The following is a 126,888-nucleotide window of genomic DNA, read 5'->3' as shown; positions in this document are numbered from 1 at the left end:
CTCTTGGGCCTCGCCAAGTCTCTATATTAGGATGCAGGCATTCATACAGTGGAATCATTGTACATGCCCCACTGTGCCGTGTTTAAAAGACATCTGTAACACATTTAAAGCGCATTACTTTCCCAAAAGAACCCTGGGAATGGTAGTTCTCCCCTCACAGAATCACAGTTCTCAGCTGCTTCGGCTGCACTGGACACCAGTGCCACAGGGGGCGCTGCAACAATGATGTAAAATGGAGTGCGAGAAGAGAGAGGCGTCAAATTTTAGTGTTGCATGGGGTGCTACTGAAATTGAGAGCCCAAAGTCCACTGGTTGGGATCAGTTTTTCCAAACTGTATTGTTGTGTTAATGCTTAACCTATCTCAGCAAGGTCATATGAGGCCTGGCCATGTTCTTTATACATCCTTGAGAATCCTTTATGTCAGGCGTGGTGGACCTGATGTCATCTAGGTACTGTTGGATTTCAACTCTCATCAGCCCTAGCCAGCATGGTCAGCTGGTGTGAACTGGAACCCACTAATGTCTGGCAGGTGACTTAAAGGAGAAAGAGGCTCCCTGATACTGTAGTGGGAAACCAGGGCCTAAGAGGCCTAATCATAAAGTATATTAAGGCAATCTCTGCTAGTTTGTGTCTGTTAGCTAGCTGAGTTAGTGAGAGCATGGTGCTACGAACACCATGACTATGAGTTCAAGGTCCACACTGAGCTGACAGAAGCCAGAGGGTCCCAGGTTTAACATCTGGCATCTCTAGTTAAAAGAGCCCATTCACAGACATTGGGAAAGATCTGCGCCAGTCTTTGATGACAATAAGTGGACAGTTACAGATAGGTAGCCGTGTTGGTCTGCCATAGTCAAAACAAAATAAAAAAATTCCTTCCAGTAGCACCTTAAAGACCAACTAAGTTAGTTCTAGGTATGAGCTTTCGTGTGCTCGAAAGCTCATACCTAGAACTAACTTAGTTGGTCTTTAAGGTGCTACTGGAAGGAATTTTTTTATTTTGTTTTGAATAAGTGGACAAATACCGTAGCCTGATTTAACATAAGGCAACTTCCTGTATTCCTTGTGCAATGTCTTTCTAAGATTATAATGGTATGTGCTGGGCTATTGTATTATAATTCAAGATGTCGCTCGGAGACAATCAGCTGTGGAGGCTGCATAACTGGAAAGAATGATGCAAAGGCACAGTTGCAGAATAACTGGAGAACTGGTGGAGTTAAGGATGAGATATGATCAAGTGCTTTCTGTGACCCACTTTAAGGTCAACCCTGAGGAACATGGAACATCCCTCTCTCTCTTTCAGTAGGCTCATCGTAAGTCACACAGCAGGAACAGGCACAATCCTAGTCCCCGGTCCCCTCTCAAGCCATGAATATAGGTTGTACGAAAATGCTCCATGCATTCAACCCAAGCCATTGAAGCAAAAGTAAGAATCATGTGTGCAGTACACCCAGTTCCCCTTTCAACTCATCAACTGACAAGACAACGGAGAGGAGTAAGAGGATCCCAGTGAGGGGTGTAGCTGGGACTGGGACACCCCCAGCAAGAAGGGGATGAGGAAGCAGAGGTTGGTGTAGGAAATACTCACAGGGTAACAGAGGATGGCGAGGGGGTCAGTGCACAGGAACCAAAGCAGCAGGACCCTTCACCAGAGCCAGAGGGGCCCCTGTCTCCACAAACATGGCAGGCTCTGAGGTGTAGGGAGCAGCAGGCAGGGCACTCCAGGAGGCTGAGACAGGCAAGGGCCCACAGCCCAGCTCCCTAGCTGACCAGGTGGGTTCACTAGCTCTGGGAGGTGGTGTGTACTTGCTCAGCAGGCGTAGGCTTGGAGCAATTGAGGGCTACCTGCCTCATCAAGCCCAGATGTTGCAATCAGCTTGCCAAGCACAAAAAGGAAGCAGAGCTGAGGGGCCGTGTCTGTTCAAATGCCCATGTTGATGGATCTCAGCTTGGATACTCCAGGATCTCTGTGGGACTGTGCTTCAGTCTGGACTTTGGACATGTGGATTGAACCTGGACTGGGGGCTTGACATACTGACTTGCTGCCAGGTAGTCCAGGGGTTCAGGAACACCTGGAAGCAGAAATTTTCCATGATTGTTCTTACTGCCTAGAACACCCTCTACTCTGAGGTTCACAATACATAATCAAGTTATCTGTTTTAGGTGCTTTGTTGCTGGTTTGGGTGTGTGTGAGTTCATCACAGAGAATTCTCTTGTGCACTCAATCTTGGAGAAAGTAGGGTTGAAACCTCCCACACTCACCCACCATCTGGGTGGGGGTTTTTGCCTCAGTCCTGTTTGGTGAGTATCCTCTCTCTGCAGGCTAACTTAGGCCTGGGGTGAGTGTCAAAGTTGCCCTGCAGGCTGGCGGGAAATAAAGATCTGGCCCACCAGGCCAGAAAAGTTTCCCACCCCATCTAAAGAAGAGTCCAAATGCATAGTGAACAGCTTTCCAAAATATATAATAGGTAAAGGAACTGTGATTAGCTGCCATTCTGTGTTGAATGCACACCTGGTGATTAATGCAGACCAGCCTGTGCCTTCATTTGTGAAATGCCCTTTCAACAGAAAGGCTCTGATAGATTCAGCTTCTTGTAGAGAGCAAATGTCTATGCTTGATACATTGAAATGAGAATGCTTTGCAGACTCATAACACAGCCACCCTCAAATGAGTCAGCACCAACAACAGATGGCTTACGACATACACATGAGGTGTTCATACAGTAGAAAATTAAACAAATAAAATGAAGATTGGAGAGGAGTGGCACTAGGCTCATCTTGTCAGATGTTTAATTAGGCAGAAGAAACATCCTAAAATTTAATTGCTTCCCTTTTGGATGTGCAGTGCAATCCAATTTAAATTGTTTCAGTAAGGGCCTTTGAGGTTTCATTTGGATAGAGCAGGGGCGGGGGAAGGTTAGGGACGCAAGGCGCCCTGTGGCTTCCTTCTAAGGGGCTCTTAGAAAGGATTGGCACATACAGCACCATCATTTACAGGAAAGGTCATAGGAGTTAAATGAGAAGACTGTATGTGTATTTGTTCACATAACTACCCACTCGCTCAGGTTGTTTCCATCTGTTCTGATATTCACAGGTTATTTAATACATTGTGGCAGAGAGGGCAGCATTTGTGACACTCTCCCTTCTGCAAATATCACAATTCATGTTCGCATATGATTGCCCTTTAACTAACGTAGTTATGGAAATCGCAACATCTCTTTTTCTTTGTCTTCTCAGTCCTCTAAAACTAGCAATGGACTAAAAAGTTCCAAAATGGAGCCCACTGTTGGCACGATATTAGGTGTATGTGCTTTGAAGATGCTAAACTGGCAGTTTCAGATGTCTTAAAGACTGGCACTCTAATAACACTCACAAACTCTAAATTCATGACAAGGTTAACTGTGTCAACTTAAGGCAGGGCTTGATTTTATTCTCATTTATTAGTTGTTTTATCAGTTCCTTTCTGCTTTTGATTGCATTGTTCTTTTAATCACACTGCAACATGTTTGTAAGTTTTCCCCACTTATACCTTGATGGGTTTTCATCTTGCATATAATCATCTGAGCTCGCACTATTATTTCTCTACTGCCCCTGTATTTAGAAGTGTGTTTCACTAAACCTTTGGCACAGTGACATGACAGTTTTGCCTAGTCTTAGTAAGCTTAGCCGAAGTCCAGTTTCCTCATATCATCTTAGGGTGGTGGCCAACTGGGTGAAACAGGATTAGTGTTATAAAAGGAACAATGATAATTAAGTGAATACAATTGTCAATTGTAAAGGTTATCGTCCTCAAGCTGCACATCCTCAGCAACACACACAGATGCAGAGTAAACTGCAGTATCTAAACAGACTTTGGGGTACAGCTGGGAAAGGCACCTCTGCTTGCATTCTACCTACAAGGCTCCATTTCTGATTCTTTGTATAATTTTTGAAATCCAGCAAAACCTGAGAACTTCAGAATCCCATCAGCTTCAACTCAAATAATGTCTGCAATCCTATGGACATTTATTTGGGAACAAATCCCAAATAAATGTACACAACACAGAGATGCTTTGAATAAATCCCTCCTCACTTTGGAAATTAAGGAGAACTTAGAAGATAATGTAGCCAAATCTAAAGTTCTTAAAGTTAAAAGATGCTTACCTGTAGCAGTGTAGTGCTTTCCACTATTATTTTTTAACACCTTACTCTTCCGTTGAATTATTCCAGCATGGAGAAGTGTGTTTGCCAATATCGACAAAAATGAAAATAGTATTACTGGTATACAATAAACTTTTTCTGAAGATTTTAGATGAGAGAGAGAGAGAGAGAGAGAGAGAGAGAGAGAGAGAGAAGCAGTTTTGGTTGTTTATCAAAATGAGAATTTAGTAGGATGGCTCATGTGAGCCATCTAGTGCCAAACATAAAATAGTACAAGGGTGTTTTGTTTTGTTTTCTCATTCCAAAGGGTGCATGGGCTCACTGAAACACATCAGGCCAGAAAAGTAGGAAATCATTGTCATAGTCGTCACATTGTTCTGAACTAGTAATGACCTAGTTCTGCACCAATCTGTTATGCATGTGAACTGAAGTCATGCTTTATCTCTGGCCTGAAGAAATGCATAGCATTTCAAGTTCCAAATCTTTGATAGGAAAGTTGCACAATTAAGGAAGGAAATGCAATATTGGCATACACGCACGTAGGCAAGATGTGTTTTGCTTGTTCTTAAAATAAAGCAAGAGGCTAGTTTCTGTCTCCCTTCTTCATCTTCCTCCTCCCCATTAGAAATCCACACACACACGCCCGCAAAAAAATCCTGGGTTGTGAGGAGGTGTGTGCATCAGCTTTGGATGAATATGGAACCAAAGGGTAGGGTCGCTTTATTGGAGGTAGTCAGTCCTCAGTCCAAGGAAAAGCACACATTTCCCAAAAGAGCCTAGAGCAGATACACACACAACTCTTCAAAGCCTTTGTCTCTATAGAAGTCTGCTGATGTCAAAGTGCTGTCTCCTCTGACTTCCATGGAGGGGGGGGTGGGAATCTGCCCCTCCAAAAATGCCTGCTGGATAAGTTCACCCCTTGCCAAGGAGTGTGTTTTCCCCAATACTTCTCAATGGAGAAGCTGCTTCTCCCCACCGTTTTCAGGGATACCTTCTATATTCTGCCCCAAGGAACTTGATGGAGGCAGTGCTGTCTCCATTGACATTCATGGGGAAAGAAAGCTAAAGTGAGACTCTGCCTCTGTCTTAAGTCAAAGTGGTCCTTGACTAACGGGCACTCGCATGAAGCACCTTCCTGTCTGAAACAGTCAGAGTCATAACCAGCCTCTACTCCACTCACCCATGTTATAGCTCTGGGAGCAGTGTAGCTCCCCACTAATATAGACCTAGTTAGAGGAGCTGTTGCTACCCAAAGAAAGATACTCTAATATATATTTTTAAAGATAAGTAGCTCTCAGCGAAGTGATAAATGCCATTCTTGAAGGTTTGAGAGGAAGCTGGCAACCCCTGCCCTCCCCATCTTCCAACCCTTTCATAGTGAAAATCGTCCATATGGCAAAGATGCTTGACATGAATTACTACCAGCAAGCACTATTGAGTCTGTGGTATTTTCCTTTATTCAACAGCAGGAAGGGCTTGAAAAGCAAGTAAGAAGGGCACCTGCTTGGATTCAAGTGGATAGTTTAATCTCACTACAGTGGTACCTCGGGTTACATACACTTCAGGTTACAGACTCCGCTAACCCAGAAATAGTACCTCGGGTTAAGAACTTTGCTTTAGGATGAGAACAGAAATTGTGCTCCGGCAGCACGGCAGCAGCAGGAGGCCCCATTAGCTAAAGTGGTGCTTCAGGCTAAGAACAGTTTCAGGTTAAGAACGGACCTCCGAAACGAATTAAGTACTTAACCCAAGGTACCACTGTATTTAACAGGGTTTTTAAAAAAAGACAAATATATCCACATTCATTTTTTATTATTTTACATTAGGTCCAATTTTGAGCCCAGCCTATGTGTATATTATTTAAACATTCAAAAGGCAAACATGTATAGGAAAAGCATGATAAAGCATAATCAAAGAGAGAAATAAATAGTCCTATGACTGGTAAAGTCTCATCTGAAATTCACTTCTGGTTGAACATCCCAAAGCCCAAAGGATGTGCATATGTCTGCCACATTCAGTTATGGAGAAAGCTAAAAAATGTGCCTCATTAAAGCCCAGAGCTTTCCCTTCACACAGGCTATGATGGGAAACACATGCTCATGTGGCCATTTGGATCTAGTGCAGAGGTCCAATGATCTCCAAGAACAAAATGGCTTGCATCAGACTTTTCCACAAAATGGGGCTCAAGACGATGCAGGGAGCAGAAAGTCCATGCGCATTTCAGGCAAGAATCCAGGCTTCCAAACTGGCAAATTGCTTCTGGTATATGAAAATCCTATCTCTGATATTACTGTTCAAAAAACTTCATCTTGGAATGTTTAATCACAATGCTTAATATACACATACAGTCAATTGAAATGTGCAAATTACAGCTAATAGCACCTAAGCTGCCATCCAAGCAAGAGACACCTGTCATTCAGTAAAATCTGCATGCATTCTATGTGAACAAACTCTTAGGTCTCAATGTGACACATCACCATCTTAGATGAGGTATTCCGTGTGTGACTTCAAAACTGCAGGTTTTGCAACAAAAACAATGTTTGTAAATCTTATAGGGCAGGTGCTACCTTTTATCCCATCAAGTATTAATATAACTAATCCCATTGTATTAAAAGCTGTTCTCAGTTAGCTGAAAGTAAGCCTCAGTAGACATATGCAGGATTACATCAATTTAGGCAATTTTACTTAGCACCAGTGCCTAGACTATGCAGAAGTGACATAGATCCCATCACATTCAGGTTGGAGAGGCAGCACAGGACCCAATTTGTAAGGAAGCAGTTGGGTAGAAGTGGCGCACAGAAGGGCAGGCACAATAATACCAACAAGGCCTGGCGTAAAGGGCCTCTACAGCAATGGTGAAGCTATGTCCCAGTGTGCAGAGAAATTGTGAGGTATTTTAAATTTAAACTTTTACTGCTGTTTAATCCCAGAGGAAGGGACGCGGGTGACGCTGTGGGTAAAACCTCAGCGCCTAGGACTTGCTGATCGCATGGTCGGCGGTTCGAATCCCCACAGCGGGGTGCGCTCCCGTCGTTCGGTCCCAGCGCCTGCCAACCTAGCAGTTCGAAAGCACCCCCGGGTGCAAGTAGATAAATAGGGACCGCTTACTAGCGGGAAGGTAAACGGCGTTCCGTGTGCTGCGCTGGCTCGCCAGATGCAGCTTGTCACGCTGGCCACATGACCCGGAAGTGTCTGCGGACAGCGCTGGCTCCCGGCCTATAGAGTGAGATGAGCGCACAACCCTAGAGTCTGTCAAGACTGGCCCGTACGGGCAGGGGTACCTTTACCTTTACCTTTAATCCCAGAGGATGGGGTTCTGGTTTCAATTTGCTCTGAATTGCTGCTGTATTTTTATTGTCCTGTAGTTTTTTTTATTGCTGTTTTAATATATTAAGTTGTTGTTACTTTTCTGTCATACACTGGCTTGGAATGCTACATCAAAGGCTGTATAAAAATCCTTTAAATGAATGTGGCAGGGACCTGTTCAGTGGGAACCCCAAGGCTCAAGTTCTCTGAAGGAAGAGCAAGAAATAAAACATGTGGTTTTTTTAAAAGATAACGTTTTTTTCAGGGAACATTCACATTGTTTCCTCAAGTAGACCTTAAGAAGGGAAACAGGAGAGTAGGAGGTATCTTGATCAGTGGCGTGGGTGAGTGTGTCTGATCCAGACCTGGAAAAGCAGCATGATTTAAAGCACAAAGAGAAAGTAAAGGAAGAAACCGCAGGAGATTAGTCTATGCTGAATTTGGGGAGCCGGGGGAAAAGGAAAGACAAACAGGAATCCTTTATGTACTTTCAAGGGGAATCCTGTTCTTTATCAAAAGGTTGATTACCTGCACATGTTTATATCAAACCAGTAATAATACAGTTTAATATGAACAGAAATAGATTCTCTGATCATAGATGAACATTCATTTGCTTCAAGCCACATGAAGACTGGCTTCTTCAATATTTTCAAATAAATAATGTTTTAAAATTCACACTGGTGCACAAAAAGAGGACTTAACATTTCTCTGTCATGTGGATTAAAAAGTGCTAGCAGTTACAATTACAAGACCTGTCTGCAAACAAGCTTAGAGCATTTACCACGCAGCAATGCCGTACATAAGGTGACGAAAAGCGTCTTGAGTTTCATGGTGTCTGAAAGGTGGGATAGAGTCCTAATAAGTTTCACAAAACTTGTGTAAGGGTTGCAACTGTTGTCCTCACACTGAATTACTAATTTGAGACACATGGACTTCAATGGGGTTTTCAAAGGGGTTCTTGTTGGCTGATTGTGCCACAGCAGAACAAAAAAAAAGTGCAACTCAACAGAGAGGACTGGAAAAATTAATTCAGAAGGAGCTTGTAAGCAGTCTTGTCATCTTGGCTCTTCGTAATTCACTGTGTGTGTTTAATCCCGAAAGATGCCACAGCTACATCATTTCTAAGACCGCCTCTCCCCTATTTCTGGCTGGAAATTTAATCAAAGAAATAAGCTTGATCAAAGGAGGAAAATGGCCCTGTGAAAACGGGTTTAAAATTATAGATCAGTGCGTTGGTCTCCTCACTTTTGTTGGCAAAACGGTGGTTGCTCTTCCGGGCTGCGAAACATTGGAGAAATATGGATTACATCTATGTTATCAATTGTGAAAGAACAAATTTTGTAAAATGCACTTTAGCAATCCTAGACTAAATGTAAGACTTGGGTCACACAGGGAATTAATGGTCTCCTCAGAGGCACTTGCGGGAAGTGCCAGCCACACACAGGGCTCCCTCTCTATTAGAAGACAACAAAAAATCCCCCCTCCCACTTTTAGGCACTAATACTTTTTTTTTTTTTTTAAGAACATTCTGCTACACAAATGCACATAGGATGTATGTTCTGCTGAAATCAACCTTAAAAAATTAGTCTAGAGCAAGATGTTAGGAAGCCACAAGACAATAGTTGAATTTTGCAAAAAATAAATAAATCCCAATATCATTTGTGTCAAGAGGACATACTACTGCCATATGTCCAGGTTTTCCCAGACATTTTTACCAATTTTCAGAAATTCCGCCCTGACGCTCTTTTCAAAGGACGAATCTCGGATATGTCTGGAAATCCTGGATCTATGGCAACCCTATGCTAGTGTAGTCCTCTTGACACCAATGATATTGGGATGGAACAAGCAGTCTGAGTACTGCAGCTTCCAATAACCAGCCATCCAGACCAATTTTTTGGTATTTATTAACTTGAACGGTCACCCTATAACTTATGTTCTGTGGGTAGCTCTCAAAAGTTGGAAAAGTAAAACATAATTCAAAACAATGAAAGCGGCATTAATTTTTTGTTCTTTTTCTGGCCTATATATAGTAAAACACAAATCGTAAATATTAAGAGGCACTGTAAACACTCGTGTTGTATAAAAAGGCCTGGGTAATTAAAAGAAAGAGATGGTAAGGATGGCACCAAGCAAGCTTGACTGGGGATGTTGCAAAACCAGCATGTCAAGAACAAGACAACCCTAGAAGATGCCTGCCTTACTTTACTACTAATCTCAAAAATTCTACAGTTCCTTTGACTAGGTCTCTCTGCTCAATGGTTAAGATCAAAACATTAAGGACTGCATTCAGTGAAGTTCTGTTGGTGCAAGGACACCCATCTGTGCAACAGAACTTACCTGCTCACTCTCTCAACCCTCCCCACTCTGCCTAAGCTGATCTGGGGTTCCCCCGACCAGGTAGAGGGAGGAGAAAGTCCAGCAAGCAAGTGGAGAACAGGACTTCATGGGATACGACTCTAATATTGTCCTCCGCATTGCGTGGCTAAAAGCTGGTACTTTCGTCTAATTTTTCTTTAATCAGAATATGTGGTTGCACTGCCACTAACTATTCCAATTTATATTTTCACAGTTTAGCTGTAAGAAAAAGCTGCCTCTCAACATACAAGCGTTTCTCCTTTCAGGTGAAATTTCACAACTGCCATCTACAAACTTTTAATACCTTCACTGACTAAGAAGTCAGCAATGTAGTATGTGACTTTTACAGCTGCCTGGGAATGTGGAATGCCTGTTGAGTTCTTCCATTCATATGGGTTTTTTTCTGGATGCCACTGGACGCCATACACAGGGTATCTGTGAGCTAGAAAATAACCAATTGGTTTCCATCAACTCATGCACATAAGACAAGAAGTTTCTCTTAAAAGTTTGAATGCAGGATTTATAGTTCTAACCAAGATTATAAAGGAATTTCACACAAAATATTACCATTAACAACAAGCATTTAAATAGAGCTTGGGTTGCGTCCAAAACACTTCATGGACATTATACTTACATGCTTCCCAAGACAGATGGATGCCGACCAACAACCTTACAAACTCCAAGGTAGGTCAGGGCTATTACCTCCATTTTGCAGGTGGGGGCACTGAGACAGAATGGCCAGCCACTCAGTGAGTTTGGTGTGGCAGAGGCAATATTCAGGCCCAGAGGGAGAGAAGAGGGGTGGAAGGGTAGAACTGATGGAGCAATGAAAGGAGGAGTAGGAGGAAAGTCCTCTGTAAGCCGCCAGTTCAGATCTCTGGCAAGAGTAACGTGTCACACACATAGACACACCCCAGCAACCCACTGGGCTAAGAGGGAGGAGAGGCGTAGCCCCACTCACTACCAGCACCGGCCCTGCCCACCATCATGCAGCCCCCCGCCCCCAGGAATGCTGCCCTCAGCAGAAAAGGCTTCTGCACTTCTGATTTACATTACCTTCCATGGTAGATATGAAGTCCACGTTGTTATGAACATTCGTTGTTAAGATCTTATAGAAGTTGCGCAACTTCTCATTATTTGTAAAATTCTGTAAGAGAAAGGTTTTTTATTTATATTACAAAATATTCTTTTAGATGGGGCACTTTTATCCTTCTACTAATCCCTCTCCTATTAACATGTGCATCTGTCCTGCTGTTACTATTTACACCTTATCTCTCACACCTTAGCATGTTGCTTTGTGAGGTCATAGCTGTAGAAGGCAGTTTGGTATATTTTAAATTAATGTTTTACATGCAAACTTTAAAAGTACCTGCACAGAAAGGCTCCAGAAGTGGAAGTTTGATGTCAAGGGTTCAGAAGCCATCACTTGCAACAAATCAGCAGGAAAATCCTGGAATATTCCGCTGTTTTTGGCATCTTATATCAAAAAAAAAAAAAAGGCAAGAAGAGTTAATATTACTACCTGCAGTGTGCCCACTTGTTTAAAGCATGCCTGATCTGCAAGAGCTCAGGTAGCGCTTAGAAAAACTGAACTGATGTCAAATGACACACACACAGATACACACAACAGTCAACAGCAGGTACCACATTGGTATCCTTTGGGGGTACCTTCCAACTCTACAATTCTATGGTTCTATGATACTGGTGTTTATTTTGTCAGTCTGCATTTCTTAGTGCAGAAAGTATTGATGTGATTTGTAGAGATCTTTCCTATTTTCTTAATTCAAGAGGGTCCTGGAAGCTTCTGTGTGAAAGAAACAAGCAGAAGGTTCATGATGTTCCTTCAGAGACGCTGAGTACAGCTGGCTTAAAATGGTTCTGCGCTTCGGGCAGACATCCGCAGCCTAGGGAGCCCTGCGGGAGATAGCAGCCTGCTGCCCAGAGCGCGGGGCGCGCTGAAGCCGCAGCTGGGGGGGGGGGAATAATTTTTTTTCTTTATTCCCCCCCCCCAAAAAAAACTAGGTGCGTCCTATAGGGCGAAAAATATGGTAAGTCTGCTGCAACTGGATTTCTTATGGACAGTGCCAATCCTGAATGTATTGGATTTGTGACCATTATGCTCATTTGCCTTCAGTAGCAGTAAAGCTCTGCTGGATGAAATATTAATTGCCTCTGGTCTATAAATTGGAATCTACTCTGGATCAATAATGAGAAAAATTTCCACGACATTGGAGGCTTAGTTTGGTCAGTATCAAGTAAACGTGCAGAGTTAATGCAAAATTACATTGCTTTTGTTAAATGAGCCACCATAGCCGCTAGCTAGAGGGCGATGAAAATTTGTGTCCTGGACTTTTTATACTTGTCTACCCATCTACTGTCTGGAACCAAAGTGGTACATTGGTTGCCAGATGTGAAATATTTTGACATTATTTTCAACTCTCCCTCCCCACTACATAGAAGCCTTTATCAAAGTGTAAATCATAAAACAAACTTCATGAAAAAAACTCTGTAAGCATTGTGTTGAACCAAAGGTGAATTGTTCCAGAAACTTTGCTAACTCCATCTTGGTAGTCAAGATAACACCACAATTAATTGGCTGTTGTTGCAGCAACAAGTTCATACAGTCAAACCTCGGATCCCCAACACCTCTGTTTTGGAATGTTACAGCTCCCGAATGCCGAAAACCCAGAAGTAAATGCTCCAGTTTTCGAACAATTTCGGAAGCCGAACATCTGATGCAGCTTGAGTTCAGGAAGCTCCTGCAACCAAACGGACGCCGCACCTCGGTTGTCAAACATTTTGGAAGCCGAATGTTCTTACGGAACGGATTACGTTCGACAATGGAGGTTTGACTGTATATGTTTATATTCATTCGCTTTGATATAAGCTAGATGTTATCCTCATCTGTAGGCCTGGGTTGCTGGGCTCTGAGCACAGAAAGGGAGCTGTCTGTAAGGTTTGGGCATTTGCCACCTTTGCCCTCATCTGGGCAGGTGAAGCAGTGGAAGTCATAGGAAAAGGGACGTATGCTGCTTTGTTTATAAATTATGAATGTTTGCTTCGGCACGGACAAGTCATCTCCTTGCTGCAGAGTCCGTCCTGCATCTGCAAAGGTTAGGAGAACTGGCAGGCTGATTTGCTGTAAGTCTACACCTTCTTTAATAAAGAACTAGAACTGATCACTCCAGCATTTTTGGCATCGTCCTTTGGTACACCTGCACCCAACCACTCCCATGAGCCCTCCTTTGTGCCAGTGGTTCAGGGCAAGCATCCCTCGTTGTTTGTTTAATACAAAGCAAATGCTACCCAATCTGCTAAATACTGTATTCAGAGTCATATTCTGGGTCATATTCACTTTAGTGGAATGTATTATGACGCATAGATTCAGGATTAACTCAACAAGATGACAAGCCACCTATTAATTGCTGGAAGAAGAGCCACACCAGTATTTGGCTTAGGACCTTTCAATGACACAGACTCTTATCTAAGAACATCAGCCCAGCTTGTTTTCCTGCATTGGCCAATCAGATGCCTCTGGGAATCCCACAAGCAGGGCATTGAGGGCAACAGCTCTCCCGCTATTGTTCCCCAGGAACAGGAATTCAGAGGCACGCTACCTCCAAACCTGGAGGTGGCACAGCATATAGTCATCAGGGCCAGTAGCCATTTCCTTATTAACACATTAGTGCAATCCAGCATCAGCCACACTGTATCCCATTTGCAATTAATGGAGATGAGTTAACCATGGTGCAGTGCTGCAAGGAAAGAGCTGTGTTTATTTTAGTAGCAGGGGCAGGAAGGGGTATCCTACTTGGCTCCAGGACAGAGGAGAACCACCACTCAGGCTTCAAATAAACACAGGCTGAAAAATGGTGGGGAATGTTCAGCATCTAAATGTACTGTATTTTTCACCCTATAGGACGCACTTTTTCCCCTCCAAAAATGAAGGGGAAATGTGTGTGCGTCCTATGGGGCGAATGCAGGCTTTCGCTGAAGCCTGGAGAGCGAGAGGTGTCGGTGCGCACCGACCCCTCTCGCTCTCCAGGCTTCAGGAAGCTCTCCGCAAGCCGTGGGAGCCCGGCACGAAGTCGCGCAGCTCTCCCAAGGCTTGCGGAGAGCTGCCTGCATCCTGAAGCCTGGGGTGCGCTGAGCTCAGCGCGCCCCAGGCTTCGAGCTTCGCGCAGCTCTTGGCAAGCCGTGGGAGAGCTGCACGACTTCGGGCAGATATCCGCAAGCCTGGGGAGACCGGCACGACTTCCCGCCGGGCACCCTAGGCTTGCGGATAGCAGTCTGTTCTGCTCGGGCTTCCCCCACCCCAGCCCCGTGCCTGGGGGGTGAAATAATTTTTTCCCCTTTATTTCCCCCCAATAAAACTAGGTGCGCCCTATGGGCCGGTGCGCCCTATGGGGCGAAAAATACGGTAGTTGTTTAAGGCAATTAAAAACAGTAAGGCTTTTCAGAAATTCATAATCATTCCTCTAATCACTGACAGCATTACAGGCACTGTCCACAACACTTGCACCCTCATGTTCCCCTTGCACTTTGCAATGCTCAGAACTGTAATAGAAGCACCACTTTTCAGCGGGGGTGGGGGGTGGATTGCAATGTGAAGGTTAGAAAAAAGCAATATTCCTTCCTTAAAATGCAAGAGCTTAAGGGCATTCCTTTTGTGGTCAACATGTAGGAACCATAGGCTTAACCATACCAAAATTGTTCTGGAAAAACCCTCACTGACTGCTGATTTCCTGCTTTGCACAATGATTGCTGACTTCCTGGTTTGAAGGAAGACGATCCGCCCGCTATGTAACATCATAGGTCAGTGCTAACAAAAGTGGTGCTGCCATGTGAAAATTAAATATTTGGACATTTTGCTTATAACCAGATACAGGTCTGATCTGTAGCATTCCAGATAAAGAGTCCTCCCCTCCCAGTTCACTGTAATTTTCAAACAGAGGCTCAAGAAGTAACAGCATTATGAAGCTCTTAATTTCCAGTGCTGCTCTAAACAGCTAGCAAGCATCATCATTAGCTCTAAGGAGACAGAGCCATTACTCTGGCGTTGGGGCCATCAGTGGCTCCATCCCAGCAGTGCAGAACTTGTGGCCTTTCAAGTGTTGTCAAACTCCCATCAGCCCCAGACAGCATGTCTAAGAGCCACATATTATGGGAGCTGCAGTTCAGCAGCATCCAGAAGGCCACAAGTTCTCGACCCTTTTCCTATCCTTTTCTTACAGTCCCCTAAAACTCATTATACAGTACAGCTGAACCAACAGCAACAGTCTGTTCCAGCAGAGTTCATGGAGCCAGACTACAATACCAAAGAAGGGACTCTTTCACCAGACCCTGTATTCTACTATTGATCTCCAGCGCAGCACAGTATCAGGCCTCTCAAACTTATGAGATAGAAGACTAAACATCTCCAGGACCTCAGAGCTCAATGCATTCTCAAAGTCATTATTTCACTTTGACTCGCAGAATTTATTATCACCGCCCAGCCCCCCCCTCCGTCATAAGTCTTCTGTGATCTGAAACTCTTGAGTTTTTACCTGGAGTAAAGTTCAGCGGCAATGCAAAGCCATCCGTATTAGTCCAGGTGAGCAGGTCTTCCCCGCAAGTGAGGACACTAAGCAGCTGGTGTCCCAGGCATGTCCCCCATACAGGAAAATAGTCCCCTCTATCATTAGCCTGGAAACAACAATAAGGGGGAGAAATCAATAGCTACAGATCCTAGACATTTATATTCCTCATTATTTAACTACCTAGGAAGATAGCAGGATAGTTCCTTAGATTTCCTAATGTGCCCCCAGGTCTCAAAGAGGTTGGGGACTCCCCATACATCACCAGGAAAGAAACTGGGGCAGCTCAGTTGGTAGAGCATGAGGCTCTTAATCTCAAGATTGTGGGTTCAAGCCCACGTTGGGCAAAATATTCCTGCATTGCAGGGGGTTGGACTAGATGACCCTAGATGAGTCTATTTACATCTTACAGCCTAGTCCCAAAATCATGCACATAAAGATAAGGCAGAGTTGTATGACTGCCCACATGCCAGCTAGAAAGGTGAGAAAATAAGAGGCACCAACAACTGTCATTCCTCAACATTGCCAACGCCCCAATGCAGAAACACTGGCATTCTCCAATATTTACCTCTAGTGCTTTATTGTAGAATATCTTTGCAACTCTGGCAAATTCAGAAGTCTCAAGGCTAACACCACCTCCAGGATAGAGAATCCTAAGCAAACAAAATGACAACACATTCGTCAGCAGCAATGAACTGCCAATTGGTCACACAAAGGTAACATGGATAAACCTGATTGTAATCACGGAAGGATCTGCAATACAATCTTTAAAGAAAAAGTGACATACTCAAGTACTATAAGGAAGGGTTGTTCAGATAGTCATCATGGAACACGGTGGGAGGAGCAGGAAGATAGTAGTTAGAAATAAAAACCTCAGTTTCCAAGTGGTAAAGGTAAAGGACCCCTGACAGTTAAGTCCAGTCGCGAACGACTCTGGGGTTGCGGCGCTCATCTTGCTTTACTGGCAGAGGGAGTCAACGTTTGTCCACAGACAGTTTTTCCTGGCCAAGTGGCCAGCATGACTAAGCTGCTTCTGGTGAAACCAGAGCAGCACACGGAAACACCGTTTACCTTTCTGCCAGAGCAGTACCTATTTATCTACTTGCACTTTGATGTGCTTTCGAACTGCTAGGTTGGCAGGAGCTGGGACTGAGCAAGGGGAGCTCACCCCACTGTGGGGATTTGAACCGCCAACCTTCTGACCGGCAAGCCCTAGGCTCAGTGGTTTACATCACAGTGATGCGAACTCCATTATTGCATGAGCATTTTTCCATAACCACATTTGTTTTTCAGATGGTTGTTACCTGTCATGAGATCACCGATGATGAAAGGTGGGTTGGAAATTGTGTAAATAAAAAATAAAAATCAAGTGGCTAGCAGCTGTGAATGCCAAATCAGCTCAAATGAATTTGTGTGGAATATGTAGGCAAATATGCACTTTTCATTACAGGAAATATCACCCAGGATTCTGTTTAATACGCCTTTTGACAAGAAACCAATGTTAAATGTATATGCTATGCCTGCCACAATAAAGATTTGTTCTGTTTGTTTTCATTTCAGCTGGTCTCTTATTCTGGTACTGACAGTCCCACATTTCTGCTAGGAAATGCTAGGAACTGCATACTCAGGTTATAGAATACACAGAATTATCACCAAGCAGAGCACAAAAAAGCCGCCATTACAGACACTATTATCTGTACACTATTAGTGTGACATCTTTTTCATTATCTATTAACTTCTGTAACACTTTGCATATGGCAATGTACTTTACAAAGCTTATCATCTTCCCAACAGCCTTTCAAGGTAAACTGCTGAGCAACAGACACCCAATGAGATTCAAGGCCTGATAGAAATTGGAACCTGAGTCTCTGATGTTGTCTCAGTTGCCTTCCTTCCACTTCGCTGCTCTTCACTTTTACTACCAGTAGCAACAAAACAGATGTTCATTAGGACGCTTACCCATTGATAGAATTGAAAATCTTATCATATTCTTCATCTGAACGATTCAGTCTGGAGGAATTAAAAGGAAATGAAAAGTTGTATTAGAAATGTATAGCTTCCCTGCATCAGTTTAGAATAGTTTTTAGTACAGTAACTAAAAGGTTAACGCCAATTTCCTGTACTACAATTTAAATTCATGTTAAGTCAGTCCCTAGTGCAGACTTCCTGGAAAGTGTCATTAATGAGTCACATCTATGTCCTCTAAGCACCTCAAGACAGCTTACACATTTTCCCTAATCTTCACAACAACTTTGCAAAGTAGGTTAAGGTGACAGGTTGTGACTGGTCACCAGGTGAACGTCATGGCTAAGTAGAATTTTGAACCTGGATCTTTCCAGTCCTAGTCTAACTCTTGAACCGCTACAATGCAATTGCTTCACAAATACACCCATACTGAAGAGTGCTAATCTGCTTCTACCCTAAAGACTGGCAAATATTGTCCTGAGAAAATTTCTACTTTGCACTGCAGCATGTGAGCACATTATTCACACAAGCTTACCTGATTGGCACTACCCGGGCTCCAGCAGATTCAATAAACTTCACATATGAAGCCCCAATGTAAGAACTTCCATATTTTTGGAAGCTTTTAAAGTCAGTTTCCTGTGCTAATATTCCTAGAAAGATCCAGAGGAAAAAAGTTAGGCATCAGCGAGGTCACAGGAAAAACTGAGATGCCACTGATAAACTAGCAGTAGGTGGGGTATGATGATTAATTTAATATTATTTATATTTGAATGCAAGAAAGAACATGGTGTCCAATATTACATCACAATGACAATCCAGCAGCAGCAGCGGGGCAATCACTTGTTCAGATGGTGTTAAACACAACTATATTTAAGATTGGTTTGCATGTTACTCATTTTATACTCAGAAAGCATTTATGTGAAAGCAAAGTGAAAGCAGGAATAGATTCCTTTTGTAAACTCCTTTGGGGGGGTTGTTTTTGTTTTTTACAAGCAAACAGTATAGAAATGATATGATATAAATAAATTACATACATGAAAAATGCATGTATGTCTCACTACGTGTTTGAGGAAGTACACCCTGAAAATCTGTGATAATCAGACATGACTGTCTACAAATGGATTTCATGCTACACTTAAATACTTTCTATATGAAATATGGAATAGCCTGTAAGTCAAAGGTCTGCTATATTATCATGAAAGCAAATTGTTCACACCATATTTTAAAGTACCTGCATTATCCTTTTTAAACTGACTTGTTGAAATACAATAAACTTTTGACCCCTTGAGTGCTTCACAATTTGACGCACGCAGCTGAATGCTTAGATCCAGACAACAGACTAGTTCCAGCAAGCACCCTATCACACTCTCTATATCAGAAATATGTTTTTTTTAAAAGGAATTTAGAACCAGCTTTCCAAAAGTTCACAACCCAGGCACAGCAGAACATGATACCAGTAAGTTATGCAATGCTGTCAACAAGATCCATTGCACCACAATTGGGAGGGGGGGGGAGGTTGAGGCATTCCAGGTTGCCAGCTCATCAACTTGGTGTTGAACAAGCACTTCTTCCTTCTGGAATCGAACAACAAAATGAGGAGGAGGAGGAGGAGGAGGAGGTGGTGGTGGTGGTGTGTGTGTGTTTAACAGAAACCTTAGAACGAGGAACTTTATAAATTTATGGGTAGTCACACTCTCTCCAAAAATCACTGTTACTAACATAGTTTCCACCAGGGAGTATAGAAGAGGGATGGGCAGACTTTAAGTTTGTTAGATCTACTTTGCTTTTTGCTAGAATCCCTATATATACCACAGAGCAGATCTGTCAGGCACAGAAGACTCTGAATGAGTGTTCAGGGTGCCTCCAGTAACATTTTAAGCCCAGGAATTTGTTCTAAGTACCAGAACTGAACTGAGTTCACAGTCCTTTTGCGCAGTCCTTTTCCACCCGATTAGCTTCCTACTTTTCAGCAAAAGTCAATCTGTTGCTCTTGTAAAACAACTGAGGAGTCAGAATCCTTACCAATCTACTTACTGCAAATCTTCTGGATATCTGCTACATACCCTCTGCCAACAATCCATCACAAATCAAAATAAATAAAAGTCGCTAAAAGGTGGATTTTCAACACACAGACTTTGCTTAGTCCAAAACATATGGAGGACAGCCAATTGATAAAGGCCTCATTAAAGATAGTGAGCCTCTTTCATAAATGGCATTCTTAGTGTTGTTTCAAGATTTCTACAGAGGTACATTTCCCCCAGTAACAGGTGATGTCTGGGTGAATGTGTTGTCTTTCGCTACTTGCACAGATAGGCTAAAATCATTATTACATCAATCGAAATATTTTGAAGACTAGGACCATAACCCTGTGCAATTTCTCTAAGAGCTGCTGCTAATGAATTCACTGGGGTGGCTTACTTCCAAGTAAACATACCTATAGGAACAGGCTGTCAACCACGGGTACACATGAATTCTTGTACCCCCTGAAATGAAGACGCTGGAAATGGCAGGAAAAATCAAAAAAGTATTCTAGAAGCTACAGTTGCCCCAGACACCTGAAAGATGCCATGTTTGCTTGCTTGTTTTAATCTACCAGCAGCACCGTCTCGCCAGTGACAGGCGAATACTGATTGATCTCGAACCAACTGTGACAAGGCGGCACCTTGCGGATCTTCCTACTCAAACCTAGGTCATTTGCTTGGAAAGTAGCACTGCATTTAAGAGCCGGGATTCGTGGAAGACTTCATCCGAAACAACTGGGGTGATAAGAATCAAATGCGAAAGGTCCGCCTGGTCTCAAAAATAATCCCCTCGGGTGATCCCAGTGCAAGCATAACATTATTTTTTAAAAGCAGAAGTTGGATGCTCATCTGTCATTCATGCTTTAGTTGGTCCCTTCCAACTCTACAATTCTATGATTTAAAGGTGCCCGACCCACCGAGCTAAAGGAGGGAGGGGAGACTTTTTGCATTTCTTTTATTCCCCCCCCCCCTCTCTCTCCTCTTGCCCTCGTCCACGTTCCCTGGCAACAGGACTCTTTCTCTGGCTCTTTGGAAAATCCCGGGGATCCCCCCTTACAAGCGCAGAGCGCGGCGACTCACCGATGATGGGTCTCTCGTTGATGGTGGCTTTCTCGTTCGCGCCCTGCAGCGAGAAGGGCAGCGCGGCGCCGCAGAAGAGGCCCAGGAGGCAGCAGGCGCCCAGCGCGCGCCCGAGTCCCGCCCAGCTCGCCATGTCCGCCCGCAGCATTCGGCGACCCGAGCAGGCTCCGCGCGCGACGCCCGTCTTATGGTGCGCGCCTCTGCCGAACGCTCAGCCCCGGCGCCGAGCAGCTTAGCAACGCCGTCTAATCAGGGCGCATCTCGGCTGGGCGGCCGCGGCATTCTGGGAAATGTAGTCCTCGGGCAGCTGCGCTTCTTCGCCGCTGCGCCTTTTCTTCCTAGTTCCTTCTTTGCCGGCAACGCAAAAAGAGGCGGAGGAGGAAGAGCTGCTGGAAATGCCTGCGTGGGCATCGGTGCGCGCGGGAGATTTAGGCCGGGTGGGGTTGTTGGAGTCAAGATTTTATTTTGTTTATGTCCATCTTGCTGTTCGTGATATTAAACTACTCTCGTTATAACTTGTGTGGGGATTGCTAAATTTCGTTGTGGGCGCTTTGATACGGTTTCTTATGAGTGCATTTGGGTAATTATGTAAATATTGCCATGTCGTAAGCCGCCTCGAGCATGGTTTTTAACTATGGAAAGGCAGCATGCAAATGACGATGATATCTAGGGAGGTTTCTAGGCAGCCAGTAAGAAAATCAGGTAGGAATAAAGGGCAGTTCTGCCCAACAAACTTCCTTGACATTTATTTGGCCTAGTACTACAGCCTAGCAAACTGGCCATTGTGTCATAAATGGTGTAGCACACCTATAACGAATGATGAATTTTAATAATCACCATTTGGGTGTGTCAATGTTTATTCATATTTAGAAATAGTTCCTTGAGGACATAGTAGCGCTGCTGTTTGCGGTGGAAGCAGTGTGTTCGATTTGTGTTTGTACTGTATAATGTACAGAGAGAAGCAATAAATGGACTATTCCCCCAACAGAAGGACATAAGAAGTAATATCCACCTAGACCTGTATTGGAACTGATGCTTCTTCACTTGTTCATAAATGATATGGGATCAAGGGAAGTGGTGTGGGAACCAAGTTTGCTTTACTCAGCACTGTAAAAATGGGGACTGTAAAGAGCTCCAAAAGGGTAACTCCAAACTGAGTGAATGAGCAATAAAATGCCAAGTGAAGCTCAGTGTAAGTGTAAAATGACACAATGGGGCAAAAAGTCACATGTATGCTTATGGGGTCTGAGCTGATGGAGACTGAGCAGGAAAAAGACCTTGGGGTTGTGTTGCATAGCTGATCAAAACTTTTAAGTCACTTTATGGTCGGTGTGAAAAATGCACATTCCATGTTAGGCGTCATTAGGTAAGAAATTTAAAATAAGGCTGGCAATATTATATTACCTTTATACAAATCCATGGGGTGAACACACTTGGGAGTACTGTGCAGAATTCCAGTTGTTGCATCTCAAAAAAATACACTGTAGAGTCAGAAAGTTCAGAAAATGGCAACCAAAACTAGCAGGGGTTCATAATGCTAGAAACCAGGGTCATCCGGTGAAACCGAATCAGGAAGGAAGTCATCCTTCACACAGTGTATTCTTCATTACAAGGCATGTTGCCGCCTATGAACTTAAATGATTTTAAAGGGGAATTCGACAAATCCATGGAGGAAAAGGTTATTGCTGATTACAAGTCATAATGGATATATGTTGTTTGCAGTATCAGAGACAGTATATCTCTGAATACTAGTTGCTGGGGAATAGCAGCAGAAGAGGGCTATTGCCTTTGGGCACTGCTGATGGGCTGAAGGTGGGTGGGAATCGGACAATACCAGTAGGCCACATCCCTAATTCACCCAACCCCTGCAGGCCAACTTTGATAAATGGACTGGCTAACCATCTGTCAGTCACCAGCTGTGATAATAACATCAGATTATTGACACTCATAAAAGTTTTAGAGTGGCAGCTACAGCAACCTCCTCTGAAGATGCACATTCAGCAACCATCAGCTGACTGGCGCTGGGAGCTTGCCTTGTGATGGGCTTGCTGCCACTGCTGATCAGCTGATAGGCAGTTACAGAGAGTTCCTTTGAAATGTTTCTGGAGGAAGCATTTTGAGTGTAAATAGCTTCCTATGCATGGGATGCGGGTGGCACTGTGGGTTAAACCACAGAGCCTAGGGCTTGCTGATCAGAATCCCCGCGACGGGGTGAGCTCCTGTTGCTCGGTCCCTGCCCCTGCCAACCTAGCAGTTTGAAAGCACGAAGTGCAAGTAGATAAATAGGTACCGCTCCAGTGGGAAGGTAAACGGCATTTCTGTGCACTGCTCTGATTCACCAGAAGTGGCTTAGTCATGCTAGCCACATGACCACATGTACGCCAGCTCCCTCGGCCAGTAAAGTGAGATGAGAGCCGCAACCCCAGAGTCGTCCACGACTGGACCTAACGGTCAGGGGTCCCTTTACCTTTACCTTTAGCTTCCTATGCAGTAGAAAAACTGCTCCATTTAAATGGAGCATCCCCCATGCAGACAAAAACATGCTGCTTGGTGGAAGTACTTTGAATCCAAAGCACTTCCTCCAGCACTATTAACATAAATAGTTTGTCTTCAAATTTTGACTGTTTAATGAACTACTCTTAGTATAGAATGAACAGAAATAGACTGTCCTGAAATAATATTTAGTATTGCAATAAAAACAAGTGGTGCTGAGAAAAAGATACACTCACAAATGATGGGACAGCTTGGCTCATTTATAATGTTTAATTTTATATGTACAAAATTAGAAAAAAAAAATACAGCATATAACAAATTGTATCTACTAACATGTTGCTGGTTGGGTTGTTTTTTTAAGGCACACTTGGTACAATTAGAGTTCCTTTATCATTTCTAAATTACATGATTTCTTCCTTTCTGTTCTGCTGATGTCATGCTACCCTATAGGATTCTAAAACTACTGGATAAAATATAAATTAGACATCTGAAAATTAAATATCTTTCCCATTAATAAATAATTTGCTCAGTAACTGTTAATAGAACAATGTTGGCAAATGCTTAAGTATTTATCACATGTAACAGAGTATTGTGACACTTTAATTAAAGACTAATTTTTTAGACTGCAATCCAGTGCACTTAACTCGTTGGGGGGTGACTTTTAAGCGGAGATGCATATGATTGTCCTGTTATTGCAGAGCCCAAAGCCCATTTTGTCAGATGCATGACATGGTAAGAAGTTTAGGTAGACAGAGAAAGCTGTAGATCTGTCACAGTAGTTTGTGGGCAATTCACACAAAATCCAATAAAATAAGAAAAGTTTATACATCCTGAGGACCTAAAGCTATTCTAACTGCCACAGAACCATCAGAATAGGCTCATTGCCTTGTGCTGGGAAGTGACAAGGCACCGCAGCTTGATAGAGCTTTCCTTTTTGCTTTGCAGAAAATACTGTTGTAGCAAAACTGTTTCATATTAGCAGGTATTCACATCTTTTCAGGGTGCTGGTCCAAGAGGATAAGGAATCAGGGCTTACCCAACTAGGGAATTAATAAATACGTAACAGCTAAAATTTGACTTTTCCCATTAGTGCTCTATGCTACCAACCCCTCTCCAGCAGCGGTAGCTAAGTATTTCACAGATAATCCACCTCTCCCCATAAAATAATTTCAAGGAATGATAATCTTCTGAAAGCAAACAGTAAGGCTAAGAAAATAATTAGTGTGCCTAAGCACAATTACTATTCTAAGGACTATGCTGCAGTTGGTGCATATTATTTTATGTATTTACTTGTTAGCCCCTTGTCAGCTTGTACAATGAAAGAATAAGTAAAACCTGCAATCCTTTATTCACTTACTTGAGAGTAAATTCCACTAAACCCAGTTGCAATTACTTCGGAGTAGACAGAAGGCTCAGAAAAAACTTCACTGAATATAACAAAGATTTTATGTAAACATAAGCTTAGCCTGCAAATATATCTAAATTACTAGCTCTATTGTTGTATAAAAAGTTTGATCCCTCTCCAGTATCCCAAAGGCACCATAATTGAAAGTAGGTTCATGATTGATAATAAGACAACTTTGTGTATGATGGATTATTTTATGGCTATTAGTCATAACAGCTGAAGTCAGCTTCTGTATTTAGAGGCACCATATTTCTGAATACCAGATACTAAGGCAAGAAACTGAAAATGGCTACTTCCACTTTGCCACACATGCCAGCTTCTAAAGGGCATCTAGTTGGCCACTAGGAAGAACAGTGGGGTAGATGAGCCTTTGATCTGATCTTAGGCTGTTCGTATGTTTGTTTTAATCATACATCCAGCAGGCAATTCAATTAACATATAAGAAGCTGCAAAGTGCCTTCTAGTGGAAATATTTCCCTTCCTGTAAAATGGACGGGGAGCCTGTGCCCTTCAGACATTACTGGACTATAACTCCCATCATCCCTGGCCAGTGGCCGGGCTTGCTGGGGCAAACAGAAGCTAGAGTCCAGCAACATCTAGAGGACCCACACATTCACCACCCTTGTTGTAAAATTTCTATTTTACTTGTTCTCTTCCTTGCCTCAAGAAAGAATGCAGCAGATTATTCAGATATCAAAACATTTGACATTGGTCTAAAAGCAATTTCACATTTATCTAAGTCAAGTCTGCATATGTAGTTGTTTGTTTCACTAACTTCTGTAGTCTGAGCCAACCTCAACCCCCATTTAAATCTTCTGTAAATCACATTGAAGCTATCATTGTCGTCGTCACCATCATCTCTCTCTCATAGTTTGGTTAATAATCAAATAACTGTGCTTCTCCCAGAACATACTACTTAAACAGAGTAATACTCTGAAGATAACTTTCAGAATCCATCACGAAGTTAGTCCATTCTTGGGAAAGGGTTTCAATGGCGACAGCTTCACCGCCATATTCTTTTGGGAGAATGCTGGCTGGAAAGTGTTGTTGGAGAGTAGGAACATAGTTACTCCCATGCATGTGGATCTGCAATAAGAGGAATTGTTTCCACTTTTACATAATATTCAAGAAGACAAAATTCACTCTCAGAGTATTGTACAGTTTAAGTCCTGTTAAGGCAAGTGGCTTAGTTAATAGGGAAATTGATGTGTACAGTTGTTCATGATGAGACCACTGACTGCCTGTTTCCTACTAGGCCCAATTCAAGGTGTTGAAAGTGCTGCACTCTACCTATATGCAATGCTATTTTTCTAGAAAAAGAGGTGCCAGAGCTCACCATGAACTTCTCCCTTGTTCTCTTGGAATGGCAATGGCACCCACCTAACAGGTGCTGGAACTGAGCTCTGGCTGAAACAAAAGATCTGCCTATATGACTTATGATTGCATATTATTTTTATTTGATGTTTTCAAGTTTTATTATTTGCTTTGTGATACATATATTTTTATTGAATTATTTTGTAAACCATCCTAGGATCTGAACAGATGAAGTACAAGTCTGTGAGCACTTTGAAAATGATGCTGTGATTACAAAGACCCAGCATAAGTTTCTCAAAAACAAGTAATGCCAAATTAATCTCATTTCTTTTTTCAATAGAGTTACAAGCTTGGTGGATCATGGAAATGCTGTGGACATAGTGTATCTTGATTTCAGGAAGGGTTTTCACAAAGTCTCCCATTATATTATTGCAGAGAAGCTAGTAAAATGTGGCCTGGATGAGGTAACTGTTAGGTGGATTTGTAGCTGATTGCTGCTAAAAACTAAAGAATGGTCACTAACAGTTCCTTGTCATTCTGGGGGAAAGTGCTAAGTGGGGTGGTGCAGGGATCTGTCCTGGGCCGTTGTTGTTCAATGTCCTTATAAGTGAATTTGATGAAGGTAATGGGGTGATGCTCATCAAATTTGCAGATGACACCAAACAGGGAGGTGTAGCCAATGCTACTGAAGACAAAATTGAAATTCAAAATATCCTGACCAGATTGGAGAACTGTGCCCAAACTAACAAATGAATTTCAATAGGGACAAAGATAAAGATAAGAACCAGCTGCACAAATATAAGATGGGATTGTCAGTACTACATGTGAAAAGGATCTATGGGTCTTAGACCACCAGCTTAACATGAGTCAACAGTATGATGAAGCAGCAAAAAAAGTCAATGGTCTTCTAAGCTGCATCAACAGAAGTATACTGATCAAGGGAAATAATAGCCCCGCTCTATTCTGCCTTGGTCAGAGCACACCTAGAGTCCTGTGTCCAGTTCTGGGCACCACAATTTAAGAAGATTATTGACAAGCTGGAACATGTGCAGAGAAGGGCGACCAAGATGATCAAGGGTCTGGAAATCAAGCCTTATGCGGAACGATTGAGGAAATAGTCTATGTTTAGCCTGGTAAAGAGGACACTGAGAGGAGATATTATAACCATCTTCAAATATCTAAATGGGTGTCACATGGAGGATGGAGCAAGCTTGTTTTCTCCTGCTTCAGAAGCTAGGACCTGAACCAATGGATTCAAGTTACAAGAAAGGAGATTTTGACTGAACATCAGGAAGAATTTTGTGACAGTAGGAGCTGTTTGACTGTGGAACAGACTCCCTCGGGAGGTGTTGGACTCTCCTTGGAGGTTTTTAAGCAGAGGTTGGATGGCCATCTGCCACAGATACTTTAGTTAAGATTCATGCATTGCAGGGTGTTGGACTAGATGACCCTCAGGGTCCCTTCCAACTCTACAATTCTAGGGTTCAATGTGGAGCATCTCTACAAGGGCTGTTGTTCTTGTGTAGGCAACCCTTTGGAGACAGTGGGGAATACAGTGTGGCCTACATGGGAAACGTGCATGAAAATAGCTTGAATGGCACCATCTTGTGGCATTTTGAACTATTGTATGAACCCACATTAATGAAATATAAAACTTATAGAACCCTACTGGAATAAAAGAGGTGTAGTCTCTTTTTATTTAAAAAGAAAATGTGTTGGGATAATGTGTGAATTTCATAGGAAAAGAATTAGCATTTACTCACCCGTGCTTTAATCTTTTCTGAGAGGAATGTCTTAATTAGAGCAAAGACTGGGTGAAAGAGCAAAGGCTCATTAACCAAGTGGATTCCACGAACTTTTAGTGGAAAGGCATCCTGCGAAGAGAGCAGAGAGAAGCATGATAGAAGACTAGGATCTTCATATTCTAATGCCTACATTCACATGAGCAGACCTGCCAAAATGTCAGACTACATTTGATTTTAAGCAGAAATTTTCTGACCATAGCCACCCCTGGGTTTTCAAGTACTTAGGACTACACTTATAAAACAGTCACAATGTGCCTATCTCATAAGAAAGAAAATAAATGTGGGGTTGAGAAAATTCAGGATAAATTGGCCCAGTTCAGACGGATATATCTTGCCTTATTAAGCTGAGATATGCCTGTGCCTTGTGCTTAAGCACTCCATTCTCACGCTGCCCTTCCCTCCTCCCTTCTTAGCATTCCTGGGTTAATTAATAATAGTTTCCTCATTACACCTGAACCACCACCAACACTTTCCACCCTGAGCAGCAGGACTTAAGAGGCAGCAGTGGATCCACATCTCTGCTCAGCCCCACAGCTCCCAGTCAGGAGTTATATTGGTTCCCTAAGAAGGACGTGACACACTCTGCCCACTTGACCAAGTGCTAATAATACTAAATATCGGTAGTGGTGTTGTTAGAATACCTCAAGCCATCTAGAACAGCAGAATTAGACTGTATTAAAAACACAGGAGCTATCTAATGCTCTTGTTCTCCAAAAACATTGGTACGTGAAAGCCACTATCTGCTTACAGCATAACTAAAATTTAGAACCAAAGCTCACTGTGATTGCGGCAGCTATTATCTTGGCAACCGTAGGCGTGATCTGAAATGCATGAGCGAATCTCCATCCTTGAAGATCAAAGATACCCTTGACTCCATTCCGCTGTGTTTCTAGCTCTCTCACAATGAGCTCAGATGTGATAAGACTTAAACGAAACAAATCAAATGCTGTGAATGTCTTTGGGTCCCATTTTCCTAATGACAAAAGAGAGGAGAGAGGGAGATGAATAAAGTAAGCACTTTCCCCCCAAAAAGGCCAATGGAACTAAAATGGCTTAAACGTGGTACTTTGGCTTAAACTGGACAGTGGACTAGGCTGCAAGAATAATGGGCAAAATACACCCGTTTGCTGATTTCTCACCTGCTTTGAAATGATGTCACTTAAATAAATGCCTAACCCTTCATGGGCTACAAAAATGCTAAGCTGATTTTAACCTTCAGCCCCTTTTCCCTTCTCTCAATTCCTGCTTGCACACAGACCATCCCCACTTCCATGTCTCCTCCAGTGTCCTAATTCAAAGCCCACTTTGTCCATACAACCCATTATTTTTACCTTCATCTCCTTTATTCCTACCTCCTCCTTCCTACAATTCTCCCTTGCACACAGATCCCCCTCCATTTCTGGGCTTCCTCCTGCCTCAGATTCCACAGCCCCCTTTGCACTCACATACCCTGATGCTATATGTTACTGTACCTTAAAGATGAACAGAATCTTAAGAGCAAGTCTGTCAGCTCGTTCAGTTAGAGAAGGTTCGACTGAGTTGATGGATGTTGTCACCGTATGAGTGTTTGATAATAAAATATTTGTTCTAAATTTCTACATTGAATCTGGAATGTCATGTTGAAGTCAACACATAGCACTAGGAACTAAATACACTGTGTGAAAGTACTGTGAAATATTTGAGGGCTCCACATCCTCTATGTCTCTCACACAAGGCAGCTGAGGAAAAGAAAAGGGGAAAGAGAAAAGAGAGAGATATTGAGAGGAAAATGCAGGTTTTAAACAAGTGGCAGAGGTTTGAATAAAGAAAGTGGAAGTGGGAGACACTGAGAGAAAAAGTGACAGTTTAAAAGAAGGTTTCAATGCTGCAAGAAGGGAGCTGGGAGCAGCACTTTTTGTATTTGCTTTTTGGTGTTATTTTCTGTGTACAATTTCTGTGTTGTACCCACCTGTGCTACTTTTGCAAACAACCACGATCACAACAACCCTCCCTTTCCAATCTATTCAGACCCCTCCCACCACTTTCCATTCTCGGAGTCCTTCCTAGCTTCCTGCCATGGCCATTGCTGTTGTGAAACCTGCCTTCTCTTCTGCCTCCTCCACCCTAACTTCATGCAAATCCAGGATTCTGATGAAGTACTACAAATCCACCAGTGGGGGCTGCGAGACGACAGCCTTACATTACAAGAAGTCAGAGGCAGAGCATGCTACTTGCCAGTGTTGCAAAAAGAAAAGCTACTTGCCAATTCTGTAAATGAGAACTTTGCTACCAGCGGGGTCCCTCTCCTTCAGAACTCCAAGGTAACCAGATTTCATCAGACCAAGGAGAGAGAAAGGTCGTACATCTCCAACTATTTCTGGGAATTCAGCTCTCCACTTGTGATAGTTTTTCAATAGCTGGGAAAGAAATAGCAGAAAGAGGGGGAGATAGTACCGCAAAGCAGTCAGTTGTAGAGTATTCTGTTACATGATTCTTATGTTGTAAAATATTACTGCCCTTCTTGCAGTATATGCATACTTTTATCTCAGTTAAGTTCACAAACTGTGTGCAAATATATTTTAACATTTAGGCTGGTTTCCTTTTGTTGAAATTAATCTCCTGTAACACTAGACTTAACCATAGATAGCTTAGTCAATAAGAGTGTGATGCTGATAATGCCAAGGTTGCAGGTTTAATCCCTGTGGTGCAATTAGGTAGCAAGGAGTCTGGATTTTAATCCCTACTCAGAGATGAGGCTCACAGGTTAATCCTGTACCATTCAATATACAGCATCTCAAGCTAACCTGCCTCACATGATTGCTGTGAGGGGGGTGGGGAAGCAGGCCCTCGTGTTCATTGCCTTGAACTTGATGGGAGGAAGAACAGTGCACGATTGTGACAGAAAGTATAAGCTTCCAAAACAGGACCAGTATAAGGTTTCCAACCCAGCCTTCACCATAAAGGTATATAATCATACAATTGAAAACAAGTAAAACTTGCTTACAAGTATACAATGTTAAGAAGCAAAACAATTTCAAACAAAGCAGCATAGGTGTGGGTCCCACAATTATTAACACAGTCACTTAGGCTGAATCCTGTGCTGGCTTACCTTGGAGTAAACTCCACTGGATCCTATTTGCATCTGAGTAAGCATGTAAAGAAATCACTGAAACCAAGCATGTGGGTTGTATCCAAAGAAGACATCCCATGAGTGCAAAGACTTCTGCCTGCACAACGAGACTTCCCTTCCCCTAAATCTCCTCTGGAAGGTTGGGGGGACCCTCAGAAACAGACTGGGAGGTGTAGAAGACAAGGGAGGAAAAGTCCTGTTGTGCAGGTGAAAGTATTCATGCTGATGGGATGACTTCATTGGATTCAACCCTAGATTTTTCCACACACCACCAATAAACAATGCAGATAGCAACACCTTTTTACAGCAAGACTGTTGAGCACTATAGAGATTTTTCTGGTTGCTAGCCTGGTTCAGAGACAATGTTGGTCTTTCTTTCTGGAGGAAAAGAAAACAGATCCTTTCCCCATTGGTACTGTATTCAGAACAAGGTAGAATTCAGGAGCACTACATAACTATTATCTAACCAGAACATGATTTTTACATAAGTCTTGTCTAACAGGAATTTTACTTGGAACGATATTTGCTACTTAATAGGTTACACTCGGTACGTAAACAGGGAAATATCCATAGTTTATTCTAAGACTTATCCAGGTAGATGAAGCTACCTTTCAATTACTATTCTTCTGTCAACAATTCATTTCTTTTTCTTTCTCATAAATGCAAAATAATAATACAAGTTTTCTCCTTCATTTTTTGGTCCCATTATCAAATCTGTATAAATTGTCTCACTTTCATTAAGAACAAAGCTTCCAAGGAGTAATTTGTTGATATCTGAATGCACTTGCCCCATGATCAACATGAAGTAAGTCCCTTTGGGCAATCATTCTGGAATATGGAGCAGTTTTTGATACCTTCAGAACTATGTTAAGTAGCTAAACGTGCTAAACAAAGAAGCTAAATGTATAACTGTGAAGAAGTGCCTGGAAAGAATGAAGAAATGAGCCAAGCTTCTCTTTTAATAGAGAAATCCAGCATCTTCTTTCTGCACTCTCACCTAATGAATACATTTGGGCAGATGATCTTATCTTGCATTCATATCAGTGTACGTACAACCTATAATTTCATTCGAGTTTTGTCTTTCATTGTTCTGATCAGTATCTGCATGTTTCCTGAACATGCATACTTCTTATATTGGGACAGAGGACTTTGCTTATGGATTTTCACATTTGTACCAATGCACCCACTAACAAATCTGATTCAGTTTACTCAGGTCATCTGTAGAGTGATCTCATGATCCTAGCCATCAACACAGTTATTCTAAGGCATTTTCATTTACCAATTAAAGCAGGAATGACAAGTACCCAGGGCTCAAAAGAAAAATTAATGTATAGCTTTAAAGGTTTATGTGCTTCTCATATGAGAAATGATTTATCCACATTAATCATCCTTAGGCTTTCAACCGGAGATATTTGGGTTGGAAAAAGTCTAGCCTCACAGTTTGTTCCCAAATGTTGGAGAAATTCTTATGAACTTTGAATGGATATTTCCCAATGCTTAATTCTTAGCCTTTCCCCCATTTTCAACAGGATGCTTGTTTTTCCAATAACACTTTATGTTGTGACATAATCCTCCTTATTTTGAATAACACTTATGGCAAAGGAAACAGATTTGTTAAGTTTAATACACAAGCGTTATCAGTTTGGGACTGTATTAAACAAACACCATGATTCCTTATCTCTGGATTGTGCCGAGCTCCTAAATCAGGAATACTGTATCACACTGAACTAAGATTGTGTATACATTGCAGGGGTACCATGACCTAAGCCAGTGATGGCCAAACTTGGCCCTCCAGCTGTTTTGGGACTACAACTCCCATCATCCCTAGCTAACAGGACCAGTGGTCAGGGATGATGGAAATTGTAGTCCCAAAACAGCTGGAGGGCCAAGTTTGGCCATCACTGACCTAAGCCATATCTTCCCAAGTGCTTCCACTGATGTGAAGTACCTTGAATGAAGCAGTGTGGGAAGGAGACTGATCAGTCAGATCAGGAGGAACCCTTGTGGACTATTAATGGCAAGAGGAAGGCATAAAAGGAAGGGTCAAAAGGTAGGAAATGTGCACAACAGGGGATGGAGTTGGTGGGTGGATGTGGTCTAACAGGAGACAGAGCCAAAAGAAGAAAAGGCTGACAACTGGTATTGGCAGCAGAGTTGTACCAAGGCTTAAGTCAGCCAAACCCACACAAGCAGCTGTTGTGAGAAGCCCAGACCCTACCTGGAAGTATATACTCGGAGCAGAAATCTAGAAATAGATTGCCCTGGGAGATTAAGAGAGCACAGAAGTTCTTACGTCTATTTCACCAGGCATATTCCTGGAGCGCTTATTCATTCATTTATACAGATGTTTTGCGCAAAACTGCTTTTGTACAAAACTGCTACATTAAAAATAAATTTGGCCTATTTACAATTACAGTACCCTATTTACAATGGTTACTGTCATCTATCTATAGGGCCAATTGGTATTTCAAGATTCCTTACTAGCCACAGTTCTGAAGGAAATCCTTTCTTGAAGGCAGTATTTCTTCTTTTCCACCTTTGACACTGAGGGTTGTCTCTGAGTAATTTCACTCACTTGAAGTTGTTTTCTAATGTTGTTAATATCTATCTATCTATCTATCTATCTATCTATCTATCTATCTGTGCAAAGCATGGGTACTATGAATTTCTCAACTACTCAGAGGAAAGCTCCTAGATACAATAGTGATAATAGATTTTCTGTCACAGCCACAGCAGTAAAGAATGCTGGCACACTTGCGTGCATTATTGATCCAGTGAGGAGTTAGGCTGGAGACCAAATGTATCACTTTGCTAGGCTCCCCATAACAGTATGAATAAATGTTGCCATTTGTAGCAAAGTATTAGTTGTAGCACTTGCTCTATTCTGACTGTGAATCAATAACTGCACAAAAGGAGTGCAAGGCAAGCAACTAACATTAACTGACTCAGGAGTGAGTATAATTACCTTGATATAATTCAAGTGGTGCAACCGTGTGGTTTTTCCTCCTCTATCATATAACCAAAGCACACACCCCAAATGAGTAGATAATTGTGGATGCTGGAGACTCCCAAGGCTTTAAAAACAACAACAACAACACTGTTGGGAAGATGCCAACAGTTCTATGCTCCCTAACAGACCAGCTTCATATAACTCAATAATTGTGCTTGCTTGCAAGGTTTTAGGTTACCAGAGATCCTTAAGTTGCCAAGGATCTGAGACTAATGCACAGGAGATGTTCTTTCTGATAGGCCACTGGAAGTAAAGGAGGCCAGTAGATGGCCTTCCAGCTGCTTCTCTAGCCCACAATGCATCAACAAACACCCTCATCCTGGACCACTTCCATCAAAGACTTATGGGAGATAAGTTGACAGCAAGTTTCTTCCTGCAAGCACCAGTATGGGGCTGGATGATGAAGAAGAATAAATGAGAGGTGGTGGGATGAGAGAGAGGTCACATGGGTTTGAGGGGCAGGAGAACATAGAGGAAAAGCTATGGGAGTATTCATTTCCCTTCTGTACTCCTCTTGTGAGTATATGCATGCATACATGTGAGTAGAAATGCATTTGTGTGTGTGTGCGCGTGTGAAAGGAAGTGTAAAGGTGGGGTTCCATACCTATTAAATGAAGGTTTTATATGCATGCTAAAATGTGGGAGAAATGTTTGCATGTGTGCTTTGAGGTTTTCTGCAATCAAGCCGTATATAAAAATTATGAAATAAAATAAATCAACACACGGGCATCTGTGAATCAGCAAGAGCCCTCTTCCTTCCTGTGCCCTAATTTCCTGTACATTTTTCCTAGGATGAAAGAGAATCAGGTAGCCTTGTATTATTGATGTATGAATGGCACTGCAAACAGACATCAAATAAACTTTGTGCTTTTATATTATTGGAAATGCAGGTATAAGCATTTACATTATCATCAGAAGCTTAAAAGACAATACTGAATGGGTTTTCAGCTGAGCCATTCAGATCCTATATCCTTCTTCTGAGGATATGCTCACCTAGCCACTTCATGGTCTGAAGATCACTGTTTCCTTTCTTTTTGCTTTCCTCTGTGCCTTACCCACTGGCAGCATGACTTACAAAATTTTAAAAGATATACAAACATACGGTATTTATTCCTTCTTCAGTTCTCCGTTAGCATACATGGCATTAACATGAGTCCATGTTTTATTCGTGACAAAGGGAGGTGCTTAATCTCCTAAATAATGCCTGAAAATTTGTCTTTCTTTTAACTGTGGTAGAGTATCAGTGCTGCACACCCCAAGGTCCAAGGTCCAATCCTCAGCATATCCAGGTAGGTCTGGCATAGATCCCAATCTGAAACCTGAAAAACTGCTGCTAATCAGGGAAAACAATACTGAGCTAGGCACTGTAATAGATAATGGTCTGACTCAATAGAAGACCATCCTATGTTACTATTCTCTGCACCAACCAAGAACCTACAACTGCACAAACCAGCATGCAACGTCTGTGTGTAATTAGTTTTCCAATATATTCCCAATAATAGCCAAATTATAACAACAACAATTAATTCCCAAATTATACAATTATCAAAATGGCAGTCAACTTCCAATTAATACATTTTAGTTAAAGTGGCTCCCTGCATGGTGGTTTGGGTGCATTTCCGATCTTAAATCACTGCATTCCATAATCTTAATGAATGTCAGTTACTTTTCAGTTATAATAATAATCCCTTAGTTAACAGCTACATAATCAATGATTTCTATTCATGATGTTACAATATATAAGTTTATAAAGCTTCAAGTGGCAAACTCAGACTATTATCTTTATTCTGTCCTGTGTGTGAAAACTGTTATGTCCCTGGAGATTCCTTCTGTCCATATATGGTGTTGTCTCTTTCACTTCTCAGTTGTTGTTTAACACCAAACGTTAAAAACTTCCCTAAACAGGGCTGCCTTCAGATGTCTTCTAAAAGTCAGATAGTTGTTTATTCCCTTGACATCTGAAGAGAGGGTGTTCCACAGGGAGGGCACCACTACCGAGAAGGCCCTCTGCCTGGTTCCCTGTAACTTCGCTTCTTGCAGTGAGGGAACCAGCAGCCACTTCCCTCTCTTTTCTTTGCAATATGATGTGACATTGGGCTGCCCCATCACCAACATCTAATGATATGTGGCTGTTGGTAGGGCAATGTGCAAGAGCAATGATATTGCATCACACACTGTGTTATAACGGCAAACAAAGAGGGACGAAGACTGACAGCAGCTCCATATTTGTTTACAAGACATGTTACATGGAGTTCTGTGATTGTAACACTGCACATACTTTCCCACCCCTTTCAGAAAGCAGCCACAGGGTTGTGTGGGTGTGTGAGAGAGAAATCTGAAAACAAGATTTGGCCAAGTACCCACCAGTTTAACATCCTGTTCTCACAGTGGCTGGCTATATACCCGTGGGAAACCCATAAGTAGGATGGGAGAACACAGTGTTCTCTCCCAGTGGCGAGGGAAGGGGGTGCGAGGGGGGGTGCGGCTCGCCCTGGGTGCCATTACTGTGGCAGGGGTGACAAACTGGGGTTTTTTTTTAATTGGGCTCACAAAACTTTTTAGGAGTGACGTGGTGGCTTAGGTGCCTGCAGGTTCCACTCTGCCTAAAACGGCAGCGTGGGACTTGCGTCTGCCTACTGCCTCTCCCTCAGCTGCCCTACAGCTGAGGGAGAGGCAGCGGAGAGGCTCAAGGCGTTGGAGAAGCTCGCCCCAACCCATGGGCAGTTCACCCTGCCCCTGGCTGCAGGACGTGCGCCTGTACCAGACACCCAAGCAGCTAGCTATGCCGCTGTTCTCTCTACTTGGGATTCCCAGCAACTGGTACTTAGAGGCATACTGCCTCCAACAGCAGAGGCAGAACATCTCAACAGCTTCTAGCCATAATGGCTGCCATTATCCTCCATGCATTTATCTAATTTATCTAATGAGAGCCAGTGTGGTGTAGTGCTTAAGAGCGGTAGACTCGTAATCCGGTGAACCGGGTTCGCATCTCCGTTCCTCCACATGCAGCTGCTGGGTGACCTTGGGCTAGTCACACTTCTCTGGAGTCTCTCAGCCCCACTCACCTCACAGAGTGTTTGTTGTGGAGGAGAAAGGGAAAGGAGAATGTTAGCTGCTTTGAGACTCCTTCAGGTAGCGATAAAGTGGGATATCAAATCCAAACTCCTCCTCTTCTTCTTCTAATTATCTTTTAAAAGTGGTAACTATAACTACATCTTTGATCAGGAACAGTGTGCATGTGGATTAGCCCTTTGCAGTGCTTTTTTCTGGGGGAGACACATGGGTACACATACCCCTAAACGTGTTGTGAATCTTTGTACTTTTGTCCATTTACTGTATTTATTTCCCCTGATTTGAACTATAAAATGGTGATTTTCTTGAGTCAAATCGAGAGTACTACTCCTAAATATTTTTTAAGAAAAAAAGCACTGGCCCTTTGTCCCCATATAAAATCCCTGAATTAAAGTGCCTACCCAGATGCTACTGGTCTTCTTAGATGTCTGCCACACACCAGAGGAACAGCTAGCATATTAGTATCCTACCTACTGCTTGCTTCAGATAACTTGTGGGTTGTTTTTTTACTGCTTCTTGCCATACTGAGAAGCACAGGCATTATCACAGATGTTTTTACAAACACCAAAAGGTACAAAAAGGGTAAGAAAAATAGACAATTCTAAACAGTATCCTGAAATAAAAAGTTCCTTAAAAACAAGTGCACCTGGGGGGAGGAATTACATTAACTGGAAAAATACATAAAGTTGAAAGGTACTAGCCAATACTGTAATTAGGGTCCAAAGACAGATGCAGTAATCTATGAATGAGGAACTATGTTTTACAAGACCATGTCTCTGGAGTTTTATATGCAAACATAGATGTGTGAGCTTCAGGACAAATGAACAATCCAAAAGATTGTTGGTGGACTTGCCTCTCACTGGGCTTTATAGGACAAACTTTGGACTATTTGCTGCACACAACATGGTATTCTTTATGTGATGCTGTGCATCTAATGTGATATATTTTGTTTTTTGTGATGTAAAGAAACTTTGGGAACTATTTTTTCACGATGACTTTTTTTTAAGGACTTGTCTTTTTAAAACAAGTATTTTACTGCCCCTCAAGAATAATAACATTAATCAGAAACTGTGCAAAGCAAAAATATACCATCAATTTATTTCATTCTAATATTTAGCAGGCGTGGTGTGTTTCCAGAGCAAGTCCATCCATGAGGGCAGGTGAGGCGACCAACTCAGGCCACAGGGCTCACAGGGGCAGCAGATCTCAATGTTAGTCTTTCTCTCCCTCCCCCTTAGTCCTGATGTGGAGTTCACTCACCCCTTCTTCCCTGGCCATGGAAGGTTGGCCTCAGTTGCAAAAATGCCCTGTGTGTTTGTAACAAGGTGCCTATGAATAGGAAGTCGATGCTGTTAAATAACTGTAGTGTCCATCCTTAAGCTTGCAAGGTAGGAAGCCCCAGAGTGGGGTGGGGTGGGGTGGAGCCCAAAGCTGCCATGTAAAGCTGCTTTAACTCAAGGGGCTCCTAAATATCCTGAAGTATTATTGCATGTGCATACATGGCCATTTCCAAGAGCTGTTCTAAGAGCTACTTTAAATAGCAATATGATGCTTGTTTCTGGTGTGGCTAAAGCCCTCTCCATAGCCTGCCACAGTTCAGCCTGGCTATAATAATAAATAATAAATTTTTATTTATATCCCGCCCTTCCCGGTTCAGAAAACCGGGCTCAGGGCGCTAACAACCAATTTAAAACACTTAATTGATGCAACAACAAAACAACATAAAATACAGTATAAAACGTGAATAACAATAAATTCAGAATTCAAAAATCAATTGCACATTACACAGAAGTGCAACCGACCCATGTCTTATGCTTTGCAGTGGGCAAACTGATTCTCTGCCTGCATCTCGCTTGTAGTGAGATGCGGGCTGTAGTCACAACCTGAAGTTTAGGCATCTCAAGAAAGCGTGGTAGTGCTGCAATCTTAGGCAAGGTGGGACTGAGTCCCTGATATGTGTGCACTGAAAAACAGAGTGAGCTAGGTAGGTTTCCCCGCGCGCGCTCAGCCTTGAGCAGCCGGCGTCCCCCGCAGCCCGGGTGGGCTAGACGCGCCTATCTCGTGCCCGCGCCCGCGCGCTCCCTTTTACCTTCCATGCCAGCTCGGCGTCGAAATCCCGAGCTCGCAAGAAGCGGACCAGAAAGGCGTCGGACAGGGACCAGGGCGAAGGATGCACGTTCTCCTCCTGGGCTCGGCGCCTCAGCGCGGCCACGGCGGCCCTCACCACCGGGGAGCCGTCGGGCAGCTCGTTGAGGTTCCCTTTCAGGACGCACGGCTCGTCTTGGCTCATGGCGCCACCTCCCCGCCGACTCCCTCGCCTCGGCCTGGCGCGGCTGCAACTGAGGGACGAGCGAGGGCTTCCCATGGCCCCGCTCCTCCGGCCCCATTACATAATAACGAGGGCGAGGAGTGCCTGGCGCGGCTGCCAAATTGGCGGCCGAGCAAACCGTCGAGTCTGCGCCGCGCCTCCCCATGGCAAACAGGAGCCGCCGCTTTCCTTGGCAGCCTTCGCCCACTCGGCTTCGAGCCAGGCTGCCTCGACTCCTGCGCCTCCGCAGGCGCAACTGACGAGGGTCCCCCGAGCCTGGCATAACGCACTGTGAAGCACTAGGGGCGGAGAAGGGACAAGGAGAACCCAAGCCCGGCTCCCCCCGGGAGAACCTCGTGGGCCACCAAGCGCAGCCTTGCTTCCTTGTCAACCTTCTTAGCACGTACATGGCTAATGTAGGACCAAACCACTGGGGTCCTGGATTGGAGGGGTGTGCGCATGGCTTCTAGCTTATATTCAAGACGGTGAAGGGAAGATGAAATGCGAGTTGGGGTCGGGGTCACCGGGATTTCATTTCCCTTTCCTGAAGAAACAAGCCTCACGCTCCCCAGCCCTGTGGCAAATGAGTGCCTCTCATCATGTGTAGAGGGGCTTTCCCTTACCCGCTAAAGCTCTCTTCCAGCTGGGAAGTTCATTGGAAGGGCTCGCCCGGTACATCTCCCAGGACACAATAAGCATGGGATGAGGAAAAACAACTCCCTAGTACAATAATATTAGTCTTGTGAGGGGGGGGGGGGCTATTATTCTCTGCAACAACGTTTATATCCAGCATGGATTTCAGCGTACTTCCATGGGGTTCCCGGGTCTTCCATCCAAACACCTGCTCAGCTGTAATAAAGGCTAAAAGAGCAATCAGTCATGCTGAGTATCTTACTTATGAGCAAGGTCATTAAAGAGTGGAATGCCGCAGCACAATTTTTCAAGGCTAAAGGTGGGTATTAATTAGGCCAATTCGGTAGTCAGCGCTTCCTTAAACCATTTAAAGTAGCCTTGTGCTGATTTCAACACTAGTTGAGTTAGAATACAGATACAGAACAAAGCAAAACAAGAGATCTAATTATGTTTGTCACTAAAGCCACTGCAGAATATCACTTGGCCCTGAAAGCCTATGTTACTCCCCATCAGGGACATGGGTTTCTGGGAAATTTCCAAGTGGAAATTTTTCAGTTTGCAATGGGAAATTCTCTTATGCCCTAGAACAGGCATGGGGGAAAGTGTCTCATGCTATATTCATTTTATTTACTACATGTATATCCTACCTATCCTCCAAGGAGTTCAAAAGGAAGCAGGATAGTTCCCCACCTCTGTGTGCTAGGTTTGTCAGAGTCAAGTGACAATGTATTCTAGCAGGGCCTCTGTAGTGGCTTTATTAGTTTAACCAGGTTCTGAGTGCTCTGCTTCTGTTAGAATATTTACTCCATTTAACTGTGTGATGTGTCCTTTAAATGTTTTGTTTTGACCATATCCTGCCCTTACGTAATGTCTTATGTATATAGACCCTGGCCTTTAGATTTATAATTATAATTTGCCAGCTTTTTAGGCTCTGAGATTCGTATTGGTAATCTAAAGCTGCAAGCATTCTTATTTAGGAGTAAGCCCTACTGAACTCTGATATTTACTTCTAGTCAACACAAATAGGATTGAGCTGCATCTTGGTTACATCCAAACTGTTGAACTGAAATCGCCTGAGAAAATGGTTTCAATTCTAGTACTTCCATCTGACTGATTTATGGCTAAGATTTACCAGAAACTAATTAAATGGAAGCATGAGAATTCCCTAAGGGTGAATATGGAGAAATAAGATCAGGGCTTTCCTTTTTCTTTTGGTGTGTGTGAGAGAGACAGTAATCACTGTTATGGAGTACTGGCACCCTTTTTTTTTTTACCCCCCCCCAAAAAAAACTGGACATGATTAAGTTGTCGTGGATAAATTGCTTATACCAAAAGCTTGAAATACTTACTAAGTATTGCTATTGAAGTTTATTTTAAATGTTTGTATATTGTTTTACTGAATAAACTGATGAAATAAAAAAGGAGTTAATTGGAATCCTAATCTCATGAACTCTCCAATACCTTCCAATGTAACTATGTCTATGTAGCACTGATTCTGTAAGGCAAAGGAAGGTCACTACAATTTTTCAAAAGTGAAGAGCCTAATTCAAACAGCCTGCCTTGAAATCTAACATTAATGGCTTTGCTATAACCTTTTGGTTTTAGAGCTGTTATTTGTTTATAAGTCTCAATAGCCTTTTCGGTATCACAGCTTCCAAAAATGGTTAAACTAAATTTTCTTCATAAACAAGCCAAATCTGAAAAACAAGCTGATCATTAACTAAGATTGCAACATTCCACTCCACAATCTCTAGAATTTTTAGGTAGATCTTGCTTGCTTGTCCTTTTGATCAGACACCAGCCTTGTGAGAAAAAAAAATGGCTCTATAAATATTTGAGTATCTTTTAATTATTGACTTTGGTGATGTCATTAGAAGTCAAGGAAGCAATACCTATGAGTTACTGATGTGCAAGATTGCTGCCAGACCAAGGGCTGGATGTGGCTCTCCAAACAATTTTTTATGCCCCCCACCCTCAATTTTTTGTGGTTGCACCAAAAACAAAACTAAACTAGAAACAGGGCAGGAAATGTAAGTTTAAACTATTCCTCAACCCAGCTCAGTAATGGAAATGCAGATTGTGTCTTATCAGATTGATAATCTTTTGAACAGGGAGATGACAGCTCCCATTCTCAGCTGAACTACGCATGTGCCCGTATTTGTGTATGCATGTACATGCAAGTGTGTTCTTGTTGGGAGTATAGGGTGACCACACCCACTAGAGTGGGCCTTGCCTACTCTAGATGAGTGAATGATTGAAGCCGACTGAGAGACAATCATCACAATTCTCAGATGCTAGTTCCTCCATGCTTTCATTTCAAAATGCAGAAACCAAACAATGCTAATAGTTAACAAAAAGAAAACAGACACACACCCTTTCTGGAGGCATGCTGCATGTTCTCCAGTAGTTTTGCCATTTGCCAAAACATTCCGGGAACCAGCAGTTATCTGTGCTTGTGAATCTGGGGAGGAGGAGCTGCACTAAATGCTTTGAGTGACCTTGTTATGAGAGAGATAAACTGTTCCTGAACAATGATATAAAGCATTCTTTCAGAGAGAGCTGTGGACCTGTGCACATGACAGAAACATTAAAGAGAGCTTGGATCTGGCATGAATTATTCTGTCAATTTATGCTTTCTCAAACACATCATTCTTAAAGAAAGAGATGCAATGCAACAGACAGATCCAGATTACATAAAACTGGCCATAGTGAAGTTTATTGAACATAATAAAACTTGTTAACAAAGGAGAGCAGATCTGAAGCAGCTTACACTTCAAATGAAATCCTCCTAAGGCAGCACTTAAATGAGTAGTTTTATATGCTTCATCCTCAGACAGCAGTTGAGGTACTTCCATGGAATGTAAGTTCACTCTCTTCTCCGTATTAAGTGTAAATGTGTAACTCAGGCATTGAATAAGCAACACTTTGAATTCTTTTTACTTCAGAAAATTCCGAAGTTTGATCTCATTCATAAAGTATTAAATTCATCCTGGTTTGGAGAACTCTTTATAGAGATAAAAGTGGAGCATAATTAAAGCTATCAATTAGCTGCTGGTTTTCAAGTCCAATACCTTTTACTATATCCAAGGAAGACCCCCTCAGTTTAAATAAACATTTTGAAGAGGATCAGTACATGCCCCTAATAAAAAACTAAGCATAGCTTTTTACAACTTTCTTCTATTACTGATTTCCCCCCCTTCCAAAGCTGCAGCTCCACAGGCACAATGGATTTGTGTGCACAAGAGAGCTTTCCTTCCCTGCCAATCCCCACCATGTACACCCTGAGTCAGCTCCAGAGGTTTGGGAGAACCTGTGCAGCATACTTGGCAGCACGTGTGCGCGCGTGTGTGCATGCACAGAAGAAATAGAAGTCTTGTTGAGTCAGCAGAACCCCACTGGCACAGCATTAGATGCAACCCATTTTATGTGTATTCCTCCTTCCTCCAAGCTGCTCAATATTAAGCCACCGATAAACCCACTATCCAACCTGACATAGTTTTTGTTGTTTTTCGTGTGGGAAATTGCAGTCACACAGAACTATGTCCAAGTGCTAGTTAGTGTATGAAGGGGCGAAGACAACAGGGTTGATTCCTAGGCTCAGCTAGGTCGCACACTCTCTTCTCTGATGAGAAAGGAAGCGAAGCCTACTCTTCTTGTTCTCTCTCTACACCACATAACTGGCAAGCTCCGATCTTAAAGCATGTTTGAAACTATCTGTATTTTCTACCCAAGAGTATTCTGCCTGTGCTCTCTCTGCAGCTGCTTGGACAAATACATGAATGTGATCTTTGGAACATTTTGTAAGTAAAGTATTTTTAAACTTACTTAACTGTGTGTGGTCTATTTATTGCAAGAGGGGTGCAGAGTGTCTAACAACTTATATTCGTAATGCTATACTGCTGCTTGACTTTTGTGAATTTAAACTCTGTTCTTGGGGGGCTCTCTCCTGCTGGACAGTGAGTTTAACCCCATGTTTTAAATCCAGGCACCCAACTAATTCTTTTATTTATCTCACCTGCATGGGTCACAGGGATTCTTATTTTCCTCTTACATTTTAAATAAGCATTTGCAATTGAGTATGGAAGCCAACATGTAACAAAAAGTCTTGTGGCACCTTAAAGGTGAACAGATTTATCACTACATAAGCTTTTATAGACCAGAGCCCACTTCATCAGATGCATGAAAGATTATTCTGTCGGCAGATTTTCAGTTTTATTTATCACATTTGTTATATACTACCACCTTTCATCTAAAACAGCATCCATGGTTCCTTTTCTCCTCACAACAGCCCTGTAAGGTAGGCAAGGCTGAGATATGGGGACTGCTTCAAGATCATGCAGAAATGTGAACCAAGCTTCTTAGACCTAGTCAAACTTTAACCACTATACAATCAAACCTCGGTTGTGGAACGTAATCTGTTCTGAAAGCCCGTTCAGCTTCCGAAATGTTTCACAACTGAAGTGCGTCCCCCGATTGGTTGCAAGAGCCTCCTGCACTCAAGCGGAAGTTGTGTTGGATGTTCGGCTTCCGAAAAATATTCAAAAATCAGAGCATTTACTTCTAGGCTCTCGATGCTCAAGAGCTGAAACGTTCCAAAACAGAGGCGTTCGGGAGCCGAGGTTTGACTCTTCCACACTGGCACTCATATTTTATGGATGTGAATTCAGTTTATAAGAGGCTTATGTGCTAGATGGCTTTCCAGCTACAGCTTTCTGCAACTTCTAATTTGGGAATGGTCAGAGATGTAGGATATTGATTGCTCAAAGTTTATTTTGGATTTCAGTGGCATACAAATTTCAGTTCTTTATTCAAGCCTTTGCAGGTCTTGTGTCTTAAGGAGTCAGAACTAGGACATCAGCTTCATGGTTAATTCTGCATTCCACTCATTTTTTTTTGTACCCCAAATAATTGGTGTATTACTTGTAGTTGTGGCTGATTATTTACAACCCACTTTTTTATGTTCCAGCCATTCCCTTCAGGATGCAGCAGACCAATCCAATTAGGGATGAAAAGGAGCAATTCCACTAGACAGTTTCATACCTCCACAGGTTGGCTCATATACTTCTGCTGTTGCAAAGAAGAAAAGCTAGAGCAAGGATAAGGAACCTGTGGCACACCAAGCATTGATTGGATTACAACTTCCATCCCAAACCATGGGCTATGCTGGCTGAGGAAAACAACTTATGGGGAGTCACAGGTTCCCCATCCCTGAGCTACAGGTAAATGTAATAACAGAAATACACCTTTACCTGCAGTCTACAATGGCACAATCCAAGAAAATATTAGCTACTTAATTCTACTGACTGCCGAAACAGGCAAAAGATCCAGTAACAAGTGCCACCTCCCACAGTCCAAGGAACAGTACTCCAGGTTTTTCCACGGCCGATTCCAGATACCAGGTTGTATACAATTCAGGACAAATCTTTCCTGAGACAGAATACACTCTGGCAAAGCCTAAAATGTGGGGCTAGGAACTTTTGCCCAATATTTCCAACTCCTGCCCATTTGCCTTGCACAACACTGCATTGGATATAACCCAGCATGTATTGTGCAAAGCAAGAGGCAAGTTGTGCTTGTGTTCTTCAACAGCTATACCTTTAAACATCCAAGTTTCTCCCCCTGCCAATTTAGAGGAAGAAAAAAAACTATTTTCATCTGCAGTTAAAATTTATTTGCCTAGATTTTATTTGCCAAATTGAGATTCCAAAAAGCAAAGCTGATATACACACAGGAATACACTTAAATAAGAAAAAAAATATACAAATTTACAAATGGAAAAAGAGAGGCAACAGAGAATTAACTATTTGTTCTTAAATCCATGCATCTTAAGCCAGTATCACTTGCCCTGAAACCAAAATTGCTTTTGACAATGCAAACAGAATGGCCTTGTTCAGACACAACACTGAACTATGATTCAGTGTTACATGCACATGCCTCAGGCTTGTGTGCTTCCTTCCCCACTCTTTCAGTGAAGAGGGTAACGTCAGTTGTTATAAATCAACCACAGTGCTAGCATTATGTCCAAACACTAAACTCTGGGTAATCTCAACTATGGATTAATGAAATAATTCAACTTTGTGGTGGAACTTGGGTTGTTTTAGTATAGTACAATGGAACCTCAGTTGTCAAACACTTGGGAAGTTGAACGTTTTGGCTTTCAAACACTGACAACCCAGAAGTAAATGCTTCTGCTTTCGAACGTGCCTCAGAAGCTGAACAGCTTCCAAGGCAAGTTTCTCCATTTTTTTCAATGGATTTGGCCAACCAGCAATTGCACCTTGGTCATTGAATGTTTTGGAAGTCAAACCGTCTTCCAGAACAAATTACTTTCTACAACCGAGGAGTGAAAACTAAACATTTTCCTATGTTTGGACATAATTCTGAACTGTTGCTAATAAAAAATGAAAGTGAAAGCATCCTCACTGTCACACAGACAAGGGGAAGGAGCAATTGATGAGCCCAAGGCTTATTCAGGTAACATTAAACTATAGTTTAAAGCCACAAGAAGGTGCAGCTACAGTGTGCTAAATTTGAAGTTAGTAACACGAACTGTGTGTTCTGTAGATAGAACATTCAAACTTAGCACCCTTTTTTTGTTAATCAAATATTCAGGTAGAGGTATACCATATGAAACAATATACTACTAAAGCATGAATAGAACTGCACACCCTCTGAAGACTAGGGAAATAGGTTTATTAAATCATTTATAACTCCTGATGTACAGCCCAATCCAACACATTAGATGAAAAGCCTCATTCAGTTCAATGGAACTTACAAGTAACTCTCTGTAGAACTGCATCCTTACTTCCTTAAAATTCCCAAGTCTTGCCTTTGACAAGATGGATAGCTATTTTGCCATGGATTTTAAAGTGTACAGTATTAAGATTCAATGGCTGATGTTTGAATTGATACATTTCTAGATGCCTGCTGAAATGGCTTTTACCAGTTACTAACTTGAACTTTTAAGAAATTATTCAGTTTTGAATTATGAAGAACCAAAGCATCCCCAATATGTGAGATATATTTTGCTAAGCTGGTGAACGATATTACATGAAACATTTCTCAAACTTCATTATACAATTATTGTGGCCCTTAAAAATTCTGAGTGGTGCAGGAGCTGCAAATCTGAAAGCACCACATGCTGCATCTAAAGTGCTCAGCTACACTGGTAGCATAATCACATGGTTTGGTCATTTAGATGCAGCCCTGAGCCATATGCCTAAAGCACCTATGATGAGGCCAGAACCTCTGAAGGATACCTATATCAGTGAAAGCTAAAAATCATGACCCTTTAACTGTACAATTTTCTGCATATTTAAACTTCTGAACATGAACTTAGTTTTTCTATCATAACCCAGGAGGTTAGAAGGCATCTAAAATTTTCTCTACAGCTCCAACAATGAGCAAATATTCTATTTTAAATGCTTGCTAATATTTGTATAGTTCTGATTTTATACTATTACATTTTGTATACTTTAATGGACTTATTGCATATTAGTGTAGGTAAGGACCCATCTTTCCTGTTTTTCTGTATATTCCTGACAGAGCCTGTGTTTGTGCAGCTTGCACAGCTCTTTTCTCCCTGCTGATGGAGGTACTGGGGTTTTGTTGTTTTTTGGGGGTGGGGGCAATGTCCAGTGCTTCCCTTACAGAAGAAATAATCTGAAGCTCAGAAAATGGACTTGCGGACAGACTTCAAGCTGCACTGTAATGAATATGAGAAACTTATCTATCAGCAATATAGAAATCCCATGAACCTAATATGCCACGGCTTTACACATGAAAATAGAAAGTCATCAGAAAATGCTTAGTTCTGAACTTAGTAAAGTAACTAAACTCCATATAGCGTCAGCTGTCCCCTACCTAGTGCCCTTCAGATGCTTCAGACTACTATTTCCATCAGTCCCAGCCAGAACAACTGTGCTAACCGGAGATGATGGGAGTTGCAGTCCAAAACATCTGGTGGGTACCAGATCTGAGAAAGCTGCACAGCATTCTGAATACTGTCAAATGGCAAGCAGGCCACGATGTGACAATTTTCAAAATACTGAAGATTGAATCACTTATGATTAAGCATGTCCGCAACAGAATATTCTTAAAATGTTAGCTAATTAGTACATTAAGGTTTTTTGTGTGTTTTGTTTGATATAAAGCTGTTTAGCATTATATTATGAGTATCTAACAGGGCCAAGGTAAGTAACCACACCTCCCCCCCTCCAGGTATAAGGTGTGCACATACAAGATTTGCTTATAGGTATGGCTGTAACAGCCAAATATTTCTTACAGATAGTCTTTGTCTTCTGCGTTGATTAAAAAAGACATCCAAATACAGTATTTACACATCTGATATTGCAAGTGTGTTGCAGTATGATTATAAAGTCAGGTCCCATATGAAATTCTGAAGTTTCCACAAAAGGAGGCTCATCATGGGTAAACAGATAACATTTGGTATCAATTCTTAAAGAGTGAACAGCACAACAGTTGCAGGTTTGGTAGTCGTTTGCCACTTTTACTTGTACTATCATGATCATAATAACTCCAAAGTCCTGAACAAAATGCATTCACACTGTCCCCCAAAGTGGTCAATACATTTTGCAAAGGTTTCATTCAAGTTCTTTGAAAGTAACACAGCAAGACTAGCTGCTTCTCACACACTGTCCTTCAGCAAATGTGTTGGTACGAATATCAAAACAAAACCAAACCCATGTGTAGGACTGGCCAATAAAAAGGCCAACTAGAAAAGGTCACAAATCAACTTCACAAGTGGGCACATATGTGATCTATAACCCTTTGTTTGCAGAGGTATAAGTTTATGCAGGATCCACAGAAGTTCAAGTTAGATTCTTCAGAGAATAATTTAAAGCTTCATATATAAATTGGATGATATTGTTTATAACCAAGCTTCTTCCTACAAGTTGGGCAAGAATTAGCATTTCTTAGCGAATCACGGAGGCACTGACTACAAAAGACATGACCACACTTTGTTGATACAATGAGCCGCCCGCTCTGCACAATTTCAGAGTAGCCATCCATGCAAATTGGACAACTCACGGTACCTGAACGCCGTGAATTTGAAATTCCATCATCAAGCAATTCCAATTCTCTGGGCAATGTACCGGTCAGCACCACATCATTATCTCTTGCGTCATCATCATCACTGCTTAGTACACAGCTGTCAGGCAGCTGTTGCCTTCTTAACTCTTGATTTCTTCGTCGAACATTTTCTTCAACTATCACAACAGAATCATTGTGTGTCAGATCAACGACTACTGGTTCTGAAGATTCACAAGTAAGGTCTACGACTTCTTCACAAGCACCTTCTTCGAGGTCAATTGGCTCTGCCTGTGAAGCTGCTTCAGCAGCTGAAGCAGCCATTCTACTTTGCTTGCGTGTTTGTCTAGAATTAATTGTCCCTCCACAACGCTTTTTGGGCACCTCGGTCTTCCCCATCCTTTCACTGGAAATCACAGGAGTGGCTGCTACATCATTTCCGGTGCTAGAAACTGTTGCTGCAGCAGCAGCCATTTGCAAGGAGGCCACAAAGGAAGTTGATGGGGATGAAGAGGGAGAAGCAGGGGTTGAAGCAGCAGGCCCTGCAGGCTTGATCTCCAGGGCACCAGAGAGACTTGCTAAGCCAAGGCCACTGCCCTTCTTATTCTTCTTGCGCTTGGCACAACGCTTGGCATCAGTTGGGCTCATGGTACATAGAGGCAGAAGAGGCCAAACTCCCAATTAAACTAGTATTCTAGGAACAAAAGAAATGCATGATAAATTCTGACACATGACATAGATTGCCCACATACATATTTCCAAGTGACTAGTCACAAAACACAAGACTGTACCCACCCACATTGTGGTATGCGAATGTATTTTTTTTTAAAAAAAACAAATGCTCTATTCCTAAGTATGGTTTTCTCATATTGTTCAACTGTCCCTTAGTCAACTGGGCTGTGCTGCAGCTCGAATGGAAGTTGGTGGTTCTTGGTGTCTCTGCCCCAATTCCTGGTTCAGAGAACAGATTCAGACCTGAACTAAGTTAGCATGCATCCCCTTTCAATGCACAAATAAGCATAAAGTCTACCTAAGTATCACCAAGGCCTTAGCATGAAAGAATTAAAATTGCCTACAATCTATTATTAGCAACAGGGCACTGGAAAATAAATATCTATGTTGATAACTACAAATAAAACCCTTGCAAAAGCCTTAAAAGCACTGAAATAGTGAAACAAGAAAACATTCAGATTTTGAAAGATATTCAATCTTAGCAGCTCAAGCTTGATGAGGGATAAGGAATATTATAAAAGAGTTAAGACAAGAAGCAAGAGACCGCATTTTGAACTGCCAAGAACTCATCCTTAGAGACAATATTGTCTTTAGTTTGTGTTTAGCTTATCAGAGGGCAAGTTTAAAGGAAAGGTTCCCTGAAAATTCCCAACTAACAAATGTCTAGGCTGCTGATATTAATAGGGCTAGAGCACTTGCAAAAGCCCAGGCACAAGCAATGGCTACTGATCCATATGAAGCAGAAATGTATGTCATTTTTTGAACAGAAAACGTACAAAGAGTTAAAACATAAAGCCAAAAGATGGCAATGCAGCACAGAAATTAGTTGCACAAGTTGTTGACACGTTCCAAGCTCAGAGAATGCCCAGCATAAAGGTCTACATGCTATAGCCTTTTTGGAACCAACCATTTTGCCCAGGCTGGCCAGATGCTTTCTGCTACTCAGGAGCGCCCCCTTGTGACAAAGTTGAGATTTCCAGTCACGTGGTTTGCAACTGAAATCTCCTATGTTGTGGTTTGCAAACAAACCCAAGCTGCGATGGGTTTTTCCTGTGCTGGCTGATTATTTAAGGGGCTTCTAATGGTGCTCTTGCTTCTCAAAAGTGAAATGGCTCTAGTACTTAAGCAGTGCCCCTTTTCTTGCTTTGCCTTTCATGTCTTCTCATAATATTTTTGCTGGCTTGCTTGGAAGAATAAAGGTTTGCCCCCTTTATTTGGCTTCTGCTGCATCGTTGCTGTTTTTCCCCTAGGAATACAGGTTGAGCCTGGGGTTGGAGAGAAGAGACTGGAAATTTTTTTTGGGGGGGGGGTTGTTGGGGGTGTTCCCTTTATGTGTATCTGCCCATTCTGAAGTTTTATTTTGCGTATCTGATGGCATATTTAGTATGGAGAGAGGAGTCCAAGTAGAATAAATATTCTTAGATTTGAAATAGATAAGAAAACCATTCCTGCTTATTTGTGACAGTGAGATTTACTGGATGTGTGCTGTCTGCTTTTTAAACCCAAGTCTGAAGCGTGAGACACAGCATCTTTCTAGCCCTTCCTGGGGATGAGTTAGCAAAGTTTGCTGAGGACATCAAGTTGTTCTGGGTAATTTTTAACTAAAAGAGGCTGTGAGGCACTCCAAAAGGACCTCTCCAAACTGGGGGAATGAGCAGTAAAATGGTAAATCTGATTCAGTGTTAACAAGGGTAAAGTGATGCATGTTGAGGCAAAACACCCTAACATTGTATATATGCTATTGAGGTTTGAGTTGACAGTGGCTGACCAAGAACATAGATATTAGGGTCATAGTGGATAGCTCAACTAAGATGTAGATCTAGGTTGTGCCAGCAGTAAAAAAACAGTAATTATATTTTAGGGGAAAATAGGAAATGGACTTAAAACATAATGCTACATTGGCAATTGACATCTCCATCTGGCTGGCCTCTCTGGCTTTCTTAAGCAGCTAAGCAGAAGAGCTTATTCACTGCATTTATATCCCAGCTTTTTCTCCAAAGAGTAGACACTTCACCCCCTCCCGTTAATCCTTACAATAACCCTGTGAGGTAGGTTAAGAGGCTGTGACTGACTCCAATGTCACTCAGCTTCATGACTGAGTGGGGATTTTAACCCTGATCTCTAACCACTACATGTCACTGGCTTGCTACAGTACTTCTGCTACTGGGCAGCTATAAATTAAGCAGATAAACAAACATGGGGAAAGCCAATGTCACTTAGAGAAGGATCTGAAATATTTTCCTTGAAGCTTGAATTTGTTTATTCTGGATTTTTATTTGAGGTTTTAATGTGTTGTAAACAGCTTTGAGATTTTTCTTTAAAATATAAAGCTGTATATAAATGAAATAAATAATAATAATAGTAAACCCCACTAGGGCAAAATGGCACCTAGACATTCTGTTGTGGTGACCGTAACCCAAGTTTACAGTGCCATTTGGTGATTAGCTTATACCCCTTAGTTTCTAACACTGGATAGAGCTCATCAGAAAGATGGGAAGTTCAACATCTGTCTATTAAATATATTAGCCACGTCACCTCCAGGAATTCAGTAAAACCAGATTATCTGCAAGGAAACTCCACCCGATGATTTTTGGTACCATTTGGTACATAACACAGTGTACATCTCTCCCGGTATGCCCCACGGAGAGCCCCAAGGTCCATAAATAGCAACACCCTAGTGGTCCCGGGCCCTAAGGAAGTTAGATTAGCTTCAACCAGAGCCAGGGCCTTTTCAACACTGGCTCCGGCCTGGTGGAACGCTCTGCCTCATGAGACCAGGGCCTTGCAGGATCTGATTTCTTTCTGCAGGGCCTGTAAGACAGAGTTGTTCTGCCTGGCCTTTGGCTTGGAGCCAATTTGATTCCCTCCCTCTCTTTCTTTTTTCTTTCTCCTCCTGTGATGAGGCTGCATTTTAATATTTTTATGTTGTATTTTAATCTTGTTTTTAAGTTGTATTCATTCAACTTGTTTTTATTATTGCTTGTTAGCCACCCTGAGCCCGGCCTTGGCTGGGGAGGGTGGGGTATAAATAAAAATTATTATTACTATTATATCTACTGAGTCAAGCCTGTTGTGTGCCACTTTGGGTGGGCTATACAGAAAAGGGTTACATACAATCTCATCATCAAGCTAATAAATGCCTTATCTGCATAATAGGGACTAGAACATCAGGCACTCACTGCCACTTCCCCAGCTCCAAAGCTAGGAGAAAGGCTAGAGGCTGGTTTGGCAGCTGAACCCAGGGGAAGCCGGGTGGGGGTGGGGGGGAGCACCACACTTCTATGTCGGGAAGAAGTCCTGACAGAGAGGCTGGCAACTCCGATGTTAGGCTTGGTCGGCAACTTGCCAGAGGCCTGCTTCCAACCTTTGAGCTGGGGAGATGTGAATCGTTGGTACAAACCTTCCAGGGCCGCCTCCGTTCATAGTTCGAAGGTCGCGGGGAGGGGAAGAGGGGAGAGGCTGAGGCTCCTCGGAGCGGCGAGTCTAGGCCAAGAGCAGCCCTTAGGCGCGCCAAGGAACGAGATTGGGCGCACTTCCTGTTCCCTGCCTAGACCACCGCGATTCCAAAAAGCCTCCCATCGCTGTCCCCTTGCGCAGAGCTCGAACCACACCCAAATATATTCGTTACGGTTTCGATTCTGAGGGGTTGCCTCCTTCTCGCCGCAGCCCCACGGAACCCTCAGCCTCCAAAGCGGCCCCACAGGAAAGGCCCTGCCGGGGAGCGGCCTTTCTGAAGACGACAGCCAGGGCCTACCTGTCACGAACACGAACATCCGGCGTACAATGGCAGTCTTTCGAGAAAGGCCTCCCCGACCCTCCTCTGTACGGGACGAAACTACCACAGAACAACCTCTAGAGGCCGTTCCCGCTACCCAGAGACCCCCCAAAGGGGAACAAATCCTTTCTTAAACCCACCACAGAAACGGACGACGCTGCAGAAATCCACACGGCCGCTCTTTCCCGAGCAGCCTCCCTCCGAAGACTCGCACGCACCTTCCTCTCCGAGGCTCCCCCACAGCTCGACGCCCGACCGCGGAGAACGTTAAAACGTCACTTCCTCCTCCTCCACTTCACCCCCCTCCCATCTCCGCAATTCGACAAATGCCGCGCAAGCGCGCCGTCGCTATTTGCTCGGGCTGTTTAACATACGGGACATTTAAGAGGCGAGCGCGCGCGCCGACGGACGGCCGTTTCCCCCGCCCTCGTCTTCGGAACCACGTGATAGGAGTCGGGGACGGAAAGGGAAAAGTCGGCTGCAATGTCGTCAGTGGTAGAGGGAGGGGGGAGAGCGGAAGGTCAGGGCGCCGCGGAGCGGAAGTAGGATCCGGAGCGCGTCCGCCATTGTGGGAAAGCGGAGCCCGGAGCAGGGGAGGGAAGCCGAGCTGTGTCCAGCTGGTTGCTTTCGGAGGCGCCGAGCAGACTAGAAGTGCCCGGGCTGCGGAGACAGTCAGGCGGCGGCGGGGAGAGCGGCGGAAAAGGCGGCGGCGGCGGCGGCGTGGAATTGAGGAAGAGCGGGAGGAGGAGGAGGAGGCCCAAGCGGAGCGGGGTGAGGGGATTGCGGCTCCCCGTGAAGAATGTCAGCCACCAGCGTCGACCAGGTACGGTCTCCGCCCGGCCTGGCCTGGCCGGGAGGATGGCTCGGCCTCCCCTTCCTCAGCCCGCTCCGCCCTCCTTCCTCTGGGCATAGCGGGGATCCGCGCCCGCTACATCCGAGGCCGTGCGGCTCCTCCCCTGTTCCCAGGCCCGCCCCCTCCGCAGGCCTGGAGGCCGCTCGGCCTGGGGCCTCCCCGCGGAGGCCGTGAGGCGAACCCGTTGCTTCTCTTCACGAGCAGGCCTTTGCCTCTCCGGGGGCGCCTTCGCTTTCCGCGCCAGCTTCGCCCTCTGCCCGCTTTCCTGTGCCGCCTTCGGTTTTCCCTCGCAAGTGGACTTGGAGGGATCCTTACGGCCACCGTTAAACCTCCTTCGTAGTGCAGCTGCCTCTCGTATCTCGTTCTTGCGGTTATATGTTTCTTTGCGTTTCATTTATTGATGGCATGTCTTCATGCGTGTTTCCGTATCTGCTTATTTTGTTTTCATGCAGCTATTCCATGTACACTTTTTTCTTTCTTTCACACTTTTCTGATCTCCTTATCGCCCCTCCCAATTCCTTCACCACTTCTCCCCATGGTTGTTTTTCTAGTCTTGATCCACTCGGTCTCACCCTTCTGGGTCCCCCCCCCCCGTGTAAACATTATTTTTGCAGCTGAGAGCAGATAATGGAGGTCTCTGGTGAACGTTAACTTGGGAGATAAATCTTGCAAACCAGAATCCATGTCTGCACAAGTTTCATTTTTAAACCTGGAATGTCACTTTTGAAAATACTTGCTTTTAGTATTCGCTCTTCAGCTAGTACAGGTTTTTCTTCATTCTGTCAGGATTGAGTAATTTGCAAAAGTCATTGCAGGGTCAGAGTCATAAAGTCTATGTGAAAACAGAGGGAAACCGGAATTGTTTGTAATGGGAGCTTTATTTGGGGGCAGGGAAATGCACTTAATGAAGTAAAAATATTTTAACATGGTATGTAATAAATAGTATAGTCTGCAATATGGCTAGCTGATGTAACAGTTCTGATTTTATTCAGCATCGAAGTGTAGCATTCTTAAGGTACAGGACTAGGGGCATGCAACAGTACAGGCAACACCCCATTTGTGTGGGGGTTGCGTTCCAGGTCATTACACATTTGTGTGAAATCAGAAACTAATTGAAAAAGTCTACAAACACCCATTCTACCCATTTAGTGACATTTCAATGACATCTTTATAACGTTTCCGGGTTCGGCACGTGTGCACGATCATGCACATATCAGTTGCGCCTAAAATGAGAGTGGCCTGTACCTCACCAGAACATGCTATTCGGTCCTTGTTGCATTTTTTTTTTCCATTTTACAGGCACCTTTTTATAACTGATTTGATAATAGCAATACATGCATAGTTTTAAGAATAAAAGCAGGCATAGTACAGTGAAGAGTTTAGCTTCTACAAAATCGTCTGATTATACTTTTTATAGTGCCACACATAAATATTGGATGACTGTTCCATTTTGTTTCTGAATGGTAAACTGTAGTTAGGTATCTTAATGTGTACAGTAATATTGGGAGTCTACCAGTAATCCCAATAAACAGAATTTAGAATGCATCAGGCTTGCAGCACTTAAGTCATAGTTCTTTTTAATAAAATGGCTTGTATTTTACCATCTTGGGGTATCTTAAAATCACCAAAATTATTTGATCTTTGTGATAACTCTAATGTTCGGTTCCTCTAATTTTTGTTTGTTTGTTTTTCTTGTTTTATCACTAACAGAGACCTAAAGGACAGGGAAATAAAGGTAAGTTGATTCTTCTGTGTTAGGTTCACTGACATGAATAGAGTAATTCAATGATTTCTCTGTAGTAGACAGTTAAGTGTAGCAGATGCATTCAATTGACAGTTTATACTGGAGTAGTAGTAGTACAGTGGTGCCCCGCAAGACGAATGCCTTGCAAGACGAAAAACTCGCTAGACGAAAGAGTTTTCCGTTTTTTGAGTCGTTCCGCAAGACGAATTTCCCTATGGGCTTGCTTCGCAAGACGAAACGTCTTGTGAGTTCTTGCAAGTTTGTTTCCTTTTTCTTAAAGCTGCTAAGCCGTTAATAGCCGCTAAGCCACTAATAGCCGTGCTTCGCAAGACGAAGAAACCGCAAGAAGAAGAGACTCGCGGAACGGATTAATTTCGTCTTGCGAGGCACCACTGTAGTAGTCATGAGACTGCACCAGACAGTGAATCATTTTTTTCACTTATAAAGTGGACTTTCCCAACATTTTTGTGTGTTACATCATTCTTAATATATTGATTCTGCAACAGCTTCCATTTGCATTTCAGGACTTCTCCTGTGTTGTCCCCATATTTCTGAGGAACCCTCAGAACAGATTGGGGGGGGGGAGCAGGGGAATTCATCTTCTGCTCATGCAATTATTTAGCTGAATACCTCCCATTATATAGAATAATTCAGGCACCAGTCTATTCCCACTTATGTTGAACTCAGTGGGACATCTGAGTAGTCATGTGTAGACAGAATTGTGCTGTCAGAATGCTTTATACTCAGCCAAGAGTATAGAGTCATATATGAATCATACTCTGAGTAGTACGACCTATAAAAATCAGCTAAAAATTAAACCGGAAAGCAAAACGTAAAGCCATTAAAATTCCAATAAAAGCAGATAAGCAACAGTACACTTTATGAGCTTATGCAAAGACCATAAAACAAGAAGACAGTTAAATACCTGCCAGAACAAAAAGGTAGTGAAAAACCATCAAAAATGTTTTTGTATATGAAGGGTTAATAATTGTGCTTATGTGCATGGCATTGTAGGAATGGTTCTTCATTTAGCCTAGTAGCAAGTGTGCTAAACTGATGATGAGTGGTGAGCATATGTGCATGAGAATTTTGAGTCCTTAAACTGTGAGACATACTGGCAAATGAAACAAAAAGTGAATGTAGCATGTCATTTATCTCTGCATACAGGATAGCATCATGGTATGCTTTAATCTTTAGTGTATTCTTTATCCCAAGCTTTTGGCAGCTCATTAAAAAATTGAACATCTGCATATAGCTATACTGCTAAAATATATACATGGGAGAGTTAAGGACTCCATTTTGTTAGAAGTGAGAGATAAAGCTTGCTAAACATTATATGGTCATAGGCAGTTACCTAGTCATAGCTTAACAAAGGGTGAAATTGTTTGGTATGCATAGGATCCACCTTTCTCAAATATTGAGAACTGTTCAGTTATTGAACTCCTAAAATTTTAGCTGTTTCACATGTGCACTTTACATCACATCTTCATTGGGATACTTTAGTGCACTTAATATTCTGTAAAGACAAGCAAAGAAGTGAACTTCCCAGTGGATAGGTTCACTTGCCAACATCGTATGAATGAATTTCCAATTGCAAAAGGGAATTCCCCTTTAAATCCCCCAGATGTGATCCAAATCTGCTTTGTCAGTCAATGTAAAGTTTTTTTGTTTCCATTATATCCCGTTAATATCAACAAGAGAAGCTAGATTGAATCTTGTCTCGGCAGGAAAGATCTCTAACCAGCAGTTCAGCTACTCCCCTACTCTGGTTCTCTTCTCCCCCCATCCTGTGCTTGAAGGCTTGTATTTTAGGTATGCATATTTACTTAGAATCAACTCCTGTTTGGTTTAGTGGTCTTTAGTATTAATGACTTTTGTATGCTGATCCATAACAGAGTTCTCAAGACTTATTGTAAAGATAAAAACAACTTAAATACCGAATAAGACATAACATCAAAAGCATAATAAATACAAGAAAACAAAACTCACCACAACGCCAAAGTTAAAAGCATTGATTTTAAAAGAGGCCCAGATTACACAAGTTATTTAAAAGGCCTGATCTTTACCCTGGGACTTAAGTAGCCTTAGTAGGCTATTCTATAACTGGAGTGCCCATAATTGAGATGCCTGTCCTGATTGTTATTCACCTTATTTCTTTTGTTGGGGTTTCTCAGGGCAACATGTCAGCCGCCAGCATCCCGGAAAAAAAAAGATCCCATGGTTTAGGCACATACAGATGAAAAGAGCCTTGTGCTAAAGATTAAGCACTTTCACTTGTGCCTTGTCATAGCCATACTATTCCTAAGGTATCTCCAGTAGCTGTTTTCCCCTGCTCTTTTTTTTTTTACCTCTTCAGCGAATGAAAATTCATAATCTTACTAAGGAACATATTGAAAGTCTGTGTAGTACAGCAGCTAGAGCATTGGACTTAAATGTCTGAAACTGTGGTTGAAATCCCTTCTGATCTATGAAGCTCACTGGCACTGTGTATCAGCCTAACTTAGCTACAAGGGTTGTGGTAACGGCAAAATATCACTAAGCTTCATACAGCAAAATAAGGTGCAAATATTTTTTATAAACTAACAAATTTATTATTCCCATTTGAGTATGCATAGAATTGCAGTCTTAGCTGTACATATGTCACTGAATAAGACATTGATTTGCTGGTAGTGACACCTTGGGTTTAGTGGTGTATTCCCTGTTCCAAAGAAGAGACATGAAACATAAAACTGTACTTGAAATACACCTTTAGTAACTGTGGAGATAGCATGTGTTTTCCTGTAAATCAAATGATTTGATTATTAAGATTCAACTTGCAATTCAATAATTCATTTAGAGGAGGACACAAATTTATTTTGCAGCATAAATACATACAGAACTTCACTATACTGGCTGATAACTATTTCTGAGTTCATAATTCCTTTTAAAGCACATTTTACTATTTGAGGAGAATTGCTAGTATGTGACTCCCTCTTTTCCAATACAGGGTTGGTCTCCTTTCAAACATGCTATCACTTTAGTCACAGGAGAAATGGCTGCCTTTTCTCTCATGAGATACTGGAGAAGGTTTCTGCATCTGTTTATTTAGATATTTAAATACCACCTGTTAGGCGGGCAACTCAATGCAGCAATACCATAAAATTTAATACAAAGAAAATGAAAATAATCAGACAATAAACATTCTTAAAATTCCATAGCTGCTGGAATCCGTATCCACCAAAAGCTATATAAAACAAACCAAAAAAAGGGGGAATTGCACCACTATTGGCACATTTCTTATTTTGAGGGGGGGGTGTATTCCAGAGTGTGGACTCTGTCGCAGAGAAGGCCCTTGTCCCGGTTAATGCTATCTGCAGGCTGTGGCACAATCAGAAGGGCCTCTGCAGATGTTCTTACTGGCAGGGCATGCTTGTCTAGAGGAAAGTGTTCTCTCAGATAACCTGGTTCCAAATTGTTTAATGACAAATCCCGAAACACGGCTTGATAGCAAATTGGCAGTCAGTGCAGTTCCTTTAACGGTGGAGTTGCAGTCTCATGGCCAGTAACTTAGCAACTACATTTTGTGCTAACTGCAGCTTCCAGACCAGTTTTGAGGGTAGACCCACAGAAAGCACATTACCGTAATTGACTCTCTATTCCAATGCATGGGTCACTGTAGCCAGGCTGTCCCTGGCCAGGATAAGCTACAACTGGAGTAATGACTGAAGCTGGTAAAAGGTGGTCCCTGAGGCTGTAGTCACCTGGCACTCCAGTAGCAACTATAGGTACAGGAGCACCCAATACAGAACAGATAAACTGCCTACATTCTGGATTTGGAAACTAGTCACCTACAGGATCTCCATCTTGATACAATTCAGCTTCATTGACTCTTATTCAGCCCATTGCTGTGCCCAGGGCTGCAGAGCCCCAAGTTAACAAAAGTAAAGGCCCTTCTTTCTCCCTCACCACATTTCTCTTGCTTCTGCAGTCAGATTTGGAATGTATTGTACTAATGAACTAAAATGCCACATTTCCTTATTTTGCATATATTTGGGGATATAATCAGTGTTTTCAAAATGTTTAAATCATTGCAACAGGAATTGTGGGGGTGGGGCACATCATCTGCTGTGAATGTGGATTTCTGGCTTGCTGGCTTACTGTCTTCTCTGTTCACTTCCTTCTTGAGGTATTCTATAACTTTGTCTGCTTCATGTGAAAGTGCCACTTTCAAAAACACAAAAAGACAAATGCTCAGAGAATCTAGTAGCATTAAGGGAATGTTTTGGGCATGGACAAAAGTTTCACCTTTTCTAATGAACACAGAAGTGAATGAGGAAAGTACATGGAGTTTAGATTAAACCACAACCTACTCCCAGTATAAAACAACTGGCAGTGATCCACCCATTGTCATTCTGGGGGGGGGGGAGGCCAAAGTCCCCCCCCCCCCAAATGTTTAAATCATTGCAACAGGAAATGTGGGGGTGGGGCACATCATCTGCTGTGAATGTGGATTTCTGGCTTGCTGGCTTACTGTCTTCTTTTTTTTTTTTTGTAACATTGAATAGGGTTTCAAAAGTGGTAGACTTTTGGCACTGTTTTTTTCAGAGGATCTGATGAAGCTACTTCATCTTTCCTTATTGGAGAAGAATGACTGAGATGCAGGAAAGAATGGACTCTTAAAAGATAAATTGATGAAAATTTGTTCGTGGCAGGAAAGGTTTTAGATGTAGAATAGCTCCTGTTGCTTTTAGATGTGACTATCTCATCCACAGGAAGTGGTGTTTTGCTGTTGTCTAGTTTGGGTCTTTTATGGTTCTCCAGAGTTTTCTCTAGAGTTAAGTGAAATAGCTGTCTAAAAAGTGCAAACAGGAATTCTTGCACCAAGAAGAACACTTGGGCAGCTCGGTTAGAAGTATGGCTGAACATATTAGCCATCAGGGTGTAGATGCTGCAGAAATGGTATGCAGCTTCATAGCTGTGTGGGTGGTTTTTAATTGAGTTAGTGATCCAAAGTTTTGGACACTAGTTTTCAGCTGCAGTCTTCAGTTTCAGACCACCTATGTTCTTCATACACAAATATGAATAACAACGTAACTAGCTAAAGTATAATTTTTATTAGGTGCATTGACTCCTTGAAAAATCTGTGTGAAATGCATGGGGCAGATGGTTGTTTTTCTTCTAAGCAAAATTAAAAACGCCACAAAGCTCTGAAAACACAGTGAATACAAATTACATTTCGCAAGTTACTTTGCATATGATGTGAAGGACCTGAAGGTAAGGGGTTTTTTAATGCTAGGAAATCCTGATGATCTTTAAGTGTCCTTGTTATGCCCCACCCCCCAAAATTATTGCACAGTTTTCCACCCTGTGTGTGTGCAGGGCATATTTTCCCCCCAGAAAAAAACTTTAAGCTTTAAGCTGCCATATTCTTACTAATATATATGCATATGTAGTACTTTGGACCTTATGATTGGTTGGATGAGCTACACAATACAGTTGGACTTTGTGTCTGCAATGTGAAATTGGAAACCTAAGTTCTCATGAGTCCATCTTAGTTACTTAGAGGGCAGAGTTTATGTTGTAAATGCTCAGAACATCTCTGGGTCTTGTTTACTGTCAAGAAGCACAAAACCTGCTTTTATTGTGACTGCTTATGTGGCAGGTTTACTGCAGTGCACCTGTAGAAGTCCTGGGTTGTCAGCTCACATGTAAAAAAAGTGTTACCATTGCTCTTCGCAAATACAGTGGTGCCCCGCAAGACGAACGCCTCGCAAGACGGAAAACCCACTAGACGAAAGGGTTTTCTGTTTTGGAGGCGCTTCGCAAAACGAATTTCACTATGGGCTTGCTTTGCAAGACGAAAATGTCTTGCGAGTTCCTGCGGGTTTTTTTTCCTCCCCCCCCCTTTTCCTAAGCCCTAAACCGCTTATCAGCTGATCCGCTAAAAGCCGCTAAACCGCTAATAGCGCTAATCCGCTAAGCTGTCAATAGGCTTGCTTCGCAAGACGATAAAACCACTATACGAAGAGCCTCACGGAACGGATTAATTTCGTCTTGCGAGGCACCACTGTACATTCTTTGTATTTGGTATTAGGAATTGCTCTGTGGGGTGGGGTGAGAACCCTATTGCTGGCAAGGTAAACAAAACTAGATTCATGTTACATTATTGGAAAAGTAGGTCATGCCAAGGCAAAGTTCTACCTTGTGTGTGCATGTCTGCCTTGAAAGCTGTGCTTGTGCTCTAATTCTGTTGCAGAGAATAGTAGGAACATACAAACAGGAGGATATATGTGTGTGTGTGTTTGTGAATGATTAATCTGTAGAGCTAGTTTGTATTGCTTTTCCATTTTATTTGCTTGAATTTAACTAGAACTGGCTTACTAAAAATGTTTGACTGCATTTTTGCTATTTTCAGGTAGAAAACTTTTGTATCGCATACTCTGCATAGAGCTCTCTTAATAAAGGTGTCTGCAAATTTCATTTTTGAAGTCAACAATTGCTGCAAATATACTATATTGTTTCTAGCTATGTTAGAAGTGATATTTCAACAGCCAAGCACTTTTTAGACTATTCCATTCTTAACTATGGAGAGTTGGTTTCTATGGAGAGTAGGACTGGGTTATCAATATTGCAGTATATCACCAGCTAAACATCTCGATATATTGCAACATCTGAAATAAGGATGGAACTACACAGAGGCAAACAGGACAATGTCCTGGCATCTGCTACTACTTAAGGGTCTAAAACTAATAAATGAGGATATTATCAATCACTTCATGGTCACTTTCAGCAGCAGGCAAGCCAAAATCCACCCAAACAAGACTCTTGGTTTTGGGATTGGCTACCAAATCGTGGCATTCAGGACAATCCAAAGTATGGTGATGAGTCATAGTGATAATAAATAATCTGGGACTATCCGTTTTAGTCCCTTAAGTACTAGCAGTTGCCAGGACATTGTCCTGTTCGCCTCTGTATAGTTCCTTCCTTATTTCAGAAATTGTGGTAGATTGCAATGCTTAGCTGGTGATATTGTGAGGCTTAGCTGCTGATATAATTATTATTATTATTATTATTTATTTATTTATTTATTTATTTATTTATTTATTTATTTATACCCCGCCCATCTGGCTGGGCCTCCCCAGCCACTCTGGGTGGCTTCCATAGAAAGCAAAAATACAATAAAATATCACACGTTAAAAACTTCCCTGAACAGGGCTGCCTTAAGATGTCTTCTGAATGTCAGGTAGTTATTTATCGCTTTGACATCTGCTGGAAGGGCGTTCCACAGGGCAGGCGCCACTACCGAGAAGGCCCTCTGCCTGGTTCCCTGTAGCTTTACTTCTCGCAATGAGGGAACCGCCAGAAGGCCCTCGGCGCTGGACCTCAGCGTCCGGGCAGAATGATGGGGGTGGAGACGCTCCTTCAGGTATACTGGACCGAGGCCGTTTAGGGCTTTAAAGGTCAGCACCAACACTTTGAATTGTGCTCGGAAACGTACTGGGAGCCAATGTAGGTCTTTCAAGACCGGTGTTATATGGTCTCGGCGGCCGCCCCCAGTCACCAGTCTAGCTGCCGCATTCTGGATTAGTTGTAGTTTCCGAGTCACCTTCAAAGGTAGCCCCACGTAGAGTGCATTGCAGTAGTCCAAGCGGGAGATAACCAGAGCATGCACCACTCTGGCGAGACAGTCCGCAGGCAGATAGGGTCTCAGCCTACGTACCAGATGGAGCTGGTAAACAGCTGCCCTGGGCACAGATTTGACCTGTGCCTCCATGGACAGCTGTGAGTCCAAAAAGACTCCCAGGCTGCGCACCTGGTCCTTCAGGGGCACAGTTACCCCATTCAGGACCAGGGAATCCTCCACACCTGCCCGCCTCCTGTCCCCCAAAAACAGCACTTCTGTCTTGTCAGGATTCAACCTCAATCTGTTAGCCGCCATCCATCCTCCAACCGCCTCCAGACACTCACACATTGCAGTGTTTAGCTGGTGAGTTATCACAATGTTTAGCTGTTGAGTTACCACGATGTTGAAAACCAGATATCGCCTAGTCCTTACACACATTGTAATTTGTGATATATTGCCAGCTCAAATATTATGAAACAATTATCACGATGTGAACTTCAAACCAGTTTTGGACGATATATCACCCAACCCTAGTTGAGAGGCTTCATATAGTGGTAATCTAATATTAATATTTTCTTTCACTACACTCAAGATCATCTAGCCAGCAGGTACATTTTTTAACATTTTAATTTATGCCATATTTTCAAAGTCACCCGTTTGATGTTCTTCTAATTCAATAGGGCTGAATAAGTCCTACTACAAGTTGGTCTTGGGTTAACTTCATTGATAATTTAAATAATAATATTCAATTAGTTTGACACATCAAAGGTTTCCAAGTGACTTACAGAATGTAAAAGTTCAAAGCACACCATAAAATCAGAAAGGAGCAATGCATTACCAAAAGTTATACAGCAACCCAATAACAGAGCAACAAAAATTCAAGCACCAAAAACACCTTCAACAGATAGCAAAGTCGGATGGCATCCATAGGCTGCTATTGGTTTTTTGAATTCTAGGATGCTTGTAGTGTGTTGTTGCCTCCTAAAGAAATATTCTGGTTTTTGAAACATTTTTTTTCCCATCATGTGTCTTTAACAACTAAAAAGGTATAGGATTTCTAGAAGATGTCTAATTTCAGTTATGTTTCAGTTTCAGTGCAAAACGGTTCGATTCATCAAAAGGATGCAGTAAATGATGATGATTTTGAGCCATATCTAAGTAGTCAGACAAATCAGGTGAGTATTTACAAGAATGCACCTTTTCTTGTAAGCTAGTGAGTATAGTTTTTAGTTGGTTATTCCTTTATAATAAGCAAGTAACACAAAACAGTTTTAATGGTTTTATAACAGACCATTGTAAGTTTTCATAGTATTTGTAAATCTCTTAAACAGTGCTAAATGGATTTGTACGAGTTAGGTTCCAAGTGAGCGAAGTTACTTTAAGCACAGGGATCCACTTAAGCTTAATTAAATCTATCTTAAATTAAGCATACCTGTTGTGTGTGCACAGAACTGGTTGCAAAATCATTGCTCAGCAGATGACACAATTCTGAGTTTTAATGTCCCAAGCAAGAGACACAACATGTTTTAGAGCTGTAAATTCCACATTTTGTATTAAACCCAAATTAAAGAATGAGAACCATACTGGATCAGGCACAAGACACACTTTGTCTAATGGCCTGTTCTCACAGTGATCAGCCAGATGCCTGTGGGAAGTCCACAAGCCACACATGCGCATGACACCACTTGCCCACCTATGATTACCAACAAATGGTATTACAGACACTTGCTATCTCAAACAGTGAGGTAGAATGTTGCTCTCAGGGCTAGTAACCTGATCCTCCATGAGTTTGTCTAATTCAGGCACCCCCAACCTTCGGCCCTCCAGATGTTTTGGACTACAATTCCCATCATCCCTGACCACTGGTCCTGTTAGCTTGGGAATTTTGGGAGTTGTAGGCCAAAACATCTGGAGGGCCGCAGGTTGGGGATGCCTGGTCTAATCCTCTTTTAAAACAATCCCGTTTGACGGACATAGTTACATATTGTGGAAATGAATTCCTTATTTTAACTACGTGCTGTGAGAAGTACTTTCTCTTGTGTATCCTGAAACTTTAAATAGTAAGCTTCATTGGATATGAGAGAGAAGGCCTTCTCTTTACTCAACTTTCTCCATTGAGTGCATAATCTTGCACACATCTGTTATGTCCGCCAACTCTCCCTTTTTGTCAGGTATCTGAAGAGTTACTGTTTTCCTCCTAACTGAACTTTGTGCAAACTATAACTGAAAAGGGTTAATGCTGAAATGAAGTGATTTTTCAAGACCCAGGGTGGTGGGGGGTAGGCCCTATATGACTGCATCTGTTTGCATAGGACTTTTCTGCATAGAAAAGGCTGATTTATTTAAAATATTTTAAAATTGACCTTCAACAGCATTTCCAGGATGACAAGATAGAATACAGTACACAAATCTCATGCCCTACTCCTGTAGCAGCCTACAGTGCTACATCCCATACCATTTCCTTCAGCAGTTGGGATTGGATGGAGAAGGAGTTAATAGTCCAGTCATTTTTCTTATGATTCAGCCTTTGGTTAGCTTTTGATTTTCTGCTCCCTTTCTGAATTCTTACATGAGTTTCAAGTCCAACAAGGATTCTTCCATTTCAGGGAATTTTTGCTTGCAGAAGATGCATGTTGAGAGGCTTTGGGGCAAGGTATTTGGAAAGAAAGTGGTATTTCTGTCATTTTGTATGTGTGTACTGTGATGGGAGAAACAGTTTATATCCTTATGCACAACCTTCTATACAGTTCATAGTGGTTTTGTATGCCTAAATTTGCATGGTGAGTAAGAAATACAAAGAATATGTGGTGCTTTTTATTGGGCCAGTTCCTTTTGGTGTCAAATGGCCTTGCAGCCAGTCAGTTGCTAGGCAAGAACATACATTAATTACTTAATCCAGCACTCAAACAACCTTTTGAAAAACAGACACTTGTAGATGAGTGAGCTGATAAAAGCTTTTGGGTTTGATCCATTCTTGAATTCGAGTTCTGCTCTGTAGTGGGAAGTGACTTTGCTGATTTCTCCTTCCCTCTGCCTTTCCCTGAAAAGCTGTTTTGGAGGTTTGGCTGATTCTCTAGAAAAGTGTGGCAGTTCCAGGGGCAAAAATCACGTCTCTCCCTCCACTGGAAAGCTTCTGCTGGGTACTGGTTGCTTTTGCAAATGGAAGGATCCAGCTACGCCAAGGGTGGCATAGTTTATGCAAACTTTGGAGTTTAATATTCTTTATGTATACATAGAGCAGATAATTGCATTTTCTATTTTTTGTTATTGGGAAAATAATAGACTCAAAATGCCAAACACAGAACACTCAAATAGTAATTCAAGATTGAACAATCAGAGCAAGCTAAGTGAATTAGGAATTGGATCTGGACCAAATAAATCAGCAATTTTTTTTTTACCTTTCTTGCAAATGCTAGTCATGGGTGGCACATGGGCAGCCCAAAAGGAACCCTCACACTTATAAAAACTTCCTTGTTTGCTCATATAGAGGTGTTCTTTTATTTTTTACAACAAATGTAGCTAACCATTACCTTTCAGATGTTATTGGACTATCATCTCTGACCATTGGTCATGCTGTCTTTGACTGGTGGGAACTGGGAGTCCAAAATCATATTGAGGGCCTCAGGTTAGCTACCCCTGGTTTCAAGTGAGCTAGGTGACAGGGTTTATCAGTACTTGAAGTTCCTTTTCACTGTGCAGGGTGAACTTATTTACAGCTTGGCAAGGAACATGATGAGTTGTTAAATATATACACTGAACCTTATCTGTACACCAGAGGCAGGTTTCTCAGGGGAATGTTGGTACACATACATGTTGGGGTAATGGTCATGGTCAGTACTGAATCTTTGATCAGCTGTTCAGCATAGGAGAGAGGCCTAGAAATAGGACAGGAATTTGCTTATAGGAATAAAAGAAATAAAATGACATCCTGATAAAAAACAGGAAAAGCACTCCTGATTGGAGATGGAAGAGAATTTTTAATTGCTCTAAGCACTTTTAATTGTGTTATATTAATTAAAACGGTGTAGGCTGTAATTACTTTGGTTTTGTATGTGAGATTAAAGATAACAAAGGTATCTCTTTTAGATCTTTTTGCTTGAATTTTTTTTCTGTTTAAAATTCTAACTGTGTTGGAAATTTGCTTCAGATGTCCATAAATGCATATTTATAGCCAAAGAATGTAGATGTAGCAATAGAATGATTCTTACACTGATATGTTTTCCTGCAGAATAATAGCTATCCACCAATGTCAGACCCATACATGCCTAGTTATTATGCTCCATCCATTGGATTTCCGTACTCTCTGGGTGAAGCGGCATGGTCCACAGCAGGAGATCCTCCAATGCCATACTTGACAACTTACGGACAGATGAGCAATGGTGAACACCACTACATCCCTGATGGTGTCTTTAGTCAACCTGGGGCTTTAGGAAACACCCCTCCATTCCTTGGTCAGCATGGATTTAATTTTTTCCCTGGGAATGCAGATTTCTCAACATGGGGGACAAGTGGATCTCAGGGACAATCGACTCAAAGCTCTGCTTACAGCAGCAGCTATGGCTACCCACCTAGCTCTCTTGGTAGAGCAATAGCCGATGGACAGGCTGGATTTGGCAATGATACATTGAACAAGGTGCCTGGTATTAGCAGCATTGAGCAAGGCATGACTGGACTGAAAATTGGCGGTGATATGACAGTCGCTGTGACGAAAACAGTTGGTTCCGCTCTGAGTAGTACAGGTATGACAAGCATTGCAGCAAATAGTGTGCCTGTGGTTAGCAGTTCAGCACCTAAACCAACCTCATGGGCTGCCATTGCTAGGAAGCCTGCTAAGCCTCAGCCAAAACTTAAGCCTAAAGGTAATGTGGGAATTGGGGGCCCTGCGGTACCACCTCCCCCTATAAAACACAACATGAATATTGGAACTTGGGATGACAAAGGGTCTGTGGTAAAAGCTCCCCCAACCCAACCAGTACTGCCTCCTCAGACTATAATGCAGCAGCCTCAGCCATTAATTCAGCCTCCTCCAATGGTGCAAAGCCAACTGCCTCAGCAGCAGCCTCCGCCTCAGCCGCCACAAGGACCTCAGCAACAGGCTCCGCCTCATCAGCTGCAGCAGCAGCAGCAGCAGCTGCAAAATCGCTGGGTGGCTCCTCGCAATAGGGGTGTAGGCTTCAATCAGAGCAATGGAGCTGGCAATGAAAACTATGGTATAGGTGTTATACCAGTTAGCTCTTCACCTTCTGGTGTAGAAGTGCACCCAGTATTGGAGAAACTAAAGGCCATAAATAACTATAATCCCAAAGACTTTGATTGGAATCTGAAGAACGGTCGTGTGTTTATAATCAAAAGCTATTCGGAGGATGATATACACCGCTCCATTAAGTATTCTATCTGGTGTAGTACTGAGCATGGTAATAAGCGCTTGGATGCTGCCTACCGTTCACTGAATGGAAAAGGCCCACTCTATTTACTTTTCAGTGTGAATGGCAGTGGACACTTCTGCGGAGTAGCTGAGATGAAGTCTGTGGTGGACTACAATGCATATGCTGGAGTCTGGTCTCAGGATAAGTGGAAGGGGAAGTTTGATGTTAAGTGGATCTTTGTTAAAGACGTTCCTAACAACCAGCTGCGGCACATTCGCTTGGAAAATAATGACAACAAACCCGTTACCAACTCGAGGGACACTCAAGAAGTACCCCTAGAAAAAGCCAAGCAAGTGCTTAAAATAATTGCTACTTTCAAGCATACCACCTCAATCTTTGATGACTTTGCACATTATGAAAAGCGTCAAGAGGAGGAGGAAGCCATGCGTAGGGTAAGAATCTAATGTTATAATAAACTTTTTTCATGCTTTTTGGAGTTTGGGGTTTTTTTAAAGACAGATCAGCTTGGTTTTTTAATATGTAAAACAAAAAGTAATTAGAAATGGGTTTAGATGGTAAAGGCCAAGGCATGTAACGTACTCAGCAACACTTCCTTGCAAGCACATTTGCAAATACAATTTTCTGTTCTTCATAGCATTTTACTTCTGCATTAAAACCTTCAGCTAAGTAACTAAACTTCGTTGGCAGTAGATGGAAAAAATATGTATTTTAATGGTTTCAGTATCAAATGGTACTTGTTCCTTAAATCATTTCGTTGCCTGTTTTGTTTTGTGACATTTAAACAAAAAATATGTATATGGAAGTTGTGATGTCCACATGCTTCAGCTGTTGTAATAGTACAATTTTTTTAGATGCATAGAAAAAGCCACATAACACAGAAATTGAGAGCTTGTTTTCTGTTAGGAATTTAGACTGCTGACTTACGCCCATTTACTTGGTGGTAAGCCCCATTGAACTCAGTAGGACTTGCTTCTCATAGAGATGCATAGGAAAGAAAAAGAAAATGTCAACATGAGTTTAAATGTGTTTTGACCCTTTGTAGTTACTTTTTTGTGAAACATTTCTTATCAAATGTGCCTGGCAGGACAAATAGAAAGGGCTGTATTCAGGCAATGTGTTTCTCCTGATGGAAGGCACTTTGATGCAGTGGAACCTTCCAGGGGTCAAGGCAAAATTGTGTTTTTCCTGGCCCCTCTGCAGCCCTCCAGCCTGCTTTGCAAGGTTGAAGAACCCTTTAGAACAGCATCAGTCCTTGAAGGCTCTGCTGGATCAAAGAGCTTTTCATATGTAAAGGGGCATCATTTGGCTACAACCCAAACAACATTTACGCAGAATTAAATTAACCCAACCCAGGGCTGATTCTTATGATGACCTAGTTATCTTAGGGGAGAATAAAGAGTTGGGAAGAGACTTGAAATTTCTTCCTTCTTATGTGGGATATGCCAGGTGTTGATTGTGGATTGTTCTACATGCAAAACAGGCACTTGCCATCAACCTGTGGACCCCACTTTATTCCATAGGTACTTACTGCTGTAAGCAATATGCCAATCCAAGGTATCTTGTCCCACACCAAATGTTATTTATGAAGACCTGAGTGTTTTTGTAATTTACAATAAAAATTAAACACACAGACTCTTTGGGGCAGTACAAAAGGAAAAATGGATGAAGAAAGAAGACGCAAATAAACAAATTTAGGTATCACTCCTTACATAAGAGCTTTCCAAACTTTTCATGTTTGTGACACACTTTTTAGACATGCATCATTTTACAACACAGTAATTTAGTTTTACTCTTGTTAGCTACATACCCTGCTAGCTGCTGATGGAGTCAACTTGCTGGAAAAGGCTGTGTACAGTGTATGAACTTGTAAGCTCCTGTACTGTTCAAATGAAAGGAGGAATTATTGTAAATAAATAGTAGATGGATTCTCCTTTAAGAGCAGGAGAAATATCCTGTGTCCCCATTCCAGAAAGCTTCCATAGGAAGCTGGTGAGAAGGATTCTATGTCATTGTTTATAGGATCGGAGCAGCTTGGAGAAGAAGAAAAAACAGTGTTACAAGTAGTTAACTAGGGATTAACTAGGAGTTCTGTAGAAGGCTTAAAATAAACTTGCTTGTAATCAAGGAATTCAGTGGCAGAGGAGATGTTGGGCAGAATCTGTTCAGTTCATAATCAAAAATGGGTTTGAGAATTCTGATTCAGATGTGGCTACATAGTAGCCAGCCATTGCTAAATTCACATTGAATGGCCTTGGTTAACAAAGCAAATGGGACACTAAGTCTGGTCCTCAGCTGAAGTTGTGACAGAACCTTGAACAGAAGAAAAGGCTGAAGAATAAAAAGTCTCTGACCCTAGTTGTCATTTCTTTTGTGCTTCTCATGGTTGATTTTTCTTTTTGGGATCTACAGAGTGGAACTGAATAAACAGTTTTGTTTTAAGCCCAGGTAGTTTTGCAGTATTTGAAGAGAAGAAAAAATTATACCTACATATGAAGAGTCCAGCCACGCTCCATAAATAAGCAGGATTCCTTGGGTAGTCTAGTAATGATGCTGCATACAAAATGGCAACTTAAATGTTTATACTAATTCGTTCTTCTGTTAAAAAATTTTCTGTAATGGTTCTTTACTTCGACTTTCATTTCAGGTGGTTGTGTTTGCTTTGTTTTTCATACAGTCCTTGTTATTAAGATAATTACACTTGCTATTAGAGATGCATATACAGGTTAGTTCCAGTGTTCTATTTACAAGATGGCTTTTGGAATTGAATAGAAACCCAGCAGATCAACCTATTTGTAAAATGTGCTATTTACATGAGGACAATAGGCAATAATCTTAGCAACTTGGTTGATGATGTACCCCATCTGATTTCAGGTGTCTACAACCACAAGAATAATTCCAAAAGCCATCTTGTCATTTTAAAGGGTGTAACTGGATTGTTGGAACAGTACAGAAATTCTAGTGCTACTAATTGTGATTCTATCAAACCTGTGCCTACCTTTATATTGCACTGGCTTACAGTGGTGCCTAATATGTTGGGTTCCATGGGCATGTTGGGAATTTTGAATATATTATAGTGCTGTCATAAAATGGCTGTCATGGGGTTGTTCCCCTTCACAAAATGACTTGCATGCTGGGTGGAGCCAGACACAAAGTACTCATTTCACATTAAACCAATCGAGATACCAAAGCTTGCACATGCAGCCCCAGAAAGAGAGAGGGAGATGAACAGGCAGCCTCAACAGAAGAGTGCACAGATCCAGAGAAGGAAGAAAAACAAGTACACATTGCCCCAGAGAGAGAGAGAGAGAGAGAGAGAGAGAGAGAGAGAGAGAAACAGAGTCCCAGAGGGTGAGGTAGGAAAGCACACGGTTCAGGAACCAATAGAGGAGGGGAGAGGATCATGTGCATAGTCTGAGAGAGGCAGAAACACAAATTTGCTTTGTTATATCTTCCTTCTTGTCCCCTCAGTCATCGTTTTCTTTGTTTCTAAACATTTGTACAGATTTTTTTTCCACTCACGTCTCTCAACTTAATGTTTTGGTGCTGGTCAGCCTGGAAAAGTTCATAGACTTAAGACAGGCCATAGAAAGTGGTAATACTTTTACTACTACTACTACTTTTTTCAAGACTGATCACACTCTTTACAGCTTGGAAGGGCAGGCACTGTGTGTCACAGAGACATTTTAAGCACCAAATGGCTCAGTGGGTGCAATCGGAACCAAAACTGTTCTAAAAACCCATTAACTGTTATTGCCAACCTAGCAGTTTGAAGGCACATCAAAAAGTGCAAGTAGATAAATAGGTACTGCTCCGGCGGGAAGGTAAATGGCGTTTCTGTGCGCTGCTCTGGTTCGCCAGAAGCGGCTTAGTCATGCTGACCACATGACCCGGAAGCTATACGCCGGCTCCCTGAGTCAGTAAAGCAAGATGAGCGCCGCAACCCCAGAGTCGGTCACGACTGGACCTAATGGTCAGGGGTCCCTTTACCTTTACCTTTTTATCCATTATGTATGCAGCACATTGTTTTAGTCCTTTGTGTTCTAGGCAGGGCATCAAACTATTTAAATTTTCTGAATTGATTTAATTTTGGTTCTGCCTGTTAACTCTTGGTTTGATTTCACAAGGAAAAGGCTCAATATTTACAAAATGACACTGATTGGTATCTGCAGTAATCTGATTAAATAGTGAGTTAATCTTAATTCTAGGTGACTACGCCGAAGAAACACCTGTTGTATGTACAGAAAACTTTGAGCAAGGATGAGAAGAAAATTTACTAGATTTTGAAAGAAATATTTGGGAACTTGGAAGTCATGACAGTTGTGAAAGCAGAGCTTAGAAAGATGTCTGCTTAATACACAGATTCAAAAGTCCAATGTTCTTTTGTTTCCAGGTTGATTCCCTATTTTTGTTACAAGTACAATAATATTCTCGCAGGCACTAAATATGTTTACCATGTGATCCATAGTTGTAAGCTAATTTTAAAACTAGCTGCTTGTCTGCTACCCATATTGTTTACCTCAGATTTAAGTGTTTGATGATTTCTCAAGAAAGACTGCTCATAATAAATTCACATAAGTTAGTAAAAGTCCTGAATGTTCCAAACGTTTGTAAGGAAAGAGTTTTGAATGAGAAACATTTTGTGCTGAATTAAACTTCTGTCTGATAGGATTAGTAGATGGTAAATGAATTTAAATTTCAGAAGCGAAAAGGCGCAGTACTGGGAACAGTGGGAGAACGAAGGCCTTTACTAGTATGGTTCCAAAAAAAAGGGTATTGATTAGCTTTTGTGAAATTAGGATTCCGAAAAAAAGAGCCCAGTCCACCTTTTATCTTCATTCCTAATTGTTTTTCATCATTTTGCATGGGATTTGAAAACTGGGTTGAAGCATCTGGGCTGAGGAACAGATGAGAGCATAGCACTTGTAGTTATTTGAAGCATGCACTTCTTTAGAACAGGATTGAGGATTCTCTTTCAGTCCCAGGGCCAGATAAGAACTTGCCCAACCTTCTGGGGTCTTCTTAAGAATGGTGGCATGTTAAAACAAAAAACAAACACCCACCCAAAGAAAAAATTGCACATATCTCTTTCCCCTCTCCCTGCATCACAACGCACCTCCAACAGGCACACAGTGAACACACACGCCTTTTCTTACACATCCATAAATTCAGTCACACACTCATACATGCAGCCACATGTACACATGTGGCAGGAACATACACACACAATATGCATTTTGAGCCCGCTCTAGGACTAGGGTCGGGGTGGCTAGAAAATTATATCTGCCTCTTCATTCAAAGGGATTTTATTTCCCCATCTTAGCACTAAGCACTACAGTATTAATTTCAAAAAATAAATCTTCTGACTGCTCTTTAAGAATAGTAGGTAGCGTTCTGCCCATCCAGTGCTGGAATGGGAGGTGGGGTTAGGAGAAGGTAAAGAGCTTGTCTCCCATCTAAGTTGAGAGATCCCTCTGCTGCCCTTTCCTCTCAAAGAGGTCTTATCTTCAATCTTAACACTGTGGTACTCGGGTGGCACTGTGGGTTAAACCACAGAGCCTAGGACTTGCTGATCAAAAGGTCGGCGGTTCGAATCCCCGCAATGGGTGAGCTCCCATTGCTCGGTCCCTGCTCCTGCCAACCTAGCAGTTTGAAAGCATGTCATAGATAAATAGGTACCGCTCTGGCGGGAAGGTAAACGGCGTTTCCATGCGCTGCTCTGGTTCGCCAGAAGTGGCTTAGTCATGCTGGCCACATGACCCGGAAGCTGTACACCGGCTCCCTCGGCCAATAAAGCGAGATGAGCGCTGCAACCCCAGAGTCAGCCACGACTGGACCTAATCGCCAGGGGTCCCTTTACCTTTACCTTACTTAGATCAAATAAAAGAGTTGTCTTTAACTCTTCCATGCCTGACATGATATTAGATTTGCCCCCAAATGACCTCATGGATCAAATAGAAAGCCTAAATGTTCTCCACCACTGCTTTACATTAAAAATGTGCATACTTTCCTGAACTACAAAGTATTTTTAAAATGTTAAGTAAAATGTCACTAGTGACATGTTGGCTAATATCAGCAACTTTAGGTAGCAGGAGCCTAAAGTTTGCATAATTTTCTAGGGAAACCCTACTTCCAAACAGTTCATGAATTCATATTCTGTAACCATGTTTCATAAAGGGTACATGTTTTCCATCGGTAGCTTTGTCATAACATCACACATACTACCTGGACTCCTTTGGTAGTAAAAGGATGTCAGTTGAATTAATAAGGCAATAGTATATATGAAACATACTGCTCAGCTTACCTTTGGACCAAAGCTAAGAGGGGGATCTTGTCATCTGGGCTGTGCAGGACCTCCATGCCACTGCCTAGGCTTGCACCCTGGGGAAGTGATTTTGGTGCTGCTAACACAATGGTTTGACTTATCCCATGGAGGCACACTTTGTTGTCTCTTGAGACAGACAGATGCCAACAATGTATAACCCTTCATATCAGGAATTGCTATTCAAGTCTTCGTGACTTTAGGTAAAATGTTCTAGAAAACAATGTCGGTACTAGATATTTACCATTTGTAAATGATCCCTTGCATAGCTAGTATCTACATGTTTACTAAGCTACAAGGGTTCTGAAGTGTCACCGATATCACCAGACACAATGAAACTTAATAAGAGATTATCAATTTATAAGAGGTTTTTTTCTGCCCTATAAAGCACTTTGGCATCATCTTGTATCTTTCATTTAAGTTTCTGTGATGAAGTAGAATTGTAAAGATTTGTTGTGTATGACCTGTGTCAAAAAGTGGGATTATGCTAGTGGAAGTGTTCCTTATATTAATTGAGCCATCTTACCCAATGACACCCCCTCCCAAGAAAAAATTCCTCTGGGCTTGGAGACCCTTGGAAACATTTTGGAATATAACGCAGAGGGCTGCAATTAGTGAAAGCTAGATGCCTCACCTTGCAGTAGCAGCAAGTGTTTTTGTGGGAATGGGAAGCCACCATTGGATGCATCCCTTAGGTTGGATTATAGAATTGCACATTTAATTCAGCTGATTGCTGCAATGTTTCTGCAAAGCTAATGTCATGCTTTTATGAAATATTTATAGTCTCATAGCACTTATACCGAATAAAAGTCTTCTATGACAGAGCTATACTAATTTTCCTTTCTTCTGTTCTGCAGGAGAGGAATAGAAACAAACAATAACTATATGGCGATGGTCCTGCTAGAATTACAACACTAATGATGTGGACTCTGGAAATGCCTAATATGTCTAAGAAGAAGTTATTAAAGCTTTGTTCCTGCTTAAGGTGACATCTTTGAACACTTTAACACAAAATTGACTCTTCTTGTAATGGTTCTCATCAGTGCATCTGCCCTTATACTCTCTCACCAAACACACTTGAGAACTGTAACTTCGTCAAGCACTTTCTGTCCTGAAGCTTTTACCAGTATCTGCTGTCTTTTGTAATTATGCATCCTAGCTAAGGCACAGGAGATGGAACGAATGCAAGGATTCATTAACTCTTTGAATTTGTTAAATACTAACAATTAACCATCATAAGTGGTTCAATGATGTGAGATTCACATTGCTTCAACTTATTTTTCTTTGATGTAGTTTTTTAATTGTCAGTTTTTAGCTATTCAACAGAATTTAAAGCAAAATCATGCCATATTTAGTCCTGGAGTAAAACTCAAGTCTAAATGTTCATGTGAAAATTATTGTAGTAAACTTTTAATATGGCAAAGCAACTTTGAGCTGCAGTTTAGCCAAATGAATTATAACATGAAATTATATTAGAATGACATTTCCCTTGTTTCAAACTGTTTGGTGTAGAGAATATTAATATATGCAGCTTGGTGGGCCGCACCAATTAATGCACATTTCCTTTTTTTTCCTGTAACATGTATACCGAAAAAAGTGCATTTGTCTGAGGAACTGTTTGTTTGCTACCACTCAATCTCAGTTTTGAGTACATGTACCTCAGTCTAAATCAGACTTTTTATGACCTTTATAACTATACTTAAAATCTTTAATTCCTATTTCTGGGTGTTTGCAAGCCTGAAAAGATTGCTATCATGGAAGTGAAAATTTACTCCTCTAGGTGATTCACTAGCTAAATAAACATAATTCTTGTTTTAGCAAGCATATACTCTGTTTCTCAAATTTTGTTTGTTCCCAGCTCTGAATATTATAGTCTGATATTCTTTCAATTCAAAATACTTTGGGAAATAAACGTTTATCCATGGTTTCAGTTTGTATGCTCATGGATGTGTTTACATGTTATCTGTTAGAGCTATATAATAAAAGCCTAGGTACCATATTCACCTGAATATTTTCTATGCTACTTTTTAAACTTTTATTTTAAAATTTCCACTTGCATACCAACATGAATGCTGCCTTGAAAGTGAAGCAACTGTATTGGTTTCATGAAATACTGAAGAGTCTTAAAGCTTTCTTTAAGATCAGTACGAAATCCAGATATGGGGAAGTTGAAAAATAGCTATTGTATTAATGCTTGATGTATCCGTCAAACCCAAATATTTACATCATGTCTGGATTCTTTCACTGGCAGTCTGTTTCTGAAGCAGAACTTGATCCCATTATTTTTGGCTGCTCTGTTCTTATTAAAATTGGTTGAATATATGGCTGTTTTGGCACAGTGTGACAGTCATTTTGCCATTAATTTTGGAAACATCATTGGGTGATGACCATCCAAGCCATACCCTTGAAATTAGTGGACTTCAGGTACTGAAGTCATGAATTTCAGTAGCTCTGCTCTGAGTATATAACATTGGTCATCATCCCCTTGTGTTACTTAACTAAAGGTTCCTCTATATACTTGGATGGAATTCCTTTGAATTCTGTGCAACTTCCTTCCAAATAATAACATTTGGTTATTAAAACACCTACAAAAAATTGCTTCATTGTGATTAGTATGAGGATGAAAGGCTAGCCTACTTCAAAAGAAAGCCATAATTGTTCATATCCTCATATTTCAGAAGATGCTGTGTTATTAGAATTTGTGTGTGATCACTATGGAGAACATGATTAATTCAAACATATAGTGCCAAGTGCAGTGCTATCATGTGGACCATGTGTTAACTGAGGTAAGTGGTTTGAAGTGTGGTTCTCTTTGTGGTAATTAACAACACCAGCCCCAAATTCCAAAGAAGAGGATTGTTTTGGCACTGTCAAAATCATTCTGAATCCAGTGGCAAACTACATTCACAAAGAATTGCCAAATGGCTGTGTTGCAAAGTGACCATGTGTATGAATTGCAGCATATATAGAACACACCTGTTTTGGGGCATACATTCAATGCTGGTCATGGCTAACAAAACTTTGGCACAATACCAAGACAATTCTATTTGTTAGTAACTTGTCTACATTGTACACAGAGGTGGTTTTTTTTTTTTTTGCGGTCATAGTTAACAGTTATCATTTTCAATATCTTCTATACAGTTGTACCTTGGAAGTTGAACGGAATCCGTTCCAGAAGTCTGTTCGACTTCCAAAATGTTTGAAAACCAAATCATGGAAGCCCCATCAGACATTCGGGTTTCAAAAGAACATTAGCAAACCGGAACAATCACTTCCGGGTTTGCAGCATTCAGGAGCCAAAACATCCAATCCCAGGGCTTTCAGGATCCAAGGTATATCTTTTTATTTAGCTCATAAGGAAAAAAAAAGAGCTGATCATAAAAGCAGAACATCGATCTCCATTCATGTATGTTAGAGGCACACAGGGTCTACTACTTTAATTTGAAGGTGGGGTTGTGTTTCTGGCATATATGATGTGGAACAGATGTTTGTAAATCCTCTAGACAAAGAGCAATTTGTTTATCCCACTTGAATTGCCTTGCAAGATGTATGAATAAGACCATGGTGGTGGCTTCTCAAAAATAAAACATGAATAAAATGCACTGATGTGCGTTCAATGCTTCTGCTTCTCTGTGATTAATTTGGAGAAAATGAATGTTCTTCTGTTTTTGCAGTGGAAAAGCTGATTTCCAAAACCTGAAAATTAAGCAGATGCTCTTAGTTGCTGAATAATTTTATTCTGCTGTTCAGTCATTATAAGGGGAAAGGATGCCTGGTTCTTGGAAGCTCTGCCACTGACCACTGAAATTCTTTTCAACTGCTTTTCTGGTTTCTGAAACTTAACTGGAATTGCTCCCATATTTTCAATCCATATTTTGGAGGATTAGAAATATTTTGATTAAGATTCTCATGATGCTGAATTCTGCACCCAGTACCAAATTGGCACTTTTTAAATTTTTCACAAGCACAAAGAAGTGGGTGTAATTTCATCACATGATAATTTCTGTGATTAGGGAATTTCCTAGAGAGAGATTTATCCCTTAAGATGAGAACCTTAGGATGCTTTAAATTTCTGTTCTAATTCTTTTTAGTTGTGTGTTGAATTGCTTTCTTTTGTTGTACACTAGTATGTAGCTTTGTTAAACTTAATTTAATTTAATTTAATTTGTTAAACTTAAACTTAATTGTGTACCATCCATTTAAATGAAGCACAACATTGGCTTTTTAAATTGAATTTAACTTTTAAGACTTAATTGCTGAATAAATTATTTTGCCATTAGACTTTGGGATGCAAATGTATAGTGAAACCATCCCAATTCATGCTGCCTTGTGCTGTGTAACTATAGCCACGCCATAGAGTTCACATTCCTACTCCATCATTGAGGCAATTGGAAGAGAAAGATGTCTGTGGACAAACGCCGGCTCCCTTGGCCTGAAAGCGAGATGAGCGCCTCAACCCCATAGTCACCTTTGACTGGACTTAACTTTCCAGGGGTCCTTTACCTTTTTACCTTACTTAATGTGATGTGAATGTTTGCAAAGCCTTGCAATTTAAGGGGCATTGTAATTTAATACAATCAGATGCTTATGTCTGTTTCCTGATGTGCTTATTATACTGAAATGTGCTGTAGATCTTTCTAGAAAAAGATATATTCTCCCATTACTTCAAAGTCTAGATACTGCACTTGGCTTCTAAAATCAGACAATTGGTGCAGGAGATTCTACAGAAAGTACAATTCCTTTTTTTTACTCGCCCTCTATATGTAAATACTTGTTTCATCCAAATGTTCTCAGTGGCCATACTACTTTCTCGACTAAACATTAGTATGTTTTTTTTTAGAGTTGAGTTTCCTCATGATTTTGTGGTAGTAGCAAATTATACATAAAATTCCTGGTTGCCTTTTCATGCTCTTTTCTCCTTGCCCTCACCACATGAAACAGGAGGGAAACCAGTTGTGGACAAGAAAGGGGAGGCAGCAAAGACAAGGATATGGCCTCCACATGGGGCTTCCCTCTTCTCTTTGCAAGGCAGCAGCTAGGTATTGTGGCTACATACTATTTTACATATACACACTGCATTTGAAACAGAGCCCAATATTTCCACATATCAAGTGTTTTCTCCCAGCCCAATCCAGAAACACATCACTTCTCAATGTTGTTTAGAGAATAAAGAGAACTACTGTGTTTTAGATATTATTGAGGGCACATTAGAATTTTCTGGAGTTTTGTTTTATCTACAAGAGATGCAAAAACATATAAGGGCAATCTTGGATTCTACAATGGTTTTTAGAGATAAATACACAGGGATGTTCCCAGAGCCATTTCTGTCATTGCCTGTTGCAAGCATAAAACACTTTACTGAAGTTGGCTTCCTTTCCCCCTTCACATGTTTTTGAGTGTCTAGTCCTATTTAATGGCCTGAATAATGCACAAATCTTAACAGCTTCCATCATATGTTTGATTTTTTAAAAAAATGTTTTTTTTCTCATGAGTCTTCACACTCAAAAAATGTATCTTCAGCTTATTCATAGCAAAGTCTCGGAATGTGGCTTCCATAAGAGTAAAATCAGATTCCTGATTACTCTGAGAGAAAGAATTACATCAAGAGGAATAGTCTTCAACATAAAGCCAATGAAGAGTTACCGGCTGGCATCCAAAGAACCACAAAGTGACTTGTGTGTGTACACAGCGGGCCACGCGTTCTTTTACATACACCACCACTCATGAAGGTTGGGACCTTTCTGTGGTAGTACAGTGGTACCTCGGGTTAAATACTTAATTCGTTCCGGAAGTCCGTTCTTAACCTGAAACTGATCTTAACCTGAAGCACCACTTTAGCTAATGGGGTCTCCCACTGCTGCCGCACTGCCAGAGCACAATTTCTGTTCTCCTCCTGAAGCAAAGTTCTTAACCCAGGGTACTATTTCTAGGTTAGCAGAGTCTGTAACCTGAAGTGCATGTAACCCGAAGTACCACTGTATCTGATTTTATAAGGCCTCTACAGTCAGAAAAAGTCAGCACATAACTGAAATGAAATCCTTATGTGTTGGCATATCAAGGATGGGGAACCTCAGACCTGGTGGCAATGCAGCCTTCCAGGCCTCTCATACCTGGGCTTTTCCTGAGGCCCCACAGCCTCCCAAACTGCATCTTACTTTGCATCCTCCTCAAATGCTGTTCAATACTGCTTGTTTGCTACACGGTGAACAAAGGAGTGGGAGAGTGAAGAAACCACAGAGGTAAAAATTGCATTTGCTCTGCCCCCTTTTGCATCTGACCAATGGCATGTGGCCCCTGGAATGATGTCCAGAAGGAAACGTAGCCCTCAAACTGGGAAAAATTATCTGCTCCTGGTGGATAGGAGGATCCCTGAACTCTTGCAATAAAAATTTTTATGTTTATTTTCTCCACCTTGAGCTGCTTTGCATGAAGGAACTACGTGCTGCACTAGATAATGTGCACTAGAAAACATTCTCAAAAATAATGATTTAGTGCTACAAGAAACTGGCTGATCTGCTGAGGAGCATGTAGTCTATTAACCCAAATGAAACCATGCACTGATGTTAATCTAAATCAAGTGTTAATAGGCTCCAACTGTGACTGAATGCTGAAGAAGGAATTCTTCTGACAGAGTTGTTTGTGTTTGATACCATGCAGCTTGTTTCTATTCCAGTGTGGAAAATACACACTCACAATTTCCCTGTAATAGTTGGGATGACTGCTCTTCCAATGAGTGGCATTTGCCAGAGCGTAATAAATACAGAGGAAATTCCAGTTGACACAGATAGAGTATTTATAGCTCAGGACATGATGGAATTTAAAAGCATGAGAATTTTAAGGAACATTACTCATGGAGTAAATATAGTTCCAGTGATAGACACTGCATAAAAGGAAGGCAAGAAGTAACTTTGTCATTTTGTCATCTCTCTGGAATAGAACAGAAATTACTAATCACTTTAGCCTCACTATGTTGTGGTGGGTTTCAAAGCACATGTGAAAGCTATGTAAGCACTATCGGATTTAGTAATTATACTTGTGGGCTCCCAATGGAATTTATGTAGGACAGCTGTTCTAACATAGCTTTAAAACTCTTCTATGGGAACTTATCAGGGATTCCTCTGTGGGAAGACAGGTAACAATGGACAAGCTACTGAAAGCCAGGTCTGTGACAGACACCTAAGGCTGCAAGCATTGTGCTGATCGTTTACTCAATGATATCTCTAAATCTGCCGCAATACATTGAATCTCCCGAACAGCAAATCCTTGCTGATCTAATTGACAGTGGGTGTCTTACATAGTTTCATGTGAGCATAAAGACTGTTCACAAGTAAACCAAAAATATCTTAGTGCTTGAATGTCACTCACAACTTCTGAATGTTTAAGGTGGCACTTCAGTAGTCTGTCCCATAGCATATATTTGAATACCTGACTGATGTTAGATCAACGCTGATATGTTTGTTCTCTTAGTATGTATTAAAACATCAAATGAATAATCAAATTAACAGATCACTGCAGCAAGCTAACCTAAAAGTAGACTGCTGGTACCCATGCTGTGTTGTGTGGTATTGAACACCAGGATAGAGTATGCAAGAGAATAAAAGGGAGACTTAGGGATATGGCTGAAGATTGGTGGGCAAAGTTGTGGAATAGGATTCCTTTATTCCTTTATTCTGTTAGAGCCCTATGTTGTGAGTTCTTCCAATTTAGATTCTATTGAGCATCTAACTCATGGGTAGGCAAACTAAAGCCCAGGGACCAGATCTGGCCCAATCGCCTTTAAGTCTGGCCCCATGAATGGGGAACCAGTGGCAATCTCGTAATTTGCTGGATTGCAGCTTCCATAATCCCCCATCATTGGTCATGCTCTCTTGGGGCTAATGGGAATGGAATTGAGCAAGAACTGGCGGGCCAGAGGTTTCCCATCCTTGGACAACATAGATCTTCAGTACACCAGATCTTTATCCAGTGAGATGCATCAAGTTGTTCCTTGACATCTGACTCCCATACAAACCTAAGTGAATCCTGGGGCGAAAACTGCATTTATAAAAGTAGGGAGCATTTGACCCATACCATTTCGCTCTGGGTGCCCTGCATAGGAAGTCACTCAAAAGGCCTTAGAAGTTGAATCTGTTGCATCTCCAGTTCCTTTGTTACTTCCACAATCTGTCAAACTCTTAATCACTTCAAGCCAGTTAAAATGGTTCAGAGTGATAGTATGTCCCTTTTCTATTGATTGTACAATTCTTCAGTATTTCAAGAATGAACATCGTAAGAGGGGAAATTCAGAATGGTTCTTCTACACAAACAAAGCAAACACCAACAGGAATTAAGGGCATTCATGTTCTGAAAGGGTGAACATAGCTTTGCAAAAAGCTTTAGTTAACCGGCAGATGGCAGTAGAGCAGGATTTTCCAGCTATTTCAGAGCAAGCCACATTTTGTTTGTGTAGATAAGGTGTTTTGACACACAAGCATTTTTTCAGCTATAATAACAGCTGTGGAAAATGGAAGAAAGGCAGTAAATTTTAAAGACACCCACCCCATTTTTAAAGGCATTATCGACTCTTGTCATATGCCACAATGAGTTAATATGACAATAGGCGACAACATACTTAAGTTGTGTCAAAGTAGAATCCTATGACTCCTTCAGTTCAATAGGACATACGTATAGGATTTCACTGCTAAGTAACAAAGTACTGATTTCATTTATATCCCACCTTTTGCCCAAGGAGTTCACAGGGGCACATCTGATCCCCACCATCTTTATTCTTACAACAACCTAGCAAGGTAGGTTAGGCTGAAAGTGACTGGCTCAAGGAGTCCAAATGGTTTTCTACTTTTAAATAAAGGCACTATTTTTAATAGTGATATTTCAAAGGAAGGAAAAGACGCCCCCCCCCAACTCATGTTCCTTTTTACACAGAATTCTGCAGTCTGTTATTTTGGACGATTTTCCACTGTGTTCTTGAAGACAATGAGCACAGGCTACACATATAACAAAATTATTATTTTCGCTTTGGTCATTGGAGGAGATTAATATCAGGCTACCCAGTGGCAAAAATGTTAAGGTTGCTTCTAAAGTTTTACACAGTCTTGACATAACATCCTCATCGACATGCCATCCCATATTTTCATACCCTCTTCCCTCAATTTAATCCAAGCATACATTTTCTTCATTTATTGTCAGTGTTGTTTTACTGGATTTGCCCCAGAAACAAACAAATCCAGATTAAATGGAAAAATAGAACAGCATTTGGATGAGAGGATGTTGTGTGGAAGCTGTGCAAAACCTGTATGCAGAAGCAGCACCAAACCCACAATAACTGCCACATGGAAGGACCCTAAGTGTTTCATATTTTACTATTGAATTAAGGAATGTATACCACCACTTCACAATGGAGAGGTGAAAGATATGGATTATCATAAAAGATGCAGGAGGAAATGATTAACAATGGGACCCACAAAGGAGAGGAGGGAAGTCCAGGAGATTCCTTGGAATCTTATTTTTTATGTTGTATGTCGGATATGTGACTGTAAAATTTTAATCTGAAAAATCAAGTAAATACATTTTATAAAACAAACAAACAGAAGGAATAGTCATAGTCTAAGAATGCAGTCCATCAAAAGCACTTGAGGAGGGTGTGGAGCAGGGCCAGAGAGATGTGCAGTTTGCAAGGGGGTGGGGGGGGTGGAGAGTCTTCCTGGAGAGCTGAATTTGGCCCCTGGACCTGAGGTTCCCCATCCCTGTCTTGGTGGAAATCATTCTGTCCACTAGTGTACCATCAGATCAGGAATTACTCCAATATACTCATCCCTGCTCTGTATGACAAACCTTGGCCCAGATTGTTTTTCAGACATGCATCCTGCTCTTACTCTACTTTGGTCTCCGTTTTGAAGTATTGTACTGGAACAACAAGTGGGACCCTCTCACAGAGAAGACACAAGAAACCCAGGAAGCACACCTAGTCGCCTTAACAAAGACCTATACTATTATAGCAATGTCACCTATGCTTGCCAAGGGGATACAAACTGCAGATTTATGCAAGTATTTAATAGTAGCTTGCCAAGAATGTCAGCACCCTTTTCAAAAGGAATCTTCTTTTGTGTCTTTTGATATTTAAAGAGCTGTAATTACAATGGCAAAGCTTTGAATTCTTTTCCCCCCCACCCCCCTTTCCTTTTCCCCCTTATACACATTAATTTATGGGGACCAATCCAACATTACAGACAAGCTAATGAAAGAAGCACACATTCCTTTTATATTTTGTTTCTTTTATAGTTTCATTTGTGTGGATAAATGCAAAAGAGTTAATGCTATAAATAAGTATAATGGTGTATCTCTCTCCTCAATTGCTGGTTGTTGATGCTGAAGTCCTGCATAATAGGGGGAAAAAATGAACTGAATTTAAATCTTCATCTCTGCTGTATTTTTCTCTTATTTCAAAAGATTCATCTACTCTGTTTAAGCGTTACTCCTGGTTCTTTCATTTATACTAGTGGCTCATGATACTATTTCCTTCTTTTTGTTTGTGTATTTTTAGCAGTGTAATAAAAACCGAACTTGCAAGACAGAGTAACCACATTTCCCCCTATTACAAGTATCGAAAGTAGGTTAGTGTATCCAAAATTACATTACTGTGTTTCTTAAAACTGGTCAGGGCTGGCAAAAGAGGATCAGTCACATTTCAGGGAAGAAGGAAATTTCTGCTCTGAGATCCTCACTTCAGAGAGTGCAGTCATTGCAGGAGGTACTACAGCCAATCGAATTACACACTGTGAACTGCTGTTCTGTGAGGTGAAGATCTTGGGTGCCAAACTACACACAACTGGATCTCCTAACACAATTTAACCCTTTTAAAATAACTGCAAATGGTCCCAGATTTGCCAGGTCGTACTGTTAACACTTTCCCCTCTTTGTCATTATCCAACTTTAAATCATCCCCTCAGAAAATTGCTATTAACTCTGGTGGGTAGAAACATCACCTTTTAATGTGCCTTTTTTCCAGGAAAGGTTTAAACACACACTCAATAGCAGGCATAGGCAAACTCCGGCCCTCCAGATGTTTGGGACTACAATTCCCATAATCCCTAGCTAACAGGACCAGTGGTCAGGGATGATGGGAATTGTAGTCCCAAACATCTGGAGGGCCGGAGTTTGCCTATGCCTGCTTAATAGGGTTGCTGCAGGAAGCCAGTTATGTTTCTCTCACACATATACACCAGGGCTGCTTGAACTTTGGAAACAAGTTTAAATTTAGATGCAACCTACACCTGGCTGTAGAGACATTTCCAAACAACCTATTTTCTGAGCATTTATTCTAATTTGTTTTCAAGGAAGGTTAGATGTCATTGAGTCAAAAAAAGTATTATTCCACACTTCTCAGGGCATTTCCCATTCACTTTCCTTCTTGCAAGAAGTCTGATCTTTTGGAGAAGCGAGTTTGTTGGGCAAAACCACTCAATCAGCTATAACTGCACAACCAGAATTTGTTGACATGTGATTGCATCCCTCCTGAAAATAGCAAATATAGTCTAGAACTGAAATAGGTTGTAGAAGTTCTACTTGTGGGATTTCTGCACCGCATGTAGTCTGACTTTTAATTCATTTTAACTGCTTTTCAAACACAAAATCAATATGAATCAAGGAGTTGAATGCTCATTTAACGAAATGCAAAGAATCATCTGTGCCCATGTGTGAGTCTACTCCTATACACAGAGACAGAAAGGAAGATCTTGCTTAACTTTCATATTGGGGTGGGTACCTCGGGTTACATACGCTTCAGGTTACAGACTCTGCTAACCAAGAAATAGTGCTTCAGGTTAAGAACTTTGCTTCAGGATGAGAACAGAAATCATGCTCCGGTGGCATGGCAGCAGCAGGAGGCCCCATTAGCTAAAGTGGTGCTTCAGGTTAAGAACAGTTTCAGGTTAAGTATGGACCTCCGGAACGAATTAAGTACAGTACTTAACCTGAGGTACCACTGTAATGCTCTTTAGTGTGCACAATCCAAAATAGGCATCATTAAATGGTTTGATAATTTTTTAAATGTTCACACATGTTCACAGTTGTACATTGGTCATTATACTATTATGCGTATGATTTTTCCATTTCCCATCATGTGAATAAGAGGCAAAACTGATGCAGGTGCAATTGGCACATGTGGTGATTGACACGCAATGCTCCCAGTTTTATCTTTGTGGGCTCATCAGGGGAGAGATGGTTTTACACAACCTGGAATTACTTTTTCAGGTTCCTCTATATATTAGGTCAGTCCACAAGTACAGTGGTGCCCCGCAAGACGAACGCCTCGCAAGACGGAAAACCCGCTAGACGAAAGGGTTTTCCGTTTTGGAGGCGCTTCGCAAAACGAATTTCCCTATGGGCTTCCTTCGCAAGACGAAAGCCCATAGGGAAATCTCCGGGACAGCGGGGAAGCGCAGCGCGTCTTCCCCACTGTCCTCGGACCTCCTCCAAAGGCTGGCGGTGGGGCGGAGAGACCTCCTCCCGCCGCCAGCCTTCGGAAGGCTCCTCCGAAGGCTGGCGGTGGGGCGGAGAGACAGTGGGGCGGAGAGACCTCTTCCCACCGCCAGCCTTTGGAAGGCTGCTCCGAAGGCTGGCGGTGGGGCGGAGAGACGGTGGGGCGGAGAGACCTCCTCCTGCTGCCAGCCTTCGGAAGGCTGCTCCGAAGGCTGGCGGTGGAGCGGAGAGACCTCCTCCTGCCGCCAGCCTTTGGAAGGCTGCTCCGAAGGCTGGCGGTGGGGCGGAGAGACCTTCTCCCCGCGCCAGCCTTGGGATGGCTGCTCCGAAGGCTGGCGGTGGGGCAGAGAGACCTTCTCCCTGCGCCAGCCTTGGGATGGCTGCTCCGAAGGCTGGCGGTGGGGCAGAGAGACCTTCTCCCCGCGCCAGCCTTGGGATGGCTGCTCCGAAGGCTGGCGGTGGGGCGGAGAGACCTCCTCCCGCCGCCAGCCTTCGGAAGGCTCCTCCGAAGGCTGGCGGTGGGGCGGAGAGACGGTGGGGCGGAGAGACCTCTTCCCACCGCCAGCCTTCGGAAGGCTGCTCCGAAGGCTGGCGGTGGGGCGGAGAGACCTCCTCCCGCCGCCAGCCTTGGGATGGCTGCTCCGAAGGCTGGCGATGGGGCGGAGAGACCTCCTCCCGCCGCCAGCCTTCGGAAGGCTCCTCCGAAGGCTGGCGGTGGGGCGGAGAGACGGTGGGGCGGAGAGACCTCTTCCCACCGCCAGCCTTTGGAAGGCTGCTCCGAAGGCTGGCGGTGGGGCGGAGAGACGGTGGGACGGAGAGACCTCCTCCCGCTGCCAGCCTTGAGATGGCTGCTCCGAAGGCTGGTGGTGAGGCGGAGAGACCTCCTCCTGCCGCCAGCCTTCGGAAGGCTGCTCCGAAGGCTGGCGGTGGGGCGGAGAGACCTTCTCCCCGCGCCAGCCTTGGGATGGCTGCTCCGAAGGCTGGCGGTGGGGCAGAGAGACCTTCTCCCCGCGCCAGCCTTGGGATGGCTGCTCCGAAGGCTGGCGGTGGGGCAGAGAGACCTTCTCCCCGCGCCAGCCTTGGGATGGCTGCTCCAAAGGCTGGCGGTGGGGCGGAGAGACCTTCTCCCCACGCCAGCCTTCGGATGGCTGTCCTGAAGACTTGCGGTGGGAGGAGGGTTTTCCTTCCCACCGCCAACTTTCAGAATGCTCTTCTGAATGTTGGCGGTGGGGAGGAAAAACCCTCCTCCCACCGCAAGCCCCGGGAACAGAGGAGAAGCGCTGTGCGCCTTCCCCTCTGTTCCCGTACCTGTCCTGAAGGCTTGCGGTGGGGAGAAAAGCCCTTCTCCGCACCGCCAGCCTGGCAAGCGGTCTCCATAGGAACGCATTAATTGATTTTCAATGCATTCCTATGGGAAACCGTGCTTCGCAAGACAAAAAACTCGCAAGAAGAAAAAACTTGCGGAACGAATTAATTTCGTCTTGCGAGGCACCACTGTATTTTAAGTAAGTTTTTTTGATGTTATGGCTAATTTTGACTGATTTCATGCTTCACCCCTATTCTATTCCTCCTGCGTCCCTATTGTGCATTGCTTTATAGCAACTGCATTTAATGGTACATGAATGATGAAAATGAATAATAAATAAATAAATAAATAAATAAATAAATAAATATGCTCAGGATCAAACCAAGGAAAAATGCAAGTCCTTTCCTTCTTACCGCTTTGTTTCCGTGTTGCTTTCAGAATACATTGATAAATGCCCTCTGTGTTTTAGGATGCTGTGCTGGCTGGATGCCAAGAGATGAACACTAGACTAGAGCTAGAAGCCTCAGCAAGTTCTTTCCTGCTCCCCTCTTCTCTTTTTCTTTCTTGAGACCCAGACAAGTCTTTCTCAGGTGTGCTCCAGCTCCTCCCAACCCAGACCCTGATGGTTTACTTTATTTTGTTTGCTTGTTGAATTTCTAGTCTTTCCTACATTGACTGATGGTCCCAGAGCAGGTGACATTGTAGCAACCTAAAGCGTAAAGCCATATCATCAAATTCATAGAAAGAACAGGAGCAACTAAAATAGGCTCAGATGATAAGGAAGAGTATTGTGATAAAGTGTAGGAAGAACTTTCTGATGGTCCATGTTGCTTGGGAGGGGAAGAGGCTTGCCTCAGTAGGTGGTGGCCTCTTTTTCATCAGAGGTCTTTAAGCAGAGGCTGGATGGCTACCTCTTAGGGATGCTGCAGCAGCTAATCCCCTGCACCATCAGGGGGTTGGACTGCATGACCTTTGAGGTCCCTGACTATGGTTCTGGTAGAAATGACATGAAGCTCTGCAGTTTAACATGAATGTGATTCCTGCAAATATTTCCTAATAAACATAAATACTGTTGCATCTTTTAACCCCACCATTGGTAGGTGATTAATTATCTCCTTCTCAGTGTCGAGGAAAAAAACCCATAGAGAAGTAACAAGGCTGACAAAAAAAAAGTGATATTGCTTTTTGGGAAGCTGGTGTGATCCCCTCCCCGCCCCTCCCACCTTTGTCATCTGTTTTATGCAGATGCCATCCATTGTCTTTGACAGTCAATTCACTTGTGAAACGAAACAGTTCTCCGTCTAGACATTGCTGTATTATTTGTAGTCACCTAGGTGAGAATCAGGCCATTTTTTCATTAATGTTAATTAGTATTTAATAGGTCTCATTTTTATAGTCTAAGGGTTTTGGCTATTAAAAGATTAGAAAGAAGTACCTTTTGTTCTGCAGTTCAGAAGCTCAATTTTTTAATATGCAAGAATTGAAGGGTAGACTTGAAGCAAAAGGTTAGCTCTTTCTTTGAAGTAAACAACAAATGATACAATGCAGAGAAACTGTTCCGCATAATGGATCTTGCATTCACACATGGCATCCCTGTTCCACCCCACCCACCTGTCTACTATTTTGCACAAGAATCTTGCACAAAGAGAAGTTCACTAAATCCAGAGAATATGGTTTGCATGTATAAGCTCTTTTCACACTTAATTGTTCTCCTACATAAATTTCACATTGCACTGTGAATTGTGTGTGTATCACTGTTCAGAGAAGCACAGGCTTGTTTATGATCTTGGACTCACAGCCTTGTGGAGCACAGTCTCTACGGGAGTGAAACAAGGTGATCCTGAAAACACTATTCATATTGTCGTTTCATGCTTTTTTTCTGTATCTAATGGCAATTCCTTTCAGCCTAGCTGAGTGATGGATATGATGGGCACTTGTGGCTTTTCTAAGGTGGTGAAGTCCATTGATACCACAGGACTTGAAAGCAGAAAGAGAAAACCAGCAGGTCTGGGTTTCAGGAGAACTAATCAGTTACTCTGGTGTGGAAATCTGGGACTGCCTTCATGCCTGTGTCTGCCTCCTTATGATACCTGCTTAAGGTGCTGTTGTTGCTGGCATTCATCTGTCTCCAGAGACAACGGAGTGAGCCTCAGGGGATGAAGTCAAAGTGCTCCATTAGCAGCACTAAAGTGATCTCCTCTGGGGCACAGGCCTGGGCACTATGTATGGAGGTCCTGGGCTGCCCAGACAACAAGACCCCTCTCTCAACCTCGCTGATCTGGTCCAAAGGAAAGCAGAGCAATACATTTGGCACCAGCTTGGCTGCAGGAGTTGACAGAAGGAGGCGCACAAGGTGCCAACCATCTTAGGGACTCCACTTTGGATTTGTGTAGGGCAGGGGTCAGCAAACTTTTTCCGCAGGGGGCCGGCCCACTGTCCCTCAGACCTTGTGGGGGGCCAGACTATGATTTTTTGGGGGGGGGATTGAATGAATTCCTATGCCCCACAAATAACCAAGAGATGCATTTTAAATAAAAGGACACATTCTTCTCATGTAAAAACACCAGGCAGTCCCCACAAATAACCCAGAGATGCATTTTAAATAAAAGGACACATTCTACTCATGTAAAAACACGCTGATTCCCGGACCATCTGCGGGCCAGATTTAGAAGGCGATTGAGCTGGAGCCAGCCCCTGGGCTTTAGTTTGCCTACCTATGGTGTAGGATTTACTCCTTAGCATTTTCTTCTCCTGAAGATATCCCACAGGTGGATGAGCCCCATCTGCCCCTCACTACAGCATGTGTAGTAACCACCTTCCTGACTGTTGGACTCAGTATTGGTCTTGTCTGCTCAATCCTCCAGAGCCTATCTTCAGATGCAGGGGAAGTCCCTAACTCACTGAGGGTTTGAGACCCATCAGCTACCCTCACCTGGTTTAGCTAGCCAGTCAAAGCTGTTTCCCAGAGTGTGCCTCCTGTCACTACCCCTCCCCTAACTTCCCATACACTCCACTTAAGGTGTACATTGTAAATACGTAGGTGGTTGCAAATATAATATAAGGGTTAAAACTCTGTCAGAGTTAGGCTGGCTTAAAAGGGCTTTGGGATTGAACAGAAGTCCTTCTGTGATAGCTGTTTTGCTGTCACAACAGTTACATTAGCAGAACTCTTCTGATATGCTGATGGGATACTATACTGCCAGAGCTGTTCTGATGGCAAAGACAGCAGAGCAACTGAAATAGCGTGGGAAGGCATGGATGGGGGCATTGGGAAAGTGGAGGAAGAGTAAGTTCCATTGTGCAGGCAGAAGTCCTTGCACTAATAGGATGTTTTCACTGGATACAACCTACAAAGCTGTCTATAGACACATTAAAAATCTGAGAATTAAATTCCTCTTCCTGCCCCCAAATTTATTTAACATCCATCATTAATTAAGTCCATCTCACATATTAACAATTTCCATCTAGGTTAGGATTTGGCAGGTTACTCATTGGGTGCAATGTTGGGTCCCTGTCCTTGGAGACCTCAGGCAGTGGCTCTCAGGAAGAAGGAATATGTACAAATAAATTAACAGCAGAAGTTGGTCTCTGTGACTGCTATAGCTACTGCTTCCTCAGAATACACCATCCTATCGCCACCTCTTCCCCTTCTGCTAAGACATGGGTAGGCAAACTAAGGCCCGGGGGCCGGATCCGGCCCAATTGCCTTCTAAATCTGGCCTGCAGATGGTCCAGGAATCAGCGTGTTTTTACATGAGTAGAATGTGTCATTTTATTTAAAATGCACCTCTGGGTTATTTGTGGGGCACAGGAATTCATTCATTCCCCCTCCCCAATATAGTCCGGCCCTCCACTGAGGGACAGTGGACTGGCCCCCTGCTGAAAAAGTTTGCTGACCCTTGTGCTAAGAGAAAGGAAAAGGGAGCAGGAAAACCTAGGGCAGATAGAATGAAGTTCTCACACCATAGTAGAGGTGTCCCATAGTAGTAGAACCTAATCAATAAGTTTCATTGATACATTTCCTCTTCTTCTCTTGCTTCCCCCTCCCCCCTCCCCCTCTTCACCTCTTTTAAGTGAACTATAAGTAATTTTCAGCCTTTTCTCATAAGACATTTCTCATTTCTGGATACTTGTACTCTGCCAACATGGCAGCTTTTACAATCTCTCCCCTGAATCCTTTCCAACTTAGCAATATCCTTCTTGAACTGTGGTCTCCATCCAAAGTGCTCCACATCTGGCCTCAACAGTGCTGAGTTAAACATTCTGAGTCCAGCAAATGCTGTTGCAAATGGCCTATTGAGTTACTATCAGGGTCTATGGCTTTGTCATAAATCTATTAAAAACTGCAACCAATCCATCTAATTTATATTCTAAATAGGTCACTTGGGTTTCTTAACTGGGTCTTGTTCCTGTTTTCCTATAATAGAGATGTGTCGATTCCTGATATAGTAGGTATAACTCCTATGTCACTCCTATCTAATTTAAGTCTCTCACTTGAAATTCTGGATTCTGCTATTAATAATTCCTGGTCCTCCCATTTACTGAAGATACATGCAAATATCTGCTGTGCTTGCAGCCTCAGGGACTTTGAATGCCAGCTCATTGTTTTGTCTCTGTGTGGTCACACACACTCTATACATTTAAAGTACATTTAACACACATTTAAAGCAAATGTGTGTCTCTCCCTCCCCCATCTTGGGAACTGTAGTTTACCCTTAACTGAACCATAATTCTTAGCACCCTTAGCAAACTAGGAGTCTTCAAGGTAAACATGTACTTGCTTAAAATGAATAGTGGAGTCTCTCTTTGCTCTCCAAAAGCTATTCACCACAATACAGGACAATCAAGATAAAACTCTTTATCTTGCACACACATATATATTCATAGGCTGACTTTTGGGACAAAGTTTTGTTCCTCTATGAAAGAGTGTGAATCCAGCAGGCATGGGATGAAGGGGCATGTTTGGTCAACACTTTTGTCTTAGAAATAATCAGGGAACTGTATTTGACCCAAGCAACTTCAATGAGTTCTTTTGACAGTTTCCAAAGGCTGTTGAATGCTTGTACACAGACTACTGGCTTAGGATATCGAAGGCTTGTTTCCCCCCCTAAGGAGTAGGTAGAACACTTCTCTCTAAATTCATCCTCATCATACTAGAATTAGCGATACTTGCTGGTCTGCTGATGTACCAGTCTGGGCATATTAGAGTTTAGAGGTCTGACTTTAGCTACTAGGGTTGGCATGCTATAAGCTGTTACTTTACAGATAGTTTCTTTTGATTGAGTTTTTAATGTATCATATATTTGGTGTTAGCCACCCTGAGCCTGGTCCTGGCTGGGGAGGGCAATCAATCAATCAGTCAATCAAACTATTATTATTATTATTATTATTATTATTATTATTATTATTATTATTATTATTCCTTTGTACCTTGGAGATTCCTAGCCCGTGCTTGCTCAGCAACAGAACTCAGACGGGGGCTATGACAGTTGGGGAACTAGATTCTCACTTTCCATGGGCCAATTTTTACAGGTGGGCAGGGCCATCCACCTGGCTATCACCTGACAGCTAAGTCAAACTGTCTGGGCAAAAGCTTTTGGCACACGGAGGCAGGTGGGTGTGACTTAGCTGAAATGGCCTTGTGGGCCAAAGTGGGAGGCTTGGCAGGTCTAGCTAAGCTTGCAATTCAGAGGTTCCCCACTACTGCTTTGAAGTAACTATTGGGCCCAGTGTCGGATTTACGTATAAGCTAAACAAGCTATAGCTTAGGGCCCCACTCTCTTGGGGCCCCCAAAAATTTAAAGGAAAAAAGCCTGGGTGTACATTTCCAAAATATAAGATAAAAAACAAATAAAATAAAACCTACATACAGCAACAGTGTTTTGTGTTGTGTAGGCTCCCATGATGTAAGTAATGGGCCCTGCCTGCTAGCCTGCTCCCTAAAATATCACTGGTTTGCTCATTTCTGTATATAGGGTGCCTACATTCTGCATGGCCTGGTTGCATGGCAACATGGGCAAATGGCTTTAGATACTTATTAGGGCCATAAATTACATATAGCATATATTCAACATGAAAAACAGAGACATTTTTTTGTTGATAAAGGACAGCTGGACATATAAAGGGCCCCATTACCTTCAGTAGCTTAGGGCCTCATCAACCCTAAATTCAGCCCTGCTTGGACTTGTTCATAAACCAAGTGAGATGCGTCTGTTTCTTATCTCCCAAGCTCCCAGATGTCAAAAGGATTTGGTGATGGAAGAATGACTGTAAATGATGCAAACTCCAGATTGATACTGTGTACTGGTGTGAGTTGTGTGCTCCACAGACATTATGGGAAGCCTCATTTTTTGCAAAGCCTGTGGATCTAGAGAAATATGAAAATACAGGGAAACATAGAACTATAAGGTACTGAGAAGGTCAGAAACACGAGGTTTTCTGGGGGTCCTGATCTGACTCAGGGAGGCTATTTACATCACATTTTGACTCGGGAGTGGGAGGAAAGATTCCTGAATCACCCCAGTTCTTTGTTTGACCAATGCACACCCCATATATAACATAGTATCTTTCCTTTAACCTGTCAACTTTTTTTAGTGGCCATGCGAATCGTTCTGAGATAGTTGACTACTTCATCAAGTGAAACTACTTTCTTAAAGTATGCAGCTAGACTTCATTCCTACATATTAGATGATATCTTGATTAAGTTAGCTTTTATGTCTCTCTCTTGACAGTCTTTTCTGTGAGGAAAATAAAGGGCTCTGTAAAGCAGCAGCATTTTTGGTCAGTCGGGACATGCAGCTTTCTCTTCCCCTTGATGTTTGATGAGCATCTCGGCTGCTTAATCGGGAGCAATCAGAATGCCAGCCAAAATCTAAATCAGATTGTCAATGCAATTACTTAAAAGTGGGGATTTCTATCCATACAAGGGACAAAAAAAGTGTATTTTTATTGTCATTTATGACTTGGATGGAAGTAATTACCACTCCAGAGTAATTTAATACTCTTGCATTAATTCTGACATGTTTTAGAGCGGTGTTCAGGGATGCTTGAGGATGTCTGTTTTCTATGAAATACCATCCTGCCAGATGATTTTAAACAGCAATCTAAGGTTTATTACACACACGTGATATAATAAATATGGATCAAAATGTTTATGCGGAATAAGATGTGAATGTGTAATAAAATGTCTGCATTTTAGTGTGCATTTTACTTTGTTCTAATTTGGTGATATATTTGATTTAATTATTGCTTGCCTAGCATATTTGCTTTTCCTGGTGCCATCTAAGGACATATCTGCAGAGAAATTCCAAAAGTATTTGTTTTGTGCTAGAACTGCAGGAAGCAGACAAAAAAAGGGGGCCTGATAATCCTCATGCTGAAAACATAGACCTTGCAGTATAAACTCAACAGCCTGCATCAGCTCCTCTCTACAAACTGTCGGCCAGAATGAGGCAAAGTAAAATTGCAATCATACAAGCTGACAAAACTTTGTGGACAGTGGGTTCATGGGAGGGAAGCTGGGATCATGTCCACAGGCCCTGGCCTTTGCACAGTGCATGAACAAGAAATGATGAATGTGCTGGGGTAGCCAATGTAGTGCTGGGCAGATTTTGTTGGACTGAAACTCCAATCTTTGCCATCTAAGTCTAGCAGCAAATGGAGGGTGCCAAATAGACTATCACTGGTGGTGTGGGCTCCCTCTGCATGATCTGTTTTCTGCAAAAAAAATACAAGGTTCACATCCTGCACACAGAGCCATTGCATGTACAGAAACCTGTATCAATATGGAGGTTGGGAGCAGGGCTAATGGGCACAATCCTGATCCCCTTCCCTTTATTCATTATCCACGGAAATGGGAAGTGAATGTCATATGCCCTGCCCTTTTCCCTGACAGGGATTCAAGGCAGCCTATGGATAAAACATAACTGCTAAGAACAAGGGGGGGGGGATCATTAACAAACAATTAAACATTGATAGAAGATATGCTACTAAAACTATACAAACAGTTACAATAAAAACAGCATGGCACCAGACCTCCCATTAAAAGCAGTCAGTTCCCAAAAGCCTGGTGGTGGAAGGAGAAAAAGGAGGGAGTCAGTCTAACTCCTTTAGGAAGGGAATTCCAAAGTCTGGGAGCAGCCACCGAAAAGGCCGTCTCCCACATCCCTACTACATGTGCCACATTTAGGGTGGCGGAACTGAGAGAAGGACCTCCCCTGAAGATTTCAAAACCCAGGCAGATTTGTACAAGGGAATATGGCCTTTCAGATAGCTCGGACCTAAGCAACAGCAGTAGATTCATATTAGATTCATGCTTTACTTCTTCAAACACCACTAGGCACACATATCAGGGGTAGTTCCCTAGTCCTAGCCTGCCTTGGAACGTGTGCTCTACATGGATGGTAGAAAGGAATTGGATGCAATGTTGGGGGGGGAGAGGGTTTGAAGTGAGCCTCCATGGCCCTGCAACATCCCCTCCCCAATATTCCTTGAACCACCATCCCTTTTATCAGTTGATAGAAAGGAGTATTTCCTGATACCAATGAAATTTTAAACTATGATTAAAAAAATGTGGCATTGATTTGGATGACCTTAAAGTCCCTTCCAGGCATCATTGGAATTACAGATGTGAGTCCTGCAAAACTGGTGAAGTCAGTAGAACTGCCAGAGATGATCTTAGGGCATTTCTAGATTGTCCCAGCAAATCCAGGTTGCACAATTGTAGCCAGCTGAGACATCTTGTGCAACAAACCCACTTTCCCAAAAGATCAGCGCACTTGAGATAAGGAAAGTGGTGGACAGGGACCAAAAAGTGTGGAAGAACACTTGTTGTGATGCAATGTCCTCTAACCTCCCCACAAACAAATATAAATAGCCAACGCTGTCTAGTCTTCTTGCACACAAATCAATCAAGGATAAGCTTTTCTGCAGCAGATTCTTTGAGAGAGGCCAAGTGCTTTATTGAGTTGTCAAGTGGTTTTGCTGCACAGGTTCCTTTGGGTGGTTCATCTGTACTCTTGACTATGGCTACATATGCACAACACATTTAAATACTCCAAAGTGTCCTGTGAATTGTAGTTTGTTAAGGGTGCTGGGAATGGTAGGGGTACTGGGAACTGTGAGGGATAAACTATATTTCCCAGGATTCTTTGAGGAAAGCAAGGTCTTTTAATTGGATAGTTTGTATACATCTTTAGACACAATATGGGCTTGGTTGTGTAGGTTGATGTTTTGAGTTGCATCTCACATCAATCCTACTCTGAAGGGATCTTCAGGCTAGGGCTGATTGGAGTTGTAGTTCAAGCCACAGGCTGTGGAAGGCTGATCTACTGTAGGTTGTTGGTAGTTGGTTGTACCTTATGGTGGAAGATTGAAGACTGAATACAGAGCATTTCTGCTTCATCTTTTAATATGTGCAACATCTCCACAATTTCTCCAAAGGGTTCTGATTTTCCAATATTCCAATTGAGCCCCTTACAAATTTGTTTACCCAACCATTTCTAAATAGCCAAGCGTTCAGGCTTCGTAATTCCTCTTGCAGGCAGTCCCATTAAAATCATATGGGAATATTAACTGCGCAGGCGAAGCATGAGGCAATTTGGAGTCATTTAGGGAAGCGCATTAGCTGGAAGATGAATGGGCAGCGAAGGACCAGCAAGGCTCCTTTAAACGGCTGCTGTTGAACTGGGACACACTGTAAACAGAGGCTTTGCAGTGAGCCTGAAACTGGAGTGTGGCTGCAGAGCAAAGTTTCAGAGGAAAATGCTGCATTGCAGCTCTCCGTCTGCTTTGTAGCAGATCTCTGCTGGCATCGACCACACAGAGGAGTGGCTTCTCACAAGCAAGCTGTTTTCAGCTTCGTTATGCAGCTCTGCTGCCTGTGCTATCATCACCCTTAAAAAGTGTGTGTGTGTGTGTGTGTGTGTGTGTGTGTGTAGAAATCACTTTTGGAAATGAAAGCAAAGAAGTCAGGTGCCTCATGTGCTGAGTTCCTTTGGTGCTATAGAACTGAGATCTCCCCAATGGGTAACATTTCGTCTTTACATACAGATGTAACATTTTTTGACATCTATATTGCTTAATTTGAAGAGCTGTCTATCCTTGGCATTAAAACCCTCAGCTGAAGCTTTATAGAAGTCTGGACAGGTGGGGGGGGGATGGAGCAGAGAATATTTGGGACTAGTTTGGCCAAAGGGCAGGACACCCATCAGTGTGGCCACTAAAAGATGTGGAGAAGAATGGCTGGAAGAAAATCCAGGCTTTCCCAACACAAAACCTTGACCACACATTGGGATTTGGGACCTGAGGCAGTGGAGTGCTCTGGTTCAGTGTGCCAGTGTTCCAGCCAGCCATCTCTCCCCCCACCCCCCAGGGTAGCAGAAGCTGTTTAGCTAATAAGGGTGAGGAGCTGCAATGCTAGCTTTCTACCAGGGGTGTTTCTGTTGCTTAGCATGTGGCAGAGAGGTTGGTGCAGCACTGCTAGAGGCACTATGCTTCTGGATAGCAATTGCTGGAGGTTACAAGTGGAGAGAGTAATAGTGTGCTCAGGACGTGCTTGCAGGATTTCCATGGGCATCTGGCTGGCTGCTGTGAGAGCAGGATGCTGGACTAGATGGGCCTTTGGTGTGATCCAGCAGGGCCCTTCTTACAGAAACTAGACTCATATTGGGGTTATGTACTATGTGTTTTCTATTTTGCTCATCTCTCACTTGGAATGGTGGCAGGTGATGTGCAGAATCCATAACAGTCCTTACCACTCTTTCCTGAATTAGATTATATTAGGATTCAGCAACCTTGGGCTTGGGGAAACATTTGGAAATCTAAGAAAAAATATCCACGTCCCTGAAAAAAATTGGGTGCTCCCCACAAACCAAAACCAGAAAACACTTGCATGCACCTGAAAAAAGGACAAAAAGAAAGAAAAAGAAAGAAAGAGCAGCAATACCCCAAGCCAAACATCTCAATTTTTAAAAATGGGAGAGGCTGTGAAGCCTTGCCAGTTGACAGGTGTCTGAGGGTGCTATGGTGCCTATGTTGTGGGGTGCCTGGTTGTTGTAAAGAGAGGAACAATGTTTAGATCAAACTTCTTTTCTCACGTACAGTAATATTTTGTATATATTTGCACACACTTTGCAGCTGTATGCTGAATCAGGCTTCCAGTGTCAAAATGGAAAGGGCTTTATCACGGAGGTCAGAAAGGATGACAGGCGCTCTTGGCTGATTAGGAGCCCTTAAGAGGCCCATGTGAGTTCGACTTCTCATTTGAAGCCTAATGCTGAATCCATTAAAAAGACTCCAGTGAGTCTGTTGTGAATATCAGGCATTCCTGGGAGATGTCTGCAGCTCTGTTAACAAGGTTGAAGTTACATGGCCTCAGGCTATATCATCAGTTGGGCTGGTGGTGCTGGAGATGGGCAGAATCTAACCGTTGAAAACACTTTTCTCCCCTGCTTCTAAACTTCCCATTAGAAGTGTGTCATTGTCACTATCCAATGACAATATTTACAGAATTGTTGAGAAACACATCCAAAATATCCCAAACCCCTTTCAGAGGTGCTATACAGCTTTAATTGTCATTTTAATTAAGCAAATTATCTACTAGGCTTGACAGATAACAATTTCAGTGTTGATGTATTAACACAGCAAAGGAAAGAAATGGTTTGCTATTCCCAGGATAGAAGGACTGCAGAAAAACTTGCTCCAGTCCTGAAAATATTGGCAAGTTGAACACTCCCACTCCACCCCCTTCTAAAGTCAGTGATATCTCACGTGAGTTATAGTGCAATATCAGGATCCTCTTTAGGCCTGTTTAGGACATTCAGTTGTCTAGGGATATAGGATAATTGTCAGGGGTACCTTTACCTTTCACCTTTGGAACAAGGGCTGTAATTCAGTGGTGGAACATCTGCTTTGCATTCAGAGGGTCCCAGATCATGCAATCCCTATCCTCTCCCGGTAGGACTGGGAATGCCTCCTGTCTGAAACCCTCACTGCCACTCAGCATAGGCCAGGGGTGGGGATCCATCAGCCCACATACCTAATTAGGCCCACCAGGCCTCCCCATTTGGCCCACCAGGCCATCAGCTATTGTTGAGTCATGAGAAACCCCCGTCAAAGCATTGTCTTGTGGAGTTCTATGCAAAGTGTTGTCTGGTAGAGTGCTTTACCAAGCACTCTGCAAGACCCCTGAAGAGGGAAACAGGTCACCTGATGCCATTGTGATGTCAGCTCCACATACCTTTCAAACTTGGCCCATGAGGGGTAGGCGAGATTTAGTTCCTTGCCTTTGGTGTAGATAGTACTGAGCTACATGGACCATTGGTCTAAGGCAGCTTCCAATTTATTTTATTTATTTTTTAAAAAATAAATTTTTATTAAGATTTTAAAGATTACAGAGAAAAAAAGGGAAAATAATAGCAAAGAAAAAAAGAAAAAACAATACATAAAAAAAATCATCAAAAACCAGAAAACAGAAGAAAAAAGATAAAAAACAAGTCAAACCTGTAGATCACTTACTTACATTCACTTATTTCCTTGACCTCCTCACGCCTCCCATTTTTGTATTCTAATTCAATTTGTTATTTCAGCAAATCCTTCCAACCTTATTTTTATCTTAATAATTTGTCTTAATATACTATAATTTTACATTCTCTCTTTCACCAACTCATTTTATCTTAATCCTTTATGTCATTTCTACTAAAACCACATAATTTTCTTTCCTCAACATCTTTCTAGCAATCCTTAATTTTACAATATTTTTGAAGATAAACTTTGAATTTTTTCCAATCTTCTTCCACCGACTCTTCTCCTTGGTCCCGGATTCTGCCAGTCATCTCAGCCAGTTCCATGTACTCCATCACCGGCAGCTTCCAATTTTATACCAGGTCAGTTCTTGCCAATCAAATGCAGGATTGTCTGCTTCAAGTGTGGATAACCTTTTGGCCCTTCAGATGAACTGCAACTCTCACCATCCTTGACCATTGGCCATGCTTGCTGGGGCTGATGGCAGTTGTAGTTCAGCAACATCTGGCGGGCTAAAGGTTCCCTAAACCTAGTCTACTTCAGTTGACTATGACTCATCTGGGATTCAGGCAAGAGCCTCTTTCAGTCCCACCAGAGATTCCAAATTGGACCTTCTTGCATGCAACACATGCAATCTGCCACATCTGAGCTGTGTGGACCCTCCTTTTCATCATTTGTGTGCCCATGGGAAAGAGAAGTCTTGCTCTCTAGAGCTTTCAGCATATTATCACTGCCAGGGCAGGAACCCAAAAGTGTGGTGTTTGGTCCCCCAACCTCCACAACCAATTTGGTATCACTTAGCAAGCAGCCAAAGAAGGGAAAAAAGGGCAATTTGACAAAACTATTTCCCATTCCATCAGAAAGAATTCATGGCTTAGAGATTTAAATAATAAAAGTTAATTACAAAACCAGGTGATTAATTTAAATGGGAAGCTTTAACAATTCTTATCAGTTTAGCTTAGAAATCTCTTGATATTGTAAATGCTCTGCAATAAGAAGTCTTAACTGCTGAATGTGCCTGGATGAATAGAAAATTCCAACTTTGTTTTCGTTTTCTCTGTGGAACTTCCTTAATGTTATCCCTGTGAAATCAACCCAACCTCTGCTAGCCTTCATTTGGATTTGCATTATTTAAAAAGAGGAGGTTCAGAGAGAATGTATCAGATACAGTTATGCATTTTCCCCCCTCCCATTTTCCCCATTCTACTCTTGCCTTTGGGACGCAGGTGGCACTGTGGGTTAAACCACAGAGCCTAGGGCTTGCTGATCAGAAGATCAGCGGTTCGAATCCCTGTGACGGGGTGAGCTCCCATTGCTTGGTTCCTGCTCTTGCCAAACTAGCAGTTCGAAAGCACATCAAAGTGCAAGTAGATGAATAGGTACCACTCCAGCAGGAAGGTAAACGGCGTTTCCGTGCACTGCTCTGGTTCGCCAGAAATGGCTTAGTCATGCTGGCCACATGACCCAGAAGCTGTACGCCAGGTCCCTCGGCTAATAAAGCGAGATGAGCGCCACAACCTCAGAGTCGTCCACAACTGGACCTTTTTACTCTTGCCTTTTGGCTTGAGGTGCTTTCATTGCCTTCTTGCCCTCTTATTTTTAAAACAGAAGTACATAAGGATAAAGCATCTCCCAGTGCTTTGGGGAGATGTTATTCTTTCCAAGGAGTAGGGAACCTCAGGCCTGGGAACTGAATTTGACCCTCCAGGCCTCTATGTGTGGTTCCCAGCCAACACCCTTCACGAGACTCCCCAAGTGTTTGTGCTGGGCTGGAATGTGTCCTTGAACTGCGATAATTCCTCTTGCTTTCCATGATGGAGTGGTGATGTCCATTTGAGGGTGTGTTTAGAAACCTCTGGCCTTTGTGCGGCCTACTGTTCAAAGTAAACTTCATACCTTGTGCTGCCCACTTTTGCATCTACTCTCACTTGCCACTGGCATATGGCCCATGGAAGGCTATCCATGAGGAAACGTGGCCATCAGACTGAAAAAGGCTATCCACTCCTGAACCATGCACTCCCCAATCTTGTGACACCTCCAAACTCCAAAGGATGTCATTGTCAACTGTTGTTGCCTTCTACCTTGCCCCCATGATGATTTGCCTTAGCAGAAGAAATTCTTACTGTGAAGAGGAAAGGGAAAGGTTTTTTGGGAACACTACAGTGGTACCTCGGGTTACATATGCTTCAGGTTACATACACTTCAGGTTACAGACTCCGCTAACCCAGAAATATTACCACGGGTTAAGAACTTTGCTTCAGGATGAGAACAGAAATCTTGCTCCGGTGGCGCGGCAGCAGCAGGAGGCCCCATTAGCTAAAGTGGTGCTTCAGGTCAGTGGCGTAGCATGGGTTGTCAGCACCCGGGGCAAGGCAAGTAATTTGCACCCCCTAACCCGTGGATTTGCGCCCCCTAACCCGTGGATTTGCGCCCCCTAACCCTAACCCCCAGATGTTGTGCCCGGTGCGGCCGGCCCCCCCTGCACCCCCCACGCTATGCCACTGCTTCAGGTTAAGTACAGTTTCAGGTTAAGTACAGACCTCCAGAACGAATTAAGTATTTAACCTGAGGTACCACTGTATATGGATCACTAATTGGGAGCTGCAGCTTGCTAAGGGTGTAGGGAGTTCACGGAGGGGGTAAAGTACAGTTCCCAGGATTCCATGGGGGAAAGCCATGTGCTTTAAATGTATGGTGTAGATGTGACTCAACACTGCTAGTGATTCCAGGATGTCTCTGCTGACTTGGGCCTTGTATCAGCTGAAGGAATTTATTGGGTAAAAATATGCCTCTTAATAGTTCTTCATCAAATGAATACAAATCATCACCCAACATGCCTGCTAATGCTGTGAATGCTTCACCATATAATGCCTTATACTTGCATTTCCATTAATGCAGCTAACTTGATGGTCACTATGGAACATTAATTATTGGAAATCCATAGCCCTATTGCACTTTTACAGTCTGGCTTAAGAGCATTCACTAATAACCACGCTGCTCAGCATATCAAGATCTACATCAGCAGAAACGGGCCTTTCTAGTGTTGACAAATTAGTAATATGAACAGATGACTTAATTAAAGTCATTGGAATGCAAAGCTCAGTGCTGAACAAGTAATTGGAAAAGTTGTATGGGAGGGTGGGTGAAGCATTCAGCTGGGTCAGTTGAATACATCCTGGCAGTCAGAACAAGGAGGACATTAGCATTCTGAGGGCTTCTCATCCCATGAAGACTTATACGTAATGTAAGGGCAACCCTCCAATGTTCTCATTTGTGGACCCAAAATAGCCTTTCTCTAATTTCAATTCTGGCCTTTCCTTCAAACATTGACTGAAACCATGTGGAGGCTTCTCACAACCAAATCCACGTTGTCTGAGGCACCAGCTTCATTCATCCAGTTCTCAGCGGTGTTTGGATACCAACTTTTGCTATTTTCCTTATCTGTTGAATGCAAAGGGTGTGTTCAGCAGAACGCGAAAGGTCAGTTTAGTGTGGACATGTTAACTTTCGGCTAGCAAAAGATACCTCCTGCAGATTAAAAAAAAAAAAAGCTCAATGGATGGTTATATGAAATGGCTTTTGGGTTTAGTTAGGGGGTGGTTTTATTTCCCACCAGCCCTGCTACCCAAGATCCCTTTGAATGGAAGTGCTAGACACTGAACCTACAAGAGATAGAGCTTCCAAAATAAATTGAGCTATACTTTATGTGGGACTCTCCTGTGGAAAGGACACACTAAAGGCTTTGGGATACATGATCTCAAAAGGGGAACAAGTTCAACCCAAGCCCCAAATGAGGATCAGAAAAGCAAAGTGCAATGACTCATTATTATTTTTATGTGGCTCTTTTTCTAGTCTCTTGGAAACTCTTCTTAATTTATTGAGTGCTTGCTGTCTTTTTGATGACATAAAGTATAACATTTGCATGGTGTTTTCTAGGGCACTGATAGGTTATTGAGCTTGTTAATCCAGGACAACCATTCCCAACCTGGTGCTCTTCAGATGTTTTGGACTACAATTCCCATCAGTTCCAGATCTCATGGCCATGCTGGCTGGGGCTAGAAAATTGGAAAGATGATGGGGAATCAGCATTGTAAAAGTGGCATGACTAAAAGCCACAGGATGTGGGATATGGTTCTGATATCCTCAGTGTCAATTCCAATTTCATACCACATCCAATCTGATACTCCTTCATACTGCTATGAAAAAGTATGTGATGAGAAAGGGCCTGATTTGTTTCAGAAGCATGCTTGTGAGTTTAGCAATCATGAATTATGGAAGTATTAAGAACAAAAGATGAACTCTACTGGACCAACCAAAGACCCTTCTAGTCCAGCATCCCATTCTCACAGTGGACAATCATTGTCAAAGGAATGGAAAAAGTTATATACGGTATGCAGGTATATAGGGGGAGAAGAGTTAATTTAAAACAACATAGAGAATCACCTTGTCTTCTAATCATCCTTCTTTGTCTGCAGTTACAGGGATCTTAGTCCCACAACATAACTGGTGGTGCAAGGTGGAGAGGGACTTCTACTGCAAAGGATGGAGCTACCTCAAGAGGGTTCAGGAGAGCCCTCATGATGTGGGTATAGGGATGCTCATATCCCGATGTGCACCTACATCCACAGCAGTTAAACACAAGGGGGGAAGATCACTTAGGCATATAGATCACCTTTGCTGTCCTTGAATACCTGTACTTTACATACATTTTATCTTAAAACACCTGGCCCACCTATTATTTATAAACATTTCAGCTCCTTAAGAAAACCAGTACTTAGTGAAATATTTTATGAAGCAGGGTGTTTTTAAAAAACAAAAACAAAAAAATGAAAAAGGATTCACTCTACTGTTCCCATGATGGGAAAAAGCTGAAACTAAGACCCCGTATTTGAACATTCATTTCTTAGGCAATCAAGTATAAAACTCGGAATCTAACTGCAATATCCAGAGTCAGACACAAGAGGGGGCCTGAAGAACACATTCAATTGGGGAATTTTGTCTGGAAGCCTCTGTGTCTATGCCTTTATATACAACTCAATAGAGTCATACATTACAGCTCTGGTAACATGTATCCTTCACAAGAAGACACATACTGTGGAAATATTATTCAAGCCTTCGTATTTTATGTCCAGCCTGCTGGGGTGGGTGAAAAAAAAAAGGGGAATGAAGAGGGGAGGGATGTGTGCTAAACCCATCAAGATATTATGTGCTACAGGAACCTGAAATAACGCTGTAAAGATACAGTATAACATCTCCCAAATTGAAATACATCACACAGTCCCATATGTGGTAAATATTTAGTGGTAATTTTCTTTTCTGCAGGCCTTCACTGCCGTCCTGAAGACTTTGAATAATATAAATCATCCAAGTTTTGTGCGATATTTCACTGTGCGCCTAGTTTTGGAAATATGGTCTCTGACAGCCTTCTTTGCCACTGACTTCCTGAAATAATAAATATTTATTTTGTTTCATCCATTGCAGCTCATTCCTGTCATCACAAAACATTTGATCAGGTCATGTGTAGCCCCTCTTATAACCACGTCCGTGCAGAGCACTTCATCAATATCCCAGTTAAGATATATTGTTCTCCACCCAGAGTATTTTACTCAACCCTTCTGATAATGCGTTAAGCAACAAACTTGTAATTTATAATGATATCTACTTGCATTTCCATGACCTTGACTTCCTTCTTTATTGAAGAGATCTGAATACTGGCATAGCCACAGCTTAAGAATTCTGTCTAGAACTATAATCTGCTGGCATATATGTTTGGAGAGGAGATACTGTCATAAACTTGTATAAACTGATGACTGAATTTTCATTTTATTTGAACAGTTGTAATACAATAGCCATAATAAATTATGCTGCTTGATGGAGAACTGCAAATGTGTTTCCTGTCCCAGCACAGTAGCTGGGTCTGAGTCTGATCTTGTAGGATCCAGCTGATCGTAAGATTTGCAGAGTCATACTGGAACAAGGAAAAGAGTTGAAAACTCTATCTCTTCAGCTACCCTGGGCAGATGAATGGAAATATTACCTGTGTTTGAGTCTGACCTGTGCCACAAGCATGTGTGTAAAATTAGAGCAAGACCATTGTCTTTTGATTGCACAATAGATTTCAGGATGAACAGAGCATCTCTGGGACTAATCTTCATTTCACACATCTATTAACATTCACCATGAAGAACAATATCCAAGTTCAGAAATAGATTACTCACTGGATTAATGGAATAGCATCTGATTAATGGGCACTGTTGTTTATTCCTGCAGTCCCTAGTCATCTTATCATGTGCTTCAGCTGTTCATCATCCCTGGTTGACCATTATGGGGTTTGTTTGGGGATTTATTTATTTTGCATCTGGGGTGGAGCTGAGAGGTTGCAACTGCAAAGGCTGTCACCAAAACAATGGCAAGATAGTGAATTATTACTATTACTATTAAATTTTCTGTTTTAGAATTTAGAATATTCATTTAAACAACCTTAAAATAGCAAAGATTTCCCTTCTTCTCTTTCCATGGTTCAATTTGCATAACATAAATCCCTGCATATTTTATATAAGCTAAACCATTCAGTATTCCATTATTACATCCATCAAAACTTATTTATACTGTTGAATTTATCTTAATGCTGCCAGCATTTTTAGCTGTACACTATTATTTCCCATATATTCAATAAACATTTTCCAATCTTCTTTAAACGTATGTTCTTCTTGTTCTCTTATTCTGTATGTTAGGTCCATAAACTACGCATATTCCATCAGTTTAAGTTGCCATTCTTCTTTAGTTGGGACCTCGCTCATTTTCCATTTTGTTTTCCATTTTTGGGCTAACAAAACACAGGCCGCAGTAGTGGCATACATAAATAACCTTTTTTGACACATGGGAATTTCCCTCTGAATGACCCTCAACAAAAAAGACTTGGGTTGTTGTTTTTTGGAAAAGTGCTTTTAAACATTTTTTCAATTCATTATAAATTATTTCCTAATACTTTTTTACCCTATTACAGATCCACCACATATGAAAGAATGTACCCTCGACCTCATTGCATCTCCAGTCAAGATGGTGAATTGAAAGAGGAAATCAGATGGTGCAGATGGAAGAGAGAAGAGAATTGTGTTAGTAAATATAGTGGCATAATCTAGAGGAAGAGAAAGACCCAAAGAAAGGTGTGGAAGGGACAAGAATGGAAGAGGGTACCGGAAATATTTGCTGGCCTTCCTAGTCTTCAGAGATTGTAGAACTGGGGACGAGAAACGTCCACAGCTTCCAAAAGTTAAGGATTGAGCACAGTGGTCAGTTTAGTCCTGTAGAGCAAGGGTTGCCAACCTTGTGGGGCCTGTGGACATATTTGCAAACTGGAGAAACTGCCATAGGCACCACAATTCCACACCACAACCTATTCTACTGGCTACAATAAAACACTTCTTTCAAGCCAAATTTCAATGAGGTGGTGGTGGTGGCAGGGAATCCTACTGGTACCAGAGAAGACTTCTGTGGATGAATTTGTGCCATTGGGTGCTGAAGTGGCGATCTGCTGTAGGTTCTTCCTTGAATGGGAGCAAACACAGAACTAAAGAGCTGTATCATTGCAGCAGCTCTCAACACTGCATGAGACATGTAACTGAGCACAAGGCATGAGAATGAAGTTGTTTAATTGTTAATTGTTAACTGCATAACTTTTAACATTCAACGTGTAGGGAAAAGGTGTGTGTGTGGAAACACATTTTTTCCTTTCAACATTTCTGGAGGAGAACATGAAGATTTACTTTTGAGACAAATGGGGATTTTTAAAAAAGAATCTTTCTATAGCAAGGAATCAATGCATGTATACAGCAGGAAAGGTCAGAACATCATTTATTTCTCAGCACATAGTCAAGGAAAATGGTTTTAGCATTTTCAAGATAATGTATAGCTCATAAAGGCAATCATTTCCTCGTTAGCACATGCTGGCTTTTCTGCCTAAACATGGAGCATCAGCTGATTTGTATAAGAATTCCAGCCTTACACCCCAGTCATATAAGCACCAAGATAAATGCATACATTTCAAAGGAAGGAGGAGTATCTAGTGCAACATTTGCATACAGAAGTGTTTTCTAGATTCAGTCTCCAGGTAGTAGTTGAAGGGCCCTTGCAGAGTAGCTACCAGTCAAAAGGAGACAATGCTGGACAACAGCGTGATCTGATATATGGCAGCTTCATATGTCTCCTACAGTCTTCATGTCATTCCAACTATACATGCAGCCTCAACACGTGCTATTTATTCTCTTGATCATGAAAGTGGAGAAGCGACTGGACAAGCCTTTCTCTTATTTCCTCACTGTGCTACTTCTTCACTTTCCCCCACAAAGTCTGATGTGTCAAGATCATAGGGTTGAATTCAATGAAGTCATTGTATGAGTGGAATGACTTATGCTCATGTGACAGTACTCACCCCCCTACAAGCCCAGATCTGGTCCAGAGAGCTAAGGAAGCCCAGAAAAGATTTGGGGAGATGAGAAGGTAATTCAGTGTAGAATGAGACTAGGGAAAGGAAATTATTGTGTGAGAACAGAAGTCATTCTACTCATGCAATGAGTTCATTGGCTGCAACCCATGGTTTTAAGCATTGCTCTCCACATTTTAGACAGTAAGATTGAGGTGTGTTCTCCAATTCAGTTATTCATAAATCTGCACACCTCCCACCAAGGTGCTTCTTAAGCTGCCCAATGTGCATTGTGATCTGTTCAAGTCTGCTTTGTTTCCTCCCATTCATATTTTGTGGGAATTTTTTTTTAATGGCTATAACCATTTAATTTTAACAGAAGTAGATAAAACTTGCAGGTACAGCAACCCCTCCACAGTAAATAATGCCGGGCAAATTACAGGCAAGCAGGTCAATGGGTTTTCTCTAGGGCACTTTTAAAGGTCTTTTCCTTGAAATTTTTAAATTTCAAATCAAGCTTTTTTGGGGCAGAACTGGATATTTTTGAAGCATGGGTGCCACTTCTGAGGGTGTGAATCCTGCCAGATTTCATAAAGATTGCTGACTGGGTTGCCCCAGCTATAGTAAACTTAGAAACAGTTTTACTTTTGGTTGACACTTGCCTACACAAACTGATGTCTGAATCACTGAGGTACCACAATGCATTTCAGGAGTCACCACTTTGACTTGTGTTACCTCATACAGATCCTCTGATAAGCCCCAGATCTTGCTGATGTGCTCTGATTTGGACTAAGTTTCAGTCCTAGGCAAACCATGTTACATCTTCAAGAAATGTTGTCAACAAATCAGATGAGTCAAGCTCATGGTTTTAAATATTGCTTCCTACTTTGCAGATTTGTCAGATTTTCTACAATGACCTGGTTGCCATACCTTGTAAATGCATATTTTGTAGGAGATAATCTTTAGCTTTGCTTGTTTAGACAGTTGAAAACAAACAAAATTAGTGTTTACTCCTTTTCTCCTTTCTTGACACATAGGGACACTGACCCCATCTACGACCTCCATGTGTTCAAAGGTCCCCATACCTATAAACACTCAAATGTACATAGATCCCTGCATGAATTTCCTGATCAAGCTTTGTGGTGGAGTAGGGATTTAAACTTGGGGTCTATATAGTTTTGGTCTGAAACTCTAACCATTACACCACACTGACTCTCATATACCTAATGGACGAGACATTTGGTATGTTTTGCAAGTCAAGAGCTAGCGTTTAATATATTTCAAATTGCTAATGCATTGGAATGGCCTCCTAAGTGGTGGATCCATCCACTCCCTTTACTCTGCTTCTAGATTGGCAGTTGACATCCATCTGTCTTGGGAGGCAATGGAGGACTGAGTCTTTGGAGGTGAGGTCAAGCTGTTGGGCGGTTGCAGCGCCTGCTGTGGCTGTAGAGACCAATGCGGGAGAGACATGTTTTGTTGCAGCTGGGGCAGATGAAGGCATCCGGTTGTGCTGCTGCAGATGCACCATGGCGTTTCTTCTCTCTGCACTCCTCCCAGCAGTCATCCCTCCTCTGGTCAGTGCTATGGATACATGACTTGACTGCCTGTTGCCAGGTAGTTTTCAAGGGATTCCCACATGGCAAGGCTGATGTTGCCAGCCTTCATGCAGACATCTTTGTAATGCAGAGATGCTCTGCCAGTTGACCAGCTGCCGGAAGCCAGCTCCTCACAGACCACGTCCTTGGAGATTCTGCTATCTTCTGTTCTATGGATATGACTAAGCCAGCATAGATGTCACTGAGACAGGAGTGTGAACATGGGTTTGGAAGAGCACATCTTTGTTTGGAATTCTGTCCTGCCATGTGATACCCCAAATCCTCCTTGGATAACCTGGTGCCCTCCATAGATTGTCCATAGCTGCTTTGGTTTATTTTCATCCGTAGATGATTGTTCACTGCTACTGCCTTTTTACTCTTAGTAGTGCTAAAGATTACACTTGGATTTACTTATATTTCTCATTTTGATCATTGAAAATGGTTTTATGTTGACTGCAAAACTGCAAGCCATGTTGCATATTTGTTAGGTGGAGTATAAATGCTGAAAAGAATAAGTAAAGAGTTTATCATTACACACACACATGAACACACACACACACACACACACACACAAAAATGTAAAATTCATCTATCATACATAACCGCAAATGTTCAAAAACTGACTCCCAGCCAGGGCAGATCACAGCTACCAATTTTAATGCAGATTTAACCCTAGAATAATTTTGTGAAGCACCTAATATAATTAGACAAGGAGAATTTAAACACACAAGTGGAGAGCAGGGAAGACTTTGTAAATATGATTTTAAAGAAGGACAAGGAAAACCAATATTGTAATTGGGTTTAGCATTTAGCTAGTTGGAGCCCTGGAGCCTCATGAGAAAATTGCTGATTATTGATAAAACTGAGAAGATACACTGCAATTTAAGAGGACTACTGAAATTTCTTTAAAATGCCTGGTCTTCATTATCCAGGAGGGTAAAAGTACCCCAAATGAAATCTGCTTTGGTTTTAAAACATTTTTGGAGGGCTATTTTAATTTAATTAATGAAAAATCATAGGTTAATTGCCTCATGCTTTAATGTGAGGGTATTATGCATGCAGGCATATTTTACTTATATCTCAACTGTTTGATGTACACAATCAATTCAAAAAGGGATAATGAAGGAATGTTCCACCCTGTGTAGAATAGTAATTAGGGACTCCAGCATGGCCTTTTCTATTAATTGCACAGTTCTGTAAACATGTTTGACATAATGCCGGAAAAAAGCATTTGTCAAATTTCCATGGCTTTCTGATGTCTGTCTTGTTCTCCTGTTTGTTTTTGGGTTCTGTTTTGTCTTTAAAAAATGGTTGGGCATTAATCCTCTGTGCCTCAAAAACAGATTCCAGACAATACTGACAACATCAGGTAGCGAAAGCTTCGACTTTCGTGTCAGTAGATGGTGTTTTTAACCTATCAAATCCAAACGCTTAAACCCAATGGAGTGCTAAGTAAGGGTCTCTTCAACACAAGGATTCCTGCTTGTAGAGTGGATCTTCTCCCTCTCCTCCTTCTATGTGAACCCCTTACCCTCCGCAAATCTGGAGGGTTGTGGGAATCCCCAGAACAGATTTGGGGCAAGGGTGAGGGAAGGAGAGGAGAAGAAAGTCCTGTTGTGCAAGCAGGAAAACCCGTGCTAATGGGTCATTTACTTAATACAGAACTGGATACAATACAAAGCACTTATGTGTTTTATTTGGGCTAGCTCCAGCCTTGACAGAACTGTTAGCAAAGTGCCTTTGTTGGGTTATCTCTTACATCAGTCACCCCTCTCATATGTCTGGGTGCCCTCTTCTATATGGGCAAGCTTTGGCTAACGTCTTGGTTGGCCTTGACTAACCAGGACTAAACAGTACTCAGCACTCTGATCATCACTTGGTGACAACATTTAAATATCCCACAATGCCCCCGACACAGCCGAAGGGGCTTGCAATCTAAAATAGATACCAGATTTTAGAAGGTGGCGATGACAATTATTCTACTCAATAATTCCATTATATAATAGTATTGTTTTTACTGTAAATCACCCTGTGACCCTCAGCAGGAGGGTCGGATATAAATTTAATGAATAATACTAATACTAGTACAATATAATGCAGTTAACATACTAACTTTTTCCAACGCAAAACTGTGACGTACATCTTCTGGGACACTCTCCCAGGCAAGTCACATGACCTGTGCCTCGCCCTTGCCCTCGAAGAGCACTTTTGTCATGGTGAGATCTTGCACAGTGCCCAATATCATGTGGTTTTGAGTGCCATGCAAGAACACAGCCCTGAAAAAGCACTTTTCTTGGGGTGTGAGAGCATGCAAGATCACGACACTCAAAATGGCCACCAAGATCTAGTGCAAACAAATGGGATGTCCCTTTTTTCCAGAGCACTTGGAAGGTATGAGTTAATAATATACATTGTTTTCTTTGCAAAAAAAGAAAGAAAAAGAAAAAGAAAAAAGTTCTACACCACCAGAAGTAAGAAAAATATAATGGTAGTCAAATGCATTCAATATGAGAGGCTCAGACATGCCCAGCCAATTTATTTTGTCCATACCATTAAAATAAATATCTTGGCAATGCCATCAACATTTTTGCATTTTCATGAATGGCCTTGGTTCTCCAGCCCAGGATTTTTCCTAATGCTGAACGTAAGGAGGAATAGGTAGCATCACAGGAGGATTGGAAAATAAATATAGAGGTATTATATGCTGTGTTTCTCTCTCCAGAATGAATAGACCACATCAAATAAAAGGAGCTAGTGTGTGTGGGAGGGTGGGTTAGCAAAGAGTCCTGCAGGACTATAAAGACTGACCAGTTCATTCTGGCATAAATTCCTTGGCTAGAGCCTAGACTTCTTTCTTTTATGTATAGGATGAATAAGATATTCTCTGTCTGCCCCTGGGTGAGTTTCTCCATGAGGTTGTTTGGTTTCAATCCAGTGCTTCCCATGAGGGCACAGTCCAAAAAGAGTAACCGAGTTAGTTTGTTGAAGTGAAAGCAACAGAGTCCTGGCAGCACCTTTAAACTTATTATAGCAACAACCTGTTAATGCAGAACTGGACAAATTAACTGGGAAAATTAGATTCCAAAAGGATCATAAGTTTTTTGAGGACTGGGGAAAATTTACAGAGTATTTGAAAACTGTATGTGAGGAATATATAACGCTAGTGTGTTTTAAAGAAGCTTTGTGAAAATATAAGGAATATTGTAAGAAAGTAAATAAGGACAGAAATATAGTATCTAAAGGCAATATTAAAATTAAGGAATGTGAAGATAGGATCTTAATTACGAATGATTGTCAGAGAAGTTGAGGGAGGTCCAATAAGCTAAATATGTGATGTGTAAATTGGTATGATTGGAGTTTTTTATGGAAAATCTTAATAAAAATTTATAAACTTATTATAGCAACATGAGGTTTTGGTAAACAAAAACACTCCCTCAGATACATAGCAACATACTGCCTACACCTGATAATGTAGGCTGCTGTTTCCAAAGTTTCATGCTAATGTCTCAAGAATCATTCCCTGCCATTTCGGGGGGTGGGGGTGGGGCAGAATTCTCTCTTGCTTGGTTATCTGTGTGAAATGGTAGTGATGTAACGTGGGGGGTGGGGCACAGGGACGGTTGTCCCAGGCACAAAATTGTTAGGGGGTGCAAAATTTCAGCAGCTAGTGCTGCCTCAATACAGCTGTGTGTTTCTTTCACTGGGTTCCATTGCTTCTCCATGCAAACCAGGAAGTGACCTTTCCAGACAATGGGACGACTCTTCTTTTCTTATCTCTGTGGTTGTGATGTCCTGGGTGACGTGGTTGCCATTAGGCAGTTGAATGAGCAGGCATACCCCGTCAATTTCCCTCCCACCTACCCTCACCCTCTGAGTGGCCCAGAAACTGGCAACCCATGCTAAGCCACTGGCTGGCTGGGCCTGATGGCAGTTGCAGCCCAAAACATTTGGAGAGCACCAGGTTGCAGAAAGCTCTTCTATGCTGCAATTCTTACTGTCAGTAGAAACCTTCTAAGGTCAAATAAAATACCCATTAACCGCTGACACCCAGTCTTTCTGCATTGTCCCCACTTTCAGACGCATGCCTGCTACCCAAATCAGCAACCAAGTCTGTGTTGTCTGAGGAGGTATGTTAGGGTAGGGCTTGTATGTAATGCTTCCACCATCTACCATGCTTCGGCCTAAGATGCTTCCCTTATGGCTCTAATTTCTGCTTGCAAGGGTGTAGGCACAGGAAACCAGTGGGAGCACTTCCTGTCCATCGCATCTCATCCCACCCCTCACCTTGCCATATTTCTTCCACTGGAGCAAGAAACTAGGTTAGCAGTGATAAACCCTAACATCAGTTTCAAGGTTGCAGCTTGTTATCAACAGAGCAGTAAGTAAGTAGTATGTGAAGTTGAAAACTATTCATTATTTAAACCCATTAAATTATAAATATTTAACTTGCAAGGGGGCAGAAGGCTTTGATCCAGTCTGCAGAAGTGGTGGTAGGGAAAAACTGCAAGGGTGAAACAGAAATGTTGAAGTGTTCACTTCAGAAGAGCAGGTTAAAACTCCTGTGCTTGAGGTTCAGCTATATGAGATGGAATGACTGGAGATTCTGCCATTTTCCTCCATAAAAACAGCTGCAGTTTGCCTCGCCCCACAACCACATTTAGAAAACAATTCTAGGACCTCTAGGTGCTTTTTAAAAACCCTTTCCTCTGTGCTTTTATCCAGATAAAAACTCATCTCCTTTAAGCTGTTTGTGCCATTAACGAAAACTTACATGTATCTCTAAGTTTTCTCTAATGGCCCGGGGTCAAATTTCATTAATGGTGGGATTTTCATTGAGAAAACAACTGGAAGGAGAAATGTTCAATAATCCTCTCCCAGTGCTGTGGTCCTGATCCAAATCCTGCCATCTACTCTAGTTTATCCTTTAGGGGGGAAAAGGATTCCATGAGAACAAAGAAATATTATTAATATTACTATTATTATTTAAAATTCATTACCTGCCCTTCACCCTAAAGTCCAGGGTGGGTTACAACAACTTAAAATACAGCATTAAGAACAGTTTTTAAAAATATATATATTACAAAATTTATATATTACAAATATATATATATTACAAAAATATATTACAAAATCCAGTCACAATAAATTAAGTGGGTCCTGAAAGTACAAATCTGGTGTCAAAGGCCATCATAACCAAACAATGCTATTGAAGGAAATGGTGTTGGTTGCTAGATATAAGGAGGTAAAAATCACTCAGCAAAAAGCTGTAAACAGTGGATGGTGAACCTGTGTTGTTGGACTCCCAACTCCCCTCAGCTCTAATCAGCATGGCTGATGGTTAGCAACAATAGGAGCTGCAGTGCGGTCTAGAACATCTGAAGGGCATCATGTTGGCTGTCCAAGATCTGGAAGGACCCAGGTTTCCTGCTCCAGCTGTAAACAACCCCTTGATTTCCAACATCCCATATACTGCATGGTAGCAGAATTATTTCTCGTTTTTTAATCTCTGGGAAGTAATAGCATAAATCCCTTTATTAAAAAGTGCTTTATGCTATGTGCCGCTATTAGTATTATGGAGGTATTCAAAAAGGGTTTTTTTTAATACTTAGAGTAGATCCATTTAAACCAATAAACACGACTAAGTTTGATCATTTCAAAATATCTGCTCTCAGTATATCTTAGTTGAATGCCAACTATATCTTAGTTGAAGCTCCCACAGCATGAAGGAGGTGGAAGTATTAATTCATTCCTTGTTAGAAACACAGAGTGGAATTCTTCACGCTATGATGAATGTTCCGTCTGTGAAGGCATTCGGAGCAATTATTCCTCCCCTCCCCTCATGTGCTATTCTGGCCATTCTCCTGACACCACCACCCCAGTCAATTTGGGGGATGTGGAGGGCATGTTAGGAGAGTAGGTGCGGGAGGCAAAGCCCTGTTGCACAGGCAGAAGTCGTTAAGCAGGGCCTCCACTGCCAGGACTATTTTGGTATATTCCAACCCTAGCCCCTAGCTAATTTGCCATTCCATTGGAACTTAAAACAGAAAAACCAACTTGGACTGATGAGTTCTCACCATTGCCAGGTGTTCTAATTGTACCACCTTTACTGGTAAAATTCCATCTGGCTAAATTTCTATATCATGATTCACAATCATAAGAAAGGTCATCAAAGCCAGTCTGACAACCACCTGAATAGCCATACTAGCCAAATCATATGTCATTGTACCCAATGGAACATAAGTAGTGTTCTGTTTGCACAAGGGGATCTCCCTCTCTCTCTTCTTCCCACACCTTTCCAAAATCTGCTCCTGGAGGTACTATATTGAGGGTATTATTGAGGGTACTATAATGAAACAGTGCATTTGAGGGGCAGGGGTGGTGGTGGACATTATCCAGCTATTTCAGGGGTAAACAACATAGTGCCCTGTTGCTGATGAAAGTTGTAGTCCACAGGACCTCAAGGGCACAGTGTTGGCTATACTTGATCACTTTTATTGTCTCCTTTATAAGGAGGCCAGATACATTTCTCCCCCTTCAACTCCCACTTTACTTTGAATTTTGAACTAGTCATCAGTAAACCCAGTTTGTGTGTGCGCATTTTAAAAATATTGTTATTGACAAAGACAGACAGGTTGTGGGGAAAGTTGCTTCATTTGCACTGTCAGCAAAGAAATAAAGGCAACATATGAATATTCAAGTTGTTTATGCAGTTATTTGTTTTTATTCATTTTTATACAGATTTGTACATTTTGTGCAGTCTTGTTTATCTTTTCTCCTGCATATTCATTTTTTGTATCCTTGATTTTGTCATGACATGGTCAAAACAATAAACTTAAATGAAAAATATATTTAGAGCTGTCAGGTGTCATACACCAAGCTTAGATTTCTAGCTTCTTTTTATATGGAAATTCCTAAATCTCCATTCAAACTGAGCAAGGAGTTGGATTTAGCCAAGTATTGGCCATTCTCTACTCTGAGATATTTATTAAATAGTAAGTGATATTTTTGCAACCTCAGAAATGGAAGAAAACATACCTTTTTCAATCAGGTTTGGCCTCAACACATTTCTGAGATGGTTAAAATATTGCTAACTAATTAATAAATACCCTAGACTGGAGAGTGTACATTATCCCATAGTATGATGTGGAAAGATATAGTGACATCTTTCAGAGAAAAGTTTACAATTAGACTCAAAATAATACAGTGGAACCTCGGTTTTCGAGCATCTCGGAAGCTGAATGATTCGGAACTCAAAGGCTGAAAACCTGGAAATAGTCATGTGGTGTTAAAGAAGGATAGAACTTTGTTTTTATATGCTACAACAGCAGCAAGGATTCTCATTGCAAAGTATTGGAAGACATCAGACTTACCAACCCTGGAAGAATGGCAGATGAAGATGACAGATTATATGGGACTTGCAGAGATGACGGGCAGAATCCGAGACCAGGAGAAAGAGACAGTGGAAGAAGATTGGAAGAAATTTAAGGACTATCTTAATAAATACTATAAGATTAAGGAATGTTAGATTGACGTGGATTTAAAAATATGGTGGTTTTCAGAGATATTAGAGTATGAAAAGGAATGGAATTTGTTAAAAAAATTTGGGAAATAAGGGAATGGAGTTGCTGACGGGATAATGAGATTAGAATACAAAACGGTGAGGTATGAGGAAGTCGGGGAAATTAGGTTGAGAAAATAATTTTTGGAATTATACTTGTTTTTTGTTTGTGTTTGTCTTTATTGTAATTGTTTTGTATTGGTATGTTTTACTGGAAAATTCAATAAATATTATTAAAAAAAAAAAAAAAAAAGAAAACCTGGAAATGAATGCTTCCATTTTCAAATGCACCTCAAAAGTAGAACAGCTTCTGAGGCGCGTTTCTCTATTTTCATGATGGAACTTGCTGACTGCCCATTGTGCCTCGGTTGTTGAACATTTCGGAAGTCGAATGGTCTTCCGGAATGGATCACGTTCGACAGCCAGGGTTCCACTGTACATCTTTTCCAAGCAAGGCTTGCGTTGATGACATGCTAGTGAGGGCCTTTGATTCTGACATCAGTCCTGGTGTTTCTTTTTGGACCAATATGGCACTGGATAGTTTGGAACTATCTCCATGCATCTCCATGCATGGATTTGACCTTCTGAACCAAACCCATATACTTATAGCTTGTGGATGTGTAGACTCTTCAGAAAATCAGATGCGGTAGGGGTCAGGGGGCAAGATCCCAACTGCACCTCCTTCTATGCATTCATTGTACCTACTTGAGTCGCATTTGTTAAGCTCCTTAATGTTTTCTCTTGATATATTTTGATTTGTATACAACTGGCTTTTGTGGCTTTTAGTTGTTTTACTTGCGTACAATGCTTAAAGGTACTTACTGTCTAATTATCTTCTTAAAATGTAGAATTATTATTATGGTTATTATTATTATTATTGATCTTTTAAAGCGCCTTCTAAATAACCATATGAAGGCAATGTATACCAAAGATAATTAAAAACTGTTCAAAGCAGCAAATATATTTAAAACTAAACGAAAGCCATATAAAGTATACACTCCTGGTAAAGACCCACTTATTCAGCTGAGAAAGCCTGCTGGAACATACAGTAACAGTCTCCAGTTGTTTCAGGAAAGTAGTGGGGGGGGGGTGGTCGGTTGTATCGCAACAGCATTTCTGCAGCCACACTAAAGGCCCTGCTCCGAGTTATTGCAGAGCAGCCTTCTGAGATCTTTTGAACTTTCAGGGGAAACTCTTCCTCAGCCTGCAGCAATCTATGGGGTGTAGAACAGATAAAGCAGTCTCTCAAGCAGACTGGCCATAGAATTGCAGAGTAGGAAGGGATCCTAAGGATCATTGATTCCAACCCCCTGCAATACAGGAATATGCAGCTGTCCTGCACTGGGATCGAACCTGCAACCTTGGCGTTATCAACACTACTCTCCTGAGCTGTTTAAGGCCTTATATGTTATGTTATGTGTGTTATACATTAGTTGTTAGTATTAGTGGTACTGTTTCCCCCCATTATTTTTTTAACATATATTTAATATATAGTTTGTTTCTGAATGTGGAAATTGCATTGCATTCTTATATGCAAGCCTAGAAATTTCTGTTGAAATATGAAGCAGTATATTAGTTAAACAAACAAACAAAAAACAAAAAACAAACAGTTTCATACTTTCCACTTGAAATAAATGCATCTCACAAGTACTTAATGTTGGGTGGATTCTGTCCGATGTACATCAAGTGTCTTGGTTATTCTAAGAGGCTATATAAATAGGAAGTCCCAATGGTGCCACTGGAAGCAGCCTGGGTGTATGGGTGGGATTTCATCACCACCATGTTGTAGGAGGAAAGAGTGAACTCTTCCTATCTGTGCACCCTGATGAGCATCTTTGGCAATGCTATTGATCCTGCACAGAATGCACTTGGCCATCCCAACAAGGGCAAAAAAGGTAAAAATTGGTTCCAGGAAAATGGGGAACGGTGTGAGCTCAGAGGGTTGTCTTAATTGTTTTGGGGGAAGGAGAAGAGAATCCATGGGACGATGGGTAGAATGTGAAAGCTCTGGTGGTAATTAGATAGGTTTGGCCGTCTTTATGAGTGGCTTACGTTTCCTGATTAATGTCCCACTTGTGCACAGATGTGATTTAGCTTGCTGCTGAATAAACACAACATGAGGATGGCAAGGTGATAACTACCATGCTCAGCAAAAAGCGGGAGCCTATAAATATGCCACTGGGTCAATAGAAGTGATTTCATTCTTCCTTCACGGGACTGCTGATGAAGTCTGACAGGGCAGCTCTACTTCATTAATGCATCACAATGGCGAAGAAAGCCTGAAGGGCAAAGGAGGGGGGCAGAGAAAAGAAGGGAAAAAAGAGAGAGCCACTGGCAGCAGATTGCAGCTTGGCTTGCAGCTGTCGGAGAATAGCCAGGGAGAAAATGAAAAGAGCTGCAACAATGGAATAAGGGAGATGTTATTGTACGATAGACTAAGCACACACCACCGCCCTGCTACAATGTAAGTTGCAAACTTTCACTGCATCCTTTTGAGATGAGAAATGTGAAAGGAAATGTTCACTTGGATTGGACCAAAATGTTTTTTTAAAGAGGGTGACAAAAATATCAAGATAGATGAACAGCTTTTGATACAGGATGGGTAACTGGCACTTGTTACATCAGCAGAGACCCATGCTGTATACATTTGCAAGAGCAAATATTCAGATTTAGCATTTAGTATTGCCAACCTAGCAGTTTGAAAGCACGCCTGTGCAAGTAGATAAATAGGCACTGCTCCGGTGGGCAGGTAAACGGCATTTCCGTGCGCTGCTCTGGTTTTGCCAGAAGCGGCTTAGTCATGCTGGCCACATGACCTGGAAAAACTGCCTGCGGACAAATGCCAGCTCCCTCGGCCTGTAAAGTGAGATGAGCACCACAATCCCATAGTCATTCGCAACTGGACTTAACTGTCAGGGGTCCCTTTATTGTACTTCTGCTACTTATTTAGGGTATGGTCTGAAGGCATGTGATGGTACCACTTTGCTTTACCTAAGGAGGTTCTGTGTTTGGTCAGAACCTGGATGTGAAATCCCCTGAAACTGAAGGCATTTTACCTTTGGTACCATAATGGAAGAAATGTGGGACATAAATGGATTTTTAAAAAATGAATATTTTTTATTTAAAAACCCAGTCAAGAATTAGTCTCTCCTTAGATCCCTGCCTTTGAAATAGTATGTACCAAGCTGCCCCCAGTTCTTAATGTCTCCTCTTTCCACTTCTGGAAAAATCAACTTGCAAAAGGAAATATTTAAATTGCTTTGAAAATTTCCTGTGTGCCTATGTCTTCTAGGATGGCCACTTATACATTAAAAAAAAGAGGTGAAAAGGGGCACCATTTGGCATAAAATGTATATATGCTAATTGATATACCGTATTTTGCGCACCATAGGACGCACCGGCCCATAGGACGCACCTAGTTTTTTGGGGGGGAAATAAAGAAAAAAAAAATTATTTCCCCCCAAGGTGCGGGGCTGGAAGAACCAGGTCGGGGAACAGCGGGAAGGCGCGCTCCACCTCCCCGCTGTCCCCTGAGCTTGTGGGGCTGGCAATGGGGAGAAGTGCACTGAGCCCAGGACTGGAGGCAGCTCTGCGCAGCCATCGGGAGCCGGGCGGGACTTCGCGCCCCGCTCCCGATGGCCGCGCAGAGCTGCGCTGAGCCTGAGACTGCAGGCAGCTCTGCGCAACCCTCGAAGCCGGTCTCCCGAGGGTTGCGCAGAGCTTCCTGAAGCCTGGAGAGCGAGAGGGCTTGGTCACACCGACCCCTCTCGCTCTCCAGGCTTCAGCAGAAAGCCTGCATTCGCCCCATAGGACGCACACACATTTCCCCTTCATTTTTGGAGGGGAAAATGCGCGTCCTATAGGGCGAAAAATACGGTAATTCCCCAGTGAGGAAAGGTTATGGCATGTAGGGCTTTGTAGTTTGAAGATAAAGCAAGTAAGGGATGATATGCTAGAAGGTTAGAGCATTGTGCATGGCATGGCAAAAGTGGATAAAGCTTTTCTTCCTCTCTCATAATTCCACTACTTGTGGACATCCAATGTCGCTGGATGTTAGAAGATTCAGGACAGACAAAAGAAAGTACTTCTTCACACAGTGCAATTAAATTATGGAATTTGCTCCCACAAGAGGCAGTGATGGCTATAAACTCAGATGGTTTAAAAAGAAGAACCCCCCAGAGCTGATTTTGAAGGTGTGATTGTTGGAGGGGCCAGGAGGAGAAGAGGGAGCTCCATTGCACCAGTTGAGCTGCAGTGTTGAATATAGCCCTTGGATTTTGCAGTGTCTAAACACTAGGTTATGAATGGAACAAAAAGTGACAACAAAGCACGTACAACTGACTCATGCTTCCTCTTTTTACACTTTATGCGTTGTATACAATGTGCATTTCGAGCTCTCCCCAGCAGAAATGTGCATGAGCTAGAATTCATCTCATATTGATCTAGAACTCATTTATCTCATCAGGGGGAACACATGTAACACACTTAGGACACTCATAAGAACCTCACAGATTTGTATCCTTTTAATGACTGAAGCCAGTCTCAATAAGCAACTCAGCTAGATTACTGCAACGTGCTCTCTGTGAGGCTGCCCTTGAAGAGTTTTCAAAACTGAAGCTGCTGCAAAACGCCACAGCTTTCTTGTGTACATTTTCTAGACAATATTATACCAGTTTTGTATCACTTACAATGGCTCCCAAGTTGTTTCGAACCCCAGTTCAATATGCTACTGCTTAGACTGCTCAGATTTTGTATCATTAAGGACTGGTGCCTTACTTTGCTTGCAAGGGAGTCTTGTTTCTGTACAACCCTTGAAAACTTGAAGTGCTTTATATCATCATCATCATCATCATCATCATCATCATCATCATCATCATCATCTAATACTTCCACTCCTATAGCTGTGACTGCTTAGCGGTAACAGGATGCGCTTTTGTCCTATTACCATATAATTTCACATTTTCTTCCCTATTCTCCTCAGTATGGCAAAGTGATTACAGGTGAGAAAGAGTCAGACTGAATTGCTAAATATGATTTTATTAACAAATGTTGTATCACGTGTGAACTATCTTGGAAAAATGTGAACCCTGACAGGCCAGATATAAATAACTGTAATCACTAACAAACACATATCTGGTACAGAGCTTATATGAATGAAGACAGAGTCAACTGTTGTTGTGGCATTTACTGAACTCATATTATCTGAACAGATAGTTAAGGCCTTCTTAGAAGTTCATGGAGGAGGCAGTGAGAAAGTGGAATTAGACATGTTGCTTCCACTCATTTATTGAAAGGTCAGAACAGTTAAAATAAATATATCTGCAGAGATTTATCTCAAATTTTCCCAATGGTCCTGGACTACAACTCCTATGAGACCTATTGGCCATGCTGGCTGCAGCTGATGGGAATCACCAGTGTTATTTTTCTAAAAAAGGAGGTGCCAGAACTCACCATGAACACCTCTCTCATTCTCTTATAATGACAGTGGTGCCCACCTGAGAGGTGATGGAACTGAGTTCCGGTGAGTTCCAGATGAAAAAATAAAAGCCATAGGAAGCATAGTCCGAAACATCTGGAGGGCACCAGGTTGAGGAAGGTTTGTCAACGTACACATGTTTGCATCCATATCATGTAACAGCATAAGCTTCCTTTATAGTTTAAGCAATGCGAACTTGTGCTACTGGTGGCAACTATCTATGGATCACTTCTTGCTAAAAATCTGTTCTTTCAACACATTTTGTGACCAGCACTTTGGCACACAAGTATTTTAATCAATCTTGCCTTTGTTGCGGCTAGGCAATTTCCTCCCATGTCTTGATAATTGTACTAGATATTATGAAGGCTGAGATATTTATCTCAGTGTAATTGGTAATACATGGCATAGTTTTCGCTTATAAGAGTTGCTCATTTAAAGTTCACGTAAAGTCTCTAAATAATCAGGTCTCCTGTACAAAGTGATAGAAAAGTTTACGGTTAGTAGAATGAAAATCCCGGGACTGTGAAAATCACTCCATAACGCCGTGGCATTCGAAAATTAAATTTCTGCAATAACGAATTACGATATAATGAGGTCACATTAGAGGAATAAGAGGCCCAGATGCCTCAATGATTTAATCTATCTCTTCCTGTAGGCCTGCACCTAATTTTAATGAGTATTTTGATAGATAACATATTTAGTTCAAAATAGGTCTTTGAAGACAGTTGTGAGTGTATTACATTTTAAAGATGCTGTGATAGAAATTCATTTCATTAACTAGCTGATAAGAAAAAATGACTCTACAAATGTATTGGTATCTGACATACTATTATGACCCATCTGCTCTAGTAGAGTAAAGTGACAGTAATATATCTTTATTGGGCTGTTGCCTTGAATGCTGCAGAGGCTCATTTTCCTTGGCTAATGAAAAAGCAAGTGACGTTAATGAAACAGGTATCATCTGAGCCTTAACTTCAGGGAAGAAGATGCAGGACAACAAGGAGAATAAAATGTTCCAAACGAGAATAACCAACAGGGGCTATTTGAGGAAATGCTTAGAAAATAACAAAACAGAACTAAAAATGGCTTTCTTCATTTTTTGGAGTCGCACAATTACGACATCCTGTCCATACCTAGTCATGTTTTATATTGAGTTGATTCATCAACATTTAGTAAGCACTCTTTAAAAAAGCACTCTTCTACTTTTTTGCAATTTGAGCTGCAATCCTTATTTATTTGTTTTTTGTTTGTTTCATAAAATTTATACACCACTTGGCTGTGGTGCTTTTCCCCCTAGAAAAATAGCTGCTGGTACTCACCATGAAGTTGCTGCAGTAAGTGCCACAATTTTAACCACAAAAAAGAGGTGCCACATAGCCTTGAGTGTTTCCTGAAACAAAGCACTCCTTGATTGTAAAACACACACACACACACACACACACACAAAAAAACTGTTTACAAAAAGGATAAAATGACAATTTTATCTATATTCAGGTCCCAAGAAAATTGGGGGCTTAAAAGATAAACACCAACATCTTGAATTGGGCCAAGAGCCTGTCCAAATGAAAAGTTCATGTAACTTTCAGAAAACGTTAAAACCTATTGCAACTTCTACATGTCTTTAGGGCTTCAGTTGGATCTTTCCAATGGGCATTTTCTGGACCCTGGTTCCTGCTCAGAATATATTATTGTATAACGCTTGCAATGTTTGCAGGCAGTCTTGAGGTGCAGTGCCAACTTGGTTTGCAGAAGCATTAGCTGAGACACAAATAGAATTTCCTGAGAGTCACTCAGCCTCCAGGGGAAGGAAATAAAAACTTAGAAAACATGATCTCAGGTGTCAGAATACTATTGAAATTCGTAGCAATAGGTTCCATGACTTTTAATGGACCAGAACTTGCAAGGGTACACACATAACATGTTAATACGACAAATATAGATGCAACTCAGTGTTTCCCAGTATAGGCCTATTTGACTTTACCAGCCAAGCTGAAAATGTTTACAGCTGAACATTCAGATGAAAACAGCATTGAAAGTGCTTCCTACTAGCATCTGTTTAATGGTAGTGCTATAATGTCATTTCTAATTAAGATTGGGAGGGACAGTAGTTAGTCAGTGGTGGTAAATTTAAAATCCAAGGGAAAAGACTGTGCAAACTTTTGGAACAATTCCCAAAGCAATATGGGGGCATTTCCCCCTCCTCAAAAAGCTGCTGTTGTGGAGATCTCCTGTATGTTGTTGATAGCAATGTGTGTACATATGTGATAGAGTAAACTCTGTTCTAGTAGTTATCATTACTGATAGTAATCCTGCCTTCATATTTCATTGTGCTCCATATTATAAACCTAATTTACTTTGCGCCTATCTGCGGTAATGCTTCTGAGACTTGCCATTCATATGGTAATGCTGTAAGATCAAGTTGACAGAAGAATTATGCTCATGCTTGAGTATTTGTGTATGAGTGATGTTTGTTTG

The 126,888-nt window shown here is 42.0% G+C and overlaps 4 protein-coding genes across 5 annotated transcripts; 1 reads left to right on the top strand and 3 right to left on the bottom strand.

The window, feature by feature from the left end:
- Nucleotides 1–5,572: 5,572 nt before the first annotated feature.
- On the bottom strand, nucleotides 5,573–20,633 carry GGH (gamma-glutamyl hydrolase). Its single transcript, XM_081873591.1, has 9 exons — nucleotides 20,442–20,633; nucleotides 17,876–17,990; nucleotides 17,335–17,385; nucleotides 15,944–16,028; nucleotides 15,346–15,484; nucleotides 11,169–11,275; nucleotides 10,856–10,946; nucleotides 10,104–10,241; nucleotides 5,573–8,722 (listed from the first exon to the last, which is right to left on the bottom strand). The coding sequence occupies exons 1-9, from the start codon at nucleotides 20,587–20,589 to the stop codon at nucleotides 8,601–8,603; spliced, it is 996 nt and encodes a 331-aa protein (XP_081729717.1). The 5' UTR covers nucleotides 20,590–20,633; the 3' UTR covers nucleotides 5,573–8,600.
- Nucleotides 20,634–23,185: 2,552 nt separating this feature from the next.
- On the bottom strand, nucleotides 23,186–39,377 carry TTPA (alpha tocopherol transfer protein). The gene is made up of 5 exons (XM_081874704.1): nucleotides 38,739–39,377; nucleotides 29,701–29,854; nucleotides 28,238–28,431; nucleotides 27,417–27,527; nucleotides 23,186–25,425 (listed from the first exon to the last, which is right to left on the bottom strand). Exons 1-5 carry the CDS (start codon nucleotides 39,012–39,014, stop codon nucleotides 25,252–25,254), a joined length of 909 nt encoding a protein of 302 aa, XP_081730830.1. The 5' UTR covers nucleotides 39,015–39,377; the 3' UTR covers nucleotides 23,186–25,251.
- A 5,861-nt stretch (nucleotides 39,378–45,238) lies between these two features.
- On the bottom strand, nucleotides 45,239–53,441 carry LOC309348922 (E3 ubiquitin-protein ligase RNF4-like). Its single transcript, XM_081874739.1, has 2 exons — nucleotides 53,289–53,441; nucleotides 45,239–49,335 (listed from the first exon to the last, which is right to left on the bottom strand). Exon 2 carries the CDS (start codon nucleotides 49,287–49,289, stop codon nucleotides 48,456–48,458), a length of 834 nt encoding a protein of 277 aa, XP_081730865.1. The 5' UTR covers nucleotides 49,290–49,335; nucleotides 53,289–53,441; the 3' UTR covers nucleotides 45,239–48,455.
- A 155-nt stretch (nucleotides 53,442–53,596) lies between these two features.
- On the top strand, nucleotides 53,597–77,053 carry YTHDF3 (YTH N6-methyladenosine RNA binding protein F3). 2 transcript variants are annotated; one of them, XM_081874219.1, is made up of 6 exons: nucleotides 53,597–53,971; nucleotides 55,712–55,736; nucleotides 57,473–57,557; nucleotides 64,438–64,523; nucleotides 67,577–69,166; nucleotides 75,912–77,053. In XM_081874219.1, the coding sequence occupies exons 5-6, from the start codon at nucleotides 67,595–67,597 to the stop codon at nucleotides 75,933–75,935; spliced, it is 1,596 nt and encodes a 531-aa protein (XP_081730345.1). In that variant the 5' UTR covers nucleotides 53,597–53,971; nucleotides 55,712–55,736; nucleotides 57,473–57,557; nucleotides 64,438–64,523; nucleotides 67,577–67,594; the 3' UTR covers nucleotides 75,936–77,053. The 2 variants fall into 2 exon arrangements, with proteins under 2 accessions (XP_081730345.1, XP_081730346.1); XM_081874220.1 differs by lacking the exon at nucleotides 57,473–57,557 and having other exon boundaries at nucleotides 53,809–53,971.
- The last annotated feature ends 49,835 nt before the right edge of the window (nucleotides 77,054–126,888 follow it).

Source organism: Podarcis erhardii (assembly GCF_964252035.2).
Source record: "Podarcis erhardii genome assembly, chromosome: 8".
Classification (NCBI taxonomy): Eukaryota; Metazoa; Chordata; class Lepidosauria; order Squamata; family Lacertidae; genus Podarcis; species Podarcis erhardii.
The sequence above is the reverse complement of the archived record's forward strand: the minus strand, read 5'-3'. Positions and strand labels throughout refer to the sequence as shown.

What these genes read in the sequence shown, in the direction of transcription:
- TTPA (XM_081874704.1), bottom strand. Translation starts at nt 39,014, where the DNA reads ATGGGAAGCCCTCGCTCGTCCCTCAGTTGCAGCCGCGCCAGGCCGAGG. An exon ending in TAATAGCTGCCGCAATCACA is followed by an intron (nt 27,528 to 28,237) that starts GTGAGCTTTGGT and finishes CTCTCTTCGCAG; the next exon opens with GATGCCTTTCCACTAAAAGT. An exon ending in CAGAAAAGATTAAAGCACGG is followed by an intron (nt 25,426 to 27,416) that starts GTGAGTAAATGC and finishes CTCTTATTGCAG; the next exon opens with ATCCACATGCATGGGAGTAA.
- LOC309348922 (XM_081874739.1), bottom strand. Translation starts at nt 49,289, where the DNA reads ATGAGCCCAACTGATGCCAAGCGTTGTGCCAAGCGCAAGAAGAATAAG.
- GGH (XM_081873591.1), bottom strand. Translation starts at nt 20,589, where the DNA reads ATGCTGCGGGCGGACATGGCGAGCTGGGCGGGACTCGGGCGCGCGCTG. An exon ending in GCCCGGGTAGTGCCAATCAG is followed by an intron (nt 17,386 to 17,875) that starts GTAAGCTTGTGT and finishes TAATTCCTCCAG; the next exon opens with ACTGAATCGTTCAGATGAAG. An exon ending in TCTACAATAAAGCACTAGAG is followed by an intron (nt 15,485 to 15,943) that starts GTAAATATTGGA and finishes TGTTGTTTCCAG; the next exon opens with GCTAATGATAGAGGGGACTA.
- YTHDF3 (XM_081874220.1), top strand. Translation starts at nt 53,948, where the DNA reads ATGTCAGCCACCAGCGTCGACCAG. An exon ending in TAAGTAGTCAGACAAATCAG is followed by an intron (nt 64,524 to 67,576) that starts GTGAGTATTTAC and finishes GTTTTCCTGCAG; the next exon opens with AATAATAGCTATCCACCAAT. An exon ending in AGGAGGAAGCCATGCGTAGG is followed by an intron (nt 69,167 to 75,911) that starts GTAAGAATCTAA and finishes TCTGTTCTGCAG; the next exon opens with GAGAGGAATAGAAACAAACA.